The sequence below is a fragment of the Schistocerca cancellata genome, chromosome 11 (assembly GCF_023864275.1).
Source record: "Schistocerca cancellata isolate TAMUIC-IGC-003103 chromosome 11, iqSchCanc2.1, whole genome shotgun sequence".
Taxonomy (NCBI): domain Eukaryota; kingdom Metazoa; phylum Arthropoda; class Insecta; order Orthoptera; family Acrididae; genus Schistocerca; species Schistocerca cancellata.
In genome coordinates, this window is record NC_064636.1 from 124,426,736 (window position 1) to 124,570,914 (window position 144,179).

The 144,179-nt window shown below is 43.6% G+C and overlaps 1 protein-coding gene across 1 annotated transcript; it reads right to left on the reverse strand.

Moving 5' to 3' along the window:
* Positions 1-22,977: 22,977 nt before the first annotated feature.
* Positions 22,978-89,273, reverse strand: LOC126108321 (uncharacterized). Its single transcript, XM_049913540.1, has 4 exons — positions 89,082-89,273; positions 43,183-43,358; positions 35,439-35,647; positions 22,978-25,494 (listed from the first exon to the last, which is right to left on the reverse strand). Exons 1-4 carry the CDS (start codon positions 89,271-89,273, stop codon positions 24,017-24,019), a joined length of 2,055 nt encoding a protein of 684 aa, XP_049769497.1. The 3' UTR covers positions 22,978-24,016.
* Between the last annotated feature and the right edge of the window lie 54,906 nt (positions 89,274-144,179).

Below are 144,179 nucleotides of genomic sequence, written 5' to 3' on the forward strand. Positions count from 1 at the left end.
AGTGCTCTACAATCTGAGCAACCCAAGCACAGCTCACGCCCCCTCCTTTACTTCCGCCGGTATCCCGTCTCCTACCTTCCAAGTTTATAGAAGCTCTCCTGCGAACTTAGCAGAAATAGCACTCCTGAAAGAAAGGATACAGCGGAGACATGGCTTAGCCACAGTCTGAGGGATGTTTCCAGATTGAGATTTTCACTCCGCAGCGGAGTGTGCACTAATATGAAACTTCCTGCTTGGGTAGCTCAGACTGTAGAGCACTTGCCTGCGAAAGGCAAATGTCCCGAGTTCGAGTCTCGGTCCGGCACACAGTTTTAAACTGCCAAGAAGTTAATAAATGCACAGTCTGCATAGTGAAAGAGAATAAGATCTGCCTGCTCTAATAAGTCCCAACAGTTCTAGAAACATCCCAGAGCAGCGTTCGGCAGGTGTAACCTACCCTTAACTTCCTCCTATCTTATTTGCTCACACATGTTACTACGAAATCACGTGGTCTGACATTAGGCATTATTCTACAAGTTATTTAGGTCCGATTTGAGTATTTTATCCGATTTGTTACCGTCTCTTTCAGTGCTCAGATTGTTCCAACACAACGTATAACGCTAGTCTACCACCAAGCTCCACTACAGCCAATAACGAGGGAGGTTCACATATGATTCGTCCATGATATGCTTTACTCAATGTCTCAAATACTATGCAAAATTAATGTCCAAAAACTGTTACCTCTTTCTATCCTTTTACCAAATTTCAGAATAATTTTAAGGTGGCCCATACGGAAATGTTATCTAATCGACACGTGATCCAGCTCAGTAACAAAATTAGGTTTTTATTATATCAAAGTTCAATGTCAGATGATCATTCGAATATCACGTTCGGTAAGCAAGATATTAAAAAGGATATTCACAAATCAAATTGAATAGCAATCATAATAAACAAAAACTGATAATGACACCATAAAATATGTCATCAACAATACATTGGTCTACGTTAGTAAAATGGTTGCCACACTATTAGTACCGAAAGGGTGAGCTTAATTAGTGATGTATAGGAGCCAAACATCCTGAGCACATTTACAACTCTACACTACACACTCTGCATGCAAATGCTAAGGCTTTGCTGCCTAATGATGACGTGGGACAGGCTGTGCAGCAAGAGTCGCAGTGGCTGTGCGAGTTACAATAAAGTCTGCCCTACCTTTCGCAAATTTCAACATTACCTTCACAACCAAAGTTGCTTTTCCGCATCATTCAGAAGGTAATGATCACTTAACATCATATTAGCTCTTCTGTAAAATACCGCATGCAACAACACACTTGACACAATTTTCTTATGACACATCTCACAAGCCACACACAATTTTATTATATTTTGATGCAAAATTTTACCTGAGGATTACGATGTTAATAATCAGAAGACATGTCCCTTAGCACTGAGTGAGACCCCGTCCCCTAAAATAATTTGGCGCAAAGCACATGGCTCCACCAGTAACCCAACGACACACGAAAATACGTAATTTAGCAGAACAGTGAAAATGCCATCGAGCACACTGAAATACCAAAAGTTAAGTCCTATCTCTCTCTTCAGTAGCGCTACAGCCCTTGCTGAACCTTGGTTTCTTCAACAATCTTCCTCCACACTTCTCAGTTATTTGCTGCTCTTTTCCACCCCCGACTCCCATGCTGGTGATATCCATTATTGCCTCATCGATCCATGTTTTTCTAGGTCTCCCTTTTAGCCTAGCTGAACAGATCACACCCTTCATCATTTTCTTTGGAATTCTATCCTCTGCCATTCCCTCCAAGTGTACTAGCCATCGTATTCGCTGTGATTTCACGAATTTTACTATGTCCCTGCCTTGTATTAACTCTTGTAATTCGGCATTGTAGCGTATTCTCCAGCTTTCTTCCTCCCTTATTGGTCCATAGATTTTGCGTAGTATTTTCCGCTCAATGGTTCTTAGTGCCTTTTTATTGTGTTCTGTCAACGTCCGTATCTCTGACCCATGTGTGGTAAGTGGACGGACTATGGAATGATATATTATCATTTTTGTTTTTCTTGTAACAAGGCTATTTTTGAAAAGTTGCATATTTGCAAAGTAAGCTCTGTTTCTTGCTTGTATTCTTTCCCTTATAGCCTTTCCAATACTGTAATCATTTGTTATTAGGGCTCCCAACTAGTTAAAAGAGGACACACCTGTGAAGCATCTCCCATTGATTTTTAGGTTTTTAGGGGTTTTTCTGTCCTCAGATTGTGACATTACCATATATTTTGTTTTGTTTTCATTTGCTATGAGGCCAATTTTTAAGGCGTCTGTTTCCATTGCCCGGTATGTTTCTAGGAGTGTACTGGTAATTCTTCCTACTATAGCAATGTCATCAGCGCATGCACATATCTGGCTAGTTTTCATAAATATGGTGCTCTTTTGTTGATTTTATTTACTACACCATGCAGGGCTATATTGAATAGGACGGTGGAGAGACTATCACCTTGTTCACACCTTTATTAAAGTCAAAGCTTTCATTTGTCCTGCTAAGGACCTTTACTTTTGCTCTTGTCTCTGTCATTGTCATTCCGATTAGTCTTATTAGTTTAGCACATATACCAACTTCTTTCAGTACTCTGTATAGTTCTTGCCGATTTGTGCTATCAAAGGTTTGTTTGAAGTCGATGAATAGGGTATGCTGATCTATATCATATTCATAGAACTTTTCCATTATTTGTCTTATCACAAATATTTGATCACTTGTTCACTTGTTCATTGTCATTCCGATTAGTCTTATTAGTTTAGCACATATACCAACTTCTTTCAGTACTCTGTATAGTTCTTGCCGATTTGTGCTATCAAAGGATTGTTTGAAGTCGATGAATAGGATATGCTGATCTATATCATATTCATACGGCTTTTCCATCATTTGTCTTATCACAAATATTTGATCACTTGTTCCTCTGTCTGGTCTAAAGCCATACAGATATTCCCCTAGTATGCCTTCTGCACACTTCTGTATCCTTTCGTTTAATATACTTGTGAAGTTCTTATACACTGTGCTTAGGAGTGTTATATCCCTATAGTTTTCACATGCTGTTCTACCCCCTTTCTTTTAAATGGGGATTATTATTCCAATTTTCCAAATACCTGGCATAGTTTCTGTTTCCCATATATCTGATATTAATGTGTGCAGCTCCTTTATTACAGCCTCACCACCAGTTTTTATTAATTCAGCAATTACGCTGTCTTCCCCAGGGAAGACTTTTGAGCTGTGCACAGCCTAGGAGAGCTCTTATAGTGTTGGCTTTCTTGCCTCTTTGGTTTCATTTACTTCCAGCTCCAGTCTTTCCTCCTGTGTGGCTGTCTCTTCATCTTCTAGGCTGGTGCTTGGTGTACCTTTGAAATACTCTGCCCATCTTCCAACTATCTGTTCTTCCTCCCTTATTATTTTCCCACCTTCACTGGAGCGGGCCATTGTTTTTGGTTGGAATCTGTTCTTCATTTTGCCTGTAGCATGATAGAACTTTCTTATTTCACTCTGTTCCTTTAATTCTTCTAGTTCTTGAAATTTCTTGTTATTCCACTCTCTCTTCCTTCTCTTCTGGTTTCTCTGTGTAGCACTTTTGTTCTTGCCCTGTTCTTTTCCTCTATTGCTGACCTGCAGTCTTCATCAAACCATTCCTGGGTTCTTCTATTCCTTCTTATGCCTGTTATTTCCTCTGCAGCATCCTTAATGGCTTTTTCAATCCTGTTCCACCTTTTGTCTACTCCTACTGCTGTCTCTTCATTGCTTAACTTTCTGCTTAGTGTTACTTGGTATTTTTTTTACTTCATCAGGGATATTAGGTTTGTCTGTATTCCATTTCATCATCTTTCCTATTCTGTTGCCACTTGTTAGTGACAGTTTCTGTCTCAAGACTGATTTATCACAAAGTGGTCTGAATCACAGTGTGGTCCTCTGCAGCTCTGTACATCCGTAACTGAGTCGGAGTGGCGTGCATTCACTAAAATATGGTCAGTCTGATTAACTGCTCCATTGGCTGCAGACTTCCAAGTACTCGGATGGCTCTTTTTGTGTGGAAAGCGGGTACTTTTAATTATTAGTCCTTGCTGCGAATTGGCATAGTAAGTCTCTATTCTCATTGTTTTCTTCAAGTAGTGAGTATTTTCCAGAAACTCCATATGGGTGTTCATTCCTATTTTTGCACTGAAATCTCCTATTACTAGCAACAGGTCACATTTAGGTACTGCGCAGCATACCTATTCTAATTGTTTGTAGAACTGTTCTTTAATTATATCCTCTTTTTCCTCTTTTGGTGCATGTGCATTAACTATTGGTATACTCCTAAACTTCCCTCTTAGACTGAGTCTGCGCATCCTTTCATTTACGGGTTCAAATTCCAGAAGACTTTTCCTAGCTTCCCTAGTTATTATAAACCCTGTTCCAGGATGGCCTGTTCTTTCTTCTGGTCCACTATAAACCAATGAGTAGTCAGGTTTATCTGTCGGCCCATTCCCTTGTCATCTTATTTCCTGTAGCCATACGATATCATATTTGAATTTTAAAATTTCATTGGCTGTTTCTTTCATTTCTCCAGGCTGAAGCATTGTCCTCAGATTCCGCGATGCTACTGTCAGTTCCTTTATCTGTTTCCTTCGCCAGGGTCATGATACGTGCTTTGCATCCAGTTTCCGAGGCTTCTGTTGAATTTCTGTAATAATCTTTTTTTTTTACAGTGTGGGGTTATTAGCCCCATGCCCAACTCCAACCTGAAGTACTAGGATTTGTATGAGGTTTAGGGAAGCTGACTTAACTGCGCCTCTAGAGCCCTCCCTGCCCTATGTTGTGGGGCACACTTTGTCTGGCTCCTGTGTCGAGATCAGTCCGGCTTGGGTGACCCTGCCAGTAGCTATGCTACCCCCGGCACAGCTCTCGACTTCAGCGAAGCACGCAAACCCTCCCGCCCGGCACTGAAGGTGCCCGCTATAAGGCGGTGTCCCCTGGGAGGGGACAGTTACAATCCTACGCTGAAGACAAATGCCGTATGTTATAAGTGAGACCTCGCGACCGCAGCTAATTCAGTATCGCGAAATAAATACAGCTGTCGAAGCTCTCGATGTAAGCTATCCAAGTTGTACTTGAAAGGCAACAGTCCACATATCATCTAACACAATTTAAGTCATTTCAACCAGGTTATCTCACCATTTCTGCCACTGCTTCTGGGACCCATCCTCACCCTAGGTCACTCCGCTGCAGAGTGCTAAACATGGCGGAAAGCTACCCCAACGACCGCCTATTCAAACGAAACGAGGAATACGCCGCTCATTGACTGTTTCCTGCCTCGTCCTCCAGAAACAGGTGAAACTCAAACAAGCCACTGCCAACTTTACTCTTGTACGTCAAAGATTTGCTAATTCAGTAGCCCCATGCTTTTACTCCCAAGATAATTACTTTCAGCCAATCACATCTATACAGAAAGAGTGAAGAAGAAATAAAGGAAGTGTGGCAAAAAATAAATAAAAATAAAACTCCAGTGACCACTTTCCATGACTAGCTGGCTAGAGGGGTAACTGCACGTCATGCACATTAATTTGTCAAAGAAATTAACCTCAAAGGCTCAAATGGAGCATACTACAGTACCGCTTCAACAACTGTAGTTGTGATAACGCATAAACAAAAATACTATGGGTGGTTATAACAAAGCAGTCGAACTGATTATTCATACGAATCTGTCTAAGGCAGTCTGTGTAGGAGAAACATTAATTTTACGTCTCTTTTAATTACAGGAAGATCGGGCGTCTGCAAATTATAAATGCTCCTACAAAGCTGCCACGCCAAGTGCTCGTTTGGATCATGCTCGGCAAAGGTAGTACTTCGCCGTGGTTTCTTGAAACACGCGTCCTCCATGGACCTATCTAGATCATAATTTATTTTTACAAGGTTTTCCACCGGCCTACAGAGTATTTTCGTGCATTAAGAACTACTTTGACTCAGTTCTAGTGTCCTATTGCAGTCGTCAGCTTTGACCAGCGATGAGAAAGATGAAAGTCTCCTGTCATTAAATGTTATCTGTGGTTGTCCTTGTGCCTGACGCGAACAGTGCCGTCTATTGTAGATATGTCGCCACTTCCGTGCGTGTGGTTAGGGAGCAATCTAAGAGTACAGCTTAAACTGCTGCTAGTGAATCAAGCAGCAATCATATTTGTAATCTTGGTTATCGTAAAATATTTGACTACTTCTTTCCCAGTAAGACCTGATTTTCGAAGTGGAGGTCGTGCAGTAATCTGAGAGAGCAGGTTAAACTGCTGCGAATGGAACAATTAGCAGTTTTATTTATAATCTTGATACTCACGAATATTTTGATCTACTTTTCCACAAACGACCCGATTTGTGAGGGTGAGGTTAAGAAGGAACCTAAGAGGACAGCTGGGCCTACATAGGTCAATTAATAGTTCTCCATTCCACGTTTCGTTATTTTTCCTGCCATTTCATTCAATGTGTATTGTTATTACTTTTAAGGATTTTTTTTTGTTCTTGCCTCTGTACATGAGTTATCTAGGTCAAGTTTAGTTGTCGAATCCAGAATTTCTTATTCGTCGAAGTAGTACAGAATGTAATACAACAAGAGAAATCTTGTAACAAAGAACTGCACTCACCTACTGTAGAAAAGCTGAAAATAAAGGAACTTGGACTCGCTATCTAGAATTGAAATATATAGCTGAGTTCTAGTGCCCAGTTCCAACATTTGTCCCTTTATCATGAATTTTCCTTACCACTATAGCGCTTCTTTTAGGAATTCTATGTTGGTTTCTCTTTATTCCCTGCTTACGACCTACTTAAGTTTCCTATTTTTTTTATTACTGAATTTGGTCACCTGTAGATGGCTTAGACTGAAGTTTTCCCTGTCCTATCTGGTGTCTTCTGTGACGTTTAGTTTTCTCAGATCCTTTCTTGTCTGTTCTAGCCCTCTCGTGGTGTTTTTCAATTTTCTCTGCTAGCCTGTTGTCATTCATTCTGTGAATACGACCGTAAAACTTTCATCTCCTCTTTCTTATTGTGTCTGCAATTGGTCCTATGTTTCACTATAGCTCCTCGTTTCCCCTCGTCGTCAAGCTATTAGTTTTGTTCTCTTGTGGCCCTGAAGTTTTTCTATTTTTCCAGTTCTTCTTGTTCACCTCTTGTACTTGGTGTTAGGCTTTACATCTGCATAGTGCATCCGGTTTAATTACTGTACCATAGTGTTTAATTTTTGCCTGGAATCAACAATCATCATTTCACAAACAGCAACCCAAATAATTAAAAGTTGTGAGGTCATCCACATGAGTGGTACACAGAATCGGTTACACTTTCGTTAGACGATAAATCAGTCAAATCCAAAGGCCAGAAATTCAGCTAAACACCTAGGAATCACAATTATGAACAAAATTAATTGGCAATAACACATAGGAAATGTTGTGACGAAGTCGAACCGAAGATTGCGTTTTATTGGCAAGATGCAACAGATCTACTAGAGAGACTGCCTACACTACGCTTGTCCGTCCGCATATGGAGCGCTGCTGTGCGGTGTTAGATCCCTACCAAGTAGAATTAACGGGCTACATCGAGAATGTTTAAAGAAGAGTAGCGTATTCAGTATTATTGAGAAATAGGGTAGACAGTGTCACTGACGTAATACGGGATTTGGGGCGGACATCATTAAAACAAAGATGTGTTTCGTTACGGCAGAACTCTATCACGAAATTTCGATCACGAACTATCTCCTCCGAATGTGAAAGCATATTGCTGACGCCGACCTCCACGGACAGAAACGATCATCATGATAAAATAAGGAGATCAGGGCTCGCTCGGGGAGATACAGGTTTTTCCAGCGCGCTGTTAGAGATTGGAATACTAGAGGATTATTGTGAAGGTTACTTTGCCAAGCACGTAAGTGTGATTTGCAAAGTATCCATGTAGATGTCGATGTAGATTACGAGTTTACTACGAGTGATATTGTAGTGGACTTTAAAGGCTTTCTATGACTCTTTCAATTTCTTTGGTAAACTGTGACAATAATGTATTTGATGCATGAATTCTTTTTCATGTTGTTACTTTTTTTTGTTAAATCAATTTCTTTGCGATATAATTTGTGGCTATTTAATTATTCGCGTGAGCTGCAATGGAATATTATTGTATGTATGTGTATAATCTTTCTTTTCTGTGATACAGCTTTTGATTTAGGAATAAACCTTATTGCCTTCAGATGTCGCCTCTAAGTAGCGTCTGTGACTCAGATATGACGTCGGTCAAAGCCATAGAGTAGAAAAATCTCTGGAGCGAGCATTGCATGCCGCGCATGCTGTCAACATTAAGCTGAAATTGTCACGTGATCTCGAGATGACTCTTTTTTAAGACCAGTTCGCCTGTCCTACGTGTCCCGTAATGTCAAATCAAAACATACCACAATACATATGAAATGGCGGCATTCGGACAAGTCTTCAACAGACCGTCACGTCACGTCACGGTAGCCCAAGGTTTCCCGGGAAGGAAGTGCCGACAGTATCATCCTCTGCTATCATCGTAAGTTAACCTATTTTGCCTTTCGTGTTATTGTAGTGGATATTGTGCTTCTGTATCTTCTTATTGTTTCTAGTATTATTGTACTTTGTTTTCGTGGCAAATTGAAAATGTTTGGTGTTATTTCCGCTGGCTGGATGTTCTAACACAAGAATGTGAGATATCTGGAAGCGAAAAATTATTTAGGTTTGACAATAACAGAACAGACGCCCTTTTTTCCATTGCACAGAAATGTCGATGTTTTGAAATATTGTTTCACGTCTCAGCACTTCAACAAACAAAACTAATCAAGAACACAAGTTATGAGGTTTGCTTTACCCATTAATCACCTTACTTCCTCATTTGCAATACTATACTCTGACACAGACTAACCAAATTGATGTTACATGACGTGACAGACAGTGTGAATAACCGCTGACGTGACGATGCTGTGACGTGATGCCCACTTATTTTGCTGATCAAAGGTGTGAGAACAATGTATTTCAGGTATCAAATGCAAATTGGTAAGGTGTCTACAAAACGCCTGTCCCAAATACACAGCACCTACGAAGGGACTCTATCTGTGCTAATGATATGACGGCATTCAAAATTTATAGGACGTTTTATGGAGAAACCTACGCCACCGCGAGATCACATGTCCGTGGTGGCAATATGTGTCGACAACAGAAAATAAATTCTGTGTATCTTAGTCCTCGCTCTGCGGTCAAAGCCGAGGGTGAAATCGGACACTAGAATTTATTCATTTTTTTCTGTTAATGTATCATTAAATGGGGTGTCTTTATCGTCCTTGTGCCAGTGTAATACGCATCCTTAACACTAGTACAGTACTAGTGCACTACCGATTCGGTTACGCAACTTGCAAAAACTCAGGAAAACTTAAAGGACACAGTAGATTCGATTTCAACACAAATGGACACTCTGAAACTTGGTTCAGAAAAACACACAGAGGAAATAATTTCACTATCGGATAAAGTAGCCGAACTTTCAGATCAGTTCACTAACTTATCTACAAAGGTAAATGATGATCTGAATGACACAAGACCTGTAGCCTTCACGGACACTGAAGAGTATGAACAAATTAGAAAATTCAAACAAAATCAAAATCAAATCCATACAGAGTACAAAAGAGAAATCCGGGAAGTACAAGATCAGTTGGAACAAGTAATACAAGAATTACATATTTCAGAAGACACTCGCGCTCTAGTACGGGAAGAGGGACATGGAAATACGGAACAACCACAAAATAATAACACAGGACACTTCGGAAATTATGAAAGAAATTGGCAAGGCGCATTGAATTTTGAGATGGAGCCGCCGAAACGAAGTAACAATGAGCGATGTGCGACTCGCCGACACGATGATTTTCACTATAAGCTGTTCATTACAACACGTAAATTCAAAACATTTAAGAATTCTGGCAACGACATTCATCCACGAGCATGGCTTCATCAATTCTCTCATTGTTTTCCTCCCAACTGGTCATTGCAGCACAGGTTAGAATTTATGTGTGGCTACTTAGAGAATGAACCAGCTGTAAGAATGCGATCGGTCATTCACGATTGTCACAGTGAAGGAGAATTTTATCATGCCTTCCTCTCAGCATATTGGTCTCAGGCTACACAAGAGCGAGTAAAACATAGCATCATAATGATGAAACATTTCGAACAATCTGAATTCTCCAGTCTTGTGAAATATTTTGAAGACATGTTGCACAAGAATCAGTACCTGTCAAACCCATACAGCCCCTCAGAACTCATCCGCATTTGCTTAATCAAATTACCTGAACATTTACGACATATTATTTTGGCAGGACGTTGCAAAGACGACATTGAAGCTTTTCAGGGACTCTTACAAGAATTAGAAATTGACACTGACAATCGCAGAACGCGAAAACAGGAACACAACAATTACAGCTCACATCCGTCGCAATTCCGTGATGAAAGAAATACTAACTGGACACAACAAGGCTATTCTCACAACACAAATTGTGACCAAAACAGACACCATCCGTATGACAACAATTGGCAGAATAATAGTTACAGAGAAAGATCGCTTTTCCATAGTAATGAATGTGATAGAGACAACCATAGAATCAGACAATATGGGAACCAAAATAATTATTATCAAGGGAGACAGAATAACTTCAGACGCAACGGTCCACCACGCAGTTACGATTCCGGGAGAAATTCTCCACCAAATGACTGACAAACAAGAAACTATGTAAACTACCGACAAAACGACAGACCTGAATTCCATCAGAACTGGCGAGCTTCAAACAAAAAATATGGTTCAAATGGCTCTGAGCACTATGGGACTTAACAGCTATGGTCATCAGTCCCCTAGAACTTAGAACTACTTAAACCTAACTAACCTAAGGACAGCACACAACACCCAGCCATCACGAGGCAGAGAAAATCCCTGACCCCACCGGGAATCGAACCCGGGAACCCGGGCGTCGGAAGCGAGAACGCTACCGCACGACCACAAGATGCGGGCTGAGCTTCAAACAGAGCAGGGCCCTCTCGACAAGGTGAATTTGTAGAAGTTAGGTCTCCAAATCCCAATAACGACGCGCGCCAACAAAGAGACAATAGGCAATGACTCACACCGCTGGCAGCCACAAAACGTACTTATGAAACTGACGACGCAGCTGCCGTAGCTAGTAATTACGTAAAAATGGAAGACATTAGGGACATCTTACTCCAGGAACACGACGTAAAACATAACAACATTGCATATCCTGTGATTCACATTACAGTAAATGACATAAAATTTACGGCAGTACTTGACTCTGGCAGTCCCATTTTAGTAATTAGTGAAACAGCCTTTAGCAGATGCAACAAATCGAACGATTGCCCCACACTTCCGTTACGTAAGATTAAATTACAAGGTGCAATCTTTGGAAAAAGTGTAGATGTACGCCAACAAACCATCTGAGAATTGTTTTGTCAAAGCCACAGCTTCTCTATGAACTTTCTTATTGTTCCATTATTGTCGACGGAAATTATATTGGGAGTAGACTTTTTGAATGAATACAAAGCAATTTTAAACTTTCACGATGCTGAAATAATTTTAGTGAAAGAAGGTGAGTCAATAGCTTTGAAATTTGAAGATTGGCACGCAAACTATGACGAGGAAATTAATCGGCTTTACCTTCTGTTAGACAACAGTTCGGAATTTTCTACGGAACTGGACACTAACAATCACTCTGCAAGTACTGACAGGGATGATATCGACGGCATATTTGAAACTAATGAGTTAATTCAGAATAAAATTCAAACAATTGAGAATTGTAATGACACTGATAGACAGGACCTTTTTGAGATTTTACAAGCACATTCCACAGGTTTTACTCACAAAACAGGAACAATCAAGGGATTTCAATACCAATTTCGTGTTCGTGAGCATACTAAATTTTGTGTTAGACCATACGTAATTCCAGCACATTATAGGGATCGTGTTAGAACAGAAATACAATCTATGCTTGACGAGGGCATTATTGAGCCTGCAGTAAGCTCATACAATAACCCATTACATGTTGTTGAGAAGAAAAATGGACCGTTCAGGCTTGTCTTAGATTCGAGACAAATCAATACTATCATTATTCCTGAAACAGACAGGCCGCAAACGTTGGAAGAACTTTTTCAAAATTTTAATGGTGGAAAAGTGTTGTCTTCCATTCATCTCAGATCCAGCTTTTATCAGATCGAACTTCATCCAGAATGTAGAAAATACACAGCTTTCCTTTGTTTCGGCGTTTGTTATCAGTTTCGGAAAATTCCTTTTGGTTTGAACATTTCTTCGGCAGCATTCATTCGCAGGCTAAATTCCATATTACCTGAGTTCTTAAAACGTCACATCACCTTATATGTGGACGATATTCTAATAGCAGAAGCTTCATGGGAACAACATAATCACATCCTCAACAGTTTGTTACGTATTTTTGCAGAATCTGGAATTACAGTTAACTTGGAAAAGTCTGAATTCGGTAGGTCAAAGGTGAGCTTTCTGGGACATATTATTTCTTTGCATTCCTGACGATTTTGTTAATAAGCTCATTTGGTACATTCATTTCAGCTATGCACATTTTGGCCCACGAAAATGTTATCATATTCTTCGGACGACTTGTTATTTTAACAATATGGAAAAGCGAATTCGAAGAGTCTTGTCTATTTGTAAACTTTGTCAAAAGGCGAAACCATCTACTTATCTCCCATTGTGCTCCATTGTTTCCTATCATTCTTTCTAAATTAAAAGAATTTGCTGCTGTTGATCTCTTGGGACCGCTTGTCAGAACATCTAATGGATTTTCGTACGTTCTAGTCGCTGTTGAACTTACTTCAAAATTTGTTTCTTTCACTCCGTTACGTAAAGCCACTGGACGGTCTGTATCCAACGCCTTTGTTAAAAATTTTTTACGTGAAGTTGAACACGTTAGTAAAGTCATTTCAGATAATGGACCGCAATTCAGATCTGCTGTTTGGTCACGCATGCTTTGGAATCATAAAATCAAACCTGTTTTTATTTCATTGTACTCACCACATTGTAACCCGTCTGAACGGATTATGAAAGAAATCAATAAGCTTTGCAGACTTTATTGTCACAGAAAGCATCAGCATTGGGACAGATATTTACACTTATTTCAAAACGTGCTGAATGAAATGCCTCATGACTCCACTGATTTACCACCTATTCTTGTACTGAAGAATGAAGAACCACCGAACAGAATCAGAGAGCTTGTACCTTTCGTGAATACACGTAAACTTCGACACAAAGACATAATTGATTTGGCTCTTAAAAATATAAAATCTGCAGCAAACAAAAGGAGAAAACTACACGGTAAAGCAAATGCGAAGAAATTATATATTGGTCAGAATGTTCTCATTAAGGCTCATTCATTGTCACATAAGAAGAAACACTTGAGTCAAAAATTATTTCTAGTTTACAATGGACCTTACAGAATCCGACGTATACCACATGATAATTGCGTTGAAGTTGAAACTCTGCGTACTAGGAAGAGTAAAGGTTTACACCACATTTCACATGAAAAACCGTTTATTGAAAGATAATCTGCTTTTTAACTTTGTCTTTGCCATATAACTTTTCATTTTACATTACTAGTATGCTGTGTCAGACTTAGAATCTGTTAATATCCAACAATGTTTGAAGTTAAATATCCATTCAAGAACCAAGAGAACTTATTTAAACCGAAATTACGAATGCATTGTTATTGTGAACAGACGACACAGTGTTATTGTGCGTCTACATTGTTGCTTGTTAGTTGCACAATTACGTAACGGCTATAAGGCTTACATACTTAGAACAATTACCAGTACTGCTAATGAGATTTTAATGCAACATTTTGGTTTACTTGTAAATACATTCTTTATTTGAAGTACTTTCTGTGAGATACCAGATGAGACAGTGGTTAGTTTATGTGACAGCTACACGATTTTATCACGACGCTACTAATGAGTGACAATTTACAATGTTTCTTTTGCAGTGTTTCTGTTTTATAGCTGCACAGTTTTTCTGTATTATTCTGGAAAGTAAAACATGTTTTAGTAGTAACTTATGTGGTATAGCTACAATGAGACTGCCTTTTCCGTAGCACAACAATACGTTACAGCACAGTACCTTCTTCATCACGGTAATAAGCGTAATAACTAAGATATCTATACGCCAAGCATTTCACTTTTGTTTATCATGAGGTAAGTACATTGGCTTCTGCAGAACTTAGCTTTCGGAGGACAATAACTACGACACTTCCACAGAGATTATCTTACAGCAAGACGCTCATTTAGCGCTACAGGACACGTATTTGAGTGATTAATTTTGTACTTAAATCATTTATTTTTAAAGATATTTGAAGTACAATGTACAGAGGTTTTCCGTGATACATTTGATTCCATTGCCGTAATCTGTAACACCTGAGGGTACGATTACATTAATCCTCAGGGGGGTACACGCTTACTTTGTGTACCATGTATTTGGCAAGCACAAGGAGCCCTAGCTAATATGGTATTTGCTTATACAACTTTACACATCGGTACCATATTTCTCTAACACAGAATTACACAGCTATCTGATCATTTAACTGGGAGAGACAAACATTTATTTTACTACATCGGTGACAGATGTTTACGTAATTACACAGTTGGGTAACTTTACACTCATGAAATTGTATTTTGTCTGTACTTTGTGAAATGTTCATATTTTTTCGGAACCATTGTGATACTATGAGAGCTTTGAATTATGTATTTGGTATGGGATCATGATTTTTAAAGTACGTTTGAGGTATATGACACTATAGAAATGAGCAGAGAATTTTTTTTAGGTTTTGAAGTTATTGGAGGAAGCTATGACGATTTTGAGAATTGACTGAGATGTTATGATATTATTACGACGACGATGTGTATTATGCTGTTGAGGTATGTTTATGATCAATAAGATGATGCTACCGTATATGAGGAATTTGATTATGCTACGTATTTCTTATGATGAAATATTGAAGAAGTGTTGATAAATATGTACATGTATAATAAGGTAAGGAATAATGAGTAGTGGTTAGGGGCTCTGATTTGTGCAAAAGGATGTTGGAAACCAAGAATCGTACTTTAAGAATTATGAAATGTGTGTACATGCGTGAATGTATTACAATGCTGTCAAAAATTTTGTGTACACTGTTATATTTATAGGATTTTATTTTCTACACATTTGTAACGCAAATTATCAACCTGTGAAAATATTTTTAATGAGACTGTCACTGTAGCAGAAACTGCTGTTGTAAATATTTCAGTAAGAAAGGTAAGTGACCTTGACATAATGCGTTTTGGGCGCCCAGCTGAGAGATAGTCATCTGACAAAAGGAAGCCATTAGGTGAAAAAAAAGAGGCCATTATCCTCGCTTTTGCTTTGTAGAAAGCATCGCAAATACTTGAAAACATATGATTATACTGTGGAGCTCTTAATTTATGATATTTACTAAAATGCCTAATGAAATGATGAGAAACATTTCATGGCTATTGTCTTGCTAGTTGAGAGAAATGCCATATGGCTTGCTTTATGTATTTATTTACTCATTTTGCTTAATATCTAGTTTCTAGCAGCACTGCAGTATTGGTTAAAATAAAATTTAATAGATGTACTAATATAGTTATTTTATGCCTACAGATCCAGTCAATAAGAAATTTATGATCTACTTCCAAGAAAACGAGGGCACATAAATAGACATTTCCCTTCACAGGAATTGCATAAATAATTTTTTTACGATTTGGTAACTTATCAGCTAGTGTAAGTTCTCGTGATGCATCACATCACTCTAGTGTTAAGATGTGACATAGGTATTAAACATGGCCATTTTTAATGTAATATTTTTTCTGCTTGAGCTTTGTCATGTTAAGATATAAGTTATTGCATTTGCTGCTGCTGTTTGCCAGGCATAGTGCTACTGAATTTTAATTTGTATTACTCTGCTAAGCCAGATTTATTTTTCTTGTTTGCTGCACATTGCCTTATATTAGTTGTATTATTGCAATTGCTTTGCTAACTCCTATAATGCTGCTTCCTTTGCAAATCTGCATTTTTTGTCATTGCTGTTTGTGTTAATTGTTTCGTGCTGCTGCATTGCCTCGTCCCTCAGTTTAGCATCTGAGCTCAGTAGATTTAAGTTAGATTAAGAGGGGGTAGACTATATAAGAGAATGAGTTGTGATGAATTGGAAGAAATGCATTGAGAAGTTATACGAAAAAAGTACAGAAAGCAGATATAGATAGGACTTTTTGGGAATAATGATGAACAAAGGGACATCTCCAAGAAAAAAAAAAGGTTTTGTTTGAAAAATACTGCAGTACCAAATGTTACACTGAAAACAGACCCTGTCCTGTACCTTTGTGTTATTATGCTATATGAATTTGTGTTTTTCCTGTTTTTATGTATTTAGCTAATAAGAGTTAGGTTGTACAATTTTTCTAATAATATGTTATTTACTTTGTAGAGATGTTTAGACATTATTAATTCTGTTCTGTTTCAATGCTCAAGTGTGAAGTTCATGTTTCAAAAGTTGTTCTGATCTTTTATGTATGTACTCATGTCATAATTCCTGTAACACTGATGTATGTGTTATTTCTATTCTTTTGTAAAGCCTGCATTACCACAAATGGTATGTGTATTGTTATGATCTTTAATGATGTAATTTGCACCTTTGTTATTGTATTCTCATGTTATAAAATTGTAATTGACATCAGTTCATCAAATTAAGTAACTTGTAAGATACATTTCACTGCACACATTTCTGTTGGTCATAGTATATGGCCAATATGTGAGAAGTAGGGACTGATAGTGTTTGCACGTGTGTTAATAATTCAGCAGGAGACTGGATAACAGCATTGCTGGTTCTAAGGACATTTCAAACTAATTTTTTGTGAGTGCACATGTGGTGGTTTATGGACTTGCTATATTGTCCGCAAGACTCTTCGATGGTGATTGTGCACCTGCACAGTCGCAACAGATGGCTGCTGGCCGTCTCTACAAGGACTACAGTGGGTCTACACCTTTGATGATCCATCAATACCATTATTTCTACAAGGACTGCAGTGGGTCTGCACCTCTGGTGGCCCACCAATACCGTAATCTCTATCAGGACTACAGTGGGTCTACTCTGTGATGACCTACCTCCCAATATTCTTCAAAACTTCGACTGACTCTGCGGTGGGTTTGCTCTGTGGTGGCCCATTACCTGTCTGCATGTCAAGAGTTAGCACTGTCTTTCCGTTGGAAGGACAACACTACTTCTTCAAGACTGCATGGAAATCCACTACTTCCGTGTGCATTTTCTCTTACTGCTCAGACTGAGAAAAACACTGCAATTTTACTGTGATGAATGATCAGGACTGTCTTTATGGACTGTGAGAAAATTTTAGCTTTTGACCAACATTGTATCAATAAGTGTGTGCATTTGATATCTTTGTTATTGTAATTATGAAAAATTTTATCAAATCATTATTGGCCACTGCCCAAAAGAATTTGTAAAATTTTTTGTGGGGAGCATGGGGGCTATGTAAGTAGGCTGTTTATGTTTTCTTATTGGCAACCTTACGTAGCGCTCTGTATGAAAATCACTGGCTGTGCTGTGTGCAGTCTGTGGCTAGTTTGCATTGTTGTCTGCCATTGTAGTGTTGGGCAGCGACAGCTGGATGTGAACAGCGCGTAGCGTTGCGCAGTTGGAAGTGAGCCGCCAGCAGTGGTGGATGTGGGGAGAGACATGGCGGAGTTTTGAAATTTGTAAGACTGGATGTCATGAACTGCTATCTATGTTATGACTATTAAGGTAAATACATTGTTTGTTCCCTATTAAAATCTTTCATTTGCTAAATATGCCTATCAGTAGTTAGTGCCTTCCATAGTTTGAATCTTTTATTTAGCTGGCAGTAGTTGCGCTCGCTGTATTGCAGTAGCTCGAGTAACGAAGATTTTTGTGAGGTAAGTAATTTGTGAAAGGTATAGGTTAATGTTAGTCAGGGCCATTCTTTTGTAGGGATTTTTGAAAGTCAGATTGCGTTGCGCTAGAGATATTCTGTGTCAGTTTAAGCACAGTCTTGTATAATTTTTCTAAGGGGACGTTTCAACGTGAGGAATACATATTTATTTAAAGTAGGGGTAGTTGAAGATCACAGGTTGGTGCTGAAGAATAGATTTCGTGGATCCACTGTATTTTAATCTATTCGACTTGCTTAGCGATGATTCCTGCTTGTTTGTGAAGGGGCTGGCCTGCTAGTTAATTCTGCCGCATGTCGGGCCCTGACAACAGTACGCAGTGTCGTCTGTGTACAGGGCTGTTGTTTCGTTCCTCGATCTTCAGCGATGTCAGCCGTGTTGTTGGTGTGTAGCAGTGGAGACGTGACTGTCCCACGTGGCGTCGCTGCGGCTGGCTTAATACTTGTCGAATGGTGATCACCAAGCAGCGCTTGTACTTACCTGTTTCCAGCAACATTTTTAGTAAACTGCACACTTTGGGGTGGGAAGTTCAAAAGTAACGTTTCAAAGAGCAGCCCAGCATGCCACAACCAATGGAAGGCACGATCGCCGTCCACGAGAAAGCGTGCTGGAGTTGCGCCTGCCGTGTTGCGTTCAGCCTGCGTCGCACTGCTGCTCAGTCCTGGGACCGGGTCACCTGTGCTGTGGTTGCCGCTGAACCCGGCTTGTTCTTGTGCGATTATGTTGCTCTATTCCTTGAATAATTTTGGTCTGTCTCGAAAGCATTCCCTGTCACTGAGAGCACGGTAACCTATGATTCGGTGTTGTTTTTTGGTCTTTCGGGTTGGGAAATCATCTTGATTTTAGCTTGCTTGTATTTTAGAGAGACTATTTTCAGTTTAATGGCCGCGATGAAGAAAAGTCTGATGTGTTTGAGGCAGGTGTCTTGTGAAAGGAGTGATTTATTTTGTTATCTTCCAGTGCCTCCAGTCTCTGAGCTGCTTTCTTTCCATTTCATATTCGTCAATCTTATAAAGTAGTGGATGTTAAGCGGTTGCATTCGGATTTTCGAGTATTATTTCTTCGTCGGTTTCATCGAATTTTGGATACCGTGGATGACCGTGAATGTTTTCCTAGCACTTTGAGGAACTTTTTGAGGTCGTCAGTAATGAATGACACTCTCATCTGCTATTAAGGATGGCTGTTCGCAAATGGTGTGCTATGACCTGTTGGAAATTTTTTCCGAAAACTACTGCTATTGTGGGACCTAATTCTTGTGATTACCTCGCGCATCATTTGGTGGGTTTCTCTTCTTATTAGGTCATTGAAAACGTTCAAGCCAATCGTAGCATATCCATTTGGTTAGTGCCGTATGGTCTACAGAATTTCCGTACTGTTTAATTTTGTTTCTTATGTACGTCAGGAGTCTTTCTCTTTGTTATGTTATTTTCTTCTTAGGGTAGTTTTAGGTATAGCAGGTTGTATTGCTTCCACTTGTATTTCGTGATTACAATATGCTATAAGGAGTGGTTTGAATAGTTGATTCGTTAGGTTTTGTGTTAAAACGTATCAATCTGAATTTTTCGACTATCCGATTTCGTGAGTTTATGATCGTTTTTCCTAGTTTTTGTGGTTCACAGCATAATAAATGTGAGGTATTCGTTAGCTATGCAGTCGCCAAATTCAGTGTAGCTTCAGAATCTGGGTAGCTATGCTGTACGTAGTATATGTTGTAAGATACAAGTGCCATAGTGATTGATAAAAGGCGGCGAGTCATTTCTGAGTCTTGCGTGATTCAAAATGGCTACAACAAGTTTAATATCTTTCTTGTTCAATTTTTCAGCAAATATCACAGATCTAGTACTGAGTCTCCTGTTCCTTTAGCTGGGCAAAATGAGAGTATATAATTAACGAGATCAGTTGGCAGTACCACGGCAGGATACATCTTTGTGGTGTTTTATATGAAACACTCTGAAGCATCTATCTCAGCTTCTACTATGGTCTGGTTTGCGTGACAGATACAGTTATCTAGATTGATTTCTCTACCTGCTCATGGGGTACGTGCTGCGACTATAATACCAACTTCTTTTCCTGTTATTATGCCTTTAGGGAGTTTGTTTTTAGAGCAGAAACACAGTGTGTTGACAATGCAGATAGTGGCAATATCTTTCTTAGGCTTGAATGTGAAGGTTAATTCTTGCTTCCTGGTGTCTGAGGCTACGTTGGGCATAGGCCTCCTTGTCTATCAATATGGCGATATAGACGTGGGTCCGTGTTCGCCAAAGAACGTAGTAGGAGCTTTTTAGAAACTGCTGTTATTATTTCCCTTCTTTCAAATATCATGTTGGGAGGGGCTGTAGTGAAGACTCAGAGAATGTTTTCCGTTTGATTGTTTTCGTGACAATCTTGGACGAAGACCGTGATAGTTTCATCAATGAGCTTAATGTTTTCAGTTTTGTTTGCTGAGATAGGCTGTTTTGGTCTTTCGTTGCGACTCTCATCACTATTAACGTTATCAGTGTTGCAGCTCCTGCATTTTGGTGCTTCTTGTTTCGGGTCTATTTTGCAATTAAAAATTGGGTGTGCTCGACTCCGTTCTTCACATTTCAATTTATATCGCAGCTTTTCGTGATTTATTGGAAAGTGTTGCAATATGGACGTTGCTGTTAATGAGGAGGTAGTGTTTAAATAGTCCAACCTTATGAGGTACACAGTTCATTCTGAAATGGTGAACAAGTAGCTTGTTAGTTGGTTCTTTGTAACTATACATGACTGGAAGGAATAGCGGGGAATTTTGATTTAGTTTCCCAGTACCTTTAGGTCCCCTTCAGTTTTTTCGTTTGTTGTATCACGGTCAAAATTGGTTATCACAAAGGCGAGCGTGAGTCTGTGTGGTTTCTCTTTTGCTTAGTGTTTGGCGTGCGGTGTGATTTCTGTTACTGTTGCTTCAGATCGGTAAGTATCTCAAACTGTTCTCTCGGGTTTCGAAATCTGACGCGTGTGTTGTGATGTTGGCAAATTTTTTCGGATTTTTTTGTGAACGACTTGGTGACCCAGGCAACTGTTTTAATGCAGGTTACAACGATTTGGCGATTTCTTTGCCACCTTCTTAGTTTACAGTTTATTGTAGGGTTTGCTAAAGTGCCGTAAGTTGTGTTAGATGTGCTTTAATTCCATCTGCATCCAACCACTTGTAATCCTTGTTCTTCGTGAGATGTATTTGGATGAGCGTAAACTTTTTGTAATTGGCGGCTTTGCCTGTTTACTTCGAGTTTCTTGTCCGGGTTTTCGGCTAGTTCGCGTAGCGTTGCGTTTCTGGAGATCTGCTGGAGACAGAGTTCTCTACTTCAGTCTGGTGCGCTGAAAACTGTTGTTGCATATGGGAAACAGGACGATCCATAGTCCCCACGCCCTGCTTGAGAACGCTCGCAGTCAGCGTTGAGTTCTGTGCCTTTAGCCTCGGCAGATGCGAGTTGGTCGTCCCTGTCTCAAAGTGTGGCGGTTGTGCAGACTGCCGATCCCAAGTCTGAATCGCTCTGGCAATGCTGCATTTGACGACATTGGCGCGAGTTACGCATGATACACTTTGCAGGGGACATCGTCTGAGTAACATGTGTGCTGTCGAACAACTACGTACATGTAACAACAGTTCAAGCAGTTTCGGCTGCGAGAATGCTTGTCTCCAGATATATCAGAGGAAAGCCCTTAATAGGTATATCGGTTGCAGAAGTTAATGCTTGATACCCCACGAGTGAAAGGGTTGTAACAGGTGATTCCCTGACCACCCATATCTGCTCGCTGGTTGGCCTTTTTGAAGACCAGAACGTGACAGCAGCGGCTGTAAGCAGCAGCAGGGAGTGGCCAGTGGTGGGGCTTCCAGTCCTCTGCTGCTCCTGATTGGCTGAAAGGCCCACGTGTAGAAGGATTTCGTGGAGAGGCCCAGAGCTCGGGGAATCGAAAGCTGGCCGTCGGCGCCCGTGTGGCCGCCGTGGCGGGTCGCGGGCGCTCTGGAGCGGAGTTCTGTGTCGCGGCGCACAGTGTTCTCGAGTTTCCAAACGCGTTCTCGTTTGCGCGCATCCATTACCGCCTAAGAACTTTCCTGTCGTTACCTGCGAATGTTGAAATAGTAATTAGTGTGGGCGTTTACGGCGAATTGTAGCTCAGGGAAAACTCGGTGATGTTAGCTAAGTGGCACTGGTGCTCCGACTCAAGTGACTGACTTGGCTGGGGTAATTGGATAGCGATAATCTCAGTCTGTTATCCAAATCTGGCAGTAATGTTTTTTGAGTGACCGTCTTCGTCTTGAGTTTGAACTGTGTATTTCGTACAGCCAGTCGAAAGTAATTTCCTGGACTTGGCTGTGAATGTTCCCAGTACTGCGGTCGGGACTCGGGATCTTGCCTGGGGGTAAGTAGGTAGCATGAGGGCCGTTAACTACTGGCTTTCGAGCGATGAGGTTCGATACTTTCCAGCGGGTCGAGGCTCGGCTGGCGACCACTGTGCCGGGCTGACTTTACGCGTGTCACGGTGGTGCAGGACACTTGTCTGGGTGCGCCCCGTGCCGGCTCTGGCCACCACCACCTAAAGAGAAGGCCGCGGCGCGCTCTCGTGACGTCACGCAAAGCGGGCCAGGGTTGGCTCGGCGCTGCGCTGACAGCATCGAGGCGCACGGCCTGCAAATCTTCGTCAAACGGTTTTACAGAATGTGTTGAGCTGCCGGCGCCCCCTGCGGCCAGGCGGGCTGCACCCGGCACCTGCCTCCCTCGTGGCGCTGCGGCCTCTGGTTCCACTGCGTCCAGTACGGAAATCGCGGTTAACACTGCGGGTGCCTGCTAAGCGCGCGATGATGCCTGTAGTTTCACAATTCCCGAAAATCGCTCCGCGTAGTACTATTTATCACAGGATTTTCAGTTGGGCTGGATACTAAATTCACACAGACACTCCTTTACTTTGCTCGCTCAGGTTTTATTTGAACAAATGGGAGATCGTCTATTGATTACGAATCACAACAATTTCGGCGTACTGTGTGCTTCTAGTGAAGCTACTATGGCACATGTTTTCCAGGACTCACAGTACTGGCACAAGTTTATCCTTCCACAGTACTGTTTCTGTAAATACGCCTTTAAGTAATGTTCTTCCTTTCCCAAGAGTGGCACATGGAACATTAACTTTTAACATCTGCCATAGTACCCTTACAAACCTCTAGCTTAACAAATCACCATCTTGTCTCACAAACCCAATAATGCTAATCTCATATAACTCTGCCATTCGACATTTTGCGTTCACTTCAAGCCACATTTCACACAAGAAGTCATGTGTTACTTTATTACCATACCTGTTTGAGCCACTCTATGTAATCGAACCACTAATAAGCTCAACAAACCCATTTACACTTTCATGCACACACCACTTCACTCATTGGCCCCTCTCTTTTGATTTTATAAGTATCTGAATGTCTCTTGTCATGGTACGTGAATTACAAATCGTGTAAAAGTACATCTTTCACACACATATGGAAAATTTCCTTGTTTAAGACATAATGTTATGTACTAATATCATACATTATACATTAATAAAACCGACAAACTGCAAAGACAGATCCTCGAAGGAAAACGGAGAAAAAACGTCCGACGAACATGTGTCCAGAAATGCACCATCGCCGCGGTAGATGACACTGACGAACGGGAATTCCTCCGACAACGTGCTGCGTTTTCCCTGTATATAACAGGCCGTGTGATTGAGGCAGCCTGTTGTATACACGAAGCATTTCCCAACAATTTTAGTAAGTAGTCTCAGTGCATTAGAATAGGTAGACAGAGGCTACCACTCACAAATAAGCACACAGTTATAAATGAAGGAGACGTTAGGAAAGAGAAGTACTGGCTGTACGATATCAGATTTAATGACATCTGATATTGTCATACCAGGTAGAGTCAATTTTATTGCTGGGTTTAATGCAGTGTAGTGTGGAGAGAGTTATTTGCGAAAAATACTGAAGGAGGCTACAGCGAGGATTCTGAAAAGGGAGACTGTTCATTGTTTCTCCTGGCCAGATTCCTCTCGGCTGCCGAACACAGCTCTAGACCTGCAGGGATGTTGGTTGGGTTCCACCAAAGAAGTATCCTGTTCTTCAGTAGGGGGAGCGTCGTTCCATTGCAAACGAAACAGACGAAGAGCACTGGTCCTTGCACCATCGTAACTAGATGCATATAGTATACAAACTGCGCTATTCCCTGAGCCTGGTGGAACCCAATTCTAATAATAATTCCTATTCCACTTAATATAATGGCTTTAACTGACATAAAAAGACATTGCTTCTTTGAGGCAAATTTCTTCTTATCAACAATTTTGAGTTGCCGCATAGAGCACCGAGTACGTAGGTACATGTATCCAAGCAGTCCGAGACAAATCAAATTGAATGCCACAGACACTGAAATCCCTGCAAGGACTACCATACGACTGTAGATCAGGTAATATTTACTCGTCTTTTCCAAAGCAACGGCTGCCACACATACTACACTCCACGCTATAAACACATACAGCACCTCACGACGGAATAACTGGCTTACTTCAGCAGGTAGTAGCTGGTTAGGAAGCCAGAGATGGCGAACACAAGAATACATGTGGTAGCAGAATGAGTTCAGCCAGATACAGCTGAGAAGTGTGAGGGCGCTGTCTATCAGCACTGCTGTAGGTAAGTCAGGGACGCCTGCCATACGATACACGACCTCAGAACACAGGATCTGGGTTATGCACGTGATCTGAAAGGACAAGAATATCTTTCCAGGCAAGTTACGTAACTGGGGAAGGTACATGTATACTCCGGCAGTGGAAAAACGGAAAATTATATTTACCAATACAAATGATATTTCTAAAGGCTTCAAGCTGTCTATTTTGAAATCCTTGTATTTCAAGGTGGCGTTGGTTAAACTGTTTTTGTAGTTCAGTGTTTCTTCTGTTAGCTTTTGATACAGTACACTGCTACTACTACGGAATAATCCAACTCCGGAAAGAATGATCGTACAATTATGGGAAGTCCTGATGGAGGAAAAGTCGCGACACTTTAGCAACAGAATAGCTCTGGAAACAGAGCAGATGGCGTCTGTAGCGTTCGATTGCAGACATGATTGATCGTCAGGACTATCGAAATAGCAGCGAGCATCGTGCACGGACTGTATCATACTAAACGGGACGTCCTGACAAATGCCGTACGAGTTGACCGCCATCCAGGCCAGCAGACAGAGGTTGACGTTTACCCTCTGCGTGTAGGCCAGGTAGCTGGTGACGGGTATGTGGGGCGACCTCTGCACCACGTCGTCCCACAGCTGCTCGCGGCACCGCTCGCGCTGCTTCACGGCTTCCAGTGGCAGGTCTTCCAGCGGACACGTGGGGTGGTCCAGGGCGTTCACCAACAGCTGCACGCAGTCAGTGTCCACGGAGAGCGTATCGTGGCTTCTGTCCTCCAGCTGCCACTCCTCGTCTGCAAGAAAACGACAGCAAGTAGGTGGTGGCCGTACACTGCAGGCAGCTGAATCCAAAGTCTTCTCTGGATGACGAGCCTGGGCGTTGTTTACCCACATTACCCAGGTTCAGTTACCCAGAGCTATGTAAGGCGGCACGTCAACACAAAGTAAGAGTATTAACAAAGACAGATATCGTGTTACTATGCACGTCTATTTCATCTACAGGGTGCCCAAGAAGTCCCTGCATCGCTCTTGACATAGTAAAAATAAGGAAGTAAATAGGTTTTATTGATAGTCCTGCATGGAAAAAAACAATGTTATCAGAATTATATTTTTGTTTCAGCACTGCAGTCTTTGAGTTCCGAATCCATCTTGTAAAGGAGAGATTAGTGGAGGATTCGTGGGTTCATGAACGTCCGCAGATAGGAAAAACTGTGTAAGGCATGATGAGACCATTTGCCTCAGTCCCCCTCGTAAAGTAGCCATGCGTGATTGAGATAAATGTCCTGTATTTTCAGGCTGCCTCAGAGACAGACCACATATTGGAAGCAATAAAAAGTGACAAGAAACGTGTGTCACCCACTCTTAATCAGATGAGCAGTCTCCAATGAAAATCATTTGCAAAAGAGTAGTTGGACTTCAAGCATCTTCTTCAACAATGCACGACCACACGGAAAAAATATGAATACGAAAGGATTTAGGCCCATGTTTGTTACTGAATTATCTGACAATGGTGTGGAGCAACGATTTGTAACCTACCGTACTTCGTTGTGGCGACTTGTGCCATGTCTCGCTCAGGAGTATTGTTTACTTATAAATGTGCCATATACCACTGTTTGCTCAGGAAAAATATTGTTTTCTTGTCTAAGGAAAGTACCCATTATCAGCAAGAGTTGGAAAGGAACCTACCTCACCTTATGTGGGCCATTGTGTGATCATAATACCTGTCACGACCACATTCTTTTGAAGCTTACATGAATGGGAACTTCCAGTTCTCTGTACAACACAAGTTTTCAGTATCTCAGCTCCATGACAAGGCAATCACGGATCTTGTGTGGTTGTAGAAGCAAGGAGTTTGAGTCTCATTTTGTTGTTCAGGTGTGTGGGTTTCTTAATGAACAACTTATTCTCGGATTCCATTTGGTTCTGCAGCATTTAAAGCCACATTAAATTGGTTACCACGAAATCCCAACATTACCACCTCAACAACCTTTTGAAATCGTCATGACAAACTTTTGATCTTACCACGCAAATAACTGAATATGAAAAGTAATAAAGCCTCATGTGGCTCAACGTTGAAAGATTAATGGAAAATTGACACAAATGTTGAAGAAGTCTTTCTAAGCAGAATTACTAGAACGATCCGCAATAAAGCAATGGGGACAGCGAGACACATAGATATCTGAGGAAGGTGTGATCGTCCATACACTGATCCGTTGGATACGTATTTTTTTTATATCTAACTACGTCCATATAGAATATACTCTTTTGACATAACTCCATAGGCGTCCTGTACAAAGAAATAGGATGCAGGCTGAATTCTCGACTTTGTGATATTTCACTTTCCTCCGTGAACTTAGTGACCCCATCACGCAGCGTAAAAAAAAGTGATGGAGCATATTTGTCATCAGTTTGTTTCGTTAGCACGAGATAGTCGAGAAATAGCACAACAAAATACAGTAACTGACGATTTTGGAAGTACCTTTACCACAATGAACGATTTACTGTTAATACTCTGTTTGCATACATTCAAAAACACGCAGAAAAATGTAATTACTTCGTCTCATTCGTACCTTGTGTAATGATAATAATGCAGCAATAAATGCAATTGGGACATATATGCCTCAGCTGCTGAGTGGATAAATGTGGGATTACAACTCCAGAGATTTGGGATTCAGGCATTGCTCCCGAGATTCCTTCTGTCACTTATCTCTTCTTTCACCTCTGACATTGATTTATGGAAATCGAAAATGTTGGAACTGTAGAACTGTTCGGAGACCAAATAATTAACTGTGTCCCACAATTATTAACTGGGTAAGTTAGTTCAAAAGTAGGAAGACGGCGAGTGACCACAACCTGCAGTAGGACAATGGCTCGCGAAGCACTGTGGTGACCAAACCAGGCTTCAGCTTGATGACGGCTTTACCTACTGCATTCTGAGAAGTCCTGATGGTCGTTGTCCTCGAGCACTATTCCTGTTCAGAGTACAAATCAAAGGAGTGATATATGCTACACGTAATCCAATGTATACCCCATTGGCGTGTTGAGCGCAAATGTATACCCAGTAAGACGAATAAGTTCTGAAAGATTCTTATACACAGGCACATTCTGTGAAAGGCCGAATGCACGACTTTGTCGTAAACACTCCATTTTCTTTGTTATTCATTCCATTCCCACCACATTATCGTGTGGGGCGCAAGGTTCGGACACTTTGCTGCTTTTTGGGGAGAATGAATAAAATGATAGGTTTCAAAAAAATAAAAGCCATAGCGTCTCTACATAAACACATGTACATTGAAGCTGATGATGGTGCTATGGTGAAGATAAGGCTCATGCTTCTGGCAACTCACTGGCAGTCAGTTCCCAATAAGTACTACGAGGGTAATACAGTATGATGCAGGTGCCGGAAAGAAAGGGTGTAGGTATTCAAGGTGTTGGAGTGGGCTGGGAAGTATGATTGACAAGTTGATGAGGGTAGAGGGAGGTGTGAGGGAGGGATGACAGTGGTCAGGAGGCTGGAAGCGGGATCATCTACATATTGAAGAGGCGTAGACTATAGGATTATAGCTGGTTGGAGTAGTAAGTGTCTACATACTATTCTGGAACAGGAAGAACCAGCCAGCTGAAGTTCCGCTCGAATAGGATACAGAAGGGGCGGGCAAGTGAAGGATGGGTATGACATGTTGGTATAGGCGCACCAGAAGCCTAGGTATCCAGAGGATAGGCGAGAAAAATTGCTTTTGTTTCCCACGTTTATGGAACGTTTACAATTTGTGACAAAGTCTGAGGAACTTCAGAAGAGAGGGCAATGTAATCAGCTGGTAGAGGTTGCGTCTGAGACGGGAAAGATGATACAGAGTGCAAGGTGTTCTAAGACTGTAAGGAATGTTAAATTTTTGAGAGCGCTGAGATCCAAGCTATATTGGCGAAAGTAACACTGGGGCCACCAAGGCTTTTGGAAACAAGAAGGAAGAAACAAGATCAGGGGTTAACATCCTGTTGGTGAAACAGCTATTAGAGCATAACCCAGAATTGGGAAGAACGGGGAAGCAGGACAGCTGCGTCCATCCATAGGAACCGTCGTGTCATTCACCTTAAGCTGTGTAGGGACATCGCAGAGAAACTAAATATGGTCGAAAATCAAGTTTGGAGCCAACAGCTTACCACAGCATCGCCTCGTTCAGTGGGTTTTGCCCAAGTACAGAGGATGGCTGAATGATGGAATCCCCACATTGTCGAGTTTCCTGTCTTCTTAATTTGAGTTTGTTGTAAGCTGGGGATGCGTGATTATTCCAAGATACGAGGAAGTGAGAGTCCTCTGCCCATGTCAGCAGAGAGGAATGGAGCAGCAGGTCCACCGCCTTACTGCGAGCGCTTATCTTCCTCCACGTAATTGGGCACTGTCCTTGCATTGTGAGAGAACTGTGACTCGGAGTTATCTGTTGAGTGTACGTGACTGTAATGGATGCGTTAAGAGCTTAACATCCACGTCTGACACACATGTTGTTGTGTCATGCTTTTAATAAATTTACAAGTAGATAAATGAAACAGTCAATGATCAGAACGCCCCTTATTGTTCGGAAAGCAATACACTTATCTTTAGCTCCTCGTGGCTGTGGCTGTGTGAGCACGTGTGGTATTAATTGGGGTCCAACTACACAGGAGCTGCTGAAAACACTGAGCGGCATTACAGTGCAAGTCTGCACATGATGAGCACTGAACGTTTACTACAACTGTGCCAAATATGTGTCTGTTGTTGGCCCTCGACTCTCTGTACGTGCATGCTTGGCCTAGGCTTGACTGAGTGACGTTACGCCGACACTGCACTCTGAAGGCAGAAATTCGTCGCTTCCATACAGTCGTCATGGAACTGTTGATACCCTCGTAGACAGAACAGAACTCAGGCTGGACTCTGGCAGAACTCGTACCAGGCACTGGCAGAGCTGGAAATATTTGTCGTGTGTGGCGCCTCGAAGCTACAGGAGTAGTGGCTTACTACTTCTTTCTCATAGGCGGTGGCGATGCTGCTTAGGTGTACAGCATCTCTGCGGTGGTCGATTGACGATTTGCTACAGGCGAGTATCGTCGACACCACATGTCACCCTCAACAGTGTCACAGGCATCAGTGTGTCATGATACACTGAGGAGAGGTAATGTAATGTAGAACACTGACACGAGGTCTGGTGATGAGAAACTTTATGCTTCAATTCCCCCTCCCATTACTGGGGAAATACCAGCAATGCAAATTTCTTCCATCACCTGGATTCGAACCAGCTTACCTTTGAAGAGAGTACCACCACACAGTCATGTTTATGTGTGCCATGGTGGAAGTTAGGGAGAGAGAAATGGTTGGTGGTATCTATTGTAATAATTCCTTGGGTTTTTAAGTGATTTTGATGTAGCAGAGGCTACACCAAGAGGTGAAGTTATCGAGGCAAATGGAGATATGCTGTTGAGTAAGATTTACAGTGACAAAAGAAGCATGATGTGCCAGACAAGGAGCTATACAGTAAACATAATTCATTGGGACACCTGGCACATGCCAGTTTCCTCCCAGAGATCCGAATGTGCGACTATTGCAGAATATTTCGCCAATGGAGCAGTCATCATACCACTTTTCAAATATAGGCCACATGTCCTGTGGACAGACACCAGTGGTTCCCATTACCTTCTGCATTCTCATGCCTTTGAGCATTGCTGACTCTTCAGGGTTTTAGGAGCAGGGGAAAAGAGTGCCTTGAAGCTCTATCCGCCCATCCATCATTACTCATGATTTTTAATCTAAATTTAAGCAGTAGCAACGTTCGGTCCCATGACGTTTTGATTAGTATACAAAGACACTACCCTTAAATCATAGGTGAGCCGTGGGATATAAACTTGCATATAGTATGATATCACACAACTTGACTAGAGCTAGTAGGAAATAAGAGTTGTTTTTTTTTTTTGACGGAGGTCGAAAGTAATGGAGTCATGAGCAGCCTCTCATAAGAATTTCCTGAAATTGTAAGGCGTCGTGGTCTCCTTCATTGCTTACATATTCCGCCCTCACAATCATATTCTGCACATAAAGACGCTTCATTCGAGCCCAAACTCGATAAGTCAACGTTGTATGAATTCATGTAAACGATATGCAAATAACTAATAAATCGCAAGTGCGCACCGTGGTTGAAATACTCGAGGCTGGCGTACACACATACGTTCCAGACACGACGGTCACAGAAGCTTTTAGCTCGAGAGAGGCAACTGCACCCCAGGAGGCCGGTCCCAAGCTATCTACGTGGGCCAGTGATCGCCTGTAGAGCAGACAGCGTTAGCCCGAGTGAAAGGGCGACCCCGTGTTCTGCTTAAAAGCAAATTCCGCTACATTGTGTGGGAGCGGTTAGCCTACACATTCTTTACCCATAGCACGCAGTTTCAGAGATTTTCACAGGGAGACATCAAACGCCAAACACCGATACTACAGATTTCCGGATTGGTCACCTTAAACAAAACGTCTTTCTCCCGTTTCAGAAGGGCAATGTTGATTGGCAGACGATATTTCTGACGCCTTGAGCTGAAGGAGTAATGGAAGAGATCGAAAGATATACCCCTTCACGTCTGGCGTGCAGAGGGGCCGTTGCGTTGTTGCTCTTGGAGCGAGAACACGTAACGAGAGCGTGCGCGCTCGTACATGTACTCAAAGAGCGAGGAACAAGTCTGTCCTCAGTACTTCACTGGGAGAGCACCTCTGTCGCACGCCAATAGACTAGGGGTGAATAGGAGTCCTTGACTTCATCAAGGCGTAGGGAGACTTTGATTGGCGAAGGTCAATCCAGATAGAACGAGAGGTATCTTATTTGTTGCCAGCGAGTACCCTTCACTGCATATCACACGTGACAGCCTCAACTGTACCTAGCAACATTCTAACCGATAATTATTCAAGTCTAGTAGGTGCAGCTCTCAGCCATTCTGCCAAGTCAATAACAATCTTAAACTTTGTATAAAAATTTCATTAGCGAATCCTATCCGTAAGATGTAACTTCACATTCTGAAAAGAACCCGCAAATAACGTGTTCAATTCATAACTAAAAGTGCTATTGTGATTTCTCAGAATTTTTGCAAAATAAATAATAATTTTCGTTACTTTCATGTTTTTCTTACACTAGCTAGCACTACTCCAGTACCCAAGTATCCCACTAGTTACGTAAGACATTTTGTGAATTTTTGTGTCATTTCGTTACAGTGGACGACTCCAGAAGGTATTTATTGCTGAAAGTTTTTCAGGCATTTCTCTTTAGAACGTTAGGAGTGCCTGTCTGACTTCTGTAGTAGTGTGGGGGTGGAAATTGCATCTTGCAGGGGCCAAAGGGTAAAGGGTACCTCTCAGATTAATCTGTTGCACAGAATGACAGAATAACACCAACCCACATGCTCACAAAATGTGTGGCTGTATAGTCTTATGTTGTAAATGCTATATTTAATTCGTTTTGTGGCGTTGTAGACAGGTATTTTAAACTGGGACCAAGAGATATGGTGGTCGTATTTGTGTGACATTGTATGTCGAGCAGTCATTAGATACAGTGAGTATATCTTTAAGATATGAAGCACTGAGTCTGCCTTGTTGAGGTTGTTTGGTAACGTGTGGTTGTTATGGATGAGAGGACAATGAATCCTTTTTCATTAGATTGTTCAGTTTATGGAAAATGTGGCAGTGTTTTTGTTCATGTGTATCACCAGTCCCAGGGTTTCTGATCTGCAGAATAAGGTGCTGGTATCAGGATATCTCACAAGCACCCATTGGCAGTACCGTCTGATTGTATGTTGTAGCAATTACCTGTGCTTCGTAGAGTGCAGAGTGACTGGGACTGTGTTACGAGACTGTAACAATTTTCATTAAAGTATAGTTGTAGCATTGAGATAACATGTGAGTGATGAAGATCTCGTTGGAGCTGACGGTACAGACATATGGATGGAATGCTATGCTGCTGCTTTGTCTTGATGTTTTATGTGGCGAAACAAGGTTAGGTATACGTTTTAAGCTGATGTTTTGGTGTGGCTGAAGATAAAGTTGGATTGCTTTTTGGAATAGGTGACTTGGATGTTAAAATGGAAGGTGACTGTGGCTGTTATCGTCATCTGTTGGACGATATGTGGACGCTGAAAGAGATTCAATGTTGTGGAAAACAGTGGTTCTAAACTGGATGTCTTTCATGTTAGGGGTGCGACACAAGAAATTGTTGAGATGATGACGGTGAGCTCGAATGACGGTGTAGAAAACTGTGGATCTGAACTCAGTATCTTTGATGGTGAGGATGGAATGCATGTAGTTGTTGGGATGCGGAATGTAAGTTTAGTGTCGTGAATAATGCGTTTGCTTTATACTTATTAGATCATTCGAGTTGAGGCTGTGTAGATGATGCAGTTGTGCAAGGATTGTACATTTGGGCACAGTTAACATGGGAGGTTTCACGAACTTCCAGTATGCTGCAGTAGTTTGGGTCAACTTCTGCTAATCAGTGAACGAAAAAGCGTTCCAAGGTTTTGTTCATTGTAGGCCAGTTGGTTCTGCGATACTGGGTCAAATAGTCGTCACACAGGGAGTATTTGTGACATCTGTAGGCTTGGATTTGTGATTTAGTTGATTTTACACAATGGCAGCGACAGCAAATCAGGACTCAGTTCCTGATACCCTTATACGTTGGTCTGTTGTGGGCAAGCATCTAGTTCTGCTGGACAGTGATGCGTAAAGAAGCCGGCAGAGAAGCGCCACGGTTTTAATAGTGGCGAGGGCAACTCTTTCAGACAGGGGCGTTGTAGCAGCCCGCTGGATGTCGCAAACCATCTCCAACATCGCCACGTGCTCAGAAGAGATTCGCACCCGTTTCTTCTTTCCCTCCCCCCCCCCCCCCCCACCCTATCTCGACCGAACTGCCACGATCTCTCCGATCTCTCTGGATTATCATGACAACTTTCCCCTGAAGATATCTTCAATGTCGGGCTTAAAGTTAGCTTCCAGACAAACGGCTAGTTGTCCACAACTCTGCAAGCTCTTGTCGCTGCTCATTCTTTAATATCTTGTCGCCACTCGTGAGGAATTGAAACATCAACTACAGCCCACACGTTTGTTCTCGGTGTCCATAACAGTTTCAGTCATGCTTATAGACTTGCTGCCGAGCGCAGCTGAGTCTAGAAACAGATGGGGTAAGAGTCTGCTTGTTTAGTAACTTGCTAACAATGCGTATTTCCTTTTATGTGCCAGTATTATTCTTATGAGTGTCTGCAGTAAATTATCGGCGACAGCCGAAATTTTGGAAAGGCCTTTCTTCTCAGTATTACAGCGCCTGGTTCTACTATACGGATATTTTTGTGATAACTTACTTCCTTATCTGTTGTAACCCTTTTCGACCACCTTAGTTTCTTAATTAGTCAGCTTACTACCAATGAAAACCCTGCAAGTTCGATTGCCTGAAGCGGTCAAGAGTGACAACGGCATGCATTAATAATTTTTCCGCTGACGGAGCACAAACTCACTGTCTCCCCTTCCTCTCATTTAAGTGGAGTTACCCCCTACCGAACAAGAAGCTATCAGACAGTTACAAAGAAAGAAGTGAACGATTACAGCTCGTTTCATGTCTGGTGCACGATAGATAGATGACCGAGTAAGAGATAAAGTCCAGCAACGAGACTAAAATAATAAATTTAAAGAATATAGTGATTCGAACAAATAGAGTTGTTTAGCAGACAGGTGCGATAGCTGAAAATACAGTGTTTCCTCAGTCCTACTACAGTTCATAGTATTAACATTTCTAAGGATAATATTAACAGTGTATTTCGTACAATTAACTGTTCAGTTACAAATCGAACTATTATTCGTTAAAGAAAATTACTAAATACTAACAGTATCATGCCAGGATCATAGATGAGAAATGTAGAACACTATACCAGTTACAGTATTGACAAAACATTAGCTTGTCTGTAGGCGTTAAGTTGCAGAAACCATTCGCCATTTTTAAAACAAGCCTTAGACTGGGTCTGAAAAAAAAACTACGTGTACAGAATTTTAGAGCGTTTATAGAAGATAAGAAGGAACACTTTTTTATATGAGGCACGTGTCGTACACGCATGAAGGTCTTATCTGCACTGGCGTTCAGAGACGGAGTTCAAAGTGCTGTGGGATGGGCCCTGTTTTAGAGGTGCTGCGTGCCTCCTACGGGAGGGAGACGAGTTGTTCAGTGTACCAGACACTGGCGGACACCCCAGGTGAGGTGGTCGCCTGTTAGGCAAACATTATTTGTGAGACACCCACTTGTTTTGAGTGTGTTGCACTATCATTAGCACTTGAGTAACGTCTCCAAAACATCACACAGCCTCTGTACATCGCTGGCGCCGAAACCTTCACGGGCCACGAGCAGGTGGAGGGTACACCTATGACCTATGTCTCACATAAACTTTGTTTTTATTAATCTTCTCTAAACACTCCAAAATTTTGTGTACGTAGTCTTTTTTTAGTCCTTCCATAACGAAGAAGTGAATAATACATCGAAAAGAAGTAGTTAGCTTGTGATAGACCCAGACGGAGAGTTGCCGAGGAATCTAAACACTGACTTTGGAAAGAGCACCAGAGATTACCTTGCGTGGCATGCAAAATCACGCAAGAGCTAAAACTACATATTCAGAAGGATATTTGAATCTCATTCCTCGAACAACTGAACAGTCGTCAGCGCATAACAGTGAAGTGGCCGGGCCCCAGTATTAAACTTACCTACAATCTTGAAAAGATCTTCGTAGGATGCAGGGGACCAGTGGGGTGCACGGGACCAGTAGACAGAATGGAGGGCGTACAGATCGTCAGCCAGACTGAACATTTGCGACGCCTCTGGCTGCCGCTCCTTGCACAGCGCACTGAAGTCGTCGTCAGAGGAGAGCCTCCACGGCTGATGGCGCAGCAGGTGTTCACTCAACAGCGGCCGCCTGTAGCACACAAAGTGCGAGGTTAAAGTTAGAAACCTAGCATGTATAGTTTATGCAAGAACGTACAAGTATCCAAAAATGTGTGTGAAATCTTATGGGACTTGACTGCTAAGGTCATCAGTCCCTAAGCTTACACACTACTTAACCTACATTATCCTAAGGACACACACACACACACACACACGCCGGGACCAGCCGCGCACCCCATGACTGCAGCGCCTGAGACCACTCGGCTAATCCCGCGCGGCTAAAAGTATCCAGAACGGATTTCCACTCAGCAGTGGATTAGAAACTTCCTGGCAGATGAGTACTTTGTGCCAGACTGGGACACAAACCTGGAACTTTTTCATTCTTTAAAGGATGCATTGTAACACAGCAAACAATCGCAAATCCATTGGTCTTTTTAGCATTTTAGCGCATCGAGATTTCATCTTTAGATTTCGGAGCACTTGAGTGAGACACCGATTATAACTATTTCTTGCAGCTCATCCACTCCGTTCTGTGCTGCTATATCGTTTTAAGTGGTTTCAGGCACATCAAACAGCAGAACTGCAGCGCTTGCCGCAGAATACCTCTTTTCTTTAAAGAAGAATTTTGTATGCATTGCAAGAGAGTGAACATGTGATATTTATGTTAAGGATATGAATGACTTGTTCAAATTTGTTATAGATGATTTTAGACGCTGACATGTAGACATGTCTGTCATGAGCTGAAGCAAAATCTTCCACACTACCACTTCAAAATGGCTCAAAACGCCGAAACTGCAATTGTAAAACAATTTTTATAGTCAATGGCGAATATGACGTCCTTATAAAAATAGACATCGAGCTGGGCAGGCAGGAACCGAGAGCCGCCGTCGCAGCCTTACTTCCGCCAGTAGCTCAGCCGCTGCCTTCCGGCCGTCACAGAAGCTCCCCTGCACGGCTGGCGGGACCAGCGCTCCCGGAAGGATGGGCACTGCAGTGGCCAGAGGCCTCGGGAGTTGCTTCCTGGGCGAATCCTCACTCTGCAGTGGAGAGTGCAGCCACTTGAAACGTCGGGGATCCGACACACGACTCTGACCTGCCAGGGAGTTTCCTATCTGCTTTAGGTGATGTGACATCTGCGATAATTCTCCGTAAAGACTGTATGACAGCTGAAAGCAGAACTCCCACAGGAAGAAGAGCTCTATGGACAAATGTGAATGTACCGTCAAGCAGGTCCACTTATTCAGTCCCTTTCAGCTAATCCGACGGCTAAGGACAGCGCGATACGATGACTTAAGCTATTTGAAATCCGTCTTTGCAAATACCAAACATGTGTTTGTACTTCACAATACGTGTTTTGTTTTACTCATTATCAGTTGTGGCATTTTTATAATGTTTCTGCTTACATCCGGCAGTGTGCATCCCACCATCTCACACTGCAATGCTTGATGCGCGGAAGTACATGTCTGCTGACGTAATATTGGATAAAAATATTTGTTTACTTGGCTCTGAAGCATTCGCTCCGTCTCGCTTTGTGATTAGTTGGCGCGGGTCTCTAGTTTGGCAGTGAAAATTATCATACAGAAATTGTTGGCCGTAAAACTTTGTCCTAAGGTCAGTGTTCCGTACATCGATTCGATGCATATGTGTCAGGTACATCTTATGATGAGAATGGAGCCCTCAGAATCGGGTATGAGACAATTTTTTTCCTGATTAATCTACGACTGCATTCCCTATAGCCCATCAACGATGGAAAGTTTCCATACTGCCAGATACAATGCAGAACAATCCGTACTCCTTGTAGTATGGTCCTTGGTTATCACTGTTACTTGACAACGACGTTGTCAATTAAAGCATGGAGCTGCATCATAATGACTTCCGTGTGATGTCTGGGTCTCCAGTTTGACCAGAATGCTGACCCTCCCATAAGACATGTATGTGGTGCCATGGTGCTAAGGCTCGCAAATCATTTCCACGCGACGTACAGCAGCACGCTGTTGTGCTTGGAGCTACAGTACCACACCTACTCCACTGACAAGCTGGGACTCAGAACCCGTGCCGTGATTAAAGTCATCATTTCTACGCCCCAGATGGAGGATGTACGTGCACACTGACAATGATCTGAATAAACATTATACGGAGATTTGGTTGGGGAAGAATTTCGGGAAAGGGCTGTTTTTAACATGATGGAGCCGTTCATTCCATAAGGCAACGAAAGAACGGATTTAAATGCAGCAAGGAAGTGAACAAACAATATCCACTGAAACAAGCTCTATAGAAAATCTCGAAACTTGTGGACAGTTGCGAATGTACTACACAGCTATAATGATACAACACTGGCTGCCATATTCAGTTTAGGAGCAAGTACGTTGCCACACAAAGTGGCAAATCAACAGAGGACGCAATAAATACTCGCCACATGGAGCTGGAGTGTCGACAAGCGGGGCAGACCGCTGCCACGGAAGGCAATCGTCGACAATTTGCGTGCAGAGGCACGGTCAGTGTGCTATAGGCGGCTTTGGCCTGTAGTGCTGGAGCCATTACTGAAGGTATCATGCGAGTCCAGTAATGAAGTGGATTGGCGGAATTTAGAAATGACCGACTGTAAATGGCGATACGTGAACTACAGAAGAGAGACGAAATGGTGCGCTGCGTGGACTACGAGGGCGGTGCCTAAGCTGCACCACTGCCGCTGGAGCTCTGTGACCACGCCCTCCCCTCTTGTATCTCCGGTTTTCGATTTTTTCTGACATCCAACAGAAGGTAAACACGCTGGGTGGTATGAATAAACAAGTCGACGTTCTCTGGAGAAGATTCTCGGAGCAAAAGGACATTCTCTGAGAAAGTTCTTGCGAGCAAAACATTCGAAGCCATAATCTGTGACGAGAGGGTTCCTTTTCCTCACCACCTCCGCTCCCTGCTGAGTCCTCGGTGTGTGTGGTCTGCCGTGTCCGGCACAGAAGGCACGCGCAGTGTCACGTGTCATTCAGCTCGCTCAAAGGGGCGACATGTCTGGAACCGGCATCAGTGTGTTCAGGCAGAGTTGCACTACCTTTCATTTTGTTTATTTTATGTGCGGCAACAAATTATTAAGACAATTACGCACAGCTTATGAAAATGCATTTTCTTGAGATGTTACCGAATTTACAACATGCGGAAAACTTTTCAGTTATAGAAGTTAGGCGAACATTATGCGAAGGAAATCTTAAGATTACATGACTTTTTATCTACTCCAAGCCGGAACTCTGTCAGAGTTCTCCAACACGAGATAAGTTTGGTCAAATACGGCGCACAGTGTTCTGCTCTCTTATCATGTACGGAAGCGATCGCCCGCTCTGTTCGTTACGAGAAACAGGTCGCTAGGTTTGTAAGAAACCAGTTATTAATTTTTTTCATCCGCCTACTTATTTACAATGTACCGAACTATAAGACTTATGCTGTCAAAAGACATCATGGCGAACATCTGGAATTGTCAGTGACACCGTTGTTTGGTGTAGGTCTACAGACGCCTGTCTATGTGCCTCCTTAGGAGCCGTAATTCCTCGTATCTTGTCTTCGTGGTCCCTACCAGAAATGTATGCTGGCGTCATTAGGATCGTTCTGCAGCCACGTTCTCTACACTTTCTCAGTTGTTTTCTTCGAAATGAGTGTCTTCTTCCCTGCTGAGCTCCAGAAGCATATACGTAACACTTGCATGCTAATCGAAACTCCCGTAAGAAATCTACCTGCTCCCCCTGAATTGTTTCGATGTCTTCTTTCCATCCAACCTTGTGCAGATCGCAAACACTCGAGCAATGCTGAACAAGAAGTCGCTCTGGCGTCCTATACGGGGTCTCCCTTACACACGAACCACACTTTCACAAAACTCTCCCAATAAACCGATGTCGACCGTTCCCCTTCCCTACCAGAATCCTCACATGTTTATTCCATTTCATCTCGCTTCGCAACATTACGCCCAGATATTTAAACGAAACGACTGTGGTAAGCAGGACACTTGGAATGCTGTATCCGGATATTACGGGTTCGTTTTTGCTACTCATCCGCTTTCTTCTACAGCAAGAGCCACCTGCCATTCATCACACCAACTAGGAATTTTGTCGAGGTCATCTCGTGTCAACCTGCAGTCACCCAATTTCGACGCCTTACAGTACACCATGGCATCATCAGCCAACAACCGCAGACTGCTGCCCACCTTCTCCGCCAAGTCATTTATTATACAGAGGACAACCGAAGTCCTGTCACACTTCCATGGGCACTGCTGATGATACCCTTGTCTGTAATGAACACTCGCCGACGACGAAAACGTACTATTACTTAAGAAATCTTTGAGCCACACACATATCTGTGAACTTATTCCATATGCTCGTTCTTGCGTTAGCAACCCCACAATGGGACACCGTGTCAAATCTTTTCGAGAAATCTAGAAATATGGAATCTGCCTGTTGCCCTTCATCCACAGCTCTCAGTGCATCATGCGAGAAAATGAAAAGGTGAGTTTCCCAGAAGCGATGTTTACCAAAACCGTGTTGATTTGTGCACATAAGCTCCTTAGTCTGAAGAAAGTTGATTATGTCCGAACTGAGAATATGTTCAAGGATTCTGCAGCAAACAGGTGTTAGGGATATTGGTCTGTAATTTTGTGGGTCCGTTCTTTCACCTTTCTTATACACTAGAGTCACTTGCACCTTTTTCCATTCGCTTGGTTCTTAGCGCTGATCGCCAGATTCGCGGTAAGTGCAAGCCAAGTAAGGTGCCAGTGCCGTACACTACTCTGTGTAAAACCAAACTGGCATTCCACCTAGGCATTGCCACTTATTTATTTTCAGCTGTTTCTCTACGCCAGCGGTACTCATTACTATGATTTCCATACGGGACTCTGTGTGACGGTCAAACGACGGCACGTTTGTACCATTCTCCTGCGTGAACGATTTCTTAAACGAGGAATTTTCAACTTCGGCCTTCCTTTTGGAATATTCTAGCGCCAAAGCAGACTGTGTTCTCATTTGCGCGTTCTCTTTTGAACCGAGAATGTAACAACCTTTCGTTCCTCAGCATTTTCCGAATTTTGTTATTAAAGCACGATGAGTCTTTTCCGCCCCTGATCCACTTAGTAGGCTCATACTTTTCCGGATCACGATTTACATTCTCTTTAAACTTTAGCCATAATTCCTCTATGGCCATAACTCTGGAATTGAATGATTGTATTTTATTGTCTAAGTGAGACGCTGACAACTGCATATCAACTCTCCTAGCGTTCTCGACTGATTTACTGGCTTTCGTAACCATAGTCGCTATGATAACATCATGATCACTAATCCCCATCTCTATGCTGACGCCATCGATAAGGTCCTGCCTGTTTGTGCTGGCTGACGAACTAGCTGCTCAACACAGTTTTCGGAAAATGTGTTCAAAAGTCCTTCACAAGACTGTCTGTCTGCACGACCTGCAGTGAATCCATAGACGTCCCAGTCTATACTCGGTAGGTTAAGGTCACCGCCAGCTAGTGTCGCGTGATCTGGATATTTATGCAGTGTTGACTATTTACCTTCTTTGAATGGCTCCACATCTGTCCCAGCGGAGTCGGGTGGGTGGTAAAATCATCCAACAACTGATATGGTCTCACCTAGTCCTGTTATGTGCGACCACGTAACTTCACTATTGCACTCAAATTCAACCTCAGTAAAGAGAATATTTTTTGTCAACTGCAATGAACACTTCCCCTCCTACGGCGTCGAATATGTCTTTCCGATAAACATTCCAAGACTCGCTAAATATCTCAGAGTTTTTTTACTTTGAGTCTTAGCCAGCTCTCAATTCAAGAATAATTTGAGGCTGAGAACTTTCACGGAGGAGAGTAAATTTGGGAACTATGTTACAAATACTTCGACAGTTGACTGATAAAAGTTTCAGAGTCGAACTAACTTTACTCTGAAAGCTATCTGATTTCCCTAAATGTGTACCAACTGGCGAGTGTTCATGAGAGTACCTCAAACTACTGGCTAGCCTGAAACCCCCCATGTGCACTCCACAAGTACTCTGCTATCCGATTAGCTGCTTCCTTTGTGTAGTGCACCCCTGTCTTGAAATCTACCCATCTCCGATTTTCAGTTCACCTTCCCAACCACTGTTACATTCATTCCCACTGCCTAACACAATATCGATAGTTTTATCCCGTCACACTATCTGCATGTGTCCGTACACAGTGAACCGGTAACCCACTCACAGTTCTGATGACAGATGTGGAGTAGCAAACCAAAAATCCCCACACGATAAACATTGGGGAGTAACAATACCGTTCCTGAAAAACAGCTCCAGTTGGCTACAAATCATGTTCAATCATCCTGCATAATGCTTTATCCTGAGTGTGTATTTTACCACCCTGACCGTGATCTGTCCTACTGCCTGTCTCTGTCATCATCATATAGCACATAATTTTGCTTCTCACACTGACCACTGCCTCTCCACAGCTGTTTACCCACATCAATTCTCATGATGAACTTAACTGTGGATGTCGGTAGATCACCTCCGTTTCAGAAGACCTAGTCCATTTCCCAGACACACTCATCCCAAAGTGACTCCCCTACCACCTCTTCAGATATAACTGCAGAAGTCTTTCATCTAATTGATAGCAATCACGACTGAGTCTAATTGTCCATCGTAATCCATGTTCTCCACCTCCATAGCTATCCCACAGTAAGCCACCTGAAAGAATCCAACAACACCGCCACAAGACCTGTGGTGCCTGCTGGGAGCTTACCCATTCCCACACAGGAGGCCACCTGGTCACCCTCCATAGTGCCAACATATCTCGTACACTACTCCATTCCACGGCCCCATATGTCAACCACTCGAGATACTATTCCGCTTTCCTCCCGCTCGCAACCTCCAGTATTTACGCTCTATGCTACGGACTGATTTATACACAGCAACCACAGGACAAAATATAAGAACGATGGCCATCCGCTTCCTGCCCTATTCGCGGCCTAGATTTTTCCTCCACCTATTGAGATGAACTTGACTTGTGACCTCTTTTCCTCACCGACTGGATGCCATTATCTGGACTAGAGTCGCTACTACATGGTATTACCGTAATTTCTCCCGAAGTGGTTTTTTTTTTTTTTTTTTTTTTTTTTTTTTTTTTTTTTTTTGTCCCGAATAAGACGAGGACACGCTCACTTTTCGTGTCAGGTTCCACATCATTGTTTCCACAAATTATGAAAACTTCGTAAGTATCTCCAACCATCAATACTTTCTCTAGTAAATGCAGCAATATCGTTTTTTTGTGTCAGTTTTCTCCGCTGTCTGTTAGGTAATACGTGGCACATTTTAAGACACAATACGAATCAAAATATCGAAGGCTAAACGGAGTCAAAAAACTTTGTAAATCACGAGTTTCTTTAACCATGCCCTTCACTACTGTCTCTTAGTGTTAGTTCTTTACTCCATTCTGAATTAAATGATCCCTGTGTTTTCTATAACTTTAATGAATACTTTAATGGATAAAAGTGAGATAAGCTCCAATAAACCATAGTGAGTACGACAGACATTTGAGTGTACACTGGTTCATACCTGAGTATCAAGTGCCCAGGCCTGTCCTTGTCTTCTTCCACCTCGTAGTGCTCCACCTGTTTGCTGGCTAATTGCATGTCATGTACACATCCGTTTAATTTCGTGCGCAGCATGTCTTTCACACGTTTCATGTCCTTAATCCGACCTTGGAGTTGCTCATCACTTGCGTGGTTACCCTGAGACACACAGAAAATAGTTCAAATTGCTTTCATAACATCCACAAGCAGCCGCCTGTCTTAATATACAGTTACATGTAGCACTACTACATGACACTGAAATTACTGCCAGCGCATGAGTGTAGTACATTCAGTTTTGTACAGGCATAAAAACATTAATGCACAGCAGATACCTAGTGGGGTTTTATTAAATAAATAGACTTCTCAAACTGTGACATCAGATAAGAGAGGTGCAGATATTTCTTGCTAGTTGACATTACAGACGTCTGAATGTATGAATGTATACTCCCGTGACGGTGTATCCAACTGAAATGTTCTGGAGCTGCCAGCAGCGTCGAGTTCCTATGTGTAAAGCCACATGGCGTGGCTGGACCTCTGAGGAGATTGTATTCAAACTTTTGAACGATTTTCGAAAATAGAATGGCCAGATTGTTGACAAATCCGTCAAAATCCCACTCGTTACCAACGCTGTGAGAAACATGAACACGTTATGACCTTCTATAAACGCAATGATAGATATCAGCCGCTCCATATCTGAAACATTATCTGAGTTAATTGTGCACACACGAAATGTCAGTTTGACTCAAAATTTTGTAGCGTTTGTCTGTTGCCTGGCTGATCGCTCTTGCCGAAAATTTGCGTTTGTTGCTCGTCATCTAACACGATGTCGTCTGTATCTGGTCTCGAATATTGCAGATTTGAAGGAATGTATTGACTGTTCGAGTGTTAAGATCATTTTTTCTGGACCATTTTCGGGTACGAAGCTCACATTTATGTCACATATTAAGGTCTATGCTCCTTTGGCGTTGTAAGTCACTGCAATAAAGATCTGGCTATTTAAATCACATATTTTCATACTTGAAAAATCACTCACAAAAATCTATAAGGTGCTCCCTGTTGATTTAGAATCATGACATTTTGAAAGAATCCAGATTTCACAGTGCAAATAAAGGAAAAGATATTAAAATCCAAAATTGGTAACTATATAACTCTAGAAAATACTTTTCATATTATTTTTTATCAGTTTGTCTATTTGTCTGACCATCTGTTAGGAATCTTTTTCTCTGGATAAGTTCTGGGTATCATGTTCAAATTATGTCACATACCAAGGTATGTGGACCCTTGGCGGCGTAAAAACTGTAAGATTATAACTCACTCCATTGACTTGGAATCATGAGATTTGGCAACAACTAAGTTTTCCGGTACAAGTAAAGCAAAAAATCTGAAACTTGTTAACTTGTAATTATATCACATAAAAATGTCGTTTTCGATTTGGACATAGATTGTATTCAAGACCTGTTGAAAGTATAACATACGAACATTACTGCATCCAAACATAAAATGTATGTTGTATTCATGATTTAGTACGTAAACAGAAATGTGTTATTACATCTTCTCTCCCTACATACGTAAACTAAAGACTTCTGCTTGCTTGTTCTTGTTTGTTTGTGCTGAGGAAATAACGTAGAATTTCAGAATAGATCTTGGTATTCCTGGGGCCAGTATCTTGCCAGTAAAGTTACAAAGTGTCGATAACAAGCAAAAATCATTGGGAATCTCGATTCCCAGGATGGGGAGTTTGTACAGAACCCTTAGTGCTTGAGTCCCTCTCGCACTTGCACATTCTGTTTTCCTTTTTTCTATCTACCCTAGCATCACCCAGTATGTTGTTCTGGAAGGTGAGTGCTCACCACAGACATGGGTGCCGTCGGGAGAGTCTGAGGGAAGTGGGACAGAACTGCTCTTGTTCTCTGCACGTGGGGTCCCCAATCCTTTTGGGTCACACTGAAACAGGTGACAGTGATTGCACAATAAATTAAATTGAGATAGGGAACCAATACTCGAAAGTGCATATTTATTGTGTTAAGGACATACACAGCATACACCACCTAACAACAATGTAGCTCACAGCAATTCTTCAAAGCAACGACTGTCAGTCTGAATGAATGCATGTATTGCAATGATGGCTGCAGTTCTTCACACTCTGGCAAAGATCTCGGGTGTCCGTTGTGCACTCGAACAGTAGCAGCTGATAAACAGTGTACACACCTGACCACCAAACGGACCTACTGCACGCAACTAGGCTCGTAGCACTCAAGCATCGCAGTGGCGCATTAACCTGTGCCGCAAGCACACCACTGACCCTGCTGTCAGCTGTCCATTGCATCAGATAGCTTGTGTCGTGTTCATGGTGAGGTGTGTTGCTGTGTACAGTGCACAATGAGTAATCAAAGATGAAATGTGCAAGCACTGCGACGAACGGATTTTGAGCCCTATGTCTGCTTGTGTCAATCCAGTATCGTTCACAGCGCTGTACTGTCCAACTTCATACAGTTTGTATTGTTTTTGGATGAGGCCTCATTCATCCGTGATGTTGTTTTCAAAATGGCAAACAGGCAGATCTAGAATGAGGACAATACCCACGCCACCCATATCGGAGGCCAACAGCAAAGATTCTCAGTCAAGGTATTTTAGGGCATTATCCAAGATCATTCCACTTTGATGTTAATGTTTGCAAGCACACTGAAGAATACTCACGCTCATTGTAGGACTCGAAACGGGGGGCCCTCTCTGATGGCCATTGCGATCGCTGGATCTTACAACCCTGGACTTCATTCTCTGAGGTTATGTACAAAACACCTGTAGATACAGCTGAAGACCTGCTTGCCAGGGTCCAAGCTGCCCGCCTCCTGGTACAACATTGTTGCTCACGGGCGAGGCCTCCACGACGAGTGCGGCCGCTTCATGTTTAAAGATGATTAAAGGTGTGGCTGTTGTCACACGCAGCGACTCAGTCTGTGTTTCGGCAAGTTTCTACACAGTTGTCACTTCTGCCCACCAGCTCAGAACAATAAAGTGTGACATGTCTTGGAAGACAGTAGCGTGATTGACTCGATTCCACTATCGCAGTAGCCGCCACGATACAGGAATGACCTGTGAGGATATGCTGACATCACTCCGAAACTGTGATCACAGAGAGAGCGTCATGCAGTCGAAGGTCGTGAGGTGGTGGTATGAATGTGGGATATTTTCAAGAACACTGCCATCCTGAATTTGGAATCATTCAACTGTATGTCAGTCAGACACCTTAGGCAAGTGTACGGTGGTGGAGAGGAAAACGGATTTACTTGTGTTGCAGTTATGTGCAAATATTATTTTCTTAATAAAATTTTTCTACTTATTTAGATACTCCCGACCTCATTTTTTACAGTTCTTTTGTGAGCTATGTTTATCTACCAGGTGACATCTACATTCTTTTTGGAGAACTGTCGAGATGATTTCCCAAGTTTCTGCAATGTGTCACTCAAAACGTAACCGATCAGCAGCTACTTGCAGCCAGCATATTCCATTTCACGCATTTCTGTCACAGCACAATCCCACTCGTTTAATATGTGGAAGTTCTTCTTCTTACGAGAAATAAACCCGTTTGTGCTGCCTTGCGTCCACGCTTGGTAAGTAGTGAGAGTAGTAGCAAGTTGAGAGAGGCATGTTCAAATGTGTACCAACACGCTGGGCACTGTCGCAGTGCGCTATGTGTAAGTAATGTTAGTGGGGAGAGAAGAAGTGTGACGAATTGCGACTTGAATTGCTGATCAGCGCACGCTGCATGGCTGAAGGGTTTTGTAAACAGGCACCAGTGGCGACACCTACAACGTGCTGACATGAGGAAAGTTTCCAACCGATTTCTCAAACCCAAACAGCAGTTGACCGGCGTTGCCTGGTGAAACGTTGTTGTGATGCCTCATGTAAGGAGGAGAAATGCGTACCATCACGTCTCCGACTTTCATAAAGGTCGGATTGTAGCCTATCGCGATTGCGGTTTATCGTATCGCGACATTTCTGCTCGCTTTGGTCGAGATCCAATGACTGTTACCAGACTATTGAAACGGTGGGTTCAGGAAGGTACTACGGAACGCCGTGCTGGATCCCAACGGCCTAATATGACTAGCAGTCGAGATGACAGGCATCTTATCCGCACGGCTGTAACGCATCGTGCAGCCACGTCCCGATCCCTGAGTCAACAGATGGGGACATTTGCAAGACAACAATCATCTGCACGAACAGTTCGACGACGCTTGCAGCAGCATCGACTATCAGCTTGGAGACTGTGGCTGCGGTTACCCTTGACGCTGCATGACAGACAGGAGCGCCTGCGATGGTGTACTTAACGACGAACCTGGGTGCACGAATGGCAAAACGTCATTTTTTCGGATGAATCCAGGTTCTGTTTACAGCATCAAGATGGTCGCATCCTTGTTTGCCGTCATCGCGGTGAACGCACATTGGAAGCGTGTATTCGTCATCGCCATACTGGCGTATCACCCGGCGTGATGGTATGGGGTGCCATTGGTTACAAAGTCTCGGTCACCTCTTGTTCGCAATGACGGCACTTTGAACAGTGGAAGTTACATTGCAGATGTCTTACGACCCGTGGCTCTACCCTCTCTCCGCGAAATCGTACATTTCAGCAGGATAATGCACGACCGCGTGTTGCAGGTCCTGTACGGGCCTTTCTGGATACAGAAAATGTTGGACTGCTGCCCTGGCCAGCACATTCTCCAGATCTCTCACCAATTGAAAACTTCTGGTCAATGGTGGACGAGCAACTGGCTCGTCACAATACGCCAGCCACTACTCTTGATGAACTGTGGTATCGTGTTGAGGCTGCATGGGCAGCTGTACCCGCACACGCCATCTAAGCTCTGTTTGACTCAATGTTCAGGCATATCAAGGCCGTTATTATGGCCAGAGCTGGTTGTTCTGGGTACTGATTTCTCAGGATCCATGCACCGAAATTCCATGAAAATGTAATCACTGTCTAGAATGTCACTGTCACTCTAGTTCTAGAATAAAATATTTGTTCAATGAATACCCGTTTAACATCTGCGTTTCTTTTTGGTGTAGCAATTTTAATGGCCAGTAGTGTAAGTGATTCTTATGGGTTCTACTTCTTCTTTTCTAGCTGTGAGAAGGCGTTACTCGCTGTGGGATCAGAACCCAGCAGCTGATAATGATGATGACGATGATGATGATCTCTTGGGAACGACTTCGATTGTTCAGAGGCAGATATCGCTTATTCTACAGTAATAAATTTTTTGTTTGTTATTTTTGAGATGCTCTTGTTTGTAGATGTGCTCAATGCGAATATCGGTGTTCTGACACTACTACCAGCTACTAGTTCCTTTGCACCTGTGTTTTCGTTTGGGTTTCTTCATAATCTCTTAGACATATTCCCCTACCGACGTCATACACCTCCTCTAGTACCCATGCTGGATATGCCCTTAATGACAAACATGCCCACTGATGATGAGTTGCTGGAAGTGTATTCCAGTAATGAACACAACAACAGTTTTACTTGTAAGTACTCAGAATTTATTACTATTATTATTGTACGAACACGGATTTTTATTTCTCCTTCCTTAGATACTTATCAACTGCGTCTGTTTCTTCTTCTTGTGTGCAGAGTTATTAGGAGTTCGACGTGTCGTTGAGGGGAAGAGCATTGTCCAAGTTAGGGGGAGAGCTGTCGTGACATCATGTGGTGAGTCGATACCAGAGCGGTCATACTGAGTCACTTTTCTGAGGTGCAGGAAAGGGAGTCCTGTAAGACACTCAGCTGTATACCCTACCTTGATTTATGTTCATAAGATTTTGATCAACTTATTGTGGGGTCCAGTTACATCTCTGTTCAAAAGTATATACTGCTAACAAAAAGCATGTCCTAATGCCCAGAATCATGATGAGAGGAATTTAAATTGATTTCCATGGTTGCTTCTCTCTAGCGATAGAAATTACCCTAAAAATACAGGGCATACAGTACGCCAGATATCCACTGACGATCTAATTTCTCGTTTATGGCCGAATGTAGGAAAGCCATAAGAAGAAGACAAACATTAACACGCTGTGTGGCATATCGACAAAGAAGTCGAGCGTAAATTAGGTGGTCCCCCCTTCTTGTCCATATTAGCCGAGAAACATCCAAAAAGTGTAGACGTGCTGCTAATCTCTGAAGACGATAAGCAACACAACGTTTGGATAAAATGCATGTCCCACCTACGTTCCTCTGAAATGAAAACAAAAAAGGTGCAAGATATTTTTGCTGTAGTTGTCTCAAGTCGTTTACCAAGAGCATGTATCTTGAAAGACACCTGATTGACTGCTAGAGCCAGGAAACAATAGGTGTGGAAATGCTTATCAAGGATAAACGGTTCCCGAAGTTTAAGAATGCCTCTCACCAACACTTCTGTCCCTTCATTGTTTACGTCGATTTAGAGCGCCTCCTAGCTCCTGTGGTACAGTGTGGACGTGGTGCCTCTGCCTCCCGTATCACTGCCACAAAATGATGACTGTGACATGTGGCTACCCATCAAGTTCTGTGCACTAAAATTAAAATCTTATGTCAAGGGAATAGTGCGAGATGGCTGCTCACTGCGCTTGAAAGTCTTGTACGGGATGTTTATAACATTTATAGTGAAAACGTCCTCATGACCAACGTGAAGGAGAATGATGCACTGTACAAGCAGGCAGCTGATCGTTATACCTGGGGACTGTGACTGGACAGAGGTGAGGAAGCTCCCTGTAGAGACTGTTGCCACGTAACGGGGAAGTCCCAGAGTGCAGCTGACAACCCGTGTAACTTTAAGTACTAACTGCCACAGCACACAGCCATCTTTTCCACACTTTCAGTGAGCATGATGCCCACTTTCTAGTTCAGCACTTTGACGAGTCTGGGTAGTAGGATGATAAGATCAGTGTCATTGCTGACACCGTTGACAGATACATGCCGCTTCAAAGAGGATCAGACCACTTCCTGGATTCACAACTCTTCATGCTCACGTCTCTTTAGAAATTTGCTGAACCAACGCGTCCTGAAGATATTCTCAGCAAAGAGAGCCACTTATCTCGATGATGTAGAGTTTCAAGAGTTTCAACTTGTGACGGAGAAGGGGTCTTTCCATACGAATATCTGGATTCTCTAGTAAACTAAGAGGCATTTCCATAATGAATGGAAAGAACGGGCACTTGGTGAATGAACAGCAGGACTTCGGCATCTCTGATTTATCAGAACATGTAAAATGATGAACACCAATATACATCTGACCGCCAACATCTTCGAGAAGTTCTGTAGCATATGGTTGAGATTTCGTGGGATGCCGTGTTAAGAAAGACACAAGCCAGCAGCGAATTCTTGACCAACGTTGAGATGCATGTCTTCCTGGAACATGCGATCCACGAGTCACTTTGCCAATGTGTGCGAGGGTATGCCAAGGCAAATAACTTACAAATAATCGAGGGTGAGTACAGGTTGTCTGACGATTTCAGTTTCATCCTTTACCTGGATGTGAACTGTCTCTGAAGGCAAACCATGCAACAAACTCTCCCTTTTCAACCTCTCTAATGGATGTCCAAAGGGGAAATCACCAGACTGAGGAAAGAGATCAAATATGTGGCTGCTGATGCTGTTGAGGGATATGTCCTAGAGGTAGAGCTGGACTATCCCACAAGTCTGCATGACAGACACGGTGATTTGCACAGCCTGAAAGACTTTCCCGTTTAGGGACTTCAACAGGTGCCTCCTCTAGGGCATTGGCGCTGCACCACAAATGCTTATCAGGAGACCTTTCGATTGAGGTTATATACTGAGGTATATACTGCACTTCCAGCTGGAAGCAGGGGTGTCCTATCACGATCACAAGTGGTTCATCGGGGGGCATAGGTGTGGAAATCTGCTGCACCCAGACTATTTACTGATGTGTCTGGGTGGGTTTATTTGTTAGTAAAGAGGTAAAAAGGTGTTCCACTTTACTGGGTGTGTGTGGAATAGTTTGATGAGCTGTTTGTCACAGTTCTGACTGCATATTTGAGATTATGAATGTTTCATTGCACACTGCGTGCGTTCGTGTGTGCCTCCGTGTGTGTGTGTGTGTGTGTGTGTGTGTGTGTGTGTGTGTGAGAGAGGGAGAGAGAGAGAGAGAGAGAGAGAGAGAGAGAGAGAGAGAGAGAGAGACAGAGTATATATTTCGTATGGAACATGGACAATATGCATCCGTGTAAGGAAAGTATTTTATATGTTTATGGTGCGTGTGTGTGTGCGTGTGTGTGTGTGTGTGTGGGACGTGTGTCACGTCCTCGCTGTGACAGCATGCGGTTAGCGGTCAGCGGGCAGCTAACATCCCGTTTGCGGTCTGAGCCGCTTCCCACTTCCGACAGCCCGGCTGTGGGCGTCACAGCAACACAGGGCGAGGGAGGCCAGCGGGGGACACGGGCCGACTGCACACAGTAGGGCGTGCAGCGTACGGACGAACCCAAACTCACTGCAGTGGCGACACGTGGCTGCAGTCGACTCTTACCCGTACGTCGATAAGCAGTACAGAAAACGAAAAATGGAATTCAGAATTTCCCTCGTTGTGCAGGAGCAGTGAACTGGAAGGTGCTGCACGCTTTTGAATCGGCACCTTCCAAAACGTTGGATCCGTCGTCCTTGCCATGGCGCCACTGGGCTTTCTGCCATCTAGACCTAATCTATGCCAGCCGGTGTTCTAAGCGCTTCAGCCTGGAACCGCGGGACTGCTACGGTCGCAGGTTCGAATCCTGCCTCGGGCATGGATGTGTGTGATGTCCTTAGGTTAGTTAGGTTTAAGTAGTTCTAAGTCCTAGGGCACTGATGACCTCAGATGTTAAGTCCCATAGTGCTCAGAGCCATTTGAACTATTCTGAACATACATACATACATATTTGTACACAGTATTATGTGAGAGCCCAGTTACCAGGGGCACAGGGTCAAAATCGTAAGCTGCGTCGTTACTTGGGCCACAACACGCCCTGCCGTACTACTCTGCAGGGCTGTAGTGAAGAACCACGAGAGGAATTATCTCGAATACGAATACCTCAAGACTGCTGCAGCTGTCTGAAGACTCAAGTTTCATTCAGAAAGCAAAGTGTGTCTTTAAATCCAAACTATCTGTACAACATTGGTTTCACGGAATAACTTTTCGCAATTACACTTTTCCTAAGCAGGTGCAATGTATGATCAACGAAGCGTAGCTCCAACGCAAATGTAATAAAGAAGTCGTCCTTTGTACATTCTCGCAAGCTGTGAGGTACTAACTCTACGAAATATTGGATACGTATCAGGTAAATTGCCTTTGCTGCAGTGAATAGCATGGATGATGGTAACCAAAACAAGATGCAATGACAGGACATGATACGATGTCGGCAGAAACCATTCTTAAATACGAAACCCGCAACTATCAATCTTTGAAATTACCATCCAGCAAACATACGTAATATTTATAGAAAAAAGATTTAATCTACCCAGAACCTTTTCAGTTCACAAAAACAGGTATCGCCTAATTCTCTTCTCAAAGGATCCAAAATGAGGCTCACACGATACTGTTGGGACTGGCACGTTGCTACATACGCCACAAAAAGTTAGACAAAGACACAGATCATACAGCGTCATTTTGCTTTCCATGTATACTAGTGTCAGAACCCAAACAGTCATAATGCACAGTGGACATTCTATGTGTTAAGGTTGGGTTGTATGGAGAAGGAGACCAGACAGCGAGGTCATCAATCTCATCGGATTAGGGAAGGATGGGGAAGGAAGTCGGCCATGCCCTAAATCACAATGGCAGGACACGGGATTGAACCGTCGTCCTCCCGAATGCGAGTCCAGTGTATGTGTTAAGACCACATAGCTTTTATTCTCGGTAGTGGGAAAATCACTCGTGGTGGTGTTCATAAATCATAGACAGAGAATTCAGACTCGATAATGGTTCGAGTTAGGCCACGAGACACGTGCAGAAAGGCTAACGACTGAGATGAATGCTCTCAGAAAGCAGCATCCGGTTTCACGTTAGTCTGACAGAGGTTTTCATTGGCCTTGACATATTCATAAGATGTTCTGGTTGTGACTGTAGTAGCACAGTGCCTTTAACAAAGCCACTCGCAGACGCAACACGCGCTACCTGGTGGACCCCAGCTGCAGGGTTTCGTTATTGACGCGCGTCCTCTGTGGCTGCGGCGGCTGGGGCATTGCCGTGCTGGCTGGCAGTGGTGAGCACAGGGGGCCACCAATGGCGTCGAGCCACAAGTGTCAGCTGCGCTATCGTCTGGGAAATGGTCACGTGAATGTTAAGGTGGGAAGAGTTTGAGCAGTTGTAACGAACTGTATAAATTATGTGGTATGTATACAGGTTCATTACGAGATTTGAAGTTGACGAACCTCCGTGTTGAGCAGAAGTAATTTTATAGCCCTTCCATATGGAGTAGAGATTCTTAGGAAGAGAAGATGCTGATGGAGACTTGAAATGCCACACTGAGACTCTAGACCACTCTCCACTAAATATGAAGCTAACATGCTTCAGCTTGTAAAGCAGGACTGGATGCAAAGTTATCTGAATCTGTTAAAGAAGTAGCTAGCAAATACGAGAAAAGAAAGATACAGACGATTTTCTTCCCTATCTCTATCTCTAACCATTCCGAGCTTAGCCTCCCTGTATCATAGCCCCAAAAGGCTCACAGAAGTAGAGGTTGGTTCAGAATTCTTCCAGATGGTTAGTATTAGAACTGGAGAGCCAAAGATAGCTACAGTGTGAAGAAGGTAAACTGGGAAACACTCTCCAAGAACAGACCAGGTGGTGTGTGTCATTTTCTCGCCCCCTGTACGTATAATACACTTTATAAGAGAAGGAAATAACTCCACTTACCATTCGTTCGAATGCGAGGGGAACCAACAGCTGCGGGGTGTGCGTCGCAACCAGTGAGAGCAGCTGCGCCAAGACCCGCCAGTAGCTGGAGAGTCGTTCCCGGAAAACAGCCGCCTGGGCCTGCAGTTCTGCACAAGATGGGAGACGACGGACTCGTGAACAAGCCAGTGGATCAGACTTCTGTAGGAAGCACAGCTTTCACTTTCTGCCCCCACAAAGTCTATGCAGGTAGCATTTACCTTTTGAAACTAGATCAATATACAATGTCAGTAATCGTATGAGTTACAGCACGGACATCTTGACCGGGCGTTACAAAGCTCATATTCCAGCGACAAATTTAAAGAGCACATCAAGCAAAGAGAGAGGAGTACCACCACCTAACGTAGATCAACTAATAAAAATTATCCTAAGGGTAGAAGTATCAAAATACCTGAAGAAGTGGAAATATACAACTATTTCAAAAATCACCCACACGGCTTGCCCAGCAATAAGACAGATTTAAGAAATAAGAGATCTTGAGATAAATTCGAGTCTGTTTTATGTGCTAATAATAGAAAGTAACATTAATGAGGATGTGTAGTTTGGCTATTTGACTTTGACTTACTGACAAGCATAGGACGTAACGATTTGCACAGGATCGTGTCTATGCTGGTTTTATAATATGAGTAGTCTTTACGACGTTTCCCGTGAGTTGTATGATTTTTATGGAAATGAGGGAGAATTATGTCCACTCATACACTTTTTCGTAATAGGGTGTATTTATTTTAACATAAGTAATATATTTTAATAATTCAGTAAAAAAATGAGTAAAGTGTTTTGCAAGTGTAGCTGAAAAAGCCATTCTCGGCCTAAACGTTCTAAGGAGCATGGAAATGTATGACTACATTTGTACTGGTACAGAACCTTACATGTTAACAGTACATTTTACAATTACATGATGATACACATAATGTTCTGTAATTTGTGACAAGTATCCCATCACATGTTTTTATCTCATTTTTGTACTCCTTTTTCTTTTTATTTGTCCAGTGGATCAATTCATGTACGAAAGTTGTTGTGAATACGATGGATACCATATGTACTATTACGCCCTATCATAATAAAGAAATGTCTTATTTTATTTCTTTACATCAAATGATAGTATCGTAAACAGAATGGCAAATTCCGTTAACGAATGTAAACACGATGTTAAGATACTCTGATATAAAACGTTTACTGTGGGATGTATAATCACTGCTAAAAACAAAGAAGAAATGACTTGTGAATATGTTCCCCACCAACCGCCTCAGTTGTCATATGAACAACATGAACAGTGATTTGAGGAGATTCATGTTAGTGAAGTTAACATCAGTAACAATAAATTTACCTTACGCCATAACTATGATCCTTACGCTCATCTAAAGTTGATGTACACTCGGAGATAGGAGGCTCAGCATACAGAGACAAGTCAGAAGATTCGTAAATTTTGACACCTCCAGTGGCCCAATGCAAGTGATGTGCTGCTTTTAGCATTTGTTGTAATATAACTGCCTCATGTATGGGATGATAGTGGCGATCTATACATGCCATCTGCCCTTCACCTTTCGGTTATTGCTGTATACCTGTATAAAGGGCATAGGATCGAAACTGTAGTCGCGAAAACAAATAATTTTACAGTTAATGGCAGACACGACGTCTTTAAGAAAAATACTGCATTTTTTTAATGCCTGTGCGAGATTTTTCGCATTTCGTCCTTATGCGAGCTTATTTTCAGTACAGAAAAGACATTGCTACAGATGGAGAATGATGTGTGTACACGATGTTTATTGTGTTCCTGATGCTATTGGGATTTCTCAGCGGCAAATCGCAAAAGAGAAAGTCCAAGGAACGCGCATCTTTATGTCTCTGTAAAAAAACGAATCATCGGCATGAGGGACTTGAGAGCATCGTACCGACAGATTACACTGGCATCTGGCTGTAGGGCAACGACTGCAGAATGTATAGCCACGGGTTGGGAGAAGTTCACCAGCCATCACAGACAGACCGGTGTAACCTGGGTTGAGATCTGTGGCTACCACTGACACCACACCACAAGCAGCATAGTGAAGGGCGTTCTGTGGTGTTCAGCGGCGGGAGTCGCTTTTGCCTGTGGCGGTCAGGTCGACGCTGCTCTGTCCTCAGGTGGCCTCGTGATACGTCACGGGAAGCAGCGGCCGTCGTGGGGCCTACCTCCCCAGCCCACAGAAACAAACAGGGGTTAGGAAGACTCGCGATCAAATGATGTGGAAGGCATATGGAAGAGTTCTTCGAAATTTCGAAAATTCTTGAGAAATTTGGAAGCCAAATTATTATTCAAATTGGTTCTCGAGATAAACAATCAGTATCTCTGGAAAATATCATTCACATAGTTCTGTATGTTGCCAGGGCACATAAGTTCGAGGACATCCGCACAATTACCTAAAGTTGCTGACAAGAATATGTGTATAAGAGGAAAAAGAAGATTGAGGAAGTGCTAGATTACGATCAATTTGGTTTTAGGAAAGGTAAAGGCATCAGAGAAGGACTTTTGGGTTGGCGATTGATGATTAAAGCGAGACTTAAGGAAAATCTAGAAACGTCCGTAGGATTTGTAGTTAGATAAAAATCGTACGATAATTTAAAATGATGCAGGATTTCCGAAACTCTCATAAAAATGGGTGTAACCCCTAGCAAAAGAAGGGTTACGTGCAATATGTACATCAAACAAGGGGAAAAAATAGGAAGACCAATAACAGCTCAGATTAGGAAAGGTGAAAGACATACATGTAATCGCCCCTACCATTCAATCTGTACATCGAAGAAGCAATGACAGACATAAACGAGGGGTTCAGAAATGGAATTAAAATTCGTGCTGACAGGAATAGCTGATATCATTGCTGTTCTCAGTGGAAGGGAGAGGTTGTAGTATGTGTTGAACAGAATGAACAATCTAATGTGTACACTCTATGAATTAAGATTAAACTGAAGAAAGACTAAATTAATGAAGTCTAGCAGAAATGGGATCAGTGTTCAAGTTAAGGTCAGAACTATAGACGAGGATCTAGACCAACTAAAAGAATTCTGCTACGTTGAGAATAAAGTAACTCATAATGGACAAGTTAAAGAGAACATAAAAAGTAGAGAAGAACATTCAGAGAGGATGTTCCTGGCCAAACGAAGTCAACTAACATCAAATGTCAGTTTTGTAATAACGAAAACAAACAATTATTGATAAAATTATTTAATAGCACAGATAAAAGAATCTACTCACGAAGCAGCGGCAGAACACACATGAAAGACTGTTGTGATTGGCAAGCTTTTGGAACCAGTGGCACCTTCTTCAGGCAGAAGGGTTGAGTGGGAAAGAAGAAGGGTGAAGGAAAAGGACTGAAGAGGTCTAGAAAAAGGGGGAGATTTTGGGAAAGTCACCCAGAACAGCGGGTCAGGGAGTCTTACCGTACAAGATGAGAGGGAAAGACTGACTGTTGGGGACTGCATCGGACGGGATTTGGAAACCTGAGAGCTTAAAGGTGGAACACAGGGTAACATGCAAGACAGAGATTACTGCTAAAACAGTGGTCACAAGTTAATAAGAGTGTGTCCTCCTATCACCTCCTATAATAGCCCTGTAACTGGCAAAACATATTCTATCAAAGGGAGAGCCAGCTGCGAAACGACACAAGTCATATCCCAGCTATTATAACATTGTTCAGCCTTCTACATAGGCATGACTACCATCAGATTATCAGTTAGGATGAATGGGTATAGGGTGAGGGTATACACTGCCAACTCATAATATCCTGTGGCAGAGCGTGCTCTACAGCATGACATTCGTGACCTCGGCGCCTGTTTCACCATCTGGATTCTTCCCCCAGACACCAGTTTCCCAGAACTCTGTAGGTGGGAACTACCTCTACAACATGTCCTTGGTTCTCGCCACCCAGCTTTTTATCACTGTAACTCTTTGCTTCACTTCGTTTCTTTTCCTGCATCTTTCATTGTCTTTCCCATCTATTTTTCACCGCCCCATCCCACCTCTGTTATGTACAATGCACCTAGTTTCTCACTCTTTATAACTTGTGATAAATGTCTTAGCAGTAATCTCTGTCGTACATATCACCTCGTCTTCCACCTTTAAGCTCTTAGGTTTTCAGTCCGCAGCTCGTGGTCGTGCGGTAGCGTTCTCGCTTCCCGCGCCCGGGTTCCCTGGTTCGATTCCCGGCGGGGTCGGGGATTTTCTCTGCCTCGTGATGACTGGGTGTTGTGTGCTGTCATTAGGTTAGTTAGGTTCAAGTAGTTCTAAGTTCTAGGGGACTGATGACCGTAGATGTTAAGTCCCATAGTGCTCAAAGCCATTTGAACCATCTTAGGTTCTCAAATCTCGTCCGATGCAGTCCCCAATAATTAGTCTTCCCTTCTCATCTCGTACGGTAAGTCTCCCCTGACCTGCGGTTCTGGGTGACTTTCCCAAAATCTACCCCTTTTCCTAGACCTCTCCAGTCCTTTTCCTTGACCCTTCTTCCTTCCCTTTCAACCCTCCTACCTAAAGAAGGAGCCACTGGCCAGAAAGCTTGTCAATCACAACAGTATTTTATGTGTGTGCTCTGCTGCCGCTTGGTGAGTAGTTTTTTTTATCTATCCAATTAAATGTCGGTTTTAGTTGGAGGACGAGTAACTCATAGTGTAAGTTTGGAGCACAGTATTGTATGAAAGTGAATCATGGACAGTGGGAAAACCGGGACAGAAGAGAACTGAAGCGTTTGATATGTGGTGCTAGAGAAGAATGTCGAAAATTAGATTGACTGATAAGAAAAGAAACGATGAGGTTCTCAGCAGAATCGGTGAAGAATGGAAGTTACCAAATATGGGACAGCATTTTGTTCTTGGTCATGCAACCTTATTGTTCCCTCTCGGTTCTTGTACGTATTACCCGTCTTTCTTTGCAACTTACTCTTATTTTTCTCAATATTTCGAACATTTTGCAGAATTTTACATTTCCGGATGCTTTTCCTTTCAGGGCCTATGAATGTGTCCATTTTATTTTCCAAGTTTTGCTTCCCGCATCAGTTACAATGTCAGACGTGCCGCTCTCTTGTGCTATTAGCCTTCTGACAGTCAAAATTATCGTCATCCATCATATCCTCTATTATCTTTTACATTCCTCTGTATATATTATTCCTGTCGACAAATTCCATACATGAGGTGTTAAGCTGATTGTGCGATAGGCCTCGCAAGTACCTGCTTATATCTTCAGCGTTGTATCTAATGGTATAGCGCCGTTCTCGTATATTCTAGACGCCAACTTCAGTAGTTCTTGGTTGACACTTTCGCCAATGATTTCGGAAACTCCGAAGGTATGTTACCTATTGCTTTTGCCTTTCAAAGATGTGTTAAGCCCTGACTCTTATGTGGGATCTCCAGTGTCTTCCAGTGTGATGCTCATTTCTTCTTCTGTCATGTCATCAGACGGGTCTTTCCCCTCGTAGATGCCTTCAGTTTACTCTCTACACCTACCTGCACTCTCCTCTGCATTTGACAGTGGAATTCCCGATGCACTCTTAAAGATTACGTCAAATGTTCTTTGAGTAATCTGTACAATGAATAAATCTTTCAGACGCCCATGTGATACTCTTTCTCTTCACATTTTTCCAACAGATATTTCGCTTTGGTTTCACATCTGCCCCTAGTTACTTCGTCCCCAAGTGACTTATACTGCTGTATTCCTGTGTTCCTCTGAACGTTTTTGCACCTTCTACATTTACCGATCAGTTGCAGTGTTTTTTTCTGTTTGCCAAGGTTTCTTTTCCGTTAGCTCCTTATATCTATCTTTGTTTGACATATAGGACATAAAATCCCGTCTGAGGCCTGCGATAATTTTTATGTTAATAATTGGCCACCAATGCTGTACAATCGCAATAAAGTCATGAGATGTTCAATTGAATCTTTTATTAGAACATGTTACGCGTTTCGGGATTACACCCATCTTCAGACATATGTTACAAACAAGTACAAAACATAAGTGAACAGCACACTCAACACGTCTCAACGTTACATACAATGAGATCTGGTCATATAAGTTACATACCTCAAACTTGAACTCCTTCCTACCCTACCAGGCGTACAGTCTTGACAACGCAACGAAAGTGTCGGGGCGCTGCATTCACAAGTTATTCAATAATAATATACTCAGAATATAAATCTAACAGGGTGTAATTACGACGGGCTAACGGGTACTAGGAAAAATTTATACGAGAGTTTCGAGCTAAAATTCTTAACAAGACGCAGCAGTCAGGCCGCCAAAAATTAAATAGTAAGTTTGTGTCAACGGAATAAGTTGGACCATGTTGCCAAAAAATAACTAGAGCATTCAGGGAGGCTGGCGTTCGCGTAGGCTTCCATACAAGGAAGAAGTTGGGGGGAATATTACTACATAAGGACGAAGGGAAAACAGATAAGCTTAAGAAATCCGGTATATACGAATTTAAGTGGGGGGGGGGGGGATGTGCTGGGACATATATTAGCCAGACGGGTAGGGATTTTGCCACAAGGTTTAGAGAACATAACTATAGTAATAATAGTGGGCTGGGATGCCATATGAGGGAGACTGGCCAAAAGCGGGCCCTGATAGAAGATAGCCTAAGAATTCAGCATTTATAACCTAAAGGGAAGATTTTAGATAACTTTGAAGATCTGGAGATCTACGCGCGTATACAGCACGCTGCACACCCAGTATTTAATAAACAGGCTTCCGGTGGGAACAACTGGTTTTCTGGCTTGTTTGAACGGATACTGTTTTGAACTTGGTATCTACCATCCCCTCATTAGAAGTATGATTGTGTATTTTATAGGAGCTCGTGGTGTTCTGTCCACGTACCGTCATGATAAGCTAGCTTTTTTGCCGAGTGGTTGGCTAGTTTATCGTCATACAGGGAAAGTTAGATGGGCGTATAGGTTGGCATTTACAGATTTGTTCACCACCGTGCCCTTTGCGTGCTCTTTGGTGACACCATGGTTTATTTTATTGATTTTAGACTAAAGTTTTAACACTTTTAATGTTTTGTATTTGTTTTTTAAAAATCTATAGCTCTACGGTATCCGGATAGCATACGTAGGACTCGGGTAATTGTCGTGCCACTAGTTTATATAAGGAACGTATGAGGTATAGCCCACGTATCTTTTGGGATTTTGTGAAAATGCTCTTCCTCTCACCATTAAACTTTTTCCATGTGGTAGAGGGGTGTAAGTTGCTGTCTGAAGGCTTCTGTTTGGGCAATCATGGCCCATGAGTGTCACTTGGCTGTAACTCGATAGGCGGATGGCTTCCGCCGATGTGGTTTCCGTTGGCTATAACAGATGGCGCCTAAGACGTTTGTGTACGCGAGCTGGTCACAGGGTTTTAGTTTATGATGGATAATGTTGGTTATATTTCATTTGGTGGTATTCTTTCAGAGATTTGAGAGGTTGAAAGGTTTATTCACCAAGGGACAACCCCCCCCCCCTCTCCCTATTATTTATTTTATATTGACATATGGTTTGAGTTGTGTTTAGTGCCACTACTGGCTATAGGCATAGTATGGCAATGTAAAAAAATTTGCAGGTTTAAAAAAAAAATTAAGAAACTTTTAGTGTTAACGTGTGCAGAAGTACTATTCCGACTGCTAGTCGTAATTACACCCTGTTAGATTTATATGATGAGTCTATTATTCTTAAATTACACATAAACCATACAGCACCCCCTACCGAGGGCACTTCGCTGCTGGTTGACTTGTTCAGCGTCAGTATAAGCTCTGCTTCAAGACTGCTCGAGCCGCAGTCATATGTTATTCGACACTTTCTTTGAGTTGTCGAGGCTGTACGCCTGGTTGGGTAGGAAGGAGTTGAAGTTTGAGGTATGTAACTCACATGACCAGATCTCATTTTCTGTAACGTTGACACGTGTTGAGTATGCTGTTCGCTTATGTTTTGTACTTGTTTGTAACATATGTCTGAAAATGGGTGTAATCCCGAAACGCGTAACATGTTCTAATAAAAGATTCAATTGAACATCTCATGACTTTATTGCGATTGTACAGCATTGGTTGCCAGGTATTTGTTTGTCCAACTTCTGTTATGCCCTTTTCATAGATGTCCATTCCTGTTCAAGTGAACTGCCTGTGTGGTATTCATCAACGTAGTATCTACAGCCCAAGAGAAATTCAGAGGCATTTCCTGAATGCCCTCCACTTCAGTGTCCCACTCCTTCCCGCATTTGTTCTGCCAGACAATTCTCTTAAACTCCTATCCACTCTTCATCGCAATTCAATTGAGATCTGAGCTTATATCTGGCCCTACGCATGCCACACAATCTACGAGCAGGATTTACAAAACGATAGATTTCGACTTCTAAACGTAGATAATCGGAAAATTCTTCCCATAAATACAGAATCCGAGTATTAACAAGAGTCTCACCAGGACGTAACCTCACATGGAACTTTCCTGTGCCTCGATCCTTTTGGAAGCATACCTCCCGTGGGGAAGCGAGAGTTTTCTATAGCTACCGACGGTTGCGAATTAAAACAAAGAGCGACAGAGGGAGAGAGAAAGGGATTCCCCTCTCTTCCACTCCGCTCCAATGCCAAACCTCGTGTGCAGTCATGACTGTTTGTACTGAAGCCATAGTGTTATGTAATTGCAGTACGTAAAGTTTTGAAATTTATATCATTATGTAATTTGTTAAAAGAAAGGCGAACAAACATGTAAAAGTAATGCATCCACAGTTTGAAACAGTTGCTGCAAAAATCGATGTTTTACACTGTTTTACATCTAAGTCAACTTAAAGATGCAGAGCTACAATTTTTGTAGTATGTGTATTCTGATATAAAGCATAACATGTGGAATTTATGAAAGCCCATACATTAACTTCTGTCATCAGTGATAATAGCCGCAACGGTTGCAAAATTGTACATCAGCAGTTGATTTTATCACTGGGGATGTGTATCAACAGTTGTGCATGTCCCATCAAGAGAAACGTGTGTTCTTATGTGTCTCCACTGTTGTTGTTGTTGTTATTAGCAGAAGTAGTATAATTATCAGTACTGTCTGCTGCCCGTGTACTTCGCATGTCATAATGTTGACTCATTGAGATGTCAGGTTATATGTAAGAGTGTGCACGAATGCGTTAATTTTATCAGGTGGAATAAACGCATAAAGAAGTAAATAAATGTACACAATGTGCCAAATTTCGCCACTTTTTATAACGCACATTACACTATTTCTGAGGACACGGGCTCTGTCGTTTCTTCCGATTCTTAGTGTCTGTTCTGCTGGGGTTGGCATCGTGTAGTGGATCCCCGTACGCTCTGTAGCGTATGGCATTAAAGGTCTAAAAATTTCGCAAAAGTTACAGTACCTTCCTGCATTGTCACCTTTATCGCAACGAGAATGAACGGGAGTCTTAAAACGTCATGTGTCAGAGATCTGTGCTGAAGTTTAGTGAGCGAGCAGTCTGGATCGCATCACATCGCATAGTGATTTTTTAATCCGGACGTGTGCGCTACCTTCATGCTGAGTGCCCTGGGGACGCTCCCAAGACAGCAGCCGTGTTCACAGGCCGCGTGGACACGCTCCTGGCTGGACGACCACTCAGCCGCCCTGCCGCATCCCGACATGCCCGCTAAGCCATCCGGTCTCAGCCTCACAGCAAATGTCTGGCTCCAGCGTGTGGACAGGGGCGGTCTCAACGTCGTTGCGATCTGGCGGCTCTACGGGACCTGTTGAGTGACGTCAGCTGAACACGACACAACTGGAGAGACTCGTGGACTCTCTTTGTCGGCCAACTCAGGCCCTTGTCAGGGCTAGAGGCGGTGTGCTCTACTCCTGTGTCAGCATGATCTCTCCTTATCTGACATCGAATGAAATCTGTCCTCTACCTTCATGTTTTTTACTTGTAACCTTCCACGTAAACATAACTAACTCGACCTTGTTTTGTAAGGAGAGAAACGTACACTTGCGAGATCTCAACCTTAGATACCAAACACCCGCCCCCTCTTAAAATAAGTCGCCATACTTAAGATAATACTCATTTCAGACGTCTTGAATGCAGAGTTTTTAAAGTTCCGTAGGTGCAGGTTGCCTGCCACCGGCTCCGCCCCACTGCAGCTGCCTGATGCACGAGTGCAGAGTACTGTGCAGCGGGGTGACGTCCAGAGCCCTCAGACCCGCTTCATGTCGCAAGTGTGGGAAGACGTGTGTGGAGCCGGTCACGTCTGCCCCATGTGTTTAGAAACTTTGTTCTTCAACTAGAACACATGTTATTTAACATGAAAAACGGGTCAGCAATATGAGCAGATAGTATTTCAATGCCATGCGCATATATGGTCAACACTGTTTAGCAATATTTTAGGACATATTCTGCAGCAGTTTTTTATAAAACACACGCACACACACACACAGATCTCTGTTACAAAGGCAAGGTGAAATCTGACAATATTACCTCTTCAAGGCAAGCTTCCTAAACAGTCAGTTCGTGATTTTACGTCTCCGTCGCATTGTGCCAATGAAGTTGTTTGACGAAAATGATCGTGGTGAGAGGGTATCGTCATCATTGTCACCACCATCCTCTCATAAAGAATAGTCTTACGTCAATCAACTATTCTTCTCTCCATTTAACAGGTCTCCTCTATGACTGCCGCAACTAAATGGTAAGGTACAAATAGTAGCACAAAGAAACGCTCATAGAGTTTCTTTTGCCTCGTGTAAGAGTTAGTCAAATAGCCACTTATAACGACGCTTACCGGTCACAACTGTAGCGAGCTTTGACGTTTAAACGTGGCAATTTGACCATCACTGTATACTGCTGCTGGAGCTGCCACACTGTCGCTTGTCGGTTCACCGGCTCTATAAACGCGAACCTCTTACTCACAGTAGTTCGAGCTCCGACAATGGGCGAACGCAGCGGAGCGTGCCAGAAACAAGTGGAACACGAGCGTTGAAAAGCTATGTGGTCAGAAGGTCTTAACTGCGTACAGTCATAATCGTGGCCCAAATCTCCGCGCGACATAGACAGCTGGGGCTCACACCTGGCAAGTGTGCGTTTTGTATATCAGACCAGGTTGGTCATCTTCTCTTGTTAGATGCAATCGGTTGTGATTAGATAACTGTTTCTTTTCTCCAGTGTGATTATTATTTACTTCTGATGTTTTTATTTCTATGCACTGTTATTAGGACTGAATTTTCAAATGTGGTGCAACTCCATCATCATGTGTTCATAAGCATCGACGAGAGTTTTTATAGAATACCTAAATGAGCACATTACACTTTATTTAACAATAACGAACTTCCAAATAATATACTCACCAGGTTTATTCCTCCACTTAAACTGAACATGACGCCGCCTCTCACATCTCAACCTGCCGACCATGGCTCTTGTGATGTGTTGAACAGCATGCACTGACTGGGACAGGATTTGATGCCTCAGATCACCCGTTTGCAGCGTTGTCATGTTCCATTCCATGTTGTTCAACCTTTCAAAATAAAATGGAGTCAGCTTATGTGACAGATGATATTCTGAAACTTGACTGTATTTTGTAGACTAGAATAGTGAAAACTAAACTGAACTTGCCCTTCTCCAGATTTTACGTTTCCCATTGATAGAGGTCGCCAGCCCATTAGAGACGAATCGAGGTGTCAGACAGGAATTGTTGCGTACATCACGGCTGGTATGCGAGTCTGCTAACATATTCTGGCGAACTGATCGTTTCTGATGAAATACAAGAATTCACATACAAACATGCGGGCAGAACTCTGATTGGACAAGCACGGCAGACCGCCTTCAAAGGCATGGAGTGGGCGCTCCACCAGAACATGGCTCACCGTCTGCTCCTTGGCGCCATAGTCACGAGCAGCACTTCCACTATAATACCACGTTTTCAAGACGTTGCCATGTCTCTCCTGTGCCGTTTAGATGAGGCTGAATCTTGATCTTTCTTGACAAGAAAGACCATACTACGCTACCTTACTCAGTTAGACTGAATTCTTACAGCACTCTGTCTTAGGAATTAGCACCTAGGCATCCTTGATTGTGAGATTAGCAGGGACAAAATTGGACAGAACATGCAACCCCTAAGTGGGAGCTGTTGTAGCAATGTCATTAAGAGTCTACATGGCTCCTTAACGCTTTAGCACAATATGCAACAGCTCAATAACCAAGGCAAATTGCAGCGTTGTCTGTTTGTCTGCATTTTCTACCCAGTTTTTTCCAGGAATGTAGTGCAGTTGATTTAGAATAGAACCAAACGACTATGACAGGTCCGCGCAGTGCTGCATAAATGACAGTGACAGGAAGAGGGAGGCACCAAAGTAATTAAGGAAGTAGCTGCAGGAAATTTTGGTCCTATCCAGGGGCACATATGACTGCCTGTGTGCCTCCGTATCATGGAGGTAGAACTCTGTGGGCTCAGTTCCGCTAGTGTTTTGCTGGAGTCTCTATCTGTGAAAGTACTCCCTCAGTTTGGTGTCAACTCGGAGGCTCGTCGACACAATCAGTAAGTAGCCAGTTCCACTAGATGAATTTGGTCACTAGGCGACCACTAAGAACAACAGTAAACAACTACCTGGGACCTTGGAGTGCGAAGAAATTGCCTAAGGGGACACGTGAAACGGAACCTGGATCAGTGGAGTGGGCTTGTGTTCACCGGCGAGTACAGGTTTCGAACGTCGACTGGGGATCGTCGTACAAGGCTGTGTAGGTGACCAGGCACCGGTGCAGGTCTGTCTCTATCCATGGGTTCTGCTGCGGGGCGGGACGGTCGTATTTTGGCCTGCTATTATGGTAATACCAACAGTAACAGAGAACAGTATAACGGGAGTAGGATTCTTTAGGAAGGTAGAGCAGAGAGTGTGTTACACTGAACAGTTCAGTGCTACAGTTACGCTTATCACAATCGACAGCAAACCAACACCGACAACGATAGTTCAGATAGTACATGCCGACGTCGGAAGCTTAAGATGAAGAGACAGAAAAAAGTATATGACGGTATTGAAAGGGTAATACAGGACGTAAAGGGAGATGAAACTCCATTACTCATGGGACACTGGAATGCAGTTGTAGGGGAAAACGTGGAAGAAATGGTTACTGGAGACTATGCGGTTGGGATAGGGAATGAAGGAGAAGAGAGACTCAGTCCTGTAATAAATTTCGGCTACTAATAGCGAATACTCTTAATCGCAAGAGGAGTATGTATAACTGGAAAAGCCTGGGTGATATGGGGAACTACAGTTAGATTACATCACGGTCCGACAGATATTCCGAAAATATATAGTGGATTGTAAGGCAGGAGCAGATATAGACTCATATCACAATGTAGTAATGATAAACAGTACGTTGAAATTTAAAAGACAAGTCAGAAAGAATCGATACGCAAATGTGTCAGTTACAGAAGTACTAAGGAATGACGAGATACTCTTGAAGACCTGCAAGGCTATGGATACAGCAACAAGGAATATCCCAGTAGGCAGTCCACTTGAAGAGGAATGGATATCTCTGAAAAGGACAATAATATAAGTTGGAAAGAAGAACATAGGTACAAAGAAAGTAACTGCAAAGAAACCATGGGAAATTAAAAAATAACTGAAGTATTTCTTTTATTACCCATGATGAACGAAGGAAGTTCAAAAATGTTCAGGGAAATTCAGGAATACAGAAATGCAAGTCCTGAGGGATGAAATAGGCAGGATGTGTAGGAAAGCTAAGACGAAATGGCTGCCTGAAAAATGTGAAGAAATCGAAAAAGAAATGATTGTTGGAAGGACTGAGTCAGCGCATAAGAAAGTCAAAGCAACCTTGAGTGAAATTGTTAGTAAAGAGTGGTAACATTAAGAGTGCAGTGGGAATTTCAGCGTCAAAAAGGAGGAGGAAGTGGATATATGGAAATAGTACATTGAAGGCCTCCATGAGGAGGGAAGATTTGTCTGATGTGATAGAACAAGAAAGAAGAGTCGATTTAGAAGAGATAGGAGATAAAGTAATAGAATCAGAATTTAAAAGAGCTTTGGAGGATTAAGATCAAATAAGGCAGAAGGGGTAGATAACTTTCCATCAGGATGTCTAAAATAATTGGGGGGAACTGGCGACAAAGCCACTATTCATGTTGGTGTGTAAAATGTATGAGTCCGCCGACATACTATCTAGCTTTCGGAAAAAGATCATCCACACAATTCCTAAGACTGCAAGAGCTGACAAGTGCGACAATTATCGAACAGTCTGCTTAACAGCTCATGCATCCAAATTGCTGACAAGAATAATATATTGGGGAATGGAAAAGAAAATTGAGGAAGAGTTAGATGACTATCAATTTGGCCTTAGGAAAGGTAAATGCAACAGAGAGGCAATTCCGACGTTGCTGTCCGTGATAGAAGCAAGACTAAAGAACAATAAAGTTACGTTTATAGGATTTGTCGACCTGGAAAAGATGTTGAACAATGTAAAATGGCGCAACGTGTTAGAATTTCTGAGACAAACGGGGGTAAGCTGTAGAGAGAGACGGGTAATACACAATATGTACAAAAGCCAAGAGGGAATAATAAGAGTGGATGACCAAGAATGAAGTGCTCGGATTCAAAAGGATGTGGGCAGGGATGTAGTGTTTCGCCCGTATTTTCAGTATGTACATCGATGAAGCAATGGAAATACAAGAAAGGTTCAGGAGTGGGTTTAAAATTCAAGGTGAAAGGGTATGAATGATACGATTCGCTGATGACATTGCTATCCTGAAAGTGAAAGTGAAGAAGAATTACACGATGGGCTCAATGGAATGGACAGTCTAATGAGTACAAAATATGGGTTGAGAATAAATCGAAGAAAGACGAAGGGAATTGGAAGTAGCAGAAATGAGAACACAGGTAAATATAACATCAGGATTAATTGTCACGAAGTATATCAAATTAAGGAATTCTACTACCTAGGCAGCAAAATAACCAATGACAGATGGAGCAAGGAGGACATCGAAAGCAGATTAGCACCGGCGAAAAAGGCATTCCTGACCAAGAGAAGTCTATTAGTATCAAAGATAGGCCTTAATTTTAGGAAGAATTTTCTGAGAATATACGTTTGGAGCAGAACCTTGAATGGTAGTGAAACATGGACTGTGGGAAAACCGGAAAAGGAGAGAATCAAAGGATTTGAGATGATGTACTATAGACGAATGCTGAAAATTAGGTCAACTTACAAAGTAAGGAATGAGGTGGTTCTGCACAGAATGGAAGAGGAAAGGATTATGTGGAAGGGACACGATGATAGGACATCTGCTAAGACATCAGGGAATGACTTCCATGGTACGAAATTGGAGAATACATCCAGTAAATAATTGAGGACGTAGGTCGCAAGTGCTGCTCTGAGGTGAAGAGGTTGGCATAGGAGAGGAATTTGTAGTGGACATCAAACGAATGAGAAGACAGATGACTCAAAAAAAATGGAAAGGTCTCTAACGTTTCGTCTCCAAATGCTGGAGACATCTTCAGAGGCTATAAAGGCTCAGGCAGCAGTTTGAAACTTCTATAAACTCTACAAGCTGAACTGTTTGTTCGGATCCCTGCCACAGTCGGGCTGTGATGTCATCAGACGGCTGCTTAAGAGCGTAGAGTCACGAGTGCGTGTGTTGTCGAGCTTCTGCTGGGGAACACTTGGCGCTGGTTTCTGTATTCAGCACTGAGGCCAGCAACTAGTCTAATTTCACTCATTCTTCTTTCTGTTAAAGTTGTTTTCGTGCCTTGGAATTTGAATGCCCTCTCTGTAAATTCAAGCACAGTAATATTGGTTCCGTATCGCAGAGACGAATTTTTAGTTTCCCTGGTCCCAGTGGACGTTCTGCGACTGCCGATTTATTGCTATTTCGCAGATGACAACTGCTCTTCTGTTCCTTAAGCAAGAAATGAGTACTTCTGTTTGCACTACACATGTGTGCTAGACTGTGTATGCAAGGCAATTTATATATTCCTCCTGTGGCAAGTGCTTGCCGTACATTCTCTACAGCGTTCAAAACATTCACGCTCCTTCGTAATTGGTACAAACACTGCATCAATACTGTGTATTCCTCGTACTCTGATCATCTGAACCATGACTGCTTTTACGAATGGGAGTAAATCTTTGGTTCTTCTTCATGAGAAGCTCCATACCTTACGGACTTATTGCCCTATTTATCTCTTTCTCAGATTAATCATTTATTCTGAAAGTAGTGTTTAAATGGTCGGAGCGTTCCTCCAACTACTCTGGTGACACATTATTTAAGCCAAGCCCACCAATGTTCTTATTACTGCTCCTTTCAGTCTGTGACAATGACTGGAATTTTTGTGAATGTATCCACATGTGTGAGTGAGGTTTTTGCAGACCTTCTGTGTCTAACATCTGTGGATTTTCTAAGTAGCTGTACATTTTAAAATATTTCAACTTCTTTATCTTTCTCTATACTGGATTTTATATTATAACTAATATCATTCGGAAAGTTTAGAAATTCTGAGTTCTTTTTGTCCATGAGGCTATATAACGAAGTATGAGTGTCATCAATATAACAAAACCAACGATAGGGATTTTTCTTACTGGGCTGATGAGCTGTTCCTTCCAGTTTTACATACAGAACTCCGTTGTAACTGTGCTGAGTGTGTTTCCTGTAATGTTCTAATGAATACAGTTTCAGAAAACTGGATGATTTATTCCAGAGCCTCACAAACTGAGCGAAGTTAATAATGCTTTGGTCCGCCTCTGATCCTTCTGCAAACAGTTATTCAGCTTCGCATTTACTGGCAGAGCTGTTGAATGTCCTCCTGAGGGACATCGTTCGAAATCATGTCCAGCTGGCAGGTTAAGTCATGAAAACCCCGAGATGGTTGGAGGGCCCTGCCCAGTATGCCCCAAACGTTGTCAGTTGGGGAGAGGTTTTGCGCCCTTCCTAGTCAAGGTATGTTTGGCAAGCAATAGAAACACTCGTTGTGTGTGTGGGCGGGCATTACCTTGCTGATATGTAATGTCAGTATGGCTTGCCATGAAGGAGAACAAAACTGGACGTGGAATATCGAATATCGTCGATGTATTGCTCTGCTGTGTGGGCGACTACTAAAGTGGTCCTGCTATGAAAGTGAACGCCACCCCAGACCATCACTCTCGGTTGTTGGGCTTCATGGCGGGCGACAGTCAGGTTGGAACCCCCCTCCCCAGTCTCCAAGGCGTTTCCAGAAACATCTTTGCTGGACATTGGGGCTCAATTAGAAGCGAGGCTCATCATTGTTACAGTCAATGAGATTCCTGGCCGAAGTCGCGTCTAGAGATGCCCCAGATGGTCGTGGTACACCAATCCTACTGTCGTTCGCTATATGGTCTGACCACCTGGATTGATGCTCAGGGGTGTCATTTGTTTTCACAGCAGGACCTCTTTTGTTGTCATCTGTGGCACCCTTACAGCACACCAGTTCGCCTATGGTGTTCTACATTCTATTTTGCTGCCCTTCTAGGTTAGCCATCATTGGCTAACTTTTTTCGAAGGTAACGCCCACTCACACATAGAGAGAGTTTCTACTATTTGTCTTTGGACTTGCCAAACCCTACCTTGGCCAATAAGTTTGCCAGACCTCTTCCCAATTGAGAGTAATTGGAGCAAATAGGCAGGGACCTCCAACCAGGTCGAGATTCTGAGGATCTAACGCACCATTAGGACAAAATATGACATGATGTTCCTCAGGGAGACATCCAACAACTCTGTCAATCAATACAAAGCTGAAAAATTGCTTACATCAGGATGCATTGCTTACATAAGGACGCATTATTGACTTGCTTAATCTATGAAGCTTCTCTCTCGATTAAGTCATCCACTTGTTTGTCTGTTCATGTACGAAACATCTATTAGTTTCTGGACCTTTCAGATAGTTCCTTTTCTTTGCCTAAGAGTGTAATTTCTATATGTGACATAGTGCTACCTCTACGATTTTTACCCTCCTCGCTGCCCTCCAATACTAAACTGGTGATCCCTTGATGCCTCAGAATATGTCCTGCCAACTGATCCCTTCTTCTAGTAAGCAGTGATAGAATGTCTAAATAGGCTAATATGTGATGGGCTCAGCAGGAAGGAGTCTATTTTTTGCATAAATAAACTAAATCATGTATATGTATTTTTTTGCTATGGAGGACTGTAGAAGACTTGCTAAGTGCTTGGCAGCCATTCTTGTCGAACAGTCCATAGCGCTAACAGCTGGTCTTAATGGAATGATAGGTTTGTGAATTTTTGGTACACCACACAGTCTTGGTGGGAGCAGATCTGATTTAAAAAGACATTTGTAGTCTGTGGGAGAAATCGAGGAGGCTTTCACTAGCTCATGCATTTCCCAAAGTATTGCTGATGGAGGATTGCTTTTGAACTACCTGTACGTTCCTGTTTGTTATACAACGCCAGTTATACTGCAGTAGGTTCGTTATTTCATTAGCATTGTAGCGTTGCCCTTATCTGCTGGAAGCTCTAGAATACATAAAAATTGAAATCTCGGACAGGTTTCTTTTCACGTTTCGTTAAGGTACTGATGTCTCAGTGGTTATTGCCTCTGGTAGTGTCTCTGGTGGTGCCTCCAGATGTAGGGGACGCAGTCTTAGGCACAGAACTACGCTATGGAACGTGGCCTAATACCCATTAATCAAAATTGACCAGTAGGTTGCATTTTAATTATTTATCAGTACGAGTACATGTGTTAGTGTTTGTAGGAATCACGAAAGAAATGAGGAGTGTACAAATGGGAGAAATCCTTAGAGAAGGGGTGGCCAAGACATCAGCTCACGGGCCATGCTTGTGCACAAGTGCATTTGGCTCATTATATACATCTCCCCAATTAACATTTCTTAAATTTTCTCTGAAGTGCTCAATAAACACTGGGTTGAGCAACCTTACAGTTTTATTTCATGGTTTCTGAACTGTACACCTTGCTGTGTTTTCTAATTTAATCAATTGTACATCATGGACTGATAATCCATTTATCAATGGGAAAGCATATGTTAGTTTTACACCCTCTTGCTGTACAAATACATAATCTGTTTGAGCGCTACTGTCTTGAGCTATATGTGTAGGGAAATTGATAGCTGATTCTATATGTAATTAATAACACTTACACTTTTCCCATCTGAACTAGGTAGAATGTTTACATAGAAATCATCACAGATTAATAACTTCCTGTTTTTATCTGATAGACAGCGTAATAGGTAGTCAAACTTTTTTATGAGTAGCTCCCAATCTCCTAATGGGGACCTGTACACTGTTGCTAGCATCAACACTACATTATCTAGCTGTAGTTTATATGCACAAACTTCAAAGTGCTAATCAATGCAGAATTTGCTTACTTCTCCATATTTGTATTTATATCCCTGTTTTTGTAAATGGCAACCACTCCTTTATCCATGCTATATCTGGAAGTGTAAGAGGCTAAATTATACTAATTTATACTGACACTATCCATCACCACAGTTACATGGTGTTCAGACACAGTACAGGGTGATTCAAAACGAATATCACAACTTTAGGAATTTAAAACGCTGCAACGACAAAAGGCAGAGCTAAGCACTATCTGCCGGCGAATTAAGGGAGCTATAAAGTTTCATTTAGTTGTACATTTGTTCGCTTGAGGCGCTGTTGACTAGGCGTCAGCGTCAGTTGATGCTAAGATGGCGACCGCTCAACAGAAAGCTTTTTGTGTTATTGAGTACGGCAGAAGTGAATCGACGACAGTTGTTCAGCGTGCATTTCGAACGAAGTATGGTGTTAAACCTCCTGATAGGTGGTGTATTAAACGTTGGTATAAACAGTTTACAGAGAATGGGTGTTTGTGCAAAGGGAAAAGTTCTGGACGGCCGAGAACGAGTGATGAAAATGTAGCACGCATCCAGCAAGCATTTGTTCGCAGCCCAGGAAAATCGACTCGCAAAGCTAGCAGAGAGCTGCAAATTCCACAATCAACTGTATGGAGAGTCCTACGAAAAAGGTTAGTTATGAAACCTTATCGTCTGAAATTGGTTCAAGCACCGTCTGCAGCTGATAAGATTAAAAGAATCGATTTCTGTGATTTTATCCTTGCTCAAATGGAAACAGATGAATCTTTCGTTTCAAAGATTGTGTTTAGTGATGAAGCAACTTTCCACACTAACGGGAAAGTCAGCTGTCACAATGTCTGTATATGGGGCACTGAGAATCCGCGGGAAACAACTCAGTATGAACGTGACTCGCCTAAGCTGAAGGTTTCCTGTGCCATTTCAGCCAATATAGTTTTTGGTCCCTTTTTCTTCGAAGGTGCTACTGTAACTGGATGTTAAGGATATGGTGTTTCGGCCACCTCTCCCAGCCACCATTGATGATTTGAAACGAGAAATAACAGCAGCTATCCAAACTGTTCCGCCTGATATGCTACAGAGAGTGTGGAACGAGTTGGTGTATCGGGTTGATATTGCTCGAGTGTCTGGAGGGGGCCATATTGAACATCTCTGAACTTGTTTTTGAGTGAAAAAAAAACCTTTTTAAATACTCTTTGTAATGATGTATAACAGTAGGTTATATTATGTTTCTTTCATTAAATACACATTTTTAAAGTTGTGGTATTCTTTTTGAATCACCCTGTATATCAATCTCATTGTTATTTGTGAGGTCATCTACACATACTAACAGATCATCTACTTTATTTTTTATTCCCCTGATATTCTGATGAAGTAAGTTGATACTACCCTTAGCTTCATCCGTATTTACTGTACATGAAGCTTCTGTTATTCTATTTTTCTTGAGTGTTGCCTGTTTGGACTTCAACCTTAACATAAAAAACATGTCTACCTGGTGCCATTAACCACAGGGGTCACCCTCGTAGACTGAGGCTCCCCCTTACAGTGTCTGCTAATAGAGAAGCTGACTTATCTTTCCCCTTCCTATTTAGGTGCAGACCAGGCGTAGTGTATCCTCACCTACCAGTAATGTCAACAGGAACATCGCATATGTGTGGTTTTCGGGGTATCTGGAACATCACGTTCCTCCACTACATCAGATAGCAAGCCAGAGTGTTAACACGCCTCACAGCAGTGTTTACGCAGGACCGAACATGGCGCTGAAAGACCTCCACAAACACCACATTTGTGTGGCCAGCTCATGTTCCTATTTCATCCAAGTCTCTCGCAATAGTACAGCTTGGATTCATGCCGCAGGCTGTTTCCTGCTGCCCCAAATGTAATCACCTGGTCTCCCTAGCATTTGTTTTCACAAAACTTGTGAGCTGGTACGCTGCACCTAATTCCTCTTGACGCTCCTGGCCCTGACTGTTAACTAGAAGCAATATTCTTCTTTTCCTATTCTGATTTGGTTCCTACGTGTCTTTTTTTCTTGAAGCTAGTATTCTGCTTCAAAATACATTCAACTACATCTGGAGGAGGCCGTTCCTCCACTACTTCTGATTCAAGCCAAACTGATTTACTAACTGAATTTTGAAGTTTTTTCAACAGTTTCCCTTTTTGCTTCTACCTTTCCCCAGCACCCCGTCCCTGTTTCTTCCCTTGGCCTACATAATTCCAAGTCCGCAATTTCTAATTCAGCCTTAAGGGCACAAATTTTTGCCTCATGTTCAGCAACTTTTCTGTCCTTTCTACATAACATACGTTGCCATGGAGGAGCGTCTTTATCTACCCAGTTTCCTCGCCGATACATTCGCCCCAATAAACCATAACCTATACAGTCTTCACACCCCCGCCTTCAGATTTCTACGGCAAACATCACATTTGCTAGACATGTTTTGACAGAAAAATTTACACAAAGGAAGAGGATAACTTGGCACAAGAGCACTGATGTTACGTAACCTGTATTAATACGCAATGGCACGACTGCTACGGTCGCAGGTTCGAATCCTGCTTCGGGCATGGATATGTGTGATGTCCTTAGGTTAGTTAGGTTTAAGTAGTTCTACGTTATAGGGGACTGATGACCTTAGAAGTTAAGTCCCATAGTGCTCAGAGCCGTTTGAACCATTTGAATACGCAATGAAGCGCTAATGTAAACAAACATTTAAAAATCTAAAAAACTTTATAAAACTACCCTTGTAATTCTTTCTAGGCCACAACGTATTCTTCAGACTCCGTATTTCCTTTAACACCACTGATCTTAAGGAACTCGACTGTCTTTGTCAGTATGTGTCCGTTCCAGAAACGCAATTTTCTTTTTAAATCCATCCCCATCAAATGAGGAAAAAGTTACCTTGCAGTGCATTACTGTTGGCAGTGTGCAGTCAAGTCCAGTTAAAATGTGAAATCTGCTCTAGATTGTACATGTTTTAATTTTCGTTCCTGCATTCCTTTTTCCGTCAAAAAATTAAACGCTTGCTCCAGATATGTCTCTCGATATAACCTACAAACTTTGCAGTACGATATGAAGTCTCCATAGGAATCGTTCAGTTTCACTGAAAACCGTTGCAGCTGAAAACGGAAGATGCGTGTGACTTCAGCAATTATACTATGCTTTCTTCCAATTTAGCCATGTGCCAAAGGCCTGCAAATTGAGCACAAAGTGCTTTTTGATGTAAAAAACAAGGAATCTCGTCTGTCGACATTCGTGATTTTATCCTGTTTCATTGTCAATCAAATCTTTAAACTCTTTCTGCATATTCCAGAATCCGAATGAAGAACAGTTCTCCACATGAGTAACCTAGAGGCAGATATCCTCCGATTTGTGAGGCAACTTAAATCACTTAATAACAGCAAGTCTTCCGGTCTGTACTGTATACCAATTACAGCTCCATACATAACAACCTCATACAACCGTCCGCTGGACGAAATATCCGTATGAAAAGATTGGAAAACTGCACAGGTTACACTAATATTCAAGAACGGTGGAAGGAGTAATCCAGTAAATTACAGGTTCATATTATTAACGTAGATATCCAGTAGGATTTTGGAACATGTATAGCGTGTGAGGACTATGAATTACCTAGAAGAAAACGGTCTATTGACACACAGTAAAGACGGATTCAGAAAACATCATTCTTGTGAAGCGCGAAGTGTTGAGTGCTATCGATAAGGATTTCGAAAAGGCCTTTGACACTGTACCACACAAGCGGCTTCTACTGAAATTGGGTGCTTATGGAATATCATCTAAGTTAGCTAACTGGGTTCTTGGTATCCTGTCAGAGAGGTCACAGTTTCTTATAGTCATCGAGTGAAACAGAAGTGATTTCTGGCGTTCCCCAACGTAGTGTTATAGGCCCACTGCGGTTCCTTATCTATATAAATGATTTCGTAACAATCTGAGGAACAATCTGAGATCAAAAAATGCAAAACGATTTGGAAAATATATCTGTATATTTTGGAAAGTGGCAATTGATCCTAGATAATGAAGTCCTCCATATGAGTGCTAAAAGGAATCTGTTAAACTTCGGTTACACGATAAATCACTAAATCTAAAGCCCGCAAATTCAACTAAAACCCTAGTAATTATAATTACGAGCCACTTAGGTTGGGGGTTGGGGTTGGGTTGGGTTGTTTGGGGGGAAAGAGACCAAACAGTGAGGTCATCAGTATCATTGGATTAGGGAAGGATGGGGCAGGAAGTCGGCCGTGCCCTTTCAAAGGAACCATCCCAGCATTTGCCTGGAGCGATTTAGGGAAATCGCGGAAAACCTAAATCAGAATGGGCAGACGCGACTTAAATTGGGAAGAACACATAATGTTGAGGGGGAGGCAACCCAAAGATTGCGATTCATTAGCAGAATATTTAGAAAATGTAAGATCTACTAAAGAGACTGCCTACTCTACGCTTGTATGCCCTCTTTTGGAGTACCGCTGCACAGTGTGAGATCCTCACCAGATAGGGTTAACGGAGTACATTCAGAAAGTTCAAAGAAGAGCTGTACGTTCTGTACTACCCCGAAATAGGGGAAACAGTGTTACTGACATGATACAGAATTTGGGGTGGACATCAAAAAGGCGTTTTTCATTGCGGCAGAATCATCTCACGAAATTTCTGTCACCAACTTTCTCCTTCGAATGCGAAAATATTTTGCTAACGCTGACATACTTAGGGAGAAACGATCGTCGTGATAAAATAAAGGAAACGGGAGCTATCAGGGAAAGGTATAGACATTCGTTTTTTCCTCGCACTGTTCGATATTGGAATAATCGAGAATTGTAGTGAAGGTCATTCGATGAACCATCCGCCAGGCACTTAAGTGTGATCTGCAGAGCATCCATATACATGTACATCTAATGTCGTTTCACAGTAGATATGCACTACCTGTAACGTATATGAATTGGGAAACCTCTTCGCTCTCTTCTGTCACTGCCACTCATTTTAAAGAATCGCGACGGTAGATCGCTCGACTGCCTCCTTCGTGCAAACAGCCACTGGCCCAGTGAACCTCCATCATACCGAGATCACACAGCGAAGGGTAAACAGCGCTGACAGTGCGAGTCTGCCGAACTCGAGAGACTTGTGCCGGCCGGAAGACTCTTCCGGGCGCCTCCGAGAAGGACCGAGCGGAGCCGAGCGGCAGGCAGGCCGGGCCCGCGCCGCCCGTGGGCCAGACACGCCGCACGCGTGACTTGTGGCACGGCGCAGCCGGCCGTGATTATGAGCCCCTACACAGCTGCGGCGAAGTCATTCAGTCAACTCCTGAGGCGTCACCGGTGGCCACAGGTTGGATGTAAGATGTAATACTTCACTTATGTTCGTTTCATATTTTCCAGGAAAAAGATGTCCATTTTTAAAAGTGACAAACAGCAACCGTGTAAAACACAATGCATCAGAATAACACATATTCAAAGCATAATATTGCCAAGGAATACAGCAGTATCAAGAGCCATCAACTAGAGATAATTACAGAGAACACTGCAATATATTGAGAAATGTCATTAGACCAGCTGATAGTATCAGCTGTGAGAGTAATATGTACAAATCTGAGAATAACATCAAATTACGCTGGTATATAACGAGGACAATGCCAGGCGAGCAGCGGAAATCTTCGGTTATCTGTTTACTGAAGGTCGTAGTGTGAAGACGTTACTAACGTTAACGGGATATGCAAAAGTTTAAACAATAAAGTCTTGTACGTCGAAGAAAGTTCAAACTCCTGCGCCTCACTCACTCAAATTGCTTGTAACACCATTTTTAATGTGGGCAACTAAAGGTAGAGCTGAAGGATGCAAACTGTAAGGAAATGGAAGCAGTAATTATACAATTAATAAGGGTGCATGTGTTTGAGATCATATATTATTTGGGACAGTATATTTTTCTATATCATGCACTACCGCTTTTGCGTCAGTCACCTAGCTCGTGAAATTTATTTTTTCCTGTAATATGTTGGTAATATCTAAATCAACTTCCACTTCCATACTCTACAAACCCCCGCGAAGTGCCTGGTAGAGGGTTTTTCCTGCAGTAGCACATACTGGACCGTCTCCCCGGCCACTTCGCTCCTGTGCGCCCTGTAATTAGTGTGACCTCGTCTTTGCCGGCCCTACGAGAGCGACAGCCAGGCGTCCGTCTTGTATTCTCAGATTCTTCGCTTCGTACAGCTTCTTGGAATGTTGTGAGTAGGTATTCATCTTGAGGTGATTTCTCTACATTAAATATCTCTTCTTTTATCTCGTCTTTGATTTAAGAACAAAAATTTGAAAAGATTCAACCTTGAACAAACACGGTTTCTTCTCTTTTTACCGATACGTATTTAAGCCATATTTCATTATCATCAGCGGCTTTCCTTTATTCTTCTGCAGAGTAAAGAGTAAAATATCGCATTGCGATACGCATATTTTTGGGAATGTGTTATTTTTGCTCAGAACGTTATAACAGACATGTAAACCATAGTGGCACATGCTGTTGTTCATGTCGCTGCACGTCATCTGCAATACCGAGATACCAGCCAAACTGGAAATAGCAGACACGGATATCAGCAACAGCATGCGCCATCGACGCATACATACTTCTTAGAACGTTTCAAATGCAAATGTACAATTCTAAAATTATACGTTTCCCCGTGTAACAATATATTCTTTCTGGAATCAATTTTTCACTCTACAGCGGAGTGTGCGCTGATATGAAACTTCCTGGCGCATTAAAACTCGAACTCGCGACCTTTGCCTTTCGCGGGCAAGTGCTCTACCAACTGAGCTACCAAAGGACGACTCGCGCCCCGTCCTCACAGCTTTAATTCCGCCAGTACCTCGTCTCCTACCTTCCGAACTTCACAGGAGCTCTCCTGCGAACCTTGCAGAACTAGCACTCCTGGAAGAAAGAATATTGCTGAGACATGGCTTACCCACAGCCTGGGGGTGTTTCTAGAATGAAATTTTCACTTTACAGCCGAGTGTACACTGATATGAAACTTCCTGGCAGAGTAAAACTGTGTGCCGGACCGAGACTCGAACTCGGGACTTTTGCCTTTCGCGGGCAAGTGCTCTATCAACTTTTTTTTCTTTTATTTATGAAGAGGAAAAGAAAATTTTTCGCATCCACCCACGCTCGAACCCATGACCTTCCGTATCCTATTCCCGCACGCTAACAACTTTTTTTTCTTTTTTTTTCTTTTTTAGGAAGGCCACAGGGCGTGGTACACGCCGCACTAGCAGTGGGGTCTCTTCACGGCACTGCCGGTGCGTCGAGGCCCAAACCCCTCCCACCCCTTCTTTCATGTCCCCAGTTGGGTCATAGCACTAAGTGTGCTGAAATCGTAGCACAAAATTCCCATTCTCCGATGTAAGAAAGATGAAGAAACCTCTTCTCTGAGTAGAAACTGATCACTGACAGAAACTTAACAATTCTTCTTAAATCACACAAATACTTTGGAAGTCGAATACGAGTAATTCTGAACAAAATGTTTTGAAAAAATTCTTCCTGTAACATAGAAGTAAATAATAATAAGAACACAAATGACTTTTAATTTTCTTCTGTTCGTTCTCGTTCAAGGTGTTGTAGTAGTGCCACATATTTAACCGACACCCATTCTTTCAAAAATGATCTTCAGCATGTTGCCGTAGTGCTTCTTGTGGTTGCGATACGTGCTGATTTTTGCGTATTCACACTTCATGTAAATGCGGAATTCTATCTCGTTGTCTGACCCAAGTTTGTTGATGACATAACTAACATACTTTCCCAGTAACCAGCTAATGGCGTTGGTTTTTAATTTCGGAAAGTATGTCATGTCTGGTCTCAGGAGAAGCGATTGCGTTATATATTCGGCCGAGGATCTGGCGAGAAAGGCGATTTGTTGCCTGATCCAATTGCAGTTATTCACACTGCCGCCACAGGTGAATCTATGGATGAGTGTATCCGCCAGATTGCGTTTTCCACAAAGGTGTGTCTGGTTTAAACCGATCCCATACAGTCTCTCGTTGGTCCCGATGACATTGTTAACTGTTTTGTACCATGCGGAAATAGCGTCTGCAGATAGCCCGGTATAGTTGATGTTGCGCCATACAGCTTTCCAGTCACAATTAGGGAATTTCTTTTCAATTTTGTTTCTGCCCTCATTTAACTTCCTTTCAAGTATGATGTCGCGCGCTGTGGTACATGTGTTGCTTCTGATTTCGTCACTAAGGTAACTTGCTTCGAGGAAAAAGTTCCTCACATACTGCAGACAGGCATTAATCCTTCGCACATCAATCGGTGCTTGCAGGCTATGGCGTGTCACAGCCTCAAAGAGCTTTGCGGTTATACATTGTGGAAGTTCTCTGAGTATATGGAAAGTCTGTTTGAGGAACAGAGCAGACGCTTAATTTCGAATGTCCACCAAACCGAGGACCCCTTTTCTGACATCCAGTATAACGGTAGTCGCACCAACCCTGAATATGTCTCCTCGCCATAAATAATTGGTAACAGTGGACATGATCCCCTTCGCTACTAGTTTGGGGATTGGAAATACCTGTGCAGTGAAATACGCTTTAGACAAAATGCAGGAGTTCATGAATCTGACTTTTTGCACCTGGTCCACAGTTCGATGGATGTTCTCCATTACAGCACCATGAACTTTCCTCTTAGCTTCCGTCCAGTTAAAAGCAGCCATCCTCATCGGACATGCCATTAAGGTTATTCCCAAAGTTTTATGTTTGTTGTCTTGTTTTGCCCATGCCAGTCGGAGGTGATCTAGGCCCCGCAGATTCAATATTTTACTTTTGTTTTTATTGGTTGTCGCTCCCGACGCTAGACAATACTTTTGGATTTCTCTTTCCAGTGTAACTGTCTCCTCCTTATTCGTTATTACAACACCCACGTCATCAGCATAAACTCGTATGACGGTTTTCTCACCACTCAATGTTATGCCTGTTAATCTTGCGTGGACAGTGCGGAGAAAGGGCTCTAAAGATACGGAAAATAAAAACATAGATAAGGGACCGCCCTGTGGAGCCCCTCGTCTTATCTGTATGGGTTTAGATGTTTGCCCATTGATTGCTATTTTCGCATTTATACCTGTTGCAATATTTCTTAGCATGTTGACAATCTGAGGGTGCAAAGCCATTCTTGACAGCGTCGCAAAGAGGTATCTATGACTAACGCGGTCAAAAGCTTTGTTGAAATCTATAAAGATTAAAGCACATTTTATACTTGCCACTGACGTAATTGTAATGACGTCTCTGTATGCAGATAGACTTTCGAATATCGTTCTGGTTGGAGAACAAGATTAATGATGACTCAATATTTTGTTGGGAAAGAATTTAGTAGCGAAACAGGCCGAAAATTGTGTAAGTTGGTTTTGCCTTTACTCTATGGAATCAGTACTATTTTACTTTCCTTAAACTCTGCAGGGACAGCTTTTCCGGTCAGGACCTCATTCGCCATGGAAGTGATCTTGTCCCCAATTACAGACCAGTAGCGGGCATAAAAATCCACAGGGGGGCCATTAAGTCGCGGAGATTTTTTGAGAGGTGAGTTAGGCACTGCCTCATGCACTTCGTCTTTAGTAATAGGTGACAGGATGTCAGCGTTTTCTGTTCCCGACAATTGTGGGCCTAAAATAGTGAGAAAGTCCTCGAGAGCTGCATCGTACACTGTGGTAGGGGCATACAAGTTGTCATAGTACCTGTGGACTTGGTCCAGTATTTCTTTCTGGCATGTGAACCTTGTACCAGTATGCGTCTGGACTTCATCAGTAAAAGTTTGACGTCTGTTTTTAGCATGCCGCACCAAGTGATACAGAGAAGCAGTTTCATCAGCTACTACTGATGTGGCTTTCGATTTAATTTTTAGTCCCTCCATCTGTTGCTGTTTAATGCTTAATAACTTGGCTTTTATTTTTTGATACCATTCAGACGAATTACGTCATCATGTGCCTCTTGATATGTCTCTTATAACTTTATAACAAAACTCCATTGTATTCCTCAACTCCCTGCGCCTCGCTACACTATACTGCATGACAACTTTCAGCAGCCTTGGTTTAGCCCTCCTAGTCCACCAGTCAATGACTGTTGGGTGCTTGTCTGCTGTGCGGAGGCACATAGTCCAGTTCTTCGTCAGTTAAAACAGATATATTCAAATTCCATTGCCCTCTGAATCGACAGGTTGGCTGTACACTTAAATTAAAGGAAGTTAAAAGTGTACTGTGATCACTAAAATACACGGGAACTGTTTCAACGTTTAATAAAAAATTTTCCAAATTTGGTGGCACGTAAATTCTATCTAGTCTGCTGCAGGAGTGGCTGGTTATATACGTGAACTCGACCGATGTCGGATGCTGAAGTTCCTATACATCTTTGAGTTGTAGATCACTTACTAACTTTTTTTAACTGTGGCGAGTTGTTGAAATTGGGTTGTTGATCTTTCTGGTTTAAAACACAGTTAATATGTCCACCTAATATAAGAGAACACGGATTTTTCCTCGATAAATAAATTAGTTCATCGTGAAAAAACATCGCACCATCCAATTTATGGGAATTTCCTGATGGGGCGTGAAGGTTAAGCATGGTCATATCGAAAATTTTTATGCCTACGGCTATTCCTGATTCTAGTTGTTCGATTTCAGTCACCGGAATGCCTTCTCTTACAAGAATGGCTGTACCGATATGGCTTCCGTAGAAACATTAACAATTTCAAAAAAGCCTGGGATCCGAAATGCCGTCATCGCAACTTCTTGTAGCAACACGATATCTGTCCCAGACTGGTACAAGAATTCTTCTGATTCTGCCAATTTGAAGGGTGACTGTATTTTATTAATGTTAATAGTAGTAATGGTATAAACTTGCATCACAGACGTACCAGATGAAGCTATTTGGTCGGTATGATTATAGCAGCAACGAGCTTCTCTACAAGTCACGATCTTTACAGGCTCTGTGCCCATTACATGCACTAACTTCAGATAAAAATTTTTACTGCTTTTAAACAAAGTGCTCGAAAAGAAAATTATCCTGAAATCCTGACAATGCATTGCTATAAGTCACTGAGGTCTTTCTCTTTCTCCTCGTCAGTGTTGGCCCTGATGACTTCATATTTAATATTCTTTTCCTTGATGTCTTTCTTCTCTGGTGTGGCTTTCACTTGATGACGCGTGACAGCAAGACCTGGTTTCGGTCGCAGCCTCCGACGGTGGCCGTCTTGCGCAACGGCGGTGGCTTGCGAGTCGTCAGTATTTGGCTCCGGGGTGTTGTCGGTTGCGATGTCTTGCTGGCGAGGCGGTGATGCTTGTTTACTTCCTCCTTCGGCGCGGTGTTGCGCTTCGGAGCCAGCAGGTTGTTTACTTGGTACTTCCTCGTACTGTTCGCACTGTATGGGCTATGCACTCGATGCGGTTATTGCAGCTGTGACGTCAGGCTCAGGGTCACATTTCGTGGCGGTATAATTCCTTGTGCGGAAGTGGGAGCCACATCGACCTGCATTTCATCTCCTTTTACCACTTCCAACAGATCTTGGCTTCGGCTTCCTGGCAACGGGTGTTTCACAGGAAGAGTCCTCATCAACATTTTTTTCAGTGTCCTCTAGAGGACGCTTTTTAGTGGGAGTCTCGCTGTCACGGGACGGAATTTCAGCAGTTAATGCAGGTTTTAAAGACGGAAAGTCATTAACATTAAGTGCAACATTTTCAGAGGTAGTAACAGGATCCACGACAGCCGCCGCCTCTGTTGTATTACTGGCTGGCAACAAATCGTTGAGTGTTAGTTTCCGGCGTTGCGTAAGGTTATTTGTTAGCACAAAAACACGGCGAGGGCAGTCCTGACGGAGGTGACCAGACTCGTTACATACATGACATGTAGGGGTTTGCCCTGAGTAGGTAACATGCGCCTTGTGCCCGTCAAAAAAGATGTGGGAGGGAATGTTTGCCTTCACTTCCATCTCCACGGAGCGAATGCCGTTAAAGCACTGCAGCTTGAAATGCGAAGCCCACCTTTCGTTGACTATTTGCCTGACAACCCCACACTTTGAAAGGACATCTTTAATTATCGAGTTGTCTACTTCTATCGGAATATTCAAAACCCTAACATTTCTAATTACAGACTCGGAATTCCTGAGTTTTACAGTACTTTTAGTACATCACGGTGTATAAATTCCGTTTCATAACCAAATTTTTCCAGAAAGCGGTCTACACTCACGGAATCGTTAAACTTTACAAAAATGCAGTATTCATCAGAGTCTAGCTGCATGGTATGAGCAGATTCAGGATGAAGCCCAAATACCTCGGTAATCTAGTCGTGTATTTCAACTGCAGAGGGCTGTACTCGACGGGTGTACTTGTTGAAGGTGAAAGTCAGGGTGTTTTTTCTCACAGAGTTTGCCATGGTGTTCTGCAGCGAAGAAATTTCGGACAACGCCGAAATCCCAACAGCACTACGTAGAAAGACGACGTGAACGAAGACCAATAGCCAATAAACAGTCACGAAACACGAAAACACTGACGTAAACACTGAACGTTTACGGAGCAAACTTGAGGAGCGTGCGACCGCGGCGACAGCTAAAGCCAGACTGCTGGCCACGCGAACTGAGTTACCCAATCACGCCCCGTCCTCACAGCTTTAATTCCGCTAATACCTCGTCTCCTACCTTCCAGACTTCACAGAAGCTCTCCTGCGAACCTTGCAGAAACTAGCACTCCTGGAAGAAAGGATATTGCGGAGAAATGGATTACCCAGAGCCAGGGAGATGTTTTTAGACCGAAATTTTCACTTTACAGCGGAGCGTGCGCTCATATGAAACTTCCTGGCAGATTAAAACTGTGTGCCGGACCGAGACTCGAACTCGGGACCTTCGCCTTTCGCGAGCAAGCGCTCTACCAACTGAGCTACCCAAACACGATTCAACGAGGTACTGACGGATTGAAAGCTGTGAGGACGGGGCGTGAGTCGTGCTTGGGTGGCTGAGTTGGTAGAGCACTTGCCCGCGAAAGGCAAGGGTCCCGAGTTCGAGTCTCGGTCCGGCACACAGTTTTAATCTGCCAGGAAGTTTTAATATATTCATTGTTCGGCAGAAAAATGAAGGGAACCTCTCATGACGGTAAAGCTTCGCCGAAACGTGTATGGGTGAAAAAGAAGAAACTGTGTTTTGTTGAAGGCAGGACGTTTTCAAATAACTTTTATTTACAGGTAGGCTTTAAGGGAATAATTGAGGATGCCAGTACAGGTTTCTGTGTTTCGTACATCTACGTGTTTCTGTTAACCGACTGATTCCAAATATTACTCACTGGTATGGCAGGTGTACGATAACTATTATCTGCTTATTTTTTAAGTGCACAGTTTTACGTTTACAAACAAGTAAAGGAAGTTTTCAGTCTTCACTGCAGTTTAACTCTCGATTGAGTGCGTCTATGCATAAAATGGGCCAACCGCAAATGGCATTGTCTTGCCAATTCTCTGCATAATACATAAAAAAATTGCATTGATGTTATAAAATTGCCAGCCGTACCTATACCTTCATTATAGCTTCAACTAGCTCAGTGGTAAGTTGTGTTGTCATACGTCCAAGTGAGCAGTAGAAACGTATAATAAACAACGCGTGTGCCGTCTTAGAATACAAGGTACACAACGCGCCCAGTCGTGTAAGTGGCGTTCCTTTCACTCTCATCTCGTTACCTTTCGTCCACAAGCGGGCCCTGCCACCCTGTACAGGTCACAACAAAGCTGGCCGACAACGAGGTGCCTGCATGGCCACTCGACGAGGATCCAGGGTTCGACACCGAATCGGGCAAGAAAATTGGCGACGACGCTGAGGAAGAAGAGGAACAGTTTGCCACACGACGTGACCGAGGTTCGGATCCCGAACGGGAACACAATTCAGACGATGACCGCAAACAGTTGCTCTCCGCTTTTTATATTTTTATTAGGAAAGAGAAAAATGAAAATGGAATCAATTATGCGCTAATGTAGTCATAAAAAGAAAAAGAAAGAATATTGTAAAAATATTTCCTGGGTCAGAAAGTGTATCCAGAGAGGTCATAAGTGAAATGGACAGTAGTTAGCCTGGAAACGATTGACAAAATATTAAGTACACACTCTTCTGTACTCAGTCTAAGAAAGAAAGTGTACAGTATTCAAGAGAAACGGATGCTAAAAACACTACAGAAGAAGAAATAATGGCATTACTGGGATTGCTTTACCTCTCTGGGATTACGCAAGCCAGCCACACTAATGTTGTCGAACTGTGGAAAGCAGATGGCAGAAATATGGAGATTACGGGAGCTGTGATGAGCTATAGAAGACTGCTGTTTCTTTTACGTTGCATCCGTTTTGAAGACAAAAGCTCAAGACAAGAAGGGAGAGCAACTGATAAACTTGTTGCAATAAGGCATTTATTACAATGTCTCAAATGGAGGGGTCTACATAGTCGATCAACTGGGAAGAGCGTATTCCATAGCATGGGTCACAAGAAGATGCCCACTGGTCGTATCCTATTCTGTAATCGATATAGCTGGAATAAGAGCTCAAATCATTTTCGACGCAAATGAGGTAAATCCAGAAAAGAGCATTTTCCTTGAAAGACTTAGCATTTTCCCTTGCGAGGCTTCAGCTATTCAATACAGATAATGTTGCTTCACTTCCTGTCAACGTAGCAACTTTCCTAGAGAAATTCAAAGACCCGTGGGTTGAAACAATTGGGTAGCCTGCCACCAAGAAAAGAGGACGGTGTGTGACATGTGTACGAGAGAAAAAGGAAAAGCTCCTCTACTACCTTAAGTTGCAGCTCAGACCGCAGCTTTCTTTAGCAAAAGGCATGGGAGAACAGCGCTTACATGTGTAAAGTTTCAAGTAGTTCTCGAAAATGCGTAAGACAGTTAACAATGCATATAGAAAGAAATTTGTGATAATTGACACTGTCCAGCTCGAAGGTTAAGATCTTATCCAGATGTGATTAGGTACATGCGGTGCTTTTGCTTTGAGGTAGTACTTTTGGACGTGCTGATAGCCAGTAAATGAATATTGTAGTGAAATGGTTTAAAGAATTTACTTCAAAGGCGCAATGAAATCTTTACAAGTTTTCTCCCAGAGCGACTTACGCTGTGCCTACGCGACAGAAGTTGCCTGCCTGTGGCAGTTCTGTCCAGTTGAAGCCGCTGACAAGAGACGCCTTGAGCCCTGTGCTGAGACTGCTAGTGGATTCACGCCATCGGTTTTACCCAGTAGCGTGTGTGGGATACAGGTCACGTGTGTGGACACTGGAGCACTCTGCAATGCAGAACACGGTTGCTTCCCTCTCTCGTGATCCAGACCTCGAGCAGAACAGACGTCTTTCTTGGGAGACGTTCCACGAACGACCGCCAACACCAGTTAATGTGAATCGCCTCCCCTTCCGTTGCCATCTTCAATTAGTAGTTTGGCCTCCTAGAATGGCCTAAACCTGGTAACTTCCGTCTCTAGGCGCGCTCCTTGCACAGTGTGCACCGAAATATATTCTCTTTATTTTAGCTATTTTCCTGTACTGTCATTCGACGGCAGCCTCGGATGCCCACTTATAAATCCTGACTGCGCGACGACCTCCTGTACGTTGTCGTCGCGAGCAGAATCCAACATTTCCCCTCCTTCCCTGACCATGTTCACTTTGTTACAGACAACTACACCGTCTGTGCAGTGACTGTTAACTACGTCTGCCAGATCATTTATGTCCGACATGTGCAGCAGGAGCCCCACAGCTCCCCCGCGACGCGCCTGCCCGTGCCCCTCGTCGTGCTGCCCACACATGGCCGAGCCGTCGCTCCTCGGGCCTGTACCGCCACAGTCCTGGAAGGCGGCCCTCGCGAGCTCACGTGACGAGTGTGGAGAGGGTTCTGACACCATCAGCCGGTCTGAGCACCCTCGTCCCGGTTCGTGTAGCAGGTGTAGTGCAATTTTATTCCTTCGAGGATCCATCTTTGACGAAAACTGGGCATCGGTTGCTTCACAGGTTGACAACTGAAAACATGTATATAGAGGCATGTGGACACCCATAAGTCTAGTTTAACGAGGATGAGCAGACAGTTGGCCGTGAGGTCCTGGAAGGAATCACCTGGGCATTTGCCTGAAGTAATTTAGGAAGATCACGAAGTAACGTAATCAGAACATCTGGTGGGAATTACACAGCCAGCATCATCCTGTATACAAGGTCAGAGTGTTAGAAGCAGCGATTTGAAAAGCTCCTAAACTGTTTGTCAAACAAGGACACCTGATCCGTCTATTGTGACTTACGCTTGCTACTGTTTGCCCAAAACATTCCAAAGAAATGACAGGAACATCATTGCCATCGTCATAATCGTCATATCAGCCTTTTCCTGCATCATGTGGGGTCGGCGTTGTTTTGCCGGATCCTCCTCTTCCATAAATTCCTATCCAGTGCTTCTTCTCTGAGCCATCTTTTCTCCCGTAGGTCTCCTGCTACCTTGTCTTTCCACCTCAGTTCCGGTCTTCCTCTTCTCCTTGATTTTTCGATTTCTAGGTCTTCAATTCTTCTCCCCGCGTAGTACTCCCCTCTTCTCTGCACATGTAAGTGCTCCACTTTCACTGTTCCCCTGGTGTACACATTCCTTGGTCTATCCTTTCGTGTCACCCCACTCATCCACCTTATCATTCTCATTTCAGCCACTTCCATCTTTTTCTCTTGGACTTTTGTAATTGGCCAAGTTTTTGCACTATACAGCATCGCAGGCCTCACCACAAACTTGTAAAACTTTCCTTTCATTCTGCAGCTAACCTTCTTATCACACAGTACTCAGCTCAGTTTCCTCCAGTTCATCCATAACTATTTATCCTCTGCTGTATTTCGACCTCCAGTCCTGCATTACTTTTCATGTAAGAGCCTAGGTATTTAAATTTCTTGATCATCAGTTGTTCTCCTTGCAGGTTAATATATAGATTTTTCGCATCCTTTGTTGGTTTTTCCTCTTCCAGGCATAAATCCAAACTGTTTTTACATACGTCAGTTTCTAGACGCACCCTGTTCTCAAATATCCTTTCCAAGACCTTCATTGTGTGGGACATCACTTTTATCCCTCTATAATTGCCCTTATATAGAAGCATACTGCTTCTCCACACATGCGGCGTTCTTTCTCCTTTCCAGATCTTCTGCATTAGATCCCAGAGAATATCAGTACCCTGTTCTTCCAGACTTCTCCATGCTTCTATTGGGATTTGGTCAGCTCCTAGGGCCTCTCATTTTTCATTTTCTTCATCGCATGTTGGACTTCTTTCCTACTTATACTTTGGGTCACCCTTTCATTTATATCTCCATACTCATACTTCTCTCATACATTTTCCTCATTCAATAGCCTTTGAAAGTACTCCCACCACCTATTCAGGATTTTCTCAAGGTCGTATAATACTACACCTGATTTATCCTTTATTGACCTCACTGATGTTATGTCCTTGGTCGCCTTATCTCTTGCTTTAGCTATCCGTAGGAGTTGCATGTCGTCCTGTCTTCTTTCCAGCTCTTCATACGCCTCATCCAAGACACGAACATGCATACCAAAATGCCGTGGATGACATCTTATCATCCGAGAACGAGGTGCCAGAGAAAAGAAAATGTCAAAACTGAAGCTGTGAGTACAAGTCGTGAGTAATGTCTCCATAGAATAATTTTATTTGGAACCCTTCCAGATGGTGTTTGCATAAAAAAAAGGGAACTGTGAGTCCTTCTGGATGCAAAACGATTTTGTTGTTTAGTTATTTATTCCACAATCTAGTTTCAGCGACAAATGTCGCCATAATTAGTGGGTCATGGGATCTTTATATCTAAAACATGCAGAGAATAGCATAGTTATTAAACACTGTAAAACATTATTATATGTGTACTGTTTGTTTTATAAATCCTGTTTTCCGTGAGTACTTTCATAATACCTTATTGTTTCTCCTATGTCTTAGGGCTGATAGCAGTTACGTGTGAGCTGGTATATTCCAGCATGCTGAATTTTTCTGAGATTCTTTTGTCTGGCCTTATACAGTACGGCATGGTTTTTAGATTGTTGTTGGTGTTTGGGGCATATTTTCTGTGTGCCTCTGTTGCCGTTTTTCGCGGCATAGATTATGTCATCTGCAACTGTATGAGCGGCTATTACTAAACAAATAAAAAAACATTAGCTTATGTATGTCAGCGTTATACAGTTGGGATTGCCGTAGTCTTGTGGATACAGTTTTGATGTGTACTCAGTTGTTACGTAGTTTCTCGTGTACTTACGTTCGCGGCAAGGCATTCAGCTAGTTTTACACACAGAAAAACGTAAGTTTCGCACTTCGTTCATGATCCAAAACATTACGCCATTTTGCCATTAAATGTGTCGCGAGAAATGTATCGCATGTTACAAGGAGCTATGAAAATTGTAGCAGAAGTTCTGTTCTTCGTTTATGTATTTTTGCGTGTGTGTGCATTCTGTTATGTGTAGATCACTTTCGATATTAGTAGAGGTCCAGTTTTTGTTCGTTGGGTGTCTTGCGAAAGTGGAATGTGTGCTGTCACTTTTTTGGACTCTGTGTACTTCGTTCGGATATTTTTGATTCTTTCTCCTATGGGTTAGGTCTGATAGCAGTTACATGTGAGCTGGTATATTCCAGCTTGCTGAATTTTTCTGAGATTCTTTTGTCTGGTCTTAGCCTTTTATGAACTATGTTGTTTGTTTGGAATGTTATTGGGATCCCTTGCTTTTTCAAGTTGTTTCCAGTTCTATGTGATATTTTATTACTGTATGTCAGTGTGTACCATATGTTTCCGTTTCCTGGAGTGATGTGGTCTACTGTGTTGTCTGTGTGTTTGGCCTGTGGGTTTTCAGATTCTTTGCTTGTGCTTTTGAGTGGGTGGCCACTATTTTGATGTTTCATATTTACCTTGCTGTTGAGCTTGTTTATGATATCTGTTTTGTAGTCATTTTCAACAGCAATTTGCTTGATTATAAATGGTTCAAATGGCTCTGAGCACTATGGGAATTAACTGCTGTGGTCATCAGTCCCCTAGAAGTTAGAACTACGTAAACCTAACTAACCTAAGGACATCACACACATCCATGCCCGATGCAGGATTCGAACCTGCGACCGTAGCGGTCGCGTGGTTCCAGACTGTAGCGCCTAGAACCGCTCGGCCACTCAGGCCGGCTGTGTTTGATTATATTTAGTTCCTGTGTGTACTCTTCAGTTTAAGGCGTGTTCTGTTTATCCTGTGGAGCATGGGTGCAAAGCTGGCATATTTACTGAATGTATGGTGGTTGGATGAGATATGGGTAGCAGTGGTTGTGGATGTGGATTTTCTGAAGATGGAAAAATAATGTTGGTGCTTGTTTCTTGTAACTGTAAGATTCAAGAAATTTAGATTCTTGTTTTTTTTTCTCTCTCTTTCCTTTGTGAAGTGGGACTGAGGTAGTACTGTGTTTATGTTACTGTGTAGCTCTTCAACTGTTTTGTGTTTCATCTGTAAGACAATTATGTCATCCTCGTATCGGTACCAGTCAATTATTTTGTACTCATCTTGTTTTAAAGGCCGCATCTTGTGGCCGTGCGGTAGCGTTCTCGCTTCCCACGCCCGGGTTCCCGGGTTCGATTCCCGGCGGGGTCAGGGATTTTCTCTGCCTCGTGATGGCTGGGTGTTGTGTGATGTCCTTAGGTTAGTTAGGTTTAAGTAGTTCTAAGTTCTAGGGGACTAATGACCATAGATGTTAAGTCACATAGTGCTCAGAGTCATTTGAACCATTTTTTTGTTTTAAAAAGTTGTTGAATATTGTGTTCTCTATACGATCCAAGAATATGTCTAATAATTTCCCACTGAGGGGATATCCCATGGCTAGCCCCTCTTTTTGCAAACAGAAGTTTTTGCTGAAAGTGAAGTAGTTTTGTTCAGTGATTAGACTAAGAATGGATGAGATTTCATTTATTTGTCTTTCTGGGAATTTCTTGTACTTTAGCTGTTGTTCTATAGTGTTTATAGTTTCTTCTGTGAGTATGAGTGTGTACATGGATGTAATGTTAGAAGATACAAGTTTTGCTGTTGGGGGGATGTTCTTAATTTTCTCTATTATGTCTTCTGGCGTTTTGAAGCTTCTGTTGTTTGTGTATGTGTATGCTTTCTCTAGGAATGTGTACATGTGTCTATCTGAAGTCCACCGCTGGCCTGACTAGAATGAGAAGTTTGTGGACCTCTGGGAGGCCTGTTGAGAGTGGAGCTCTAGGACTCCTTTGTATCATTCTTTTTGTCTGGTTCTGTGTGAGGATGCGTGTGATGCTTTTTATTAATGTCTCTGGGTTCCTTTGATTTCTTTGTGTTGGATAATCACTTAGGTTGGTCATTTTATTCTATCCCAGAAGTTTTTCTGTTTATACCAACAACAACAGAAGAAAATTATTATATACAAAAAGCAATAGTGGAAGGGAAAAACGTAATAAACGAAGAAACAACACTTTTCAACGACACAATCTTCACTGCTCTGAGAGAAATGACGCACAACACACAACAGAAAGCACACACTTGCAAAAGAACCACTCGCCCATCAGACAGAAACACATAAATGAGGAACGGAAGTCGTCAGAACTCGCGCTTAAATTTTCATAACCTTCTTGCAACGTGTGATACATTTCTCACGAGACACGCCCGCGGCAAGTTGGCGTAACGTTATGCATTATGAAAGAGGTGCGACAGTTATGTTTTTCTGTGTATAGAACTAGGTGCAAGCCGTCCAGCGAACATGAGTACACGAGAAACTATGTAACAACCTAGTACACACCAAAACTGTATCCACAACACTACCGTAATCCCAACAGCATAACGCTGACATACGTAAGTTCACGTTTTCGTATTTGTTTACTCATAGGTGCTCACACAGTTGCAAATGACATGATTTATGTTGAGAAAAACGGCAACAGAAAAACACAGAAAATATGCCCCAAACACCAACAAGAATCTTAAAACCACGCTGTAATGTATAATAAATAAGCTACTATGAAAGTACCCACAGAACACAATATTTAAAAAACAAACAGTAAACATGTAATAACGTTTTACAGCGTTTTATAGCTGTGCTATTTTCTGCATGTTTTACATTGATGGCGATATTTATCTCTGAAACTAACATGGGCAATAAATAAATAAATAAATGAACAACAAATATATTTTGCATCATGGCGGACCGACAATGCCCACATCGACACTACAGTTGGTGTGAGAAGTGTCCGCAGAAGGAGGAGGACTGGGTTTGAGTGCCAGCCTGACACAGAGTTTCCATCTGTCAGCAAGATTCAGGTTTCAGATTAGTGAGAAATAACGTCATTTCTGTTATCATTACAATTGTCGTAGTTATTTGTCGCTGTCATTGTTAGTTGGAAGACCGGTTTGATGCCGCTCTCCATGCTACACTATCCTGTGCGAGCCCCTCCACTACTGCAGCCTGCATTCGTCTGAACCTGTTTGCTGTACTCATCACTCGGTGTCCCTCTACAAGTTTTTCTCCCCACACTACTTCTCCATTACCAAACGGACGATTCGATGACGTCTCTGGAGGTGTTCTGTCAACTGATCCCTTCTTTCAGTCAAATTGTGGCATATTTTTTACTGTCTCTAATTCGATTCAGTATCTTCTCATTAATTATACCATCTAAACACCTACTCTTCAGCAGTTTGCTTTAGCACTACATCTCAGTATCTCATATTCTCCACTTGTGTCAGCTGCTTACCATCCATGTTTCACTTCCATACAAGACTACACTCGTGACAAGTACCTTAAGGAATGAAAGCCTAAAGGTCAAATTTATGTTAAACAGCAAGAAAATTACTCTCTTCCAGAGATGTTTTCCAAGCCCTAGCCAGTCTGTATTTTATGTCCTGTCCACTTCGGCTGCAAACAATTATGTTGTTACCTGAATAGGACAACTCATCTACTGCTTTAGAGTCTTCCTTCCTAATCTAATTATCCTTTTGAATGTGACAGGTCAACGTTTCAGCAATCTTATTAGCTCGCTTAGTAATAAATGGATATGTTGAGATGAATTTCACATCAGAAAATAGATTGCATCACCTCGGTTCCGAGAGTTCCGGAACCTGTACAGAAAATTGGAATAGATATCAATATAAACATCATTTCCGCCCTTTTTATTGGTCAAGAAAACCACACGTTGCACGTTGTTCCATCATACAGCGAGACCTTCAGAGGTGGTGGTCCAGATGCTGTACACACTGGTACCTCTAATACCCAGCAGCACGTCCTCTGGCATCGATGCATGCCTGTATTCGTCGTGGCGTGCTGTCCACAAGTTTTTCAAGGCACTGTTGGTCCAGATTGTCTCACTCCTCAACGGCGAATCGGCGTAGATCCCTCAGATTGGTTGGTGGGTCACGTACCGCGCTGCACGGTCTCGTGGTTCCACAGATGGACTTCGCCACGGACGTCGGGAGTGAAGTTGCGCATTATGCAGCCGATTGCGCACAGTTTCAGTTGTAACAGGGCGTCCTGTGGCTGCACGAAAAGCGTTATTCAACATAGTGGCATTGCTGTCAGGGTTTCTCCGAGCCATAATCCGTAGCTAGCGGTTATCCACTGAAGTAGTAGTAGCCCTTGGGCGGCCTGAGCGAGGCATGTGATTGCAGTTCCTGTCTCTCTGCATCTCCTCCATGTCCGAACAACATCGCTTTGGTTCACTCCAAGAAGCCTGGACGCTTCTCCTGTTCAGTGCCCTTCCTGGCACAAAGTAACAATACGGAGGCGATCGAACCGCGGTATTGACCGTCTAGGCATGGTTGAACTACAGACAACACCAGCCGTGTACCTCCTTCCTGGTGGAACGACTGGAACTGTCGGATCCCTTCCGTCTAATAAGCGCTGCTCATGCACGGTTGTTTACGTCTTGGGGCGGGTTTAGTGACATCTCTGAACAGTGGAAGGGACTGTAACTGTGATACAATATCCACAATCAACGTCTATCTTCAGCTGTTCTGGGAACTGGGGTGATGCAAAACTTTGTTCATGTGTGTATGACGGAGACATAACCATATTTGACAGAAAATGAAACTAAGTAAATGAATTATCGTTCGATCATCGACAGAGCACGAAAATAGTATCACAACGCAAACATTTTCCCAATGTTGTGCAGATGTTACGAATTTAATCACTACCCATAATATCTCAGCATAAGAACATGAATCCTAGTCCGTGATTATGTAAACAGTAGTTGCAGAACATCGGGAACGTTTCCCTTTATGATATTAGAATGGCATTATATGCAAATGAGGAACTAAGATTGGAAATTTGTGTATGTTCAGTGAACAGTACACATATGCCTCTAACAGCAATAACAACACTTGGGTGGCGATCGTAAAACGATATGTCTTTTGTAGAAAGAAAGTAATCCACCGATTATGGTACACCATTTATGAGTGAAATTAAAAACAAACAAAGTATGCTTGAAGTCGCCAACTACAAAGTTATTTCCCACCTGATGCTTATCATAGACGAATTATGTGTTGGCTAAAAGTGTACAAAACGCAGACCTTCTGGAAAGCATGAGCTAATCTCATCAGACGAAATGCTATGCCTCCACTCAATTGACCACAGAAGTCGCTTTGGAGGCTTTTTTTTTTTTTTTTTTCGTTGTGATTGGTCGTTGCGGACGTCATAAGACATCCGTTGAAGTTCGTTGTTGATCGATTAGCTCAGTTTTTTTTTTTAATTACAGAGGGCTGCTAACCCTCTGACCGAAGACGCTGAGCTACCGTGCCGGCATGGGGGGTTGGATGCCGTGCTGCAGGGGAGGAACCAGGCGGTCACGTGACGCTCCACCGTTGACGTCAGCGATGACGGTGAGGTGACAATCCGGTGTGTACGTGCCAGTCGCTGGCGTGGGATCAGGGCGGTCACCTGCGTCGAGAAGTGTCAGAAAGGAATTTTTGCGTTTCGACATGTCCACGACCACACCACTAGTAAAGTTACACGATCTGTTGGTCTATCAATGTGGAGTGTCCAAGTATCTGGAACGAATGGTGAACCACTCGTAGTGATGTGAGGCAGTGGCGTAAAAAGATCCCAGCTGACAGGGCTGTTGACGAGTGTCACTCCAAGTGACTGGCGAACGGTTTCAAACGAGACGCAAATAGCCAATGCCTGGCAAAGCAGCTCCATCTGAACCAGCTGCCTAGCAACCGTTCGGAAGGCGGCTGCACAGACTCGACATTTGGAGTCAGCGGCCGCCGCTCACACAGACACACACAGCGGCGCGTCTTGAGTGGGCCAAACCACACAGAGACGGACAGTGGCTGGGTGGAGGTGCGTCACACGAGTCGCGCGATTTCGCCTCTTCTGAAATTATGGAGGTGGCGATGGGGCCGACGGCCTATAGAGGATGCAGTTCAAGCCACTGGTGGTTCCATGGTGTCATAGGGGTGTTTCTGTCGCCGTGACTTGGATTCAGTCACTACGGTCAATGTGAACCTGAACCAGCACGTTTATTTCAACATTCTTGGTGACGAAGTGTTGCCCTATTATCTGGACACTTGCGTTGTAGAAGATGACACACACAGTCGTGTTCCCAGGGCTGCGTGCATACACTCCCGGTTTCACGAACACTCAGGCGCCCTACAGCACATCGAGGCGACCACTAGGCAACCCGGTCTCAGAGCCGCAGATGTTGTACGGTACTGTCTGGAGCAGCAGCTGAGACGTGGCAGCCGGGATGTGATGCATCAGTGGGAGGCCTCGGGCAGATGCTGCGTATCCGAAGAAACTTTCGGAACTCTCTTCCCCGCGGAGTTGACGAAGTCTTGGAGGCTAGAGGCGGTAATACCGTGATGCCATTTCATGATCCTTGAAGCAAAAGTTGGCTTGAATGTGACTGTCTTACTATAACTTAATGATGCATGGAAAGATTGGGAATCATGCACCAGCTAGGTGTACTTCACAAGTTTATTCGAATCCTTACCTAGGTTTAAACAGATATAAACCTTTCTTCCTTGGAAGAACTAGTAACGTCTGCCAACTTATTGTGTGAAAAGAGAAAACAGGTCATAAAGCTCAGTCAACACTAAAATGACCCATATAAATGCTAAGGTATAGCCACATGGCTTAATGAACAGTAAAGCAAGGCAAAAGTGTGAACAAACATCTGACGTGCCACTGGTTGGCTGTACGATTCCTATGGCTTCCATAATTTTACTGTTGCTGACTGCTGCCTTGTTAGAGATTTTAATTACGTATATACAGCAAATGTTGTGGAGTATTACTGTAGTCTGGTGGTGCAGGGTGTTGACTCTATAATTGCTTCTTTCGAAAAGTAATTAATTTAGCCACTTGCAGTGTTTATTGTTCACTTTTGAACTGATTTACAACTAACAACGACATCGAGCTACTGCTGTTGTCATCTCAAACGACACTGTACTTTATTGATTTTTGATAATACGGTTGGGAAATAGGGATATAAATTCAATTTTAGTAAGGCTAGCAGTCTCGATCGCAAAAGCTTTCCTTGTCAGTTGCCGCTTTCAGTCTTTGACTGTCATCATCAGATCATTTACTGTCTGCTGTAGCGATATGCGGACACAGCGAGCGGAGAGAGACGTATGCCACGAGGCACATTCCATTGACTGCTCGGTGGAAAGTGTCAACAGAAGAGGCGGCGGCAGAAGGTATTAGCGCGCTTCCTCTTTGGGTCTCACAAATGTGCCCTTATTGACAGATAGTTAATATCGCAAAATAGGAAAAGTAGGTGACAGCATTGAGAATAAATTTAAAGAAAGAATTAGTTGTACGGTTAGTATTAATGGCGTCGAGTGGTCTACATACCTCGGTACACAGAGGGAGTCGATACAGTCGTCAGCGATCCCGTAGTCGAGCTTCCAGTGGATTTCGTAGGATTCGTTCAACGTGAGGCGGCGGAGCTGCGCCAGGACGCCGGCGCACCACCCTCCCTCCTCCGCTCCACCTGCTGGCGGCGGCGACAGTCCGAAGTCCGAGAGGCGGTCTCCCAGGCGCTGCGCAGCTGACCACGCGGGGGGCGCCTGCTCCGGGTTGTCGCACATTTTGAACCCCAGTGGCCAATCTGCAAAACGTTCTTCAGTCATCTCGAGGTCTGCACTCTGACTCACGAGCTTCCATGGGCTACTCATGTGCACATCAGTACTAGCAGCTACTGAAAGTGAAACTCTAAGAGAGCTGCAGCGAACGATAATCGACACGGTGTGAGGTGTGCTGCACACTTTTACAAGCAAAAGGTCAACAAGTCAGCCGACTGTCAGCACGGCGGCCACTGCTGCGGCTCCCCTTGACGAGGAAGCGGGAAGAGCTGCGCCGACAGTACAACACTGGACACTGTGCCGTCATTCCGTATGAGCCGAAGTTCTGACTGCAGCATCGGTGTGGACGATCCGTGCATCGAGGCCCTGAGCAGAGCGGAGAATGCCACGTTGCACTCTCGCCCATCTCACGGGGAGCCACTCGGTATACAATACGTAATTGGTTACACTGATCGCAGCTGTTACATTTCTGAGTCCTTGAGACAGCTCGCTTGCGATATTTTCGACATCCTTTCAACAAAATAATTTAATGTCGCATGTCAGCCATGCTGTTCTGCGCCAGCTTGACAGAGTTAGCACCGCTACCACAGGAACGTGCGATGTACCTGGCTAGGCGCAGACAGTAATATTTAAGTCAAAATCACACTTATCGTTAACTGGTTTGATTGGCGAGATTGGGACTAAGACCTTTGGACACGTGCTCATAAACCTTTGTAGAACGCCAGAGCAGATACAGTCTCACGTTGGTGTCAGAGGTGGCAGTGCGGGGTTGCAGAGGAGACTCCAGGCTGGCCGAGAGGCGGCTGGGCTGCAGGCGGCAGGGCGCTCCAGACTGGAGCGGCAGCCGGTGGGAGCCTTTCCTGGTGACTTCAGATCTCCAGTCCAGGCTGGGCCGTGAATGACGACCCCGGGCATTCTGTACTCTCATCTCCTGGAGCGCCGCACACTTAGGCTGTCTCATCACAGTCTACCTACCAAGTACTGCGTCACAGTCAAATAACTGCAGCCTGAAAATCTGGAATTCCGAATGATGTAATCAGCATACCACTCTCCTCTCGCTTAAATCTCTGGGATCCGCCTCTGAGCTGTATTTTCCTCTTAGCTGTAGCAGTGTTTACCCAGGGGATCTCGTTAGGTAAGTAGCAGAGGCGTTGCCATTCGTTGTTCTGTACACTTCCGAGGCAGTAGTTGCACTTCTGTCCCTTTGTACTTGTGTGGGAATGTTCAGCGGTTACGGAGCAGGGAGAAAACAAATGTAATAGCTAAGTACTCATCAAGTGTTGAGATCATTTTAGAAATAATCGAACTTAAATTGACGTCCGATATGCAAGTGCGGTTCCTCGCCGCAAATAAAGCAGCATTGAAGGCACTGAGTGGCGGAGAGTGGCTTTGCACTAAAAAGCGCTGATCTGTTCTCACCTGCCAGAAAGTGTACGGCAGAATCTCTGGTCACACAAAAGATATTCTGCCTGCTCATTCCCTCACGAGGGACTCACGTCTTTTTGAGCAAATGCGTGACAAAACCCTCAGTGAGTTAGACTGCAAAATGAAGCAAAAGGAAAGAAGAAAGCGTAATGTCTCTGTGAAGGAACAGACGGTCAGGCCGCGCAGCTACACTCGTCAGATCCGCTTCGCTTAGGGAGTCCAGCTGAGGCTACCTCGGCGGTGAGCTGACCCCGCCGGTAAACATTCTGAAAGTTCCGTACCTGCCCAGTGAGACTGCTAATTCTGATGACGTCTCTCCCAGTCGGTGTGGCTACCGGGCTGTAAACATACAAACAGTCGCTTCTGATGGGACTGTGGGCAGCTGCTACTGTTAACCGAAAAATCGGGATGCCATTGCTGTATGCCTATTGTAATTAACCACTGCGAACGTTCGAGTAATGCACACCTGATATCAATGAACGTAATTGACTCGTACAGAGGGAAGTCCACGCTCCTGACCCAACACGGAGACCTCCGCCTCGTCGTGTCTGAGGGCCGACTGACTCACTTGGCGCTCTCCGTAACCTGCGATGTATTCTCGCGAGAGCCTGTCCCCGCCAACTGTGTAACGAAGCTTGCCATACTGGAATAATGCCTCAGTTACGGCCAGTGCCTCAGGAACTTTCCCTGACAATCACTGTAACGAAAGGAAACTACCCCTGTTACCTTTAAGTGTGTTTACGGCCGACTGGCGCGCCTCCTCCACGTACTCCCCGACCTGTGCGTCTGGCTGCAGGCAGGCCGGCCTCCCACGCAGCGGGCCACGGCCCCCACCCCCGCACTGGGCGACTCGCGCCGCGGGAACACACTCCGCCACAGCCTGGAACCTCCGTAAGTCTGGAAACTCTACAAGCCCCAGAAAAGAGCTGGTTGTGCAGATTACAAATGAATGTAACAATCGTCCACCGTTTCTGCCTCGTATGAGATCATTTTATCTGCATTTTCAGTTTTTATCGTATGATAAACTTTAGGTTGTTCAGATAGCAAGCGTATGTCTGAAAGCATTACGCGGGGACTGTTAAGGTTCACTTTGTCTTCTGAACCTCCGCGAGGAAGTTTATGGGCATTCCTACAGCAGACAGGAGTGATGGGAAACATCGCCAGTAATATACTGGCGGAAAAAATAGCAGCACAAAAAATATAATTAGTCTGAAGTAATGAAATTGCGGGAGTACATCTCTCTAGATGAAACACCTTAAAGCTTCGAAGGGAATTATGAAATTCAGAGGCCGCCGCCTCAGCTCGAGTTAAGGCAAGCGTAAACAAGCCGAAGTAAGGCATCCTCCAGGTGTGTTAATGTAAATGGACGTAAAAGCAACATTTGCATTTCCTGCTTCACTCCTACCAATAACCCATTTTGTTTTCCGTGTTTGCTGTTAGCTAAGGGTAAAGGCACAAGCTGTGCATGCGTTGGCATGTCAGATCTAACGTCATTCGACGCCCCACATTTTGCCTACCGTGCTAACACAACACTGGCTGCAGATGCCAACAGGTGGTGGGACTGGAGCTATCAAATGCTGTCGACAGCACGAGGCTACGGAGTGTAGCTGAACTGCTTAGTCGACGAGTAACTCACGGTAGTGCTACAGTGCTAGTGCTGTTGATACAAAGCAGAGCAATGGCAACAATAAACAAAGCAAACTTTGCGTTATATCTTCAGTAACAGTAGCCGAAGTTGAGATTCCGTCAGAAAGAATCCCAAGTAATTTCGCTGAGAGAGAAAGAAGTGGCGGATGAAGGATTAGCCTTTCTGCAAATGAGTCAGTGGAATGGGTGGTGTCGTGCGAACAATGTACAAAAGGTGATGATACGTGCAAGGCAATAGAAAGAAAGTTTTACTGAGACAGGTGTGGGGCACTTCATCGACACTGTCGGATAGGGAGGCCCAGTTCCCGTTTCCAGTGAAACGTACTGAAGGGTAGTCGCTGTCCTAGGAGTTGGTACTAAACGTAGTTATGTATTTCGAAAATCATCCGTGGTATAGGAAAACAACAATTTCGAATATACACTACTGGCCATTAAAATTGCTACACCAAGAAGAAATGCAGATGATAAACGGGTATTCATTGGTCAAATATATTATTCTCCAACTGACAGTGATTACATTTTCACGGAATTTCTGTGCATGGATCCTGAGAAATGAGTACCCAGAACAACCACCTCTGGCCGTAATAACGGCCTTGATACGCCTGGGCATTGAGTCAAACAGAGCGTGGATGGCGTGTACAGGTACAGCTGCCCATGCAGCTTCAACACGGTATCACAGTTCATCAAGAGTAGTGACTGGCGTATTGTGACGAGCCAGTTGCTCGGCCACCATTGACCAGACGTTCTCAATTGGTGAGAGATCAGGAGAATGTGCTACCCAGGGCAGCAGTCGAACATTTTCTGTATCCAGAAAGGCCCATATGGGACCAGCAACATACGGTCGTGCATTATCCTGCTGAAATGTATGGTTTCACAGGGATCGAATGAAGGGTAGAGCCACGGGTCGTAACACATCTGAAATGTAACGTCCACTATTCGAAGTGCCTTCAATGCGAACGAGACGTGTAACCAATGGTACCCCATACCATCACGCTGGGTGATACGCCAATAAGGCGATGACGAATACACGCTTCCAGTGTGCGTTCACCGCGATGTCGTCAAACGCGGATGCGACCATCACGATGCTGTAAACAGCTCCTGGATTCATCCGAAAAAATGACGTTTTGCCATTCGTGCACCCAGGTTCGTTGTCGAGTACACCATTGCAGGCGCTCCTGTCTGTGACACAGCGTCAAGGGTAACCGCAGCCGTGGACTCCGAGCTGATAGTGCATGCTGCTGCAAACGTCGTCGAACCGTTCGTGCAGATGGTTGTTGTCTTGCAAGCGTCCCCATCTGTTGACTCAGGGATCGAGACGTGGCTGCACGATCCGTTACAGCCATGCGGATAAGATGCCTGTCATCTCAACTGCTAGTGATTCGAGGCCTTTGGGATCCAGCACGGCGTTCCGTATTACCCTCCTGAACCCACCGATTCCATATTCTGCTAAAAGTCATTGGACCTCTACCAACGCGAGCAACAATGTGGCGATACGATAAACCGCAATTGCGATAGGCTACAATCCGACCTTTATCAAAGTTGGAAACGTGATGGTACGCATTTCTCCTCCTTTACGAGGCATCACAACAACGTTTCACCAGGCAACGCCGGTCAACTGCTGTTTGTGTATGAAAATCGGTTGGAATCTTTCTTCATGTCAGCACGTTGTAGGTGTCGCCACCGGCGCCAACCTTGTGTGAATGCTCTGAAAAGCTAATCATTTGCATATCACGGCATCTTCTTCCCGTCGGTTAAATTTCGCCTCTGTAGCACGCCATCTTCGCGGTGTTGCAATTTTAATGGCCAGTAGTGTATTTTGAAGAAGTTCGCAGAAATAGGACCGTTAGCGCATAAGAAAAACTACGGTTATTGAACAGACAAGACGCACTTGTCACAAAAACTGATGTTTTCGAGTTTCGAGGATGCTCGATACAATTTACGGGATGTAGATGCTGGTGACCTACTACGTTATCCACATCAAACTGCGCGCGACATACATATAGTGATTTCAAGAGAAATAGTGGATGCTTGCTTAACGTCAAACTGTGTTACAGAATTGTAGGACAATGAAATTTCAAACGAAGCTTGACGATGCACAGCATACTACGAAATCGGCCCACAAGTTCGTGGGGGAGGTATTCAAACTTATCCTATCGTTGAGTAAGGAATTTGTTTTCAACTGCAACCAATCTGCATTTGAAGAGGAAACACATATGAAAAGGACCCTGGTAATTAAAGGTATCAAGAGAATTCTGTCAAGATCATGGAATATCAATGCGTATACAATTAACTGACTCTTTAACCGGATGGTAAATATGCTGGAACGCTATTGATTGCTCTGCAAGAACTAAGAGTTGCTTTGCGCCCCTTGATTCTTTCTCATGTGAGTGATTTTGGCAAGGGCAGTATGGGATATTTACATCATAGCAAGCAAGAGTGGGAGAACGGGCGTTAGATAACTGCAACTATGGTATGAACACTGCATTTGGCTAATAGCTCGTCAAAATAAGTTGCTTTTGTTTCATTCGTAGTCTGCGTATAAAAGTCATGCTCCTAAAGAACAAACTATCGCTCCTGGAAAGTGTGTGACATTGCAGTTCATACCACCTGGAACCAGCAGATGAATTCAACCTCCACATGTTTGTCTTTTCTGTGCATATAAAAGATATTATTGCACTACCTGCATCAACGCCTTAAAGGACAGCCAGTTTCACGATAAGCTCCTCGACAGGCTGTTTCGCATTCGGTTGCACGCCATCACTTTCCATCAGTTCTCGTCACCCTGTTACTCCAATGTGATTTCTGTATGCATTCTTCAAGACTGGATGCCTTGCACGCTTCGTAGCTGCCAAGGAGCTCGTCTTTGATCTCGGTGGTGCGAACCTTTGTGATCATTGAGACGCGCCATTTTTATTCGGTTTCCATGGTCCTAGTTAATGGTTTGTTTCTAACATTTCTTGGATGTCGACGATGTCCATTTTGTGAGGTGTAATACATGCACCCCACAAAAGGTTGATCTCTGCGCATCCCAGACTCTCGTTTTCCGTGGATATGGTGTGTCATCACCAGTTAATATTTTTCTGGTCATAATTTTCACTTTCGAATGAGCCTTACTAAAGACTGGTCCTGCGACGTCGCACTTAACAGTTTCCTTGTAAGTCATCTAACAGAGACGTTTAAGAAGCGTGGGGAATCTATTGGACATAAGAATGCTTTTTTAGCATTATCAGTCGTTGGAAAAACACAATTTATGCAACATCTTAGCTTTCAGGCAAAATACAGAAAGACAGAACGGCGATATAAGACAAACTCGCAATGTTCTTTCCAAGATAAAGTTCTGCAGTGAGTCTGAACTTGCGCTACGTGTACATGATGAAACAGTACAATCTAACAGTTCTAGAATACTTAGAGAACGGGTAAACTTCACTTCTGCGTCAGCTGCGGATGTGAAAGAGCACGTGGGCAATTCTGCTGTCTTTTAGGTGCACCCAGTGGTATGCAGAAGAATTTATTGGACTGTACGTTACATGTGTGTCAGGACGAAGATAATGCAGAACTAGCGGAGACAGTTTTTGTGTCTCTGTTAGCAGATGAAACATCTGATGTAGCTTCTAAATTTCAGTTACTGGTAGTATTTCGTTTTCTGTTATCTGCTGAAGAGCCGGTTGAAAGATTTTGCATGTTTTCAAATCAATCGCTTATCAGTGCCACATCCTTGGCTGATTCAATTAAAGATGTACTCGCCGATGTTGTCCAAGAAACGAAAGAAAACGTAATATCCCAAATTTATGATGGCGCCAGCGTCATGCGTGACCATCATACAGAAATCCAATCAATTTTAAGATAAGGGCATAATTTCGTGTATTACGTACATTGTTATGAACACTCACTGAATTTTTGCCCAACCGAAACAAACAAATGAAACCGTTTTTCGGATCTATTGCAGAGGTAGCAATACTTTTCTGTCATTCACCTCGAAAAGATGCAGTTGTGAAACAAAGAATGCCACATGGATCAGCCATTACATGGAACTTTAAATCGTGAAAAGTGCTCACAGTTAATGAGAACAGAGAGAACACTCCAGAATGTCTTAAACACATTGAAGATACCAGCAGCCAGACAACAAATGTGAATCAAACACATGGTCTAAGGATAAAACTCCATCACACAAAATTTTCCTTTCAGTTAGGGATATCTTATTAAAATAACTAGCCGACAAATCCAGAAATGTACAGGTATTAATTTGGCAATTTTCTATGAGAAATGAAAACAAAAATTGAACTGTATTTTTCTGTAATATCGAAAAAATTTCATTTATATGTATTCGTGAAAACACTTGAAATTATGAAACAGTCACACAAAGAAATATGCATAATTTACAGAAGTGTAAGCACAGATTATTCTCGTGTCTAGATCGCGATTCTGTAAACGTCTGCATAGACTCTTCACAGCCCTACAGGTGGCTAATGTTTTCGCCTACAGCCGTTTGCGCTTCGCCGCTGAAAGATGTTGAAAGCTCTGCCAGGTATCGGGGATTTCTCTTAAGTGGACTCGACTCTGTGTCTCAGCTCTAACGAATAAATGTATTAAAAATTCATACATGACGCTGCATTTCTTCACACAGCTCATCACTCATGACGCCACATCTCCTGCTCCTTGCGTCATGCAATGACACGACTTTGCAGGTACATTCCCTGGTGTACGTCGGTACTGTGTGCAGAATGTGCTGCGAACAGAGGTGGTAGGGAAGAAGCAGTAAATTTAAAGGTCATGCACTATGAGGCAATTTGTCGTGTATCTCACTGGTTATGATGTTATGTGTCCTGAACTATGATAAATGAGTAGTTATTACCCCCACAGCAATTCATTGCTGGCAGTAAGGGATGTGTGTAGCAAGTTTGGTTGAAATCGGTTCAGGAGGGGATGTGGAACATGTGAAAACCACACACACACACACACACACACACACACACACACACACACACACACACATACATACATATACACATACATATATTCATTTTTATAATATGTATGCATGCCCTACTTGAACATCTAGTACAGCCAATTTCAAAAATATACCACTGGTCGCATCTGAATAAAGCAAGCAGCAGCATCATTCCGAAACGAAATTTTTAAAATTAGAGACAATGTTAATGATATCACAGAAGAAACAGAGGTTTGAATCCTGCAGCCACTTGTTGCCCTCTAATTTACTCAAACACCGCTTCTTTCTTTCATTGAAAAAATTAGTGCCCTGAAAATGTGCTATCTGCTGTTACGCAGTCCTATCAATTTTTTAAGTAAAGCTGAGTTAAAAACAGAGCTACAGACCATTTATTCTCGAAATAGCTTTCAAGAAAAAAAAGCAGGAGCCCTTATAAAGTTTGTCATTGAAAATAATCTGCAAGAACCTTTTGGCGACATCAGGAATCTGCTGAAATCAGCGGCTGCTGTCCCATGAGAAGCTGTGAAGCAGAGACGTGTTTCCGCACGTTGTCGCGGATCAAACAGTTTCTTAGAAGTACCAGAGATGAAGACAGGCTGTCTCATCTTGCCGTGCTATCTGTTGCAAAGAAAACGATTCACAGGTTTCCAAATTTCAACGACAGAGTCATAGATCCATCACGAAAAAGGAAAGGAGGATGGTCTTTTTCTATACGTCTACAGGCGATTCAACCCTACGAACGTTGTCAGGCTCATTGTAAGGTAATTTTAGAATTACAAAAATATTTTACTTAATTTAGGAAATTAAACAGTGCAGTCAAGGAAGTGAACTCCGTCCCAGCCACGTCAGGCATCAGCCACCGATGTCTGTGCTGTACCGCTGAGGATACGTCCTCTGCACCGCGTTGACACAACGGCGAATGTTATTTTCTGAAGCGCAGAATGCAGTCCACCATTTTCTCTTGTCACTCGGAACTTTCCACTCCTCATTGTGCTTAGCAACGATCGAAATTTTGTTTCTTATCAATGTACGTTAAGTAGTTAAGATCCGTTTGACATCACTATATTCATTGTGAATTGTTTTTTATTGTAATATCAATGCCCACGATTATGTAGAATACAAAACTACGAAAAATACGTAAAGGGTGCTATTATGACGAGGTACGGCATAAATTATGCAAGAAGGTGCTTTGGTTTTAAAGAATCTACTCGTTGTATTTCGCAACATCTTACTTCCATCTATTCTCACACATATGTAAGCCAAGGCACTATGCATAACGTCTTGTCAGTCTGTAGTACTGCACGAAAAAGCACTTACCTACATCATCACAGTACTCGAATCCTATCAACTCTTCAACGACACTGAGTTCAGGGGTTCCGTCAGAGAAAAGAAAATTGTCGATGATGTGCCAGCAGACGCAATCCATCACCGATGTCGCATTTCCTGCAAGCAGAGCTGCCACTGTGGCAAATACGCCCGCCGGCTGCATTGTCCGCTGTCGACACTGGGGAGCAAACAGAAGCAGTGCGCGTCGCAGGGAGCGCGCGCTCAATATGAAGGCGGGCGCAGCGGAAGTCTGCCGCAGGACGGCCAAACCACGGGAAGCGTGACGCCTCTCATCCGGATGACCGCCGGATTCCTGTTTGCCTGGTAGCAGTTCATAAAAGTCATCGAGTACAACAAAAGTGATATCTGCCCTTCCCAAAGGAAGTGTTGTAGGCATTCTGCTGTTCCTAATCTATAAAAACGATTTAGGAGGCAATCTGAGCAGCTATTGTTTGCAGATGATGCTCTCTTTTACCATTTAGTAAAGTCATCAGAAGATCAAAGCAATAGCAAAATGATTTAGAGAATTTATCGGTGCGGTACGCAAAGAGGCAGTTGAACATTAATTTTTTTTAATTAAATTTGTGGTAAGAGCTTATGCGATCAAACTGCTGATGTCATCGGGTCCCTAAGTTTACAAACTACTTAACCCAACTTAAACCAACTTATGATAAGGACAACACACACACCAATGCCCGAGGGAGGACTCGAACCTCCGACAGGGGGAGCCGCGCGAACCGTGACAAGATGCCACAGACCGTGCAGCAACCCCGCGCGGCAGTGGCAGCTGATTCTAAACAATGAAAAGTCTTGTGTCACCCACATACGAACTAGAAGGACTCCGTTATATTTCTTTTGCTCGATGAGTCACACAAATTCAAAGGGAGCCATTTCAGCTAATGCCAAGGGATTATAATTAGGGCCAACTTAAATAGGAACGATCAAGCAGAAAATCTTCAGTGGAAGACGAGCCGAAGTCTGTGTTTTGTTTGCAGGACACGTAGAAGATGCAACAAGTCCACTAAAGACATTGTCAGTTAGGGGTGCTAGAAGCACGCTCCGTCACACACCGCTTGCTGGCATGCTGAGCACTGTTGTAGATATACACGAACATCTCCCTATACTCGCAATAAGTCACAATATGGTGCGTGGCGGAAGCTGCCTTCCACGACTACTAGCCATTTCCTCTCCTGTTACGCTCTTAAATACGGCAAGGGAAAAACGACTGTATATTTGCCCCCACGGACACCCTAATTTCTCTGTATTAGTGCTTCTTGCGCCAAATGGACCTTGATGCCGGTGAAATCATTCTGCAGTCAGCTACGAATATCGGTTCTCTAAATTTTTTCTGCAGTGTTCCTCGAAAATAACATTGTCTTCCTTACAGGGGTCCCTATTTGGGTTCACAAACCATCTCTACAACATGTGAGTGTTGTTCGAATCTAAAGGTAACAAATCAAGCTGCACACCTCTCAATTGCTTCGATGTCTTTCTGTAATAGGACCTGGTGCGGATCCAAAACACTCAAACAGCACTCAAGAATGGGTTGTACTATTGTCCTATATTCTGTCTTCTACAGATTAACCCTACGTTTCATAAAATTCTCCCAGTCGAAGTCGTGCATTCACCTTCTCTGCTGCATTCTTAAATGCTCATTCCATTTCATATCGCTTTACAACCTTACACAGAGATATTTCATCGATGTGACTGCTAATGCTGTATTCCAGTATTTCTACGTTTATATCCAACTTCACCATCTAGAAATTTTGTGTAAGTCAACTTGTACCGTCCCACAGTCACTCACGAATTACATCTCCCCGTACACCACAGCATCATCAGCTCATCCTGTCTGTCAGATTATGTTCTGCAGCACGCCAATCTCTCTAGAGTGCAATGTAAGAGGTTCTGTTATTAAGAAATTTGTCTACCACTCGCATATCTAGAAACCTATTGTATACGGTCGTCCATTCGTTAACAGACTGTACTGAGGCACCTTAGCACCTAATCACTGTGGACTGCGAGCCAAATCGCTGCCTCAGGACCTGTCAGTACTTTTCTTCCGGTGTCGTATTACAGCAGACGTGCGCTCACCCTTCCCTTCCCTCCCCACCCCAATACCCCTCCATTCCCCTCCGCCACACTGCTCTCGCCCCATTAAGGATCGTTTCAGGTCTGTATACAGTAGTGAAAAGAACGTTGCGAAGTGCTATCATCAAGGATTGGCCAAAAACCGAATATATTCGATTATACCTATGTCTTTTTTCAGCAGGGTAACAAACTCCAGCTGAAAAGTATCAGCAGGCCACAGACTACCTTCCAGATTTAACAGACCTGCAGTCTCTCTATTCAAAATGGTTCAAATAGCTCTGGGTACTATGGGACTTAACATCTGAGTCATCAATCCCCTGGAACTTAAAATTAGTGAAACCTAACTAACCTAAGGAGATCACACACATCCATGCCCGAGGCAGGATTGGAACCTGCGACCGTAGCGGTCGCGCGATTCCACACTGAAGCAATTATTCAGAGACAGTCTAAATCGCATTTATTATTATTATTATTATTATTATTATTATTATATCGCCAACCGGTTTCAAGCCGACGTAGGGGTCATCTTCTGGGCGTCTACACTGTGAAATTATAGATGTCCGTCAGAAAGACTCCATTATACAACAGCTGAAATTACGTAAATTTTAAACATGTTACCCATTGGTCGACTGCTGGTGGTGTCACTCCTGTCTACATAACTGAGGAAACTATGCGAGACTAACCCTTCGTATGGGCTTAAATAGCGTGCTGAGATGACGTGAATAGATGGTAGCACCAACAGCATTTAATACAGTTTATTATATGTAAATACTAGTCAACTTGGTTTAACATAAATTTAAGTGACAGTAAATAACAGGAAACGGAACCATTACATTTAAAAAGAGTTACAATTGTACTGTTAGTCATAAAATAATAACATATGTTCAGAAGTCAACTCGTAAAATTCGTAAAAGTATATTACATTATGTGCCATAATATAAAGTAAAACAATTTGTGACACACAAAAACTGGTGTCGTCTTGTATTATAATATATCTATTCGTGGATGTGCGTAGAAAACATTTGAGTCAATTTACTAAAACGGCCAATACGGATGGACTACAGCGCCCTCTACTCCTTGTGGTGAGGACGCCGTTGCCATGGACTACAAAGCGTATATCAGGCGCCCTCTAGTCTGTGCAGCGAGGACGCCGTCGTCATGGCAGCAGCGGGTGTGCATGTATGGTGTTATCTTCGCCCTGGTCACGGCGCCCGTTGCCGTGGTAGAGGAATGTCATGGCTCTTCATTCACAGAGAAGTTGTCACCTATTTGAGATTATGGAAATATCGACAATCAAGGATAACCTAAAAAATCTAAAGATAGGCTAAAAGTTTATGACACGTTTGTAGTACCCATCAAAGGAATTAAATTATTGAAATAATAAAAGGAAAAGTAGCATCATTGTGTACAAATACTATTCTCGAATAGCTCGAAATTTTTTCTATCGTGGCTCTGTTTTTTCTTTCAGCATCGCTGCCGGATTCCGTTTATTATCTATAAAAATTTCCAGGCTCTCTAGAATATCCTTCATAGGACCTATTCGAGTTACATGCAGTATCTTCAGATTATCCCTTATATCGATTTCTGCATGTTTTTCCATATCTAAATGCTGTCCAAAGGGTGATTTATTACGTGCTGTTCCAGTAGTATGTTCTTTAAATCTGGTATTAAAACTTGTCCCTGTTTGCCCGATGTAAATTTTGCTACAGTCTTTACAAGTCAATTTATAAATTCCTGATTTAGGAAGTATTTTGTTTTTAACATCTCCTATACTATGCCTAAGACTATTAGCTAGAACCGCTCGGCCACAGCAGCCGGCAGTCTTTCTATTATTATACTCAGATATCAGAGCTTCCTCAACTCACCAAGTCTCGGTTAAGTTGTAGAAGTGTATCGCTTTTCACCATCACATATAATTTGACTGTTAGTCTATCTAAACCCGTGAATGTAGATCCAGAACCCGGCAGTGACTTTGGGATGGCTGTAGAAGTAGAAAACTTTCGAAGTGTTTTTGGCACGAAAGGACTATCTGTGTAGCATGAGGCAGTATTCAAAGAAGTAGTTGACAACAGAGTGTGGTGCATTTAAATCACCAACAGACATTGAAATGTATGGGAGGAGGGTTTTAATAGTGGATATATAATAGGAAGCTATGATTGAATTAACTTCAGGGGATATGCGAATTTAAATAAAACATTTGGGTGTGGGGAATTTGGGTGCTTTATAATACGTGATAGTAATACGTGTTAGCGACTGCTACAGACGGGCTAACATGCTGGTATCTGAATGTAGGAGGAGCAGGTTATAACTTCACGTACTCTCCCTGTGCCAGGAGAGGCCATTAGTATCAAGTCCATTGAAGCAGAATTTAGGGATGGTATATCTACTCATATATGTGCTACTTTCTGGACTGAACACTGTACAAGCTGAATTTAACGCTAATATAAAGCAATTTCCCGGAAAACAATGCTCAACACAACGAGTATAGAATGTATAAATGTAAATACAGAAAATACAAAATAAATTGTTCTCTCTGCCTCACTGCGTACCAATCCCCACCATTGTACTGCACATAAACGTGCGATGAGCCAGTGCTTACTCGGAAGTCTCCAGCACTGTGCGCGAGGCGCCTCTGTGGGGCAGCCGCGCACGTGTCGGCCGGGCAGTGCCGTGGCGAGCTGCCGCCGCGGGCCCCACGTGGCCACTGGCTGGGTGGGGAGCCGCCAGCCCTCCTCCAGAGGAGACCTGCAGGGGCGGGGCCGCAGCCAGCAGCCAGCAGCCAGCTCCCCACCCAGCCAGCCAGCCACGGCCTCCACAGCAGTGCTGGCGCCGCAGCTGGTGGTGCATGCAGGAGGGGTGGCACGCCACAGCGTGTGGCCCGCAGCAGTCAGCACTTTGATGTTAATGCTGGATTATATATAGTTACTCTAACTCAGGGGTAATGTTTTGCGAAGCTGCTGTGACTGTACATAATTTTTTTCGTTCCTATTGTTCTACTTTGAAGTTTACTTTTTGCTGATATGTAAGGTGTCTATTTTTGAAGAAAAGACATGTGTAATGCAGCACACTGTAAATAACTAGCCACATCTTACAATATTGATTTAAGGAAATCCTCCTTTTTCATCATTTACATCTGGCTAGGCATTTCTAGTGATTACGTTCTTTTCTATGAAATAACAATGATATTTTTAAGAATCTTTTTTTGTAAAAAAAAAATGATCGATGTGTATTTTTTACTATATTCATTTTCTATACCATTTAAGCCAGCCGGTGTGGCCGAGCGGTTCTGGCGCTTCAGTCTGAAACCTCGCGACCGCTATGGTCGCAGGTTCGAGTCCTGCCTCGCGGATGGATGTGTGTGATGTCCTCAGATGTTAAGTCCCATAGTGCTCAGAGCTATTTGAACCATTTATACCATTTAATCACATATATAATTTCACATTTAATTCCATATACATTTTTAAATTAATAAACTATCTGCTTTTTCCGTTTAATTATGTGCCATATTTGCATTTAATTCCATGTACAAATTGAAAACTAATAATAAGAACTCTGTTTTGCCAGTCAACCACTTTTTCGTTTCTAATTTGTTTTTGCCTGTACATAATATGCGTAGGTGAAAAAAGAACCACACATATAGACATGCACACATGTAGGTACTGAAGAGTAAAAGAAATTGGTTCATGTGGCACAGACTTGACTAATGTCTGAAGTAGCGCTAGAGGGAGCTGACACCTTCAATCCTGCAGGACTGTCCATAAATCCGTAAGAAAACCAGAGGGTGGACATCTCTTCTGAACAGCACGTTGCAAGGCGTCCAAGATATGCTCAATAATGCTCACGTCTGGGGAGTTTGGTGGCTAGAGGAATTTTTTAAATTCAGAAGAAACTTCCTGGAGTCACTCTGTAATAATTCTGGACATGTGGGTTGCCGCATTGCCCCGCTGGAATTGCCCAAATCAGTCGGACTTTACAATGGACATGAATGGATGCAGATGATGAAAGAGGATGCTTATGTACGTGTCACATATCAGAATTGTATATAGACATATCAGGAGTCCCATGTCACTGCAACTGAAAACGCTCCACACACGGTCGGTCCCCTGCTGACATGTATTCATAAAGGGTGGCTCCATACCCTTAAATAGTCTTGTTTCAGGCACAGCTCAATGTCCTAACGGATTATCAGATGAAATTATATGACTTTTGGCGCCAGAGGTAACTCCATGTTAATGTCTCGTTTGTAATCTGTGTCTAGAAATAGGCCATGGAAAATCGCGGAAGTAGTTATAATCAATGAAGTCCGATGGATCTAGTTGGTTGCTGGCTGTTCTGTAAAAAGCATCTGAAAAGCTGGGTGGCGCCAGAAGTCGTCCCACCGGCTTCTGAGCGTTACAAACTACTGGCAGCTCGCTTTCCGTGCAGGGAAGGTCACTGAGAATGCCGCAAATGCAGTACAACAACTTGTCTGAGAGCAGCCACTTGAAAACACGTAGTGGGCGGCAAAGTGGGTGCCTCGGAGGCTGAGGGCAGCTGACGGTGGCGGCCGGCGCTGTCCTCTCAGGCAGTGGGGGCTGAGCGCTCACTGCCGAGGTAGCCGCCACGGCTGCGGCATCGTGCTAAGCGTCCTGGAAGACCGGCGCGACTTAACCGAGCTATCAGTGACTCCAGCAAAGGCTGCACTTTCTTTCTTTTCCGAGCCTGCATTTGCACAGCCAGGGTCCGCCGTCTGATAATTTTCTGCGGACCTCGGTGCTCCACTCGGCGCACTCGGCCCCCGCCTCACCGCGGTGTCTGGCTGCGCTGCTGAGGTCACGGGCAGCGCTGCCCGTGCACTGCCGCCTGGAGGTCTTTTGTCATTTTTTGTGTAAGATACAGCTGTAATCACTTCTCGAAATTATAATACATCACATTTACAAATCGAAAATTATAAAATTTTTAACTTTTGAGAAGAGAGAAAATGCAAAGTGGGAATGATTGGTAGTTGTGGCCTCAACAACTCTGGTGAGGAACGCGGTCTCAGATCGTGTCCTCGAGCCCGACTTCCCTGGGCGGCGCCTCCCATTATTAGTTTACCACATGAGATATTTCGCAAAATGTCACGAAACCAGTCATCTGTGCCATAGGTATTGTAATGTCTAAATGTAGTCCTGGGAAGATAGAAACTACGATAGAAAGAAGCACAGAATGCGGCGAGGTATCCAGAATTACTTACCCTGCAAGGTCAGCTTGATGGTATTACTTGCAGTAATAAACATGCACCAGTTTACCCATTGCTCACAGGCCACATCGGAGAACGTGGTTCATGTTCTCCAGTTGGACTGATCACACAGCAATACACAAACTTTGCCACAGCCAACAACTCCCACTTGTTCCACAGGGTGTAAATAAACCAAAGAGTGTGGTTGAGGCTAAGGTTCAAAGATGTTGCATTTGGAAGGAACTTATCTTTGGTCAGCAGTAGAATTCTAGAAAACTGCACACTGATGACGCTAAAAGTAAAGAGTGTGTCAAAAAGGACTTTGTAGCTTTCGAAATACAGAAATATATTAATCATAGCTAACACATGGTTTAAGAATCATGATAGAAGGTTGTATACATGGAAGAACTAAAAGGAGATACTAAAAGGTATCAGATAGATTATATAATGGTAAGACAGAGATTCAGGAACCAGGTTTTAAATTGTAAGACATTTCCAGGGGCAGATGTGGACTCTGACCACAATTTATTGGTTATGACCTGTAGATTATAACTGAAGAAACTGCAAAAAGGTGGGAATTTAAGGAGATGGGACCTGGATAAACTGAAAGAACCAGAGGTTGTACAGAGTTTCAGGGAGAGCATAAGGGAACAATTGACAGGAATGGGGGAAAGAAATACAGTAGAAGAAGAATGAGTAGCTTTGAGGGATGAAGTAGTGAAGGCAGCAGAGGATCAAGTAGGTAAAAAGAAGAGGGCTAGTAGAAATCCTTGGGTAACAGAAGAAATATTGAATTTAATTGATGAAAGGAGAAAATATAAAAATGCAGTAAGTGAAGCAGGCAAAACGGAATACAAACGTCTCAAAAATGAGATCGACAGGAAGTGCAAAATGGCTAAGCAGGCATGGCTAGAGGACAAATGTAAGGATGTGGAGGCTTATCTCACTAAGGGTAAGATAGATACTGCCTACAGGAAAATTAAAGAGACCTTTGGAGATAAGAGAATCATTTGTATGAACATCAAGAGCTCAGATGGAAACCCAGTTCTAAGCAAAGAAGGGAAAGCAGAAAGGTGGAAGGAGTATATAGAAGGTCTATACAAGGGCGATGCACTTGAGGACAATATTATGGAAATGGAAGAGGATGTAGATGAAGATGAAATGGGAGATACGATACTGAGTGAAGAGTTTGACAGAGCACTGAAAGACCTGAGTCGAAACAAGGCCCCTGGAGTAGACAACATTCCATTGGAACTACTGACGGCCTTGGGAGAGCCAGTCGTGACAAAACTCTACCATCTGGTGAGCAAGATGTATGAAACAGGCGAAATACCCTCAGACTTCAAGAAGAATATAGTAATTCCAATCCCAAAGAAAGCAGGTGTGGGCAGATGTGAAAATTACCGAACAATCAGTTTAATAAGCCACAGCTGCAAAATACTAACACGAATTCTTTACAGACGAATGGAAAAACTAGTAGAAGCCAACCTCGGGGAAGATCAGTTTGGATTCCGTAGAAATACTGAAACACGTGAGGCAATACGACTTATCTTAGAAGAAAGGTTAAGGAAAGGCAAACCTACGCTCCTAGCATTTGTAGACTTAGAGAAAGCTTTTGACAATGTTGACTGGAATACTCTCTTTCAAATTGTAAAGGTGGCAGGGGTAAAATACAGGGAGCGAAAGGCTATTTACAATTTGTATAGAAACCAGATGGCAGTTATAAGAGTCAAGGGGCATGAAAGAGAAGCAGTGGTTGCGAAGGGAGTAAGACAGGGTTGTAGCCTCTCCCCGATGCTATTCAATCTGTATATTGAGCAAGCAGTAAAGGAAACAAAAGAAAAATTCGGAGTAGGTATTAAAATCCATGGAGAAGAAATAAAAACGTTGAGGTTCGCCGATGACATTGTAATTCTGTCAGAAACAGCAAAGGACTTGGAAGAGCAGTTGAACGGAATGGATAGTGTCTTGAAGGGAGGATATAAGATGAACATCAACAAAAGCAAAACGAGGATAATGGAATGTAGTCGAATTAAGTCGGGTGATGTTGAGGGTATTAGATTAGGAAATGAGACACTTAAAGTAGTAAAGGAGTTTTGCTATTTGGGGAGCAAAATAACTGATGATGGTCGAAGTAGAGAGGATATAAAATGTAGACTGGCAATGGCAAGGAAAGCGTTTCTGAAGAAGAGAAATTTGTTAACATCGAGTATAGATTTAAGTGTCAGGAAGTCATTTCTGAAAGTATTTGTATGGAGTGTAGCCATGTATGGAAGCGAAACATAGACGGTAAATAGTTTGGACAAGAAGAGAATAGAAGCTTTTGAATTGTGGTGCTACAGAAGAATGCTGAAGATTAGATGGGTAGATCACATAACTGATGAGGAAGTATTGAATAGGATTGGGGAGAAGAGAAGTTTGTGGCACAACTTGACCAAAAGAAGGGATCGGTTGGTAGGACATGTTCTGAGGCATCAAGGGATCACCAATTTAGTATTGGAGGGCAGCGTGGAGGGTAAAAATCGTAGGGGGAGACCAAGAGATGAATACACTAAGCAGATTCAGAAAGATGTAGGTTGCAGTAGGTACAGGGAGATGAAGAAGCTTGCACAGGATAGAGTAGCATGGAGAGCTGCATCAAACCAGTCTCAGGACTGAAGACGACAACAACAACATTGAGATATCTTGCAGAGTCGATTGACGTGTTAGTTTGTAGCAAAGAACCTCAAGTTTCACCTACAAGTGTCATTACATTTCGATGTGAATACCATTTATGATGTGGGACACATCCCACTGGTAGTCAATTTCCGCTTCCCACATTCGCTGTAGCAAAACTGGCGAAACTTGTGCAACAGCAGCGTAGATTAGATTTTCGGGTCGGCCAAATTGTTTGCAACGGGAGGAACATACGCGCGGTCTTTAATAAAACCGCCGAACAGTCATTGCAGAGTTCGTTTCATGCTACCAGGACACACAGCGGGCACTCTCCACACCAGTGAAAGCAGCCATCCTAACTGTGCACATCGCTGGCTTTCCTGGTGGTGGAATGGGGCACTGATAGACTGAAGTACATGGAGGTTGTTTGCTGCATAATCATACACCTACCGATTCTATAAGTTATCTCAATATATTTCTATATCATTCTAAAGTTGCAAATTCCTTTTTGACTCGCCCTGTACATCTCTATTTGGATTACATTCATTATAATTAAAGTCACATCTATTGGATTACCTGGCACAGAGAGAGTCTTGTAGAAGACTCTCTATAGCTTCAAATGGTCAAGTCTTCTGATTCGAAATCTTTATTTGCCGAAATCACAATTGATCGTACAGTGATGACTAGTTTCGGCAAATTTGAACTGCCATTTTCTAAATATTCTTCCTTAATACATATTAATTATAAACTAGACGTCTGAGCTTGTAACACCACACCCTGTATGAGTTGCAAGCCATTGTCGCCACATCAGTAGTAGAGCTAGAACAAGCCTACAAGGCTTCCACGGACATTTCTGTGTGAAGTTATCTATTTTAACTACAAGTTACTCGAGATTTAATGGCGAGCATGGACTAGAGGTGGAAGATGGACGCTGATGATCTCATAGGATAGGATTATTGTCTGCAAATGTTGCAACTCATAGTTGCTAATACACAGCCAGAAAAAAATTTGGAGCTTATGGAGGTTAATAGGTCACTCAAGATTTATTGTTGCAACACTGCATATGGAGTACATGAAGTGGTAACACATACAGGCGAATAGCACACACAGTTCGACGAACCAGGCATCGACCCAACCTGAGACATCGATATTAGCAAGTGGCGTAGCCACTACGGGCGGCAACACAGGCGCTGACTCTGTCATCGAGTCGATAGTATGGGTGTCGAATACGGCCCTGGGATACGTGATGTCACGTCGTTGTGTAAGAGTCCTCGCTTGACACGTCGCACCTGTCACTTGTCGTCCCATCATACCCCACACCTGCTGGACTGGAGAGGAGTCCAGAGATCGTACCACCCAGGGAAGTTGCCACACATCTTACAGGGCACATTGAGCTCGATGAGCAGTATGTGGGCGAGCATTATCCTCTTGGAACAACACACCGTCTTCCTGTTACAAGAAAAGCAAAAGAGCGGGTTTAACAATATTCTGCATGTCCTCTCCAGGAACGGCACAGGTGAACAGTAAGGCCAGTGTGTTTCGGAAGAGTACACTCTTTGAGGAAGCACTCACCAGCTCTTCGTCGTATGCAGAAACGACCGTCACTTGGATGCAGGCAGTATCTGCTGCCGTCGCTGAAGACCAGGGCGCGCCATTCCTTCTTCCAGGTGAAGGAAGCCCTGGCGGCACCAGTCGAGCTCTCCACGTCGATCCTGTGGTGTGTGTGTGTGTGTGTGTGGGAGGGGGGGAGGGGAGAGGAGTTAGAAGTGTGGGTGCTCACAGTCTCACTGCTAATAGGTGATTCGCAACAGTTTGTGTCTGGTCTCACGAGCTGTGCTACCTGGTAGCTGTGCGCCCTGTCGCCGCTGCCCCTGGAATAAGACGATTCTGGCGGGCGGCAGGGCTGCGTGGGCGTGCAGGAGCTCGTCTGCGAGTGCGAGAGTGATCACGTGACCACTGACAGCATCACAGATTGTCGCAGCACGTGCAGCTTATGCGGCAGTTCTGTAAAAGGACGACAGTTTGACCCCTTCCAGAAGTACGAATATATGAAATGGTTATGAATATGATCAGGGATAAATTGAGTTTTGTCAAAAGAATATAAGATTTTTGGTTGGTTGATATTACGAAACATCCTGGTCTGGTAAAAACGCAGAAATTATCTAGCTGACTAGTTAGATTCATGGCTGACTCTAGAGGAAACATTTGGACTCCATAACGAAAATATCTGGCCCTGATTTGTCGTATGAACATTGTAATGAAAATATTGGTTTTGATTACTTTAAGAGCATTAGTTTGACTTTTCCGTCTTTCATAGGCACTGAATTCGGTGTTCAGTAAGTTTCATGAAGTGAACAGCGTCAATAGAGTCCTGCAAAGTTTAAAAGTACGCTGCGGAACGGCATTTAAGTCTGACTGATACTACGTTCCAAAAGGAAAGAAATGATAGCTGTTCAGATATTTAGTCTCAATATGGGGTTTATAGGTGAATGCAGTGTTACTTTCACCTCACATCCCTACTGTATTAGTGAAGGAGCTGAGCTGTCCCACTGCCAGCTGCTGCGGTCTCCCAGTGGCAGAGCGGTCGGCGGCAGCAGAGGCCGGCGCTGCAGCTGGTGAGGTACTGCGGCCGCCCCCGCCTGCCTCAGTCAGCACAGCACTGCAGCCGGAGCAGTCCCACGTCGAACGGCGGCCTCTACAGCTCCGTACACTGGCGTCAGTGTTGGGTTATTCGCGTGTGCAAACCGGAGTGACGTGAATAACACAGGCGGTGTACGCCGAAATCCTACATCCGCGTTGACGATTTGTTCACCTGATTGTTCCGTAAACTTGTGTCTCTGATCCTACTGGTGAACGTAATACAGTACTACGCTCGCTAGAAGTGTTCTTTGATGGAAACTAATACCTACCATAGCGCGTTACACAGAATATGCTGGAGTATAGTGAACACGGCTGCTTGTTAAATCACAGACCCTGTATCAGTTGAAACAAAGAATAGCAGGTGCGCACTGTGATTTCTTGACAAGCCCAGTGGTTGTAGGCTGTTCAGTTACAGACACTTTTGCTGGATGTACGAGTACGGTGTGGATGACTGATTTGATCATTTCTGACACAATACAACTTTCACTGCTCCAAGTTATTCGTTCTTTTGAGAATAAAAGTTGTTCTACAATGTGTTGAGCATTTTTTGCATATAACACAGCTTCAATATATTTAATGTTATATGGTGGACGTCTATTAGTTTGTTTTTGACCCTGCCGGTTGCAAGCCTCGTCAATGCGATCGCGCGACATGTGTGGGCGACATGTTTACACTGGCGGGTTTTCTGCCAGATGTGAAGACAAACTTCCGTTGTGGAAACTATCAAAAGCATACCGCATTGAAGTCCGACAAACTTTTGACTTTCAGTAAAACATCGCCATTCTTGGTGATACTGTCCTTTTTTTTAAAGTCATTTCTCTCGTTTCTTCTTCAACAGTGGCTTTTTTGTGTGCCAAGGGAGAATAGAGCCGTGACTTACTAACATGTTTGGTATAAATCTGTCCATTAGTGGGAAGCTACTATCGCAGGATCGCGATTTCTCGCCTCCAAGTCGTATTTGCGTAAGTGGAGCTTTGCGGATGTGCGCCAGGAATACTCCACGCTTTTACGTGTGTGTGTGTGTGTGTGTGTGTGTGTGTGTGTGTGTGTGTGGGAAGTGCGTCACGTCCTCGCTGTGACAGCATGCGGTTAGCGGTCAGCGGGCAGCTAACATCCCGTTTGCGGTCTGAGCCGCTTTGCGCTTCCGACAGCCCGGCTGTGGGCGTCACAGCAACACAGAGCGAGGGAGGCCAGCGAGCGGCACGGGCCGAGTCCACACAGTAGGGGGCCCGGCGTACGGACCTACCCAAACTCACTGCAGTGGTGACACGTTACTGCAGGCGACTCTTACCAATACGTCGATAAGCAGTTCAGAAAACGAAAAATAAAATTCAGAATTTCCATCGTTGTGCAGCAGCAGTGAGTTTGAAGGTGCTGCACACTTTTGAATCGGCACCTTCCAAAACCTTGAATCCGTCGTCCTTGCCATGTTGCCACTGCGCTCTCTGCCATCTAGACCTAAATCTATGGCCGACCGGTGTGGCCGACCGGTTCTAGGCGCTTGTCAGGAACCGCGCGACTGCTACGGTCGCAGGTTCGAATCCTGCCTCGGGCTTGGATGTGTGTGATGTCCTTAGGTTAGTTAGCTTTAAGTAGTTCTACGTTCTGGGGACTGATGACCTCAGTTGTTAAGTCCCATAGTGCTGAGAGCCATTTTGAACCTAAATGTATGGCCTCACACGCTTTGTATCTTACATGATGCGAGTCCCACCATGGCTTCATGCCAAATACCTACAAAGATTTTAAAATAAATTTCGTCCGTTTCGAATAGCTACACCCATTGCTAACCGTTTCATTAAGTTTTAAAGATATAAATAACTGATTTATAAATTTTATATAAGAATATAAGGAGAAGATTAAATCGATTAAGTAGACATATAGATATCAAAGTAGCAAACTTTACCTGTTGATTATCAGTACAACGGAGAATACAGAGAATCTGTGGTACCCTCATGTCGTTTAAGTACGAAGTAAAATATTCGACAATGTACGCTAAATTACTCCAATCCCTCCTCCACCTACACTGTTTGGCGGAAAGACCCTCGCCGCCGTGGGGTGGCGTGCGTGCCTCAGTGATGCACACAGCCGTACTGCAGATCCAACAACGTGGAAGGGGCGTCTATGCAGGAGCCAGACCAACATATGGTTCCCGTAGAGAGGCAGCAGCCTACACAGATTAATGCTGAAAATAAGATGGGTAAATCCAGTTCTTAACGAAAAGTTACATAATCGAATGGATGAAACATATAGAAGGAATCGAGTGACTGCAAACGTCTTCAAGTATCGAGGAATCGTTAATGAGGTAATGGAACAAAGTGTGCGGTAGTACAGAAAAAGCAAAGAAGCTAAACAGTGAATGGTTGAGGGTATCAGGAATTCTTTACGTCATTAGCTACAATTGAAAACATTACTTACAGATATTAGCATCCACAGGTTTAATACTGATTCGCAGGGCAATTTGAGACACATTGCTCATGATATCCAACTTGTAGATTACGAACGACTGTGCAAAGAGTGTTACTAAAATAACGGTTAAAGTTTAGCTTCGAGATAGAGATTTTCTTACGTCAGTCCCATACTCTTCTACCTGTGTTCTTCAGAAGTACAGTGCAATGTTCTTTCGGACATGCATACATATATGCACGCTTGCAGGTCCGAAGAAACATTGCACCGTATTTCTCAACAACACAGGCACTTCAGCATCGCATTTATCCGCCGATTCCGGGCAAGCGACTGTCAGTTAACATGTCTCCAAATCAAATGGCCCTGAGCACTATGGGACTTAACTTCTAAGGTCCTTAGTCCCCTAGAACGTAGAACTACTTAAACCTAACTAACCTAAGGACATCACACACATCCATGCCCGAGGCAGGATTCGAACCTGCGATTGTAGCGCTCGCGCGGTTCCAGACTATAGCGCCTAGAACCGCTCGGCCACCCCGGCCGGCAACATGTCTCCCCTGTACGGGAATATACATAACGTATGTAGGACTGCAGGGGTAGCAGACATGTGGTTGACGACATATGGAAATCAGGGTCTGGTCTCGAAGAAATGCAAGTGAATTTACGCTAACGCGTATGAATTTATGCACCATCTCGCTACATAAGTATTCTAATGTCAATTAAGTAGGTGGTAGAACACTGGCATTTTTTCCTGGGTTTGTTGGTGAGTTAATGTTTTCATTTTTTCCATTTCTTTCCCCGGGCGACAAGCTCGTACTTCCTGTTCCACTTTCTGCTGAACGTGAATGTGGCGTTCCACATTCGTTCGAAAAACTAAAGGCAGGTACACACACTCAGATGAGAACAGCTGACAGTAGAGCGCTGTTTCACCTGCAGTTCGACAGAAACAAAACACAGCGACAAAGAAAGAAATAAAGAATTATTTACCCATTGCGTGATAATGTAATGACTACTGGAGCGATGAAAATTTATACATTGCCCTGGGTGAGAGCAGTAACAGGCGGTAGTGTTCTGTCTATACCAGTGGTACAGACACCAGTCCCTGATCCTGTGCATACACACACTCACACACACACATAGTCAGAAGGTTAAGAGCTGCAAAGATGACAAATTTGTTCTTATTGAGGTAGTGGATAAGTTGCTGAACATAGTTGATGAAGGAGAAGTTCCAAGTGAACCCCACTCTTATTGACAAGAAGATGTACTGGTTATGGAAACATTAGGAGCAGCTGGGTTCAGACATCCTGTCCATTCCCTCCAATGTGTTGACCATCCCACCTCAATCGTGTGCAAACAGACACACCTTGACTCTAGCCATTCCAAGAACCACGGAATGTATAAACAAACAACCACTTTTCAACCCTGTAACTACAGCATTAGTAACCATCCTATCCAATTTACTAACTTATTATAATACCCAAGACTAACCCTAGACTGTACACTAATGTGAAAGCTGCACATACAGACTATACAAACAAAGTGTACAAGAGAAGAATACTTCTGTAGCTACTTACTGATCAAACATGAGAATTGCATCCTTCTACTGTACCCCACAACTTCAAACTTGTCTCATTTTCCAGAGCCTGGGGTGTCGCTGGTATATTCTATGACGCCCCATGTGGACATCAAATGAATGACTTCTGTCGATTGCCTAGCGCTGTAAGACGAGGCTCCAACCTACTGCAACAACATTTTCGTGATATTGACAGAGAACAGGCGAGTAGCGAATTACTATAGAACGCATCAGACGTAAATTCACGGTTAAGACGGAGGTGAACGTTGTTGGACACGAATACATTTCAACGAAAATCAGATCGTCGTTAGCATCAGCCTACATGTGTCTGCACACACACATACATAACCTAAGGTTTCGTGAATGTAGTCTCTGCACGTGCCCTAATTGATATACGGATCACTGTCTGTTGCTTTTTCAGCGAAACCGTACTAAACATTCAAGTTTTCGAAGGAGGCGGCGAGTTCTGCTCCCGAAGAATAGGAGGGATGTTTAAAGTTTCAAGTCCTCTTAACGTCGAAACCATTCGAGTAGCGACATGTTCTCCCACTACAGATGAATGAGGGCAGAAATCAACAGTACCCGTATTTAAGGGAAGGCCGCACTGTTTTCTGCAGTGGTTTGGCAAAACCACAAAAAACCTAAATCTGGGAAGATGGACCGTGATTTGATCGTTACCTCTGTACCACAGCTTTTCCTGTACAGTTTTGGTTTCTGCTGGCGTTCCGTGTACGGTCACAGGGAGGGGATGTCAGGCACTCCAGCTGTACACATCACGTGGAACACGCACACAAATGCGCACAAAGTGAGTATCTGTCGAATAATGTTCACAGAAATTTGTTGCCAAAGCATTCGTCTGCCAGAATCTATAGTTGCGTAATTAGTCACTCAGGAATTCGTGTTCCAATGCAACATAGTGTCCAGCGGTATCTGAGTTGGAAATGTGATGTCATAAGATATAGATTCTTCTACGATATTTCTGCAGCCGTGGTCCAGGGGTAGTTCCGCATCGAGCGCCGGATGGGAGGGTCGCCAGTTTACTGCCTCACCACAGTACGCGCATACCTGGACAGCTTTCCCTCAGTGTTTTCGTGGCCTCGTGTGTAACACATCGCCTTGGCCAGAAGCTAGCAACAGTTTACTTTGGGCTCTTAGAGTGATGTGACGGGTATACGATGTGAACGCTAGTCCACTCAATACCCTTCGCAGAGTTATATTAGGATCCATTCAGTGGAGATGGTAGTAAAATACAACATTCCTTCCCATCTACAGTTTTGTGAGTACCGCATTCATACATCATATTATGAGGAAGTAGCGACGTGCTTTCTCATCAGATAAAGTGGCCACCTATTAACTAATTGCTAGTGGAGGATATTTGTGTTGAAGTGCTCCTTGGAACAGCGTCGAAATTGGCGTTAGGTGATCTCGTTTCTGCTGCACACGAGATTGTTGCCACGTCTTGGCCAGGTGCAGTGGAGCAACAGATGAATGCACATCTACCTGCTCCTGACTTTTCAGTTTGAACTTCGTTGCAGGATCGTGAAACTGTTGTTAGCAGACTGGCTGTGTCCGCAGTGCAACACAAGAGATGTCGTATACAGGACAGAGAGGAGTTGGGTACATCTACTCCTCACACAGCGCTCCCTGAAGTGAGTCTGTTGGTTGTTATATACTATAGTGCTGACTCCTGCTCTACTGGTGGGATCGATGGTGCGAAAAAGGAATTTGAGATAGCTGGTGTGTGTCCTAGCATCTTCCAGAAAGATACAGGCGTGGGGAAGTCGTTGGGATTTCTGGTGCTGCAATGATTAAACAACAGAAAATCTGAGAGGCCTGTAAATTTGTCTGTTCCGTTTAAGTCACCCTTTCCTACGACCTCTTACCGTCTGTTACTCCCATTAAGCCGATTGGTGGCCAGGATGTCCTCCCTCTTTATCCAGATGTGATGCCAGAGTCTTCTCATGTGTGCTGATCAGAATTGCAAGACAGAGCCTCTGGTTCAAATTGTTTTTCGGATAATCTGGCTAATGATCAAGAACAACCTACGTACCTGACAGCAGTCGCTCTATTGCCTCGTAATCGCTATAAGCAACGCATCTTCCTTGAGTGGGTGGCAACTTGTAAAAGGAAGAAAATGGGTCCTGGCCCGGAACTAGCTATCAAGTGAATAAAAATGTGAAATATCCCACAGTGGCTGGTTTTTCGTTGTACAGATATTTTGTTTCAGCCGGTATGTTGCTAAAAACTTCCGTGATTTCGAGACAACGTTGATTTAACAGTACTCGCTCCTAATGACTTATCTAGTGTCATAAACTTAATATTATCAACCAAAGAAAATGAAAAGTAAGAGTTGTATCGAGTGGATGGACGGACACAACCTCACTAATCAATAGACTTCGCATATCAGCAGGGGACTGTTTAAGATGATAGATGCTCTGTAATGGTGTGCGGCATGTGCAGTTGGAGTGATATAGGACCTCTGATACGTCGAGATACGACTATGAGAGGTGACATGTATGTAAACATCCTGTCTGGTCACCTGCATCCGCTCATGTCCATTGTGCATTCTGACGAACTTGGGAAATTCCAGCAGGGCAATGCGACACCCCACACGTCCACAATTGCTACACAGTGGGTCTAGGAACACTCTTCTGAGTTTAAACACTCCACTCTCCCGAAACTCCCAGGCATGAACATTATTGAGCATTTCTGGTATGCCTTTCAACGTGTTGTTCAGAACAATTGCCAGCCCCTCGTACTATTACGGATTTATGGACAGCCCTGGAGGATTCATGGAGTTCTTTCCCCCAGAACTCATTCAGACATTAGTCGTTTTGCGGCACTTCTGCGTGCTCACGGGGACACTACACGATATTAGGCCTGTGTACCAGTTTCTTTGGTTCTTCGGTGTATAACGTAACAATTCAGATATTTAATACGGATGATACAGAAATACACGACTTTTCAATGTATAGCTATGCTGATATTGAACGACAGGAAGAACCTGAACCTGAATGTGGATGTCCAAGGAGTGTACGCCGACCTACATATGAAGAAACGATCACCATAATAAAATAAGGGAAATAAGAGGTCGCACAGAAATATATAAGCGCTGTTTTTTCCACGCGCTATTCTTAATTTGAAATAACAGAGAATTGTGAAGGTGGTTCCATGAACCCTCTGGCAGGCACTTAAATGGGATTTGCAGAGTACCCATGTAGATGTAGATGTAGATGTAGATGTAGACTTCTGCTGCAGCACCTGGAGACCTGGTCAAGTCGGCATGACAGCGGGTATGGAGCAAAATCAGAAGGAGTGCTAGGGCTGAGCATACGCAGAAGTAACAGAGGTGGTTGTGGAATTCAAAGCGCAGTGATTGGCAGGACGAAGTTGTTTTCGTGAAATTCTCAAAAAAATGTTTCAAGTGGTCCACAGCACTATTGGACATTATCTGAGGTCATCAGTCCCCTAGACTGATAACTATTTAAACCTAACTAACCTAAGTACATCACACACATCCATGCCCGAGACAGGATTCGAACCAGCGACCGTAGCAGCACCGCGGTTCCGGGCTGAAGCGGCTAGAGCAGCTCGGCCACAGCGGCTGGCGTGAAATTCTATTAGGTAAATTCACAGAAAAGGAATTCGAGGCAAAATGTGCTACATATACGTTGAAACTATTGCACGTTCAAGTAGGAACCTCGAGAACGAAGTAAGAGAGTGTAATGTGCGTACAATGGTACCTATTCAGTTACACACACTCGCTAAACATGGCAAAGAAACAGCAGGTTGTTACCAAGTACCATTGACCATGCTGTATTATTCATTGATCAATCATCAGGGATTGTTTGCTTAATGGTTCCTCCAAAACATGATACTCAAAAGTGAGGTTGCATGTCACTGCCAGGGGAGCTGATGGACATCAGAACAACGTGTGCCACTTATCGCAGATAGCGACGGACAGGGCGGTGTTCTTGTGGAACATCGTCTCCTACTCACCCAGCAGAGGCAGGACAACACTCTGGACACCTGCAGAGTTCAGTAATTCCTCAGACACAGGAGGATCGTTTCATGTTAAAGTTCCCCAAGCCACGAGACTGACAATGTATCTGATTTGTTACTTCCGAGGGAACTGTGGTATGTATTGGAGAGTAGTGAAAGTGTATAAATGCCTTGTCCTTTTGAAAGATCACTCCCAAAAGTAGCACAGGAGTACAGCTTGGAGGAATCCAGCACAGTTTAGTGTTCCCTCACAGAACAACATGGGTTATTTTAAGTTACAGTTGGCCACAAAGGATATTTGAAAACTGATCCTTTAACCAGTAATACAGGATATGAGGAACTTCTGCGCTAGAGCAGCTGTGTGATTCAGAAAGTTAGTCAATAAGAGCTGTGCTGCTGAAACAACACATCCCAGTAAAGTTGTCCGAAAGGCAGCAGACCAGGCTTGTTGTATCTAGCAAATTCTGTGTTTTCCGACCAAACACCACTGGTTATTTTGGCTTATTATTCTGTCTAGCATGAAACGCCAATATATCAGCATGTCTGGGTCAGGTGAGCTGAGGAACACCCTGCAGAGGAGATCCGTGTAACACAGTAACTGAGTAGATGGGTGTCGTTCTGAGCAAAGATTAAATCATCTGGTTTTGTAGGAACGGTGTAGGAACAGGTCTGGTGTATACTGCTGTCATCAGGGTGCCGTGAACAGGCTTCAGGGGCTACTTTCGGCCATAACAGAACACGACATGCAACCTGGGTTTGCTCTTACGTGTCACAACCAGGTTGGTTGAGCTACTTCAGCACGACTGGAGCTATGAGTGAGGCGCATTGTCGTGCTGGTAGATACCAGTGTTGCAGGGTCAGTGCAGGCTAACGCTTCTTATGTTCTCTACAGTTCAGCGTCTCCTCAACAAACACCAGGCTTCGTTTCAACCCTACATTTCCGCACAGCATGATATATTAATCTGGTCTTGCATGTCTTCATGGTGGGACATAATGAGTATCACATCAACTGTATCACTGTAACACAGCATGGAAGGTGAGGTAATGCTGATAACGTACGAACGGCAGCAGAGCAGGCTGCATGCTCCTGCCAACTTCCGTTTTACCTCCACAACCACCACCTGTGATCTGCTGTAAACTTATAATATTCACTCTCACCTTTAAAGTTATCTTTCGCATCAGACTCTATAACGTTTCCACGTAAAACATGCTTTATAACTATGCAATTACAATTTTATTTATGTATATACAGGCAATGATTACGTGTGTGAGCTCTGAATAATAATAGAATAGAGACAATTATGATACATTTTGTATTTGTAATGGATTAAGTAGTGGATTTGTGAAATAATATCTGTGTCGGCGAGTTCTGAAACCGCCACAGAAAAGAATTAATGAAGAAAAACTCAAAGATTTCATTACAATCAGCCATTTTATAAATAGTAGCGTAAGAATAATATTGTCGTTGTCGTCTTCTTGGAGTCACATAGAGAGGAGGAACCTGTGACGCTATGTTTAACACGTAGGTAGCTTTCGTTTGTCAGGACTGTAAGCAGGACGCTATTAGGCGCCGATTATTAAGGATGGTGTGTGAACTTGTTATTCGAGTTTTAAGTATAGTTGTTTAATGAGAATTCGTATGGTACTATTAGAAAGCTTGTCTGGTATTTTACACATGTATTTGCGACACTTTCAGCTTTTTAAGTCGTGTCCGCGGTGCAGAGCTGCGACACGGCGGAGCGAGCCGCCGCCGCGGCAGATTCAGATCTGATAATAAGGGCAATCATACGGCAATAAGCGGTCAGGTGAAAACTGAATTTAAAATTATTTCTCACAGCAGTTCGAGATCTGAGTACAAAGCAGCAGATTTTACATTGTGCTTCACAGGCGGACGCGGGCTGCTAATATTGTAAACTTTAACAGTGTCAAAGTTAAAATACTTTCATGTTTCAAACGGAAACCTTGCTAAGCAAAAATTATGCGCCACTAAAGGTTATAGAGAAATCATTTTCTGGTTAATAGTGATAGTCTTATGCTCTAGTGTTAGCCATGGCACTGATTAATAATTAATGCTGACGAAAAATCCACTGCAAGGTTGGAGGTTCATTAAGCATTGCGTACGGTAGCTTCATTATTTTTGATAACAGAAATAACTTCAGAACATTTTTACGATAATTGTAGCAGAGGTGGATACGTTGTGCATCCTACTGAGTTACAGTAACAAAACTGTTCATTTAATAAGAAGCCAGTTCCAGTATAATAATAATTAATCTCATTTGTTCGCAACATACAATTAACCAAAGTAAACCAGTGTACAGAAAAAATAATTGGAGCGCGAAAACTCATACAATGAATTTTGGCAATAATATCCCACATACTAGCAAAAGTACTGCAACTAACAAATCTGGGCCTGGGGTAGGGGGAGACACAGTAATACGGTGTGACCTCCAGAACTGGAACCTGGGGGAGGAAATCGACATAAAACTGCAGTCTCCGTATGTCCATCTCTCAGTCATTTCCAGTTGTTCCATCTCACTTCATCCTCAAGCCGCGAGCTAACGTCATTCCATTCCAGTCTTGGCAAAATACGTGAAATGCAAGCAAACCCTGTAATATGCAGGCAGGGGTAAATAAAAATGGCGGGGACGAGGGGATACGATTGGACGTGAATGTGTGCACATAACAACACTCTGTGACGTATATGCCGGCCACGTGATCCAGACCAGTTAAGAGCGCAGTGCCAGCTGTGTCAGTGCGAGTGGAGCAGTGCAAAGGAGGCGACGGTACTCACAGAGGAGCAGCGGGTGTCCTTTGTGGAAAGTAACGTCACAAAAAGGCATTGGAATGGTGTGGTCACTTGTTTGTCGAGAAGTTTAATGGCGTCAAAGTGCCAGCAAGAAACGCCACGCAACGTTCAGTCCAAAAATGGCCTCATACAGTATCTGTTTTGAACAAGTCAAAAAACATTCCGAAACATGCCCGGACACCAGAAAATGTGAATGGAGCTCACCAGAAAATCCTTTAATGTCCTATCAAAGCAATCCGACGCCGTTGCAACAAACTGGAATGACACGTCGATCATGCTGACGAATATAGCTGAGCCTCCACATGCATCCCTACTGAGTGTCTGTTGTTCGCGCACTAAAACCAGCAGAGTTCCCTTAGTGCCTCCAGTTTTGTGATTGGCTTTTTTATGTCTGACGAAGTCTGGTTTCACCTGAGTGTTTACGTCAACTCACAGAATCACAGGTTCTGTGCAGCGGAGAATCCATATAATTTCCACAAAACGCAGCTGCATTATCGCAACGATGGGGTTTGGTGTGCAGTGTCTGCACGCCACGTTATTGGCCCCATCTGCTTTCATCTGAGTCTGACTTCGGGGCGTTACATTGCCAACATTTTGAAATCATTTCTGGCAGCACTAACGGAGGAGGTAAACACCTACAGTTAGTTTCAACAGGATGAAGCAGCTGCCCATACAGCCAGCCAAATCTAGGAGTCATGTGTGACAGAGTTTTTAGCGGAGGTCAGTCTGGTCACGACCGCATCTGGCCAGCCATTTCACCTGATCTGTCACTGTGCAATCATTTTGTGTGGGGAGCCCTCAAGTCTAGGGTGTGTCGCAACAACCCTCATCGTCTTCAAGGACAGCAGCAGAGCATTTGGGATGAGACTGCATCAATCCCAGCGGTCCAGCTTCGATCCACGTTCAGCAGCTGGCTGACCAGGACCCACAAGTGCCAAGAGATGGACGGTGGTCACTCGCGACATCTGCTACAGACAGGTCAGTACTGTATTTCCTTCACCCTGCTGTGTTCCTTCGTACCCTGGAACTCTGTCTTCTGGGCCACTTTTATTTGCCCCACCATATAAACTGGCGAGCTATATTGAAGGCTAAATTCATCACCAAGTCTCATCATAACCACATTTAACCTCAGATCATTAGTTTGTAACTCGACAGTTTGACATAGCTAGCAATTAAGGAGATGCAACATTGATGATGTGCCACGGAAATTGCTCTGGGCCAAAAACTCCGTTACAGCATGGAACTAAGTTTCTGATGATGACGTTCTTATGTCGTATGTTCTCGAAATTCCTTCCGTGTTAAATATGAACAAAAAGTTCAAGTTCACAAGAAATATCTCCATCGTCGTTATCAAAAACAACAGATTACCTCTGGGCTACCAGACAAGGGGTCGGTGGCGGCCCCACCGTATACATTGCCGAATGCTGTTTTCTCAAGTTTTGATGTAAATAATTTGGCGACTTACTTTATAGTATCCTAGGGGTAAGATAATGACCGTCATTCCGGTGAAAGCTAATACCCTACATTCTGATGTCTACAGCGTCTTACACAGTAGAAACTGTAAGATATGAATGGCGTGTCTCATTTTTTATTGAACAAAACATCCATGTCCGTCTTGGGAGAATTACCTGCTCCTTTCTCTTCATTCGTATTAAATATATTTTAGTTTTCTAACATTCTGTACTTTTTTACGAGTGTTTTTCTGTGGTTTGGTAAACAGTTCCATCATACACATTGCCGAGAACTCGTCACGGCGTAACCGGCGTCTGACAGTCATACGCAGACGTAAAAAGCACCTGCCGTAGAAAACTGCCGTGTCGCTGCGCGCCTCACGCGGTTATACACGTCTGTGACGTCACGACATCAGCACTTGTGACACGCTTATTGGGAGTTAGTCTGACCCAGTACATCCAGTCTGGAGAGGTCGGCCGTACATTCCTTTCACTACATTAATGCTTTTTAAGTGTCCAGAATTATGAAGGGCAAATTCTACATTTGTTTTTTGCCTCCTCAGCGATATTGTGTTGCGTGGTTCTCGTATTTGTCTGTCTTCTCTCTGTAGAAGCAGTGGAGATAACTCAGTGCAGATGCAGAGTGGCGCTGAGGCGGCCTGCAGCAGGGCACACACTGATTCTGCATAAAGCCTCGATGCAGCTGACATCAGTACCCCATTCCCACCCGCTTCCTTTCTTCCCCCTCCACCTCAATTTACATATAAAAATACATATTCCTCACACACTGTCAGTCGAACAACGACGAATACAATGCTGAAATTTTTTTGTTTTAGTCTTCAGTAGCAGTTTATTTATTTTGCTACTGGTTACGTTTACTTCCCAAGTAGATGTAACGTGTCAAATACAAAAATCTGACACAGTTACTTCGGAAGTGAGGGTCACGAATGCATGCCAGAGGATGGCCTGAGGATGGTAGTGTGTACCAAAACTGGTAGCTGGGAGGTAAAATAAACAAACTGTGGCTATAGACTAAAACCAACATTTTCAAAACAAAAATAAGCGCTCATTTCCACCTTCTTGTATCAGTCCACTTCAGCATTATTGCACCTCGGTGTGAGGGTAGTTTGGTCGACCTGTTATAAATAGTCACATAATCGATTTGATAGTTTATGCTTATCGGACTTGAAAGCATGGATGTACAGTGAGTTTTCCTTAGTCACCAATGTATTTATTTACTGTAACAGACTTGTCCGAGTCGGCTACACCAGCCTCTCACGCACTTTGGTCCACCTTCCTACGTACTGCGCACTTGGCGGAGGTTCGGGCACCTTCTTTTTTTTTTTTTTTTTTGCTTTATTGTGATTTCAGCGGCACATGTCAGCGGCACAATCCGCCGTTCCTCAGCTGAGCGACATGACAATTAAAATAAGAAGAAAATGTTACATACATAAGGCGATAAAAAAGGAGAACATAAAACAGAGTAAATGGAGAAAATGGAGGTAAAATTAGACTGACATAGAGACGTTCACAGGGGACAGTTAAAAAAGTCACCAGGAAGTTAAAAAACACAGTCGGTGATGCTTAAAACACAGAGAAGACACTGAATGGACATGCACAGGATGGTAAGGAGATGGGGAGTCCAGGTGAGGTGGTGGTCGATTGTGAGGCCAAGGTATTTGAGGGTAGGTGGATAGGACGGCCATAAATGGTGAGGTAGAAATCATGGAGGCGGAAGGAGCAGGTGGTGCGGCCTATGATCATCGCCTGGGTCATGGAGGGATTGATACGGAGGAACCACTGGTTGCACCAAGTGGTGAATTGGTCAAGGTGGGTTTGGAGGGTATGTGGGGACTATTGAAGGGTAGGATAAAGGGCTAGGAAGGCGGTGTCATCAGCAGACTGGAGAAGATGAACAGGTGGGGAAGGTTTGAGCATATCAGCAGTGTACAGGAGATAGAGAGGGGAAAGGACAGAACATTGGGGCACGCTGTCAGAGGGATAGAAAGTATTGGAGTTGAAACTGTGAATAGTCACATAGGAGGGACGATGGGAGAGGAAGGAAGCAACGATATGGATATAGATGAAGTTGATGGGGAGAGCATACGTCTGGAGTTTGAAGAGGAGCCCAGGATGCCAGACACGGTCATAGGCGTTCTGGAGATCAAGGGAAACAAAGATAGCAGAGCAACGGGAGTTAATTTGGAGGGAAAGAAGATTCGTAAGGTTAAGGACCTGGTCGTCGGCGGAGAAGGAAGGCCGGAAGCCACATTGGGTAAGGGGAAGGAGGTGGTGTTGGTTAAGGTCGCGGTGAATGCGGTGAGAGAGGATGGCCTCGAAGACCTTACTGAACATGAAGGTGAGGCAGATGGGACGATAGGAAGAGATATCAGACGGGGGTTTGTTAGGTTTAGGGAACAGCAGGAAATGGGAAGTCCGCCACAGGTCGGGGTAAAATCCAGTGGAGAGGAGGACATTGTAGAAGGTAGCAAGGACAGACAGGAAGGGTGTGGGGGATTCCTTGAGGTGGCAGTAGATGACGCCATCATGACCAGGGGCAGTGTTGCGTTGGAGCGGAGGACGATTGTGGTGATGGTGCAGTGATGGGAGTGTTGATGTCTGAGGGGCGTAACTGATCAAAGTACTGGAAGATAGGGGCGAGCAGGGGGACAGAGGTGTCCATGTGGTCAAGGACGGTGGGGAAGAGGGAGTAATCAAAATGGGAATCATTAGGAATCGAGAAGACCTCGGATAGGTGGGAAGCAAAATGGTTAGCCTTACTGAGGCTGTCAGGAAAGGGTCGATCGTCATGGAGTATGGGGTAGTGCAGGGTGGGATGGCTACCAGTAAGGCAGTGGAAGGCTGACCAGTACTTGGAGGAGTGGACAGGGAGGGTGGAGTTGAGGCGTGTGCATGTCTGGCGCCAGTCCCGGCGTTTTTTTGTTGTAAGGAGTTTCCAGATGTGTCGCTGTAATTGCCAGTGGCGGGTGAGAGTATCCCGGTCATGGGTGTGGAGGAAGGAGCGTTAGAGCCTGCAGGATTCACGCAGAAGAAGGACTGCCTGTGGAGGAAGCATTGAAGGGACATGAGCTTCCAAAGCGTCAGTTATGGTCTTCTGGAGGAAGGAAGAGGCATGAGTAATGTCATCAGGGTGGTGAAAGGTGAGGGCGTGGCTTTCGACCTGTAAGGCAATGGATTCCTGTTAGGCATCCCAATTGGCTCAGTGGTAGTCATGGACAGGCTTTGGAGGAGCAGCTGTGTGGGTGGCTGCAGGGGTGGGACGGGTAGAGGGGATGGTGAGAAGGACAGGGAGATGGTCACTACCAATGGGATCGAGGACGTAAACAGCGATGCGACCAAGGAGGTTGGGGGAAGCGAGGATAACATCGAGGGTGGAGTTACTTTCATAATGGGTGTGCTGTGGGAGAGGAACAAGGTCACCATGGAGGGTGGCAAGGAACTGATGCCACCACCAAAGGGTGGCAGCGTCACAGCTGTGGATGTTGAGGTCAGCGGCGATCACATAGGTGGAGAAGGTATGGTCAACATGGGAAATGAAGTCAAAGGGGAGAGGAGCTGCATGGCAGATATAGATAGTGGCACAGGTGATGGTGAGGGAGGGAAAAAATAGGCTGATGAGTTCAGACGAGTCATTGAGGATGGGTTGTGGCTGGACAGGGAGATGCTTGAGGTGGCCTATAGCGACCCCACCTTGGGCTAGGGGTAGGGGATTGTCAGTGCAGTGAAGGAAATAGGGGGAGGTGCGTACAACAGGGTGGGGTTGGAGGAAGGCTTCATTAAGGATGAAGGAGTCAACCTGGTGCTGGGAGAGTGTATGCATGAAGAGGTATTTGTTTGCAGGGAGGGAGCAAATGTTGAGATGATACTGCTGATGCGCCAGGAGGTTGGAGGTGGGAAGGATGCGAGAAGGGGAGACAGGGGCCTAAACGAGGGTGTCAAGGCAGGTGAAGGTAAAGTGGGCCTGGTTGTGGGAGTAGGTGGCGTAGGTGTTTAAGTGGAAAACAAAGCAGGGAGCAAGGGAAATCTGCAGGAGTTTGTGGGGGCGCTGGAAGTGGTGGATGTTCTGCAGGACAATGGTGAAGAACTGGATGATGTCTTCTGCTGTAGGGGGAGGATGGAGGGAAGTGTGAGGGTGGATGGTTGAGTAGACGGGGCGACCGGGGACAGTGAGTTCAGGGTTGGTGGGAGGGGGTTTGGCTTTGCATTTGGAGGAGTAGGTGGGGTGAGGTTCATTGCAGGTGTTGCAGGAAGGGGGGAGGCGAGGTTTGTTTAAGGAAGTGGGAGGCTTCACAATGGGGGCAGGTTGGTGGGTTCTTGCAGTTTTGGGTGAGGTGGTCGTTGTACAGGAGACAGCACTGGCAGTGGTAGGACTGAGGAGGGGAACGGGACAGGTCAACAGGGTGGCAGCAGTTGAAAATCAGGGCTCCCTGCGTGAGGAGGTGGTCGATGCAGGAGGTGGACTCGGTAAATATTTGCATGATGAAAGTAGGGCCAGAGCATTTGTAAACACGGTGGGCCAAGTGGACTTTCAAGGCAAGGTGGGCGTTGAGTTCTGCCAACACCTCAGCCTCCGTGACCACAGCACTGAGTTTTGTGATGACAGCAGTGAGGGTCGGAGGACGATGAGGCGGATGGGGCTGATGAGGAGAGGAGGATGTAAGGAAGGGGGTGAGGGATGCATGGGGCCCAAAGGTGATGCAGGGAAGACGCCGGAGGAGATCAGTATGGAAAGAGGGAGAGGGAGACTTGATGAGAACAGAGTCTCTGCGAGGGATAAGTTGGGTGATGGGTGCAGTGGGGATGTAATTTTGGATTTCAAGGGTGAGGGTGCGAGCATCTAGGAATTTCGGATCAGGGTTGGCTAGGACGAAGGTATACAGGGTGGGGGCTGGAGAGGAGGGAGGTGGGGTGGTATCCATGGTGGGGTCAGAGGGAGGTGGGGCGGGCAGTGTTTTTGGAAGATTTTTATGCGGGTGTTGCCTGGGAGGAGGGATGAGGAACTGGATGGATGGGGAGGTGGTGGAAGGCAGAGCCCTCCTGTTGGGCAGTAGCCAGCACCAGGTGAGAGGGTAGGGCACTCTGTGGTGGCGACTGAGGCGCGGCAGGTGGTGACTCGGGCCAGGGAAGCAGTGGTAGTTGCAGGGAAGAGAGGGGGAAAGTCGTCTCGGTGGGTGACAGGAGCTGAATGGGAGGCGGGAGCAGGGGCAGGGCAAGGGCAGGGGCAGGAGCAGGAGCAGGTGCAGGAGCAGGTGCAGGAGCAGGGGTAGCAACAGGACTGACATACAGGTGGGGATGCAGTGATGAGGCAGAGATAGATGGGGAGGAGACTGTGAGTAGAGGAGGTGGATGAGACACGTTAATCCTAGAGGAAGCACTCCATGATGTTACAGTGGGAGCAGGTGAAGGGGAGATGATGGTGGTAGTTGGGGTGTCCATGATTGCAGGCAGTCCCCAAGGGTAACAGGAGACGCCGAAGTACAAAAGGAACTAAAATGGGGAGTGGCGACCAGCACTGGGCGGCGACGAGCACAGGGAGACCGCGGCAGCGGCGGCGGTGGCGGCAGCAGCAGCAGCAGTAGCAGCGAGCACCGAGAGACAGCGACCAGGCGGCGGCGGTGGTGGCGGCGGCGGCGACCGGAAGGCGGGCAGCAGTGACAGCGTGCTGACTGGCAACAACACGACAGGCACGGTTGGTGCTCTTCCACGTCGAGAATACACCCTGAGTGTAGCCCAGGCAGTGTGATTCCCCGGTCAGGATGTGAGGGAACCAACCCTCGAATCCGTCCGGGCACCTGAGCTCCAGGCTTATAGCACAGCAGCGGGCACTGATAGGCTGCCGTGTGGGGTGTGGCCAGCACACAGCGCCAAGCTGGCGGCAGCGGCGCCGCCTAGCCGCTGTCGTCCAGGTACGTGCGTTCTGGCAGGCTTCCGAACTCGACGTGTCGCGATGCCAGAGTTTGGACCTTTACTTGCTAATTAATACACATGAGGGAATAGTCACACTTGATATGTCGAAGTATGCTATGATTCTGTTTACCATTCGCAATAAACGTAATTTAAATTCTATGTGGTTAATTTCGGTTGTTGATACACTCCCTGAGCTTACTTAAAAAGATCATCTGACATGCGGCTATTTGCTGGTTTCACATTAGAAACTACAAGGAGGGAGGACACTCCTTGACCTCGCTACCTACCCGCTTTCACAGGTAGTGATTTGTGCGCACGTGAGTAAATGTAGCGTATGATTGTTTCAGAAGCGCTAATTTATCAGAAATGTTGCTCCAAGGCTTTTATAAAAACAGGAGCCACAATTCCATTTTTTGCAGCTATGGCTTTTAATTTCTGGTAAGTGTTATGAAACATGTTGTTAGTGACTGTGAAACATCCAAATGTTCAAATGTGTGTGAAATCTTATGGGACTTAACTGCTAAGATCATCAGTCCCTAAGCTTACACACTACTTAACCTAAATTATCCTAAGGACAAACACACACACCCATGCCCGAGGGAGGACTCGAACCTCCGCCGGTACCAGCCATACAGTCCAGCCTTAGACCGCTCGGCTAATCCCACACGGCTGTGAAACATCCCCTTACAAAATTATGTATTACTGTGGTGATAAACCTCTTACGTTATTTGATTTTCAAACAGCTGAGCAAAACTGAACGTACTCAGATATTTGTCTCTTTACTTACTCTTATCATCACTATACTGACACACAATTTTTTTAAGCGCAACGCAATCTGACTTTCAATAAGCCCTACAAAAGTCCGTCCCCAGTAGCTGAGTGGTCAGCGCGTCAGACTGTCAATCCTAGGGTCCCAGGCTCGATTCCCTGCTGGGTCGGAGATTTTCTCCGCTCCCGGACTGGGTGTTGTGTTGTCCTAATCATCGTCATTTCATCCCCATCGACGCGCAAGTCGCCGAAGTGCCGTCAAATCGAAAGACTTGCACCAGTCGAGCGGTGTACCCGATGGGAGGCACTCGTCACACGACATTTTTTGTATCCCTACAAAAGAACGGCCCTGACTAACAGTAACCTATACTTTTCATGAATCACTTAACTCACAAAAATCTTCGTTACTCAAACTACTGCAATACAGCGTGCGCCAATACTGCTAGCTGAATAAAAGATTCTAACTACTGAAGGCACCAACTACTGATAGGCATAGTTAGCAAATGAAAGATTTTGATAGAGAACAAACAATGTATATACATTAATGATGGCGAAAAGTCATCATATATATATATATATATATATATATATATATATATATATATATATATATATATATATATACAGTGTGTTACAAAAAGGTACGGCCAAACTTTCAGGAAACATTCCTCACACACAAAGAAAGAAAATATGTTATGTGGACATGTGTCCGGAAACGCTTACTTTCCATGTTAGAGCTCATTTTATTACTTCTCTTCAAATCACATTAATCATGGAATGGAAACACACAGCAACAGAACGTACGAGCGTGACTTCAAAAACTTTGTTACAGGAAATGTTCAAAATGTCCTCCGTTAGCGAGGATACATGCATCCACCCTCCGTCGCATGGAATCCCTGATGCGCTGATGCAGCCCTGGAGAATGGCGTATTGTATCACAGCCGTCCACAATACGAGCACGAGGAGTCTCTACATTTGGTACCGGCGTTGCGTAGACAAGAGCTTTCAAATGCTCCCATAAATGAAAGTCAAGAGGGTTGAGGTGAGGAGAGCGTGGAGGCCATGGAATTGGTCTGCCTCTACCAATCCGTCGGTCACCGAATCTGTTGTTGAGAAGCGTACGAACACTTCGACTGAGATGTGCAGGAGCTCTATCGTGCATGAACCACGTGTTGTGTCGTACTTGTAAAGGCACATGTGCTAGCAGCACAGGTAGAATATCCCGTATGAAATCATGATAACGTGCTTCATTGAGCATAGGTGGAAGAACATGGGGCCCAATCAAGACATCACCAACAATGCCTGCCCAAACGTTCACAGAAAATCTGTGTTGATGACGTGATTGCACAATTGCGTGCGGATTCTCGTCAGCCCACACATGTTGATTGTGAAAATTTACAATTTGATCACGTTGGAATGAAGCCTCATCTGTAAAGAGAACATTTGCACTGAAATGAGGATTGACACATTGTTGGATAAACCATTCGCAGAAGTGTACGCGTGGAGACCTATCAGCTGCTGATAGTGCCTGCACACGCTGTTCAGGGTACGGAAACAACTGGTTCTCCCGTAACACACTCCATACAGTGACGTGGTCAACGTTACCTTGTACAGCAGCAACTTCTCTGACGCTGACACTAGGGTTATGGTCAACTGCACGAAGAATTGCCTCGTCCATTGCAGGTGTCCTCGTCGTTCGAGGTCTTCCCCAGTCGCGAGTCATGGGCTGGAATGTTCTGTGCTCCCTAAGACGCCGATCAATTGCTTCGAACGTCTTCCTGTCGGGACACCTTCGTTCTGGAAATCTGTCTCGATACAAACGTACCGTGCTAATCCATACATGAAATGGGCATCAGCCAACACCGCATTTGTAAACATTGCACTGACTGCAAAACCATGTTCGTGATGAACACTAACCTGTTGATGCTACGTACTGATTTGCTTGATGCTAGTACTGTAGAGCAATGAGTCGCATGTCAACACAAGCACCGAAGTCAACATTACCTACCTTCAATTGGGCCAATTGGCGGTGAATCGAGGAAGTACAGTACATACTGACGAAACTAAAATGAGCTCTAACACGGAAATTAAGCGTTTCCGGACACATGTCCACATAACATCTTTTCTTTGTTTGTGTGTGAGGAATGTTTCCTGAAAGTTTGGCCGTACCTTTTTGTAACACTCTGTGTGTATATATATATATATATATATATATATATATCAGTTCATGATATGCAGTATCAGAAATTTACTCTTTCTGATGGACACACGCCCAGATGGTCTGCTCTCAAAATTCTGCCATCTCTCTCCCCACATCCACCACTGCTGGCGGCTCACCTCCAACTGCACAACGCTACGTGCGGTTCACATCCACCTGCCCAACACTACAATAGCAAATATACCAACAATGCAAACCAGCCACAAACTGCACACAGCACAGTCAGTGATTTTCATACAGAGCGCTACATGGCGTTACCAACATAGAAAGCTAAACAGCCTACATACAACTGTAACTCGTGACATAAGAACAGTCATAAAAATATCCAGAGACGAGTAGCAGGGATTGTCAATGACAATAATTTTCACATCTGACATGAGAACTGAGGTCCATCTCAACCAGTTCCTAAGTGTACATTTCGTAGGGAGCTGTGTGCAGTGCAGGTGTGGAGTTGAATACCTCTAAGAGTGTCACAGCTGACATCGGCACATAATGCTGCACGCCTCCAGTGGGCCAAACAGCACAGGAACCGGACAGTTGGTGACTGGGTGTGCGTGTGGTGTTGGCTGAGGGGTCGCCATTTCCCCAAACTAAGCAAGGCGTCGAGGGTACTGGTGGTCCAGTGAGCTGTGTGGAGGAGGTTACCATCAATATAAACAAGGAGGCTTACTTCAACGTATTCATGATGTGTGTGCTATGACCAATCACGTTTTCCCACAAGAGATCGTACATATCCACAAGACACATTCCTGGTTTCGCAGTCGTTCACACACCCTATCATCTCTCAAGTGGGCCACTAAGGAACCAGGTCCTAAACAGCGGCGCTGTTGATTACTACTTTCCATCTGTTATAGTCCAGTCGTTACCTGTAATTCTGGACTATACCACATGAAACTTAGCAATCAACAGCACCACTGGTTTGTTAATCTGAGGGATCTGACCATCAACAGTGGGCTCTTACTGGATATGACACATCTGAAGGAACTCGTGGATCTTCTTCGTAGACGAACTAAGACTATTATTTAAGCTAGAGTCGGTGTTACAAGATGTCACGGTCATGTCCTCCAGGAACGACAGATTTTTTGTTCGTGGTGCTTAAAATTGGCGGCCTGTCGTAGTTTGCGCTAGTTTCAACATATGGATTGTGTAGCCTATAATGGCATTCGCTTGTCTCCACAGAGAACATAGTCGTAGTTAGCTCTAGTTTCGATACATGGATTGTGTAGCCTTTAATGGCATTCGCTTGGCTCCACGGAGAACGTAGGTCGACGGTTTTTCTGCTAACTAAAATGGTGTCCCTTTATTCCGAGATCTTCACTGAAATCTGACCATCATTATTTATTAGTGGTCAATGGCGATTGAACGGTTCTGATTTATTTGATCGGATTACTATGAAGCTTCCGCGCTATTGCTTCACACCAGGTGATAGTTCAGTACAGATAGTAAAATACTCACACACCTTGAAGCTTTAAGCACAGCAGTGTTACGTATGTGGTTTCACAGTTTACAGCGGTTATGGATTCAGAGGTAGCTTTTGACAATACTGACTGTAACAACATCTTTTCAATTATCTACAGTTCACACATAAACCAGAAACAATACTGACGTTTCAAGAGTCGAATGAGATGAAGAGAATGAAGCAGAGTTGTAGCCTACCCCC

Excerpts from the sequence above, each read along its gene's own strand:
- LOC126108321 (XM_049913540.1), bottom strand. The coding sequence starts at position 89,273 with ATGGTGTCAGAACCCTCTCCACACTCGTCACGTGAGCTCGCGAGGGCC. Across the intron at positions 43,359-89,081 it reads ACATAAATGATCTGGCAGAC|GGTAACCACGCAAGTGATGA; the intron begins GTAGTTAACAGT and ends TGTGTGTCTCAG. Across the intron at positions 35,648-43,182 it reads CCTGGGCACTTGATACTCAG|GCGGCCGCTGTTGAGTGAAC; the intron begins GTATGAACCAGT and ends TGTGTGCTACAG.